This window comes from Dryas octopetala, chromosome 3, assembly GCF_963921425.1.
Source record: "Dryas octopetala chromosome 3, drDryOcto1.1, whole genome shotgun sequence".
Classification (NCBI taxonomy): Eukaryota; Viridiplantae; Streptophyta; class Magnoliopsida; order Rosales; family Rosaceae; genus Dryas; species Dryas octopetala.
This window is the reverse complement of record NC_141368.1, coordinates 18,214,841-18,359,019: the sequence shown is the minus strand read 5'-3', so window position 1 is coordinate 18,359,019 and position 144,179 is coordinate 18,214,841. Positions and strand designations below refer to the sequence as shown.

The following is a 144,179-nucleotide window of genomic DNA, read 5'->3' as shown; positions in this document are numbered from 1 at the left end:
AGACGCACGCACCCACAATTATAAAAGGGAAAATTTTAGCTAAAGAACTCTAATAGTCTAATTGTATCTCATGTTTTTATTCAGGACATGAATTTCATTTTGTGTCAATTGATAACTAAAACTTTCATTTTGTATCAATTAATGAACTCTTTTTTTTTTTTTTATCTCAACTTTGGTCCGACGTTAGACTTATTAAACCTATACCAAATTTGAAAAAAATTATAATGGGTTTAAAGATATGTATCTCCTCTTTACAACCATATAAAGATCATCCAACTCTAGATAATCGGACATTTACAACTCCAGATAATCAGCCCCAAACTAGGGTACCCGAAACTGTTCAATATTCTAGATATTTTCCTAGAGGTCCGATTGGACAGTGTCGGATACCTTACTCCGATTATCTGAAGTTGTAGATGTTCGATTTGAGTGATTTTTATATAGTTATAAAGAAAAGGTGCATAGCTTTAAACCCAATATAAGTTTTCTGAATTTGGTGGAGGATTAATAGTGTCGGGTTAAAATTGAGATAAAAACTGAAAAAACAAAGTCCTTAATTGACAGAAAATAAAAATTTCGGTCTACAGTTGACACAAAGTAAAATTCATGTCATAAATAGAGACATGAGATATAGTTGAAATCCTTTAACTAAAATTTTCCCTATAATACTACGGTTGCTTTAGCTTTACTTACTTCCGTAGCATGTTTCTATGTTGGCCTAGCAAAATAAGATTAGGTTATTTTAGTAAATATATTCAGTCAACCCCAATCCTTGTTAATTATAGGCTGCCACTTACAGTGATTGAGTCTGTATCTATATTCGATCATTCTAGTGGTTTGAACTTGGTCCCACAGTATTTGGGATTCTATAATTTAATTATTTTCTGCGTCAACAAAACTTCTCCTGTGGTTGATTTCTGATTTTCCAATTAAGCACTTATATCTTGCCTTGAAGCTTTTAGTTAATTTGTGAGGTGTTCGTTAAATTTCCGAGTGCCTATTCAAACTTCTTCTTTCTAGGCACTAGTTGTTCTAAGTATTTATAGCTAGACTCCCCAAGTCATGCGTTGAGCTCCAATTTTTTTTTTTTGGCCATCTGTATTACTGACACGTATGGCAACATAATAATATGCTTAAATGCTTGGGATATGGAAGTAATTGGACCAACACAAAATTTCAATCTTGAACCCTAAACAAACGTAATCTAAATAACTCAAATAGAAAAAAGCAAAAAACAAAAAACAAAACAAAACAAAAAAGGTTGGGATGGATTAAACAATTGAAATTAGAAAGAAAAACCTTAGATTTGGATTTAGATATGGGCTATGAAGGGTCTGACGACATCGACTGGGCCGCTCCGGTGGCGAAGAATCAAAGGTGGTGGGATAGATGTCCTGGTGATGGTTTAGGCTTGTAGAGTGGGTATGTAGTAAGAAAATTTAGTGAGAGAAATTTGTTTGAATGTAATAGGGTAGTTTGGTAATGTGAAGGGTGTGTCATAAAAAATTACAAATTTTAAAAAATTGGAGGGGTGTGTACAGTGTTTTCAGACGCAAAAGCGTCACGCGAGGCGTTTGCAGTCTCGCAAGGCGAGGCGTAAGCCTTGACGCGTATAGCGTAAGCCTTTCGGGCATAAAAAAATATAATAATAAAAAAATTATAAAAATAATTATATAGCTAAAAAATAGTATTAATTGTCATTCATAAATAAAAATCATATCAAATTCAATAATATTGTCCAAATTAAATAAAAATCCAAACAAGCATATTGATCTAATAAGATCATTCACAAAAACATAGTAAAAACAACCACTTCATTCATCCCACTCATTATCATCAATATCATTCAAACTAATATCACTATCATCCTTGTCGAAGGAATCGATGTGGGAAGGAGGAAGCACATTATCAAATTGAAGAGGAGCTTCTAGTTCTACTTCATCATTTTCATCCACAAGCATTGGGCCTTAATCTGAGCAAAAAACTGAAAAGCCCATTAATATTTCTAAAAGGCCCAAGCCCAGACCAACATAACTAGTCACTTCACTAGTCTTTCACTGAACCAAACTTCCAGCTATTCAGCTTTTGAAAACACTGCTCGCAAGTCGCAACCCACACTCTAATTCAAGGTCACTCATGGCCCTTCTTTTTCTTCATCTTAGACCGATCCTCTTACTCTCTCTCTTGCTTTTCGGCCCAATCATCTTGTCCAAAGTTGCCTTGGGGTCACCGGTCGCCGACGAAGACTTCTCAGAGGAGTTGCTGCTGAGACCGTTACCGGATCGGAAAGTTTTGGGACTGAGTTTTTGAAAAAAAAAATCCCGCAGAGGTGGTCGCGGGGCGTCCGCCTTCAACGCCTTCAACGCCTTGCTGTCGCCTTTCAGTCCTTTTACAGATTCCGGCGACGTCGTGCGCAATCGGCCGCCGCCTCGCCATGACTCGCGCCTTGAGGCGCGCCTGAAGAACGCCTTTGAAAACACTGGGTGTGTAATAGTTAGTGAGAGAAAATGGGATGTGCATATAGCAACACTCCTCTTTTAACTCTCCCTTCCCAAAACTAACAATATTCTCATGATATACGTACCCTTGATATAAATATTCTCATCAAAGCTCCTCTCTCTCTCTCTCTCTCTCTCTCTCTCTCTCTCTCTCTCTTTCTCTCTCTCACACCCCCGCCTCTTCATGTCTACTTTTATCAACAACTCATGTCATGCCGCCGCCGACCAAGAGATGTTGTTTATCAAGAGACTCCACTGACCAAGAGACTTAACCAACCAAGAGATGTCGCCGGCCAAGATTAGATCTGGGTTTGTGTACAAGCAAATCCATATTCGGATTTAGGATGTTCTGTATGTATTTAGGATGTTTTGGTGATTTGGATATGGATTTGAAATAAATTTGAAGTAAATAAAAACACCCTTGGATTTCATCTGAGTTTGATAAAGTTTAAAATCTAACCTGCTCATATGGGTTTGTTGAAATTACAGAGTCCAAATTACAGTCGATTAGAGTTGAAAAAGTGGAAATTACGATCAATATTTACGGTCAATGTTCTGGTCGATTTGGGTTTACACTTGCGATGCTGTAGCAAGTTCTTATTGACCTATATTTCACATTTTCATCTTTGAACACACTTTTAGATAGAAATTTTTTGTTCTATCATGTTCATCTGCTCTGACTCATATTTGCTAAATTTGATGGTGGACATTTTTGTCGATTTCTGGTCGACATTGATATTTTGGTTGACATTGTGGTTGATTTTTGGTCTACAAAAGTTGTTGCAACCAGTTCATCTTGTTCATCATGTTTATCATATTCAAAGGTATTTCACATATATGTTCATCTTTGAACATTTCTTAGATCTGAGTTTTTTATTCATCATATTCATCATGTTCATCTGCTCCCACTTTTTTACATATTTTTATTAAAGTTGATTTTTTGGTCAATGTTTTTCGACCACTTTGTCAACTTAAAAATGTATTTTGGTCCAAAATGTGGCAAAAGGGTTAGAAACTTAGAACATGTTAGTATTAGAAAGGGATGATCAAAAGAGTAGGAGTGGAATTAAAGTGAGTTATTTAATAAATTTACCCTAGAATTGTTGCAAGACTCTAATATGCGCTTGGAATTTTGATTGAGTGTATATGTGATATGACGCATTCTTGTGAGTACACATTTTCGTTTGGGAGTTAGAACTGCACTTACCTCAGCTATTAATTACTGTAATTTAGCATTAACTTCCCCTGTTTCTACTTTCATTTGTGTTTGTCGTTCTGTTTTCAATAGTCATTTCACACCCAAAAGCAAGACTTTATGGATCTATAGATTCTATACTCATCTTAAGTTCAATACTACACCCAAACCCTAGTCCTCCTCCTCATCCGCACTGATCAACTCTATGGTTTGGATACGAGTGATATCCACGAGAAACTCATCATTACAACTTAGAACCACAACCTCAGGAGATCTCTAACTAGATTGACTCGATCAACTGGTTTAGGTACGTGGAGCAACAATATTAGGAACAACGGCGGATTCAGAAAATTAGTCCGGGGGGCTTCTAAATATTTTTTAAAAAAGATAAAAATAACAAACATAATAAAAACTATATAGCGTTACAATTACCACAAAAATTTAAATATTTTATTTATAAAGTTCATACTTCATACATACATTTATAATTAACCTCTACGAGTTTTCATCTTTTGAAATGTTTTCATTATTGTATCATTATCAATCTCCTCCAAGATATCATTCTCTATGTATACAACCATGCTATCGCTCAACCACTTATCACCCATCCGGTTGCGCAATCGATTCTTAATAATGTTCATAGCTGAAAATGCTTTCTCAACTGTAACAGTTGCAACCGATAATTAAGATCAATGCCAAAGTCAGAAGCAAGTAAACTAACGGATATATCTTGTCTCTTCCAGTCTCAACCATTTTTTTAGCAAGGTCACTAATGGATAAACACCTCAAATTGTTATGTTTTTTTTTTTTTTTTTACAATACATGGGGGCATGGGGCTTTTGGTCATTTACTAGAGGGGGGGCTTTGTTGTCATTTAATACATATACACACAAAAGAAAATTTTAAAGTCAGTGGGGGCTTGAGCCCCCCTAGTCCTTAATTGGATCCGCCCCTGATCAGGAATCAGGATTATGATTCCCTTGAGGAGGTACTTGTGGAGGTACATGTCAAGAAATGAGTTTTAAAGAACCATATATATCATGTCTGATTTCATATTACCATTGCAGTTTATTCACTTTCACCCTAATGTGATGCATCACGACATTATGTTCCATTCCAGATGTATAAAAACATGTGTATAATTCCAAACCCGTCTATTTCATCAAGCATATCTAGTGCAATAAGATGACACACATCCAGGTTTTGGGGTGGTATGCCATTTCCATCTAGGCGCGCGAAATCCCCTTAACTATCTTGATTCTCTACAGGTTCCATTTCTCTACATAAAAGGATTAGTATCCAATTCATAATCAATGACAATTAAAGACAAGATCGACAAGACAACAAACGAATAAAAAAAAAAAAAAAAAAAAGACAAGACAAGATAACAAATTTATCTACTATTGTTGTCCTAATTTCACACCCCTAATAATCTAACTTAAAGCCAACTCTAAACTTTAGAGCATTAGAATTTTAAACCCTATTGCTTTGATACCACTTTGCCACGCCAAAATCCAGGATTATTCTCGGTTTAAAATCACATCCTAATCATATAAGATATAAATGCCCAGAAGCGTCCACACTCGCCACAACGGAGTTTGGAGGGGTCCAGCTGCCAACCGAAAAGTGGCATATATGAAGCCTCCACGCGCGTTGCTACTTGCCAGTGGTGTGCTTGGGATTGACTCACGCATGCATTGTTCATCATCCTGTTATGTTTTGAAATTTTTAGGCCAAATAATATTTTCGGTTCTTGTACTTTCATGAAATTTTGACTTTGGTCCTATTCTTTTAATATTGACAATTTAAGTATTGTACTTTCAATAGCAATTAAGTTCAAATTATTAACCTCGTTCGTTTAAATTATGATAGTAAATTTGATGTACTTTGACGTGAGTAACATTTCGGACATCTTACTCACCTGGATGCCTATGTAAGTTCATACCCGCCAATGAACGCAATCAGTTTAGAAAATCATGAAGTTTCAACGTCAAACTGAATATGTTAAATGACGGGTAGGAGTTTAAATAGGCGTCTAGGTGGACTAAAATATTCGAAATGCCGCTTATGTGAGAAGCACGTGCTTCCACATTGGATTTTCGGTCAACAATTTAAATAATTTAACTACTTGGACTTAATTGCTATTGTGTAGAAAAAACATGACCAAAATTGCTAAAAATAAAAGTACATGAACAAAGTGAAAATTTCGTGAAAGTACAAGGACCAAAAATGTCATTTGGCCAAAATTTTATATATATTAAACCCTTTTTTCTTATTTCAGTTTTCATGAACTTGTTTTCCACTTTTCCCTTTGTGTTTTGGCATATCAAAACGCCATGAAAATTTTCCGGTAAATAGTCAAATTAAAGTTTATTGTATATTCCACTATACAATAAACGCAAGCATAATCCCGATGAGGTCGATGGAGTGTCATAATCCCTCTTTTCGAATGGCTTTCTTGTTAATTAATGTATCTTATTTTTCAATTTGTTTTCTATCAATGGTTATTTACTGATTTGTATTAGTGTAAATAATTATTAAGTCAAGATTCCAGCCATGGCTTGACTTTTAGCAAGAAAGTCATGATTGAATGAAGCATCAAGCATGACATGAACTTGTTCACTGCGTTTAAAACTAGCAGAGAAATGGAATAAGAATAGCAGAAAATAAGAAACAGAGTGAACCCAAATGAAGAGGCAGAGAGGTGAGATTGTACTCGCCAGAGTCAGAGCGCAGTGGGCCCCATTCCCCACTGAGGTTCGGTGGCCAGTCCCAATCGTTCCAGTTTTGGTTCTTATAGTTTGGGTCAAGTTTCTGTCCTTTCAATTATTTCTTATAGTTTGGGTCAGGTCTTGTACTTTACAAACAGTTGCAATGGGAAAGCACTTCAGCATTTCCATACAATAAGTCGTGAAATCCATATTTGAATTACTAACAGTCAAACAGTGTATAATTCATGGATTAATGTTTATGTGGTTTTTGGGTGGAGTCACGGGGGTTTAGACGTTTACCCTTCATCAATTCAAGAGATGTGTGGGCATTTTACCCTCATCATTTCAAGATCTATTTGATTGGGGGCACATGGTAGACAAAAGAGCCACTAGCATAATTCTTAGACTCTACCAAAAGAGCCAAGTCCACACGAACTAAATGCTTGGGATATGGAAGTAATTGGACCTTCCACTCTTGTGGTTCTAAAAATTGTTACTAGAAGTTAATGTTGGTTGTCCATTTAGACACAATTTAAAGGTCATCCTTATTTATATTGTCCTCATAACCCAAGCCTACTCCAGGTACGTTTGGTAGCCTCACACCACATTTATTTGTTTTTCTCGATCCCACCCAATCCTCCAACAGTAGTTGATGAAATTACTGTAATACCCAAACTCTATCCCTGGAAAATTAGTATCTTTTTGCGTAATGCTTTTTGCTTTTTGGATAAGAATCGACTGCAAGTCTGCAACTGATGCTTTATTATAGTTCGGAAATTAATGTGATCATATTGGTGTTTGCACAATGATCTCACTACCAAGGAATAAACTTTCGAGTTTCGAGAAAATTTCGATAAAAATTTTAAAGATTTTTAAATTTCGACAAAAATTAGACAAAAATGATCGAAATTACTATTAAAATACAAAAATTTTGAATGAAACTTTACCATATGTTTATTTAACATATTATCTACTAAATTGATAAAAAACATTAAATAAACCAAATTATATAATAGATTTTATGTGATAAGATGAATATAATGCGCGCTGGAGACAAATACTGTTAAATAAAATTAGTATAATGAATAAATGAAATTAGTATATTATTTATACTCTATAATCTATACACTAAATCCTATATATTTTATAATCTATACTAGCTCTATATTGTTTAGGATATGGTATATGATATTAGGGTTTAGGCCCGGCCTTTAGGGTATTTTTAATTATTTTTTATATAGAAATATATCATGTGTTTTTGAACTTGTAGGTATGAATCTAAATTTATCAATGACATCATTGAGGAGATCTCAATGAAATTCCGTACCTATTTGGATGTTCCCAAATACCCAGTTGGAATACAGTCTTGTGTACAAGATGTGAATGAGCTTTTAGGTGTGGGGGGAAATGGTTGTTGCATAGTTGGGTTATGGGGGACACCTGGAATAGGCAAGACAACAATTGCCAAAATAGTTTATAATACAATTGCCCATAAGTTTGAAGGTAGTTGTTTTTTAGCAAATGTTAGAGAAAATTCAGTGCCATATGGAGGCCTAATCCAACTACAAGAGACTCTTCTTTATGAGATTATAGGAGGCGTAAACTTGAAAGTGGTCACTGTTGATAAAGGAATTAGTGTTATAAGGCAACGACTAAGCCATAAAAAGGTTCTCTTAATTCTTGATTACGTGAATCAATTGGACCAGTTAAACAACTTAGCTGGTGCTACTGATTGGTTTGGTGGAGGGTAGCAGAGTTATCATAACGACAAAAGATAGGGGATTGCTAACACGACATGGAATTGAGTTAATATATGAGGTCAAGAAATTAGATTACTAACAAGCTCTTGAGCTTTTTAGTATGATTGCCTTCAAAAGAAACGAACCTCCAGATGATTATTTGGATCTTGTAAGACGTGCAATTGTCTATGCCCAGCATCTTCCATTAGTTCTTACACTTTTAGGTTCTCATCTGCATAATGAAAGCATAGATCGTTGGCAAGCTACATTAGATATTTACGAAGAGGTCCTTATCAAGATATTCAAAAGATACTCAAAATAAGTTATGATGCATTGGCATATGGTGTGCAACAAGTTTTCCTTGACATTGCATGTTTCTTCAAGGGTGAAGATAAGGATTATGTGATACAAGTACTAAGAAGTCATAACCTGAAGTTCCCTGAGGAGTGCATTCAAACACTCCTACAGAACGCACTCATTACTATTGAACGCAATAGGATTTTGATGCATGACTTGCTAAAACAAATGGGTAAGGATATAGTTTACGAAGAATCTCCCACACTGAGCCTAGAGAACATAGTAGATTGTGGTTTTATGATGATATAGACCATGTTCTAACGGAAAATACAGTAAGTAGAATATCTTTTCTTATATTCAATTCGACACGAAAGACCTTATTTAATATATAATTTACTTATCAAAATCATGAATATAATTAGATGTTTAGTGCAGTACTTGCATTTCAGTTGACATGCAAAAGACTTGGATTGTTAATTCTACTGCTTTTTCTTACTAGGGAACAAACTTGAATGCAAAAAGCTTCTCATGAATGAAAAATCTTGAATTTTTTATAAACCGAAATGCATTCCTTTTTGGAGACGTTGATTATCTCTCAAACAAGTTGAGGTTGATTGATTGGGTGGATGTCAGTTACAATATTTGCCATCCAATTTTCGTCCAAAGGAACTTGTTGTATTCAAAATGCCTCGCAGTCGAATCACACAACTTGGGGAGGGATTTAAGGTACTTGAAACTATTGCCAACCAGTATCATATTAAAAAGTATATATGTTTTTTTATTAAAGTTAAGCTTTATTCTTTTTTAAAAAGATGATCATTTGATTCTTTCCCTTTTGTTTATTGGTCTCACAGAAATTGACAAAGCTGACATCAATCAGTTTTAGAGAATGCCGATTCCTAACAAAAATCCCTGACTTTTCCGAAATTCCAAACATAAGGTACTTGGAGCTAAAGGATTGTACAAGTCTAGTTGAGGTTGATGCTTCTGTTGGATTCCTTGATAAACTTATTTCATTAAATCTGACGGGTTGCTTTATTCTTACTGGTTGCAAAAGGCTTGAGAATTTCCCAGAGATTTTGGGAAAGATCGAATCCATAAGGGAATTGCAACTGGACCGCTGTGGCATAAGAGAATTGCCTTCATCAATTGCATATCTCACTGGGCTTGAAATATTATGGGCAGATGAGTGTGAGAACCTTAGAAATATATCATTAAGCATATTTCAAAATAAGGTGAACTTTGAAGTTTCATCGTGTGCCGGACCACTGCCTCTTCTAACTAGCTAACTCAAACACTTCAGATGACAATTGGAGCTCATTCGTGTTTCCCAAGCTAGAATCATTCGCTGTTAGAGGAAGCAATTTATCAGAAAGTGATTTCCTTGTGAGTCTTGATTGCTTGTCCACCTTAACCTCACTTGATCTTTCAGGAACAATTTTGTTAGTCTTCCTATATGCATCAGCAAATTTGTCAATTTGCAAAGCATTGACTTGTTTGCTTGCAAAAGGCTTCGAGAAATTCCACAGCTTCCACCAAAAGTAAGTTCGGTAAACGTAAGTGATTGCAAGGCATTGGAATAGTTTCCCAAACTGTCAAGTTTATTTCAACATAAAGAATCACAGGGCCTTGAGCGGCTGGTCTTGATTAATTGTCACAGACTATGTGCGAGTCATGGCTGTGACATGGCAAAGTTGGAAAATATTTTTCTCAATCAGGTTCTCTCTCTCTCTCTCTCTCTCTCTCTCTCTATATATATATATATATATATATAGCCCAGTTTGTAGTGGGGCCCAAAATTTTTTTTGTATATACATTGTTGTGCTGCCACGTATAGAAATTAAAAAACCAACATTAATAAAAATTTCAACTCCTTAAAAAAACCCGTTTTGACTAAATATAAAAAGCCAAACTCATTAAAAAGGCTCATTGGTAAAGCATTTGGAGATGATTGATGAGGAATGTGGTTTGTGATAGAATTAGAGCATTCAACCCAAAACCAATTGGCAATAGGTGGAGAGACCCAAGACTTATAAGCACATATGCTAAGCTCTAGTTTTCCGATATGGGACATTGCTCCACATTACTCTCAACAGTTTGATAAGTCCAAAGGCCCGCGCCCCTAAACTTTTATTACTTTTTGTTTAAAACTTGTATGTCCAAAGAGGCAAAGACCCTACAACTTTAATTACTTTATGTTCAAGGCTATACAAACTGTGATATTGTTTTATATATAATGAAAATTGGTCAACAAAATTTATTATTTTTTTTTTTTGTAAAACTAAAATTATATACAAAATTGTCCATTCCAAATTTTCGCACCAGGCTTCCCAAAAGTCAGTGTCGGCCCTATATATATATATATGTGTGTGTGTGTGTGTGTGTGTGTGTGTGTGTGTGTGTGTGTTTAATCTTAGAGATAGCTTCGAATGAGAATGTTCTTGTTAAAAAGATGATAACATCTTTTTTGGCAGTTCAATGATTAAAATAGTCATTTTTTAAGTCTTTAGATTATCCTATAAAAAATTGGCCGAATTGGTAATTGTTTAGTCATATAAATTGTGAGGACAAATGTAGTCTGTCAAATAAAATTGAAATGACATTGATGATAATCAAATTGCTAAACAGTTTCTAATTTGGGTGTTTACAGCATGATCTTTGAAGGATATCCTAAAATATTGACAGTTGTGAATTTGTGATGATTAAATTGTGGGCTCAAGAGAGAATGTGATTATTTTTTTCTTAAATAATAGGACATCCTTATTTGAAGTTTCTTAAATAGTTAAATAAGAACTTCCTTATATTGTCAATTAAGAACATAATTGTTGTAGCTATATATACTGCAGGTATCTTCTCAGCACTCTATTGCATTCGAAATAATACTTCCATGCAATGAAGTTCCAGAATGGTTCATACACGAACCTCCTACTGATATGCTTCTACAGAATGAAGTGAAATACGTTGATCTTTGTGAACTCTGCATTGAAATTCCTCGAAATTCCTCGAAATTTAGAATGGGAGAAGTCGGGATTGGCTTTTTGTGTTGTTTATGATATCAAGCAAAGTAATTATGATGATATATTTCATCTTGGAGTCAAAATTCGCATCAATGGAGAACCCAAGTTTAGTATGTTGATTTGGTCTAATCCGATAAAGACAGATTCAAGTCATTTGTGGCACAAGTATACTCCATTATGGGATAGATACAAGCCTGATGATCAGGTTGATGATGGCTTATTAATGTTGCAAGTTACATTTGACCTTCATTTCATAAGCTCTTGGTCGGCGTCTGTTAAAAGCTGCGGGGTCCACCTAGTATGCCACCAAGTTGGTGACATTGTGGGAGCAATTGAGAGTGATTCAGTTGTGGCAGTTGAAAATTCAAACGTTGATCATCATGAACAAGAGCAATGTCTTTCCTTGTCTCTGAAACCAACCAATCGTCGAAAGCGGAAGCATGTTGAGGACCAATCATCCACTTCAGACAATGCGGAAATATAGAAGCTCCCCAGACAATGATATCATTCACTAGGATGGGTATTTGCATCCAATCAAGGCTGAATTTCAGGTTTGGTTCAAATTTCCGTACAATAAGTCATCAAATCCGTACTTGAATTGCTAACAGTGTAGAATTCATGGATTAATGTTTGTGTGGTTTTTGGGTTTGTTCAACATGCCCAGCAGGTGTTTGATAAAGTCATAAGAGAAATTTGGTTTCTTGGGACTACACTTGAGTCGGGATGATGTAAAATATACTGTTGGAAAGGTGCAGTTATGCGCTTTGCAAAATGAGAGGATTTTTTTGGTTCTGGCAAAGTGGCAATGGTGGAGTCATAAAAGTCACTGAAGTCACAAATTCTTAGGAATTATAGACTAATTATGTAAATAATTTTTAGTAAGAATTTACTACATTTCAAATTATGTCAATTGCGTTCCTAGTCAAGTACTGAATGCCTTGTTGAGTTTACACATTTGAAATGTGTTGGATGATTTCTGGTAATCAAAGTGTCAGTTCCTAGTTTATTTACTTTGATCCTCAAGCAAAATTTTGACCCTAAGGGGCTCTTAAATCATGTATCAGGGGTTTGCATGAGATGATACATCAATATCATGCATGCTTAAATTTATGCGAAAGAAATGGGTTCACAGTCTAGCTTTGGGTTGCTAGCAAGCCTAGTGTCACGGTCCGCACATAGAGTTGTGCTTCCGTGACATTAATGTGAAGTATGGAGGGCCAAATGCCAAGAGAATGGCATCCGTTTGGCAAAGAGTGGCCGGGTTGCGCGCGTGGAAGGGTAATTTCGTAATTTGGCTGTTTCGGGGTCTTCCGGTTGGAATTTGAGAAATCTAAAAATACCGGTAAATCCAGGAGGTCGAAACGAGTCCAACGCAACTGACGGTTCGTCATTCGGAGTTCGGATGAATTTATTATGGCCAATTATGACTCCTCGCGCAAGTTGATGTTTCCTCCTGTTTTGTGAAGAAAGGCATAAAATGCTCTTTAGGGGGAGACATGGTGTCAAGCTCTCCACCACCCCCGACGCCCACACCCATGGAGCGTTAAGCGAGCTACTCTAGGAACCGGAGGGGACCTAGGGGGCGGGCACATGACTTCCGGAGGGCGGTCATGTGTCTCCGTGGGACAGGAGGTCCCACGGACAGTACAAGCGAGCGGGAGTGCTTGTATTGCGCTGGGCGCGCGCACACGAGGCTACAAGGGGAATTTCCTTATGCCGCGCCGTATGCACATCACGCCAACTAGATGTGAACTCCCGGAGACTTCATGGTGCACATTGGCCATGTAGTACTCAACGAGGGCATCGGCTTGGGTTCGGCCATGCAACATAGATGATGCTAGCAGGCACGGGAAGGGCGACCCCGTGCCAAAGAGAGAAAGCTAACGTGGGGCATCGGAGAAGAGTTGCTCACTCGGGTGGCATGCATGCAAGTTGGCTTGCATGTTCAACTCGAGGAAAGGACTATGGGCGCGAGCTAGCCCTTAGTGCCATGACAAATGAGACGTGGGAACAAAGTATGACCCGACATGTGAGAATGGAATGCCGGCGTCATAAGAACCTATCGATCGGGCGAGTGTCTTGGCTGAGAACCTTGACACAAGGAAGCAATCGTATAGTCGCTACGAGCGAGACTCAGGATGAGTAGTTCTTGTTGGCAAACCTTAAGGAGGCAACGAATGGGTCGAAATCTTGAAAAGAGCAAAGAGAAAGGATGGCTGGCCTTGATTCAGAGGAATCTTGGCGCCGCACGGGCAAATTCCGCTGCGTAAAAAGTGAGCCCGTGACAGTTGGTATCAGAGCCAGGTTGGTCAAGAGTGGCCAAGTTGGGGACGACGCTAACTTGAATGGTGCTATCAGACGGAGATGTCGAGCGGGGCAACATCTTATGAGGCAAAGAGAAGCCCACAGAGGGCAAATTGAAACAGATGGGTGGGCTACAGAGACACAGCCCTATGAGCAAGTTAGAGATCAATGTGCAGAGGCACAAAACAAGCAAGGGATCAATGTGCAGAGGCACTGAACAAGTAAAAGAACAACGTGCGGAGGCACCCAATGAGAAAATGGGCTAGAGTGAAGCCCTAATGAAAAGACATGCTGAACGGAAGCGTTGACACCTATGACAGACTAGTGCATTGTGCAAGGAGGAGTCACAAGAGCTTGAGAGTTGAAGTTGCGCATTCTTCCTTAGATTCTTATAAGCCGTCGCAGTGGCGCATTGATCTATTGAAGTATGTAAGCCGCTAGAGGAGCGCATGGGTTCAGAGGTACCTTGTAAGCCGCATTGGTGTGCTGTTCTGGTGATAGTCGAGTTCATGTAAGCCACGACAGTTGTCATATGGTTGCCAACAATCCTATTGAAGTATTAAGACGAGCAAAGAAGCAAACATTGTGCAAATCAGTTGAAACGAAGGCACCCTAGTGCGGAGGCACATAAGGGAGCAAGGAGCTGCACAAGAGTGGACGAGCCACACGAAAGTTGCAAGAGGCAACATACTGAGCACAACGAAGGCAAAGAGCCTGAGAAAGAGTAAAGCAAGAGGCGAAAGAGCCAACATATGACCATGAGGGTCGAATGAAGTAAAGCTAAAGGCCAGGAGGGCCAGGTACATAGAAGTGAAGGCCATGAGGGCTAAGTAGAATTGAGATTAGAAGACCGCGAGGGTTGAATGGTAAAAGCTGAAGGCCATGAGGGCCAAATACATTGAAGCAAAGGTCACGAGGACCAGGTGCATCGAAGTAAAGGCTGCGAGGGCCATGTACGCAAAACTGAAGGCCATGAGGGCCAAGTACATTGAAGCTGAAGGCCACGAGGGCCAAGTACGCTGAAGCAAAGGCCACGAGGGCCGAGTACACATGAAACGAAGCAGACAGAGTTCATGCTTGCTCTACTTGAGGGACATGCGGTGGATCACTTGAGCTGTGTAAGCGGGGTGCTACAAGAGTGTAGTAGGTTAGAGAACCTCGCCCAGAGGGGCGCACTTCCTTCAGAACTTGCGAGACAATTACATGGACATCAAGTGGAGTTTGTATTGAGCTTAATCAAGCAGGCTATCGTCAGGAGTGCTGATAGCAAAAGTGGGGGAGCCCACAAATGCAAACACAAGGAACGCACAGAGGTGCACAACAAGAGGCAGATGGGGACAAGTACATCCCAGCTTAAGTGGGGGAGCCCACGAGAGCACATCGGAGTCAGACGCACAGAGGTGCACATCAAGAGGCAGATGGGGACAAGTATATCCCAGCTTAAGTGGGGGAGCCCACGAGAGCACATCAGCGGAAAACGCACAGAGGTGCATTAAAAGAGATACACACCAAGGGATGAAAGAAGAGTGCTGGTAAGTGGATCCGCGAGGGTGAAACTGCAACAGGGGTTGTTCAGCTCAGTAACTTGTGCATGACTTCTACTACGGGGTCTAGTATGTGAGAGGATGAAGCCTTGTGGTACGACGGTTGTGTCAAGGAGTTGACTGGTGCCAGCAAATGGGGCAATTAAGTGCCAAAGAAGACCAGAGAAATGAAGAAGAGCTGAGATGGGGAAGGAACCAGTAATGCAGGAGTGCAATGGGTCCTCTCCACTACATATGAGCATGAGGGTGCCGCAGAGGAGTGCGGTTAGCTTTTAAGCTACACCCGGTGGGGTGCATCTCTCTTTGAGTGAGTCAAACAAGATGTATTTACGACTCCAAGTCCAGGAGTGGACTCATGTATGCTCAGAGGAGCCATCAAACAGCTTTGAGAGCAATTCTATGTCCTAGAGTGGACTCATTGAAGCTCAGAGAAGCGATCCAAGAAGTACGGCGAGTACAACCATATCCAAGAGTGGACATACCCAAGCTCGGAGGAGCAAGTGGGCTATGGAAGTGGTGGAATCTTTGAAGAATGAGTTAAAGCAAAGGAGAATGAAGTTTGGGTGAATGCTTCGGTACATGTCTTTGGCCAAGTCCAAGAGTGGGCGCGAGAAGGTCGTCACAGAGGTGATTCTACAGAGGTAGAGGGACAGTACTTGTTGTCATCAACCCTAATGAAGCGAGAGACCTAAAGAGCATTTCGGAGCAAAACTGGAGGCATGTCGATGAGGGCATCGACAAGATAAGTGGGGGAGGATGTCACGGTCCGCACATAGAGTTGTGCTTCCGTGACATTAATGTGAAGTATGGAGGGCCAAATGCCAAGAGAATGGCATCCGTTTGGCAAAGAGTGGCCGGGTTGCGCGCGTGGAAGGGTAATTTCGTAATTTGGCTGTTTCGGGGTCTTCCGGTTGGAATTTGAGAAATCTAAAAATACCGGTAAATCCAGGAGGTCGAAACGAGTCCAACGCAACTGACGGTTCGTCATTCGGAGTTCGGATGAATTTATTATGGCCAATTATGACTCCTCGCGCAAGTTGATGTTTCCTCCTGTTTTGTGAAGAAAGGCATAAAATGCTCTTTAGGGGGAGACATGGTGTCAAGCTCTCCACCACCCCCGACGCCCACACCCATGGAGCGTTAAGCGAGCTACTCTAGGAACCGGAGGGGACCTAGGGGGCGGGCACATGACTTCCGGAGGGCGGTCATGTGTCTCCGTGGGACAGGAGGTCCCACGGACAGTACAAGCGAGCGGGAGTGCTTGTATTGCGCTGGGCGCGCGCACACGAGGCTACAAGGGGAATTTCCTTATGCCGCGCCGTATGCACATCACGCCAACTAGATGTGAACTCCCGGAGACTTCATGGTGCACATTGGCCATGTAGTACTCAACGAGGGCATCGGCTTGGGTTCGGCCATGCAACATAGATGATGCTAGCAGGCACGGGAAGGGCGACCCCGTGCCAAAGAGAGAAAGCTAACGTGGGGCATCGGAGAAGAGTTGCTCACTCGGGTGGCATGCATGCAAGTTGGCTTGCATGTTCAACTCGAGGAAAGGACTATGGGCGCGAGCTAGCCCTTAGTGCCATGACAAATGAGACGTGGGAACAAAGTATGACCCGACATGTGAGAATGGAATGCCGGCGTCATAAGAACCTATCGATCGGGCGAGTGTCTTGGCTGAGAACCTTGACACAAGGAAGCAATCGTATAGTCGCTACGAGCGAGACTCAGGATGAGTAGTTCTTGTTGGCAAACCTTAAGGAGGCAACGAATGGGTCGAAATCTTGAAAAGAGCAAAGAGAAAGGATGGCTGGCCTTGATTCAGAGGAATCTTGGCGCCGCACGGGCAAATTCCGCTGCGTAAAAAGTGAGCCCGTGACACCTAGCATAGAGGTAGAAAATAGAGAGGCTTGGTAGTAGAAGGGGCTTCACAGTCTAGCTTTGAGAGCTAAAGGTTGGGAAAAAAATGCTGTTTTCATTTTGCAACAGGGGTTTAATCTGGTGTCATAGGAACTGAACAAAACGTTGAACTTCAATTGTATATATGCTGTTTTGGGAAGTTTAGGCAAGACCCACTAGCATAATCTTTATACCCTACCAAAAGAGCCAAGTCCACACGAACTGTATCAGATAACATAAGATGTGGAATCAGAGCAGTGGCTCCATTTACTTAAATGTTTGATGTGTAAGAAGACTTATTCTAAGGCTTCAAAAAATGTTTTATTAGTGCTATGCTTAAATGTTTGGGATATGGAAGTAATTGGACCTTCCTCTCTTGTGGTGCTAAAAATTGTTACTAGAAGTTCATGTTCTGGAGGCTGTTACTCATTGACCATCCTTGAAGTGATCACGTAAAGAAAAAGTTTCATTCACTATTGAATGCTTAATGAATAATATTGATAATTATAGGCATGATACATGCAATAAGGGTGCCCTTTTATTGTATACTTAATTATAAGCATGATACATGCAATAAGGGTGCCCTTTTATTGTATACTTAATTATAGGCATGATACATGCAATAAGGCTGCCTTTTTATTGTATACTTAATTATAGGCATGATACATGCAATAAGGGTGCCCTTTTAAGACCGATAAATTAAAAGGGGTGGGACGGGGCTGAGTGGGGGAGAACTGTGTGGGGAAAGGGGAGTTGGTGGAGGAAGTGCTGGTTTTATTTTTTTATTTTTTTTTTTATTATTATTTTTTTTTCAGTTTTCAGTTTTTTTCAAAAATATATATAATGGTGCGTTTGGATGAAGTAATTTGAAACTATTAAGAAATTCACAAATGACGGAATTAAAAATGACGTGATTTAAAATTCTAGAATTTGTAAATTATCTTGTTTGGATAAATGTAATCATAATAGAATTTAAATACGAAATTTATAATAATTTTATAAAAGAGTGATGGTGATGGTGGCAATAATAAAAATGATTCTTGTGGTGAGTTGACGATGGTAGTAGGGGTGATGGCCCACGAGCGGTGGGAGAAATGGTGATGGCAAAAATTGGGGTATTGGAGGTGGTGGCAACTGCGACATTGGCGGCGGTGGTGGTGGCGACGGCGACGGCGGTGGCGATGGTGGTGGTGATGGCACTGGTGATGGAGGGAATGGCGGCGATGTCAGTGTCGATGGTGGTGGTGTCAGTGGCAGCGACGGTGGCGGTGGTGGTGGCGACGGCGACGTGGGTGACACGTGGTCTATTTTTAACGAAAAATGTAACGGAATTTACAAATTGTCCCACAATAATACAAACTTTAAATATGTATCCTACATTAATACAAATTCAAACGTGTATTCTAAAATAGGATTGACGTACGTGTCCTTTTTGAAAAAAATATCCTTATTTATATTGTCCTCATAACCAGACCCTAAACCCAAGCCTACTACAGGTACGTATGTGCATGGTAACCAAGTATAATTAAAGACCACTAGTTGTGGTGACAACAAAATATATGAATATAAATACAGACAACAAATCACCATAATAATAGTGAGGAGCAGGTGGTGGTGAAAAAGTAAACGCTCTCCCATATACAATGATATTGTCAAAATTAAAATTTGAGAGGGTAGGGTGACCTTGAGGTACCCCAAGGGGTGACCCAAGTATTGTTCCAATGAAATATACAATGAAAGCGTGTTGCAAAGAAAAAGACATATCACTGTGCACCGAAAGTTCCTCACCATTGACTTTATTGCTCTTATGAGTGAATAAAGCACGGATAATATTTGGATCACTCTTAGGGGGTATTTCAAGGTCACCCCATCCCCTCAAATTTCAATTTTGGCAATGTCGATGCATGATCAGAACCGTTCATTTTTTAGATAACCAATTAAAGATCATCTCTGTAAAAAATCAAATCAATCGGAAATCGTTTGATTATATAACTGTTGTCAATTAAGTAAAAAAAATTGATGGTTTTCAATTAAAGAGTGATTTTTTGACCAAACCGTTGATTTTTTCTATTTAATCAACAATAATTATATAACCAAACGATTTCCGATTGACTTAATTTTTTACAGAGATGATCTATAATAGGTGATCTAAAAAATAAACGGTTCCGATCATACGCCGGCATTACCAAAATTGCAATTTTGGAGAGAGGGGTGACCTTGGGGTACCCCCAGGGGGTGACCCAAGTAGTGTCCATAAAGCACGAGCCCTGATACCATCTCTTTGAGGCTAACTGCAGGTGTGTGATAAACAAACAAAATGGATCTTATCACCAATCGAGGACTCTCTAAATCTTCCTCTTCTTCTTCTTCTTCTTTCACTCACTCACGGACGCACGATGTCTTTTTGAGTTTTAGAGGTGAGGATACACGCACAAATTTCATAGATCATTTGTACAATGCTTTGATCCGCAAAGGAATTACCACCTTCATTGATAATGAGCTTAAAAGAGGGGAAGAAATATCAACTGAGCTTCTCCAAGCAATTGAAGAGTCGAGGATTTCTATCATTGTATTCTCTAAAAACTATGCATCATCGAGGTGGTGCTTGGATGAACTTGTTCACATCCTTCAATGCAAAGAATCCAAGCAACAAATGGTTAGGCCAGTTTTTTACAAGGTGGATCCCTCCCATGTACGAGATCAAACCAAAACAAGTAGTTTTGGTGACGCATTTGCTACTCATGAATGCAAATACAAAGACAGCATGGAGAAGGTGCCCAAATGGAAAGCAGCTCTTACAGAAGCAGCAAATTTGTCTGGATGGTGTTTCAAGAAGGGGGAGTATATTTCTAACCATTATATTTCTTTTCAAGCCTTTCATTTTATTTACATAAAAACAATGGTTTCCAAAACAATGGTTTGACTAAGCACACATAATAACTACTTAATTTTTAATTATTATATTTTGAAAATTTTAACTTAACGAAGTTGTAGATCATATATGTAGGGGAAGAATTAGTTTATCAGACTTCAAATCAAGCATAAATTTTTAGGTTTATTTACTTATTTGTTTTAGTATAATCCTATTCATCCCGTTCTAGAACAAGGTAGCTAGCATTTATTTATTTTTTCTTTTTGCTGCCTTTTGAGACTTTTGAGCCTCTATAAGAAGATAGTTTTATTTTCTGTTAATCCAGTAACATTCTCTCTTTTTACGTATCTTAGAAAAATGTTGAATCATTAAATATATCATGTGTTTTTTAACTGGTAGGTATGAATCTAAATTTATCAATGAGATTGTTGAGGAGATATCAATCAAACTACTAAACCGGACATATTTGAATGTTCCTGAGTACCTCGTTGGTATACAGTCTTGTGTAGAAGATGTGGATGAGCTTCTAGGTGTTGGAGGAAATGGTTGTTCTATGGTTGGAATATGGGGGACAGCCGGAATAGGCAAGACAACGATTGCTAAAAGTGTTTATAATTCAATTGCCCATAAGTTTGAAAGTAGTTGTTTTTTAAGAGATGTTGGAAAAAATGCAATGGAACATGGAGGCTTAACCCAACTACAAGAGACTCTTCTTGGGGAGATTCTAGGGGGCAAAAGCTGGAAATTGGTAAATGTTGATAAAGGAATCAGTGTTATACGGCAACGACTGAGCCATCAAAAGGTTCTCTTAATTCTTGATGACGTGAATCAATTGGACCAGTTAAATAACTTAGCCGGAGCTACTGATTGGTTTGGTGAGGGCAGCAGAGTTATCATAACGACAAAAAATAGAGGATTGCTAACACGTCATGGAATTGAGTTAATATATGAGGTCAAGAAATTAGATGACCAAAAAGCCCTTGAGCTTTTCAGTATGATTGCCTTCAAAAAAAACGAACCTCCATATGATTATTTGGAGCTTTCAAGACGTGCAATAGACTATGCTCAACATCTTCCATTAGCTCTAACACTTTTGGGTTCTCATCTACATAATGAAAGCATAGAACATTGGCAAGCTACATTAGATTGTTACGAAGCAGGTCCTTATCACGATATACAAAAGATACTCAGAATAAGTTATGATGCTTTGACATATCGTGTGCAACAAGTTTTCCTTGACATTGCATGTTTCTTCAAGGGTGAAGATAAGGACTATGTGATACAAGTACTAAGAAGTCACAACCTCAAGTTCCCTGAGGAGTGCATTCAAACACTCGTACAAAACGCCCTCATAACAATTGAACAAAATAGGATTTTGATGCATGACTTGCTAGAACAAATGGGTAAGGATATTGTTTACGGAGAATCTCCAACAGAGCCTGGGGAACGTAGCAGGTTGTGGTTTCATGGCGATGTGGAGCATGTTCTAACGGAAAATACAGTAAGTAGAATATTTGTTCTTATATTCAATTCGACATGAAAATCCTTATATAACATGCATATAATTTGCTTATCAAAATCATAGAGAATTAAAAGCTTAGAGCAGTATTTACATTTTCATTTGACAAAGGACTTGGTTTGTTAATACCACTTCTTTTCCATACTAGGGATCAAAGAAAGTTAAAGGCATCATGTTGAAGTTGCCCAAACCAGATGAGATACACTTAAATGCAAAAAGCTTCATAGGGATGAAAAATCTTGAATTTTTTATAAACCGTAATGCATGCCTTTCTGGAGACATTGATTATCTCCCCAACAAGTTGAGGTTCATTGATTGGGATGGATATCATTTACAATATTTGCCATCCAATTTTTGTCCAAAGGAACTACTTGTGTTCAAAATGCCTCGCAGTCGAATCACGCAACTCGGGGTGGGATTTAAGGTACTTTAAATTATTTCCAACTGTTATCATTTTAAAGAGTTTTTTTTTTTTTTTAAGTTTTTACTTTAATAATTTTTTCCCTTTTGTTTATTGTCTCCCAGAATTTGACAATGCTAACATCTCTGAATCTTGGAGTATGTTCATTCTTAACAAAAATCCCTGACTTGTCCGGAATCCCAAACATAGAGTACTTGGATCTAAGGCATTGTACAAGTTTGGTTGAGGTTGATGATTCTCTTGGATTCCTAGATAAACTTATTGGATTGGATTTGGGGGGATGCTCTAACCTTACGGTATTTCCAACAAGAATTAGCTTGAAATCGCTGAGATGGTTTTTGCTTACAAACTGTATAAGCCTTGAGACTTTACCAGAAATGGACAACATGGAATCCCTAAGAGAATTGGAACTTGACTGCTGCGGTATAAGAGAATTGCCTTCATCAATTGCATATCTCACTGGGCTTAAAAGATTAAGCGCAAGAGATTGTGAGAACCTTACAAATATATCATTGAGCAGATTTGGAAATAATAAAGTGAACTTGGAAGGTTCATCGAGTGGCAAATCACTAACGCTTCCAACAAACTCAAGCATTTCATGTCACAATGATTTGTTCAGACAGTCGATTTCGATGCGAAGATATGTATCAAATATTGACTACATTATGAGTCTTGAATGTTGGCCCACATCGATATCACTTGATCTAACAGGAAACAATTTTGTTAGTCTTCCTGTAGACATTAGCAAATTTGTCAATTTGGAAAGCCTTTTCTTGAATGATTGCAAGAGGCTTCGAGAAATTCCACAGCTTCCACCAAAAGTAAGATTGGTTTCGGTAGCTAATTGCAAGGCATTGGAAAAGTTTCCAAAACTGTCAAGCCTATTTGAATGTAATGAATCACAGGGGCTTGAGCTGATCATTTTGACTAATTCCAACAGAGTATGTGCAAATCATGGCTGTGACGTGGCAAAGATGGAAAAACTTTTACTGAATCAGGTCCTTTGTCTCTGTCTCTCTGTCTCTTTCTCTATCTCTCTCTATATGTATACATTATATATGATGGTTAATTATTATGATGATTGTTGTAGCTATATATTGCAGGTATCTTCTCCATTTCAAATTATTCTTCCTGGCAATGAAGTTCCAAACTGGTTCGGTTGTCGAAAGAATCTCAATTTTATACCTGAAACTCTTTTACCAGATGGCTATGAGGAAGTTAATATTTGTGAACTTTCTATCGAAATTCCTGGAGATTTAGAGTGGCAGAAGTCAGGATTGGCTGTGTGTGTTGCTTATGAAATATTCAAGCAAAGTAATATTAATCATAATGTGGTTTTTTATTTTGAAGTCAAATTTCGCATCAATGGAAAAGAAACAGGTGCAGTGTTGATGTGGCCTTGTCGAATAGATTCAGAGTCAACTCATGTGTGGCTCAACTATATTCCACTATACAATAAACCCGATGAGGAAGGTGGAGTGTGTCAAGTTGCATTTTACCTTCCTTTGTACTCACCGTCTGTGTTGGTTAGAAGCTGTGGGGTCCACCTAATATGCAACCAAGACCAAGTTGGTGACGTCCTTGATGGTCATCATCAAGAGCACTGTCGTCTTTCCTTGTCCCGAAAACGGAAGCATATTGAAGATCCACAGCCATCCACTGATCTTACATTGATATGATTCAGCGTGTTGCATATTAGTTTTGTTTTCTTTTTATATTGGGGATGGCATGTGCAATTACTGTATTTGTAGTGTTGTGGAGAATCTATATATTATCAATTGGTTCCTCATCAGTACGGCCATACTCACTCCCATTGTCTTCATTGGTATACGCTGGTGTTTCATCAAATGTGGGCGCTGATGGTAATATTTTAAAAATTGAATAATACGACATTTTGTAGTGATCATATATGTACTTTTATACTTAAATTTTATCAATATTTTGCTATGCATCTCTGTATCTGTTCTACAATTCTTATATGAGGTTTTTAGATAAAAGCCCATTTTAGGAATGAAATATTGGATTTAACCCAAAGATTTTTGTCTTTGGATTTTAATCCATTTTTTATTTTTGTATGTCCATTTTGCCCCTTGCTATAAATAATGGAAATCCCTAATTTTAGACATTTATTACTCATAATTTTGAATTTCACTGTTTTTATTTCCATAAATTTGATGACACCTGCATCTAATTCAAAAAAAAAATCGTTAACAAATATGAAGGTCAACATATAAAAACCTAAATATCATTAACATGTTAAACACCCAATATTTATATAACTTACCTACTATATAGAGGAAAAATTGAAACAAACTTTTACTTTGGGTAACCAAAAAAAAAAAAAAAAGAGAATAAAAAAGAAAAATATAAAACACAAATAAGAATAAGAAAATACCTAACTTAGAGGTTGAGGTTGAAAAGAAGAAACCTTTAATTGTGAGCACTGTAGAAGAGGATGTTTATGGAGATAAGTAAAAGGGAAGAAGACGAGAACAAGATGATGCAGGAGCTACAATTGCACGTTGGTTTAAAAAGACAATGGCTGACTTAGCCTTTGGGTTAAAACAAGGATTGGGGCATCTCCTTTTTCACCTTTTGGGCTGTTCAAACTAAAAAGAAATGGACCTTATGTTTGGATCTAAAATAACTATTTACACAAAGTGAAAATAACACAATTTAAAATTCGTTAACAATAGCTCGGGTCTTGGAAAAAATCACCGAAAAATCATACGGACTCATCTCAGTGAGTATTAATTATCTAAGGGGTCAAAATATTATTTTTGACTTCAAGACTATTTTTTAAAATCACAACTTCTTTAAATAAATTATCAAAATCTCATAATAAACTTCAAATAAAATATAAAAAATTTACGGGGTCTCACATCAGGGGTGAGGGTGGATTGGCTAGATTTTTTTTTTATTTTAGAGTTTTATTTGGATTTTATTTTTATTTTTTAAGATATTCTATAACATGAATTGACAATAGAACCCTTTAAGTTAACAAAAAAATTGACAGAAATGGATGGCATGTGCCACATTGGCACATATTGATAACTTCATGTGGTAAATTGACAAGAAAAAAAGTTTTGGTAGTACGGGAGCACACCTCCTATAGTCCAGGTGGTATTTGGGTAAAAAAGCCTATATTGTTATAAAATAAAGAGAAATGTAGAGAAAACATAAGAGAGAATTGGGGAGGAATCAGAGTATATTTCTTATTCACATAAGGCCTCTATTTATAGGCTCTTGGATGACCTGGGATAAACCCTTAAGGTCTCCTATTTTACAATAAATTGGACTCCTCTTAATTATCTATACAATTGCTCTAGATAATACAGGAGATAAATATTGAACATGATAATGGACAGCCACATAATTAATGATATTTACAACACTCCCCCTTGGATGTCCATTGAATATGACAATTGCCTCATTAAAAACCTTATTAGCCAAAACCCTATGGGAAAAAGACTAGCTAAGGAAAAGAGTACAATCTTTATGTGTTTCTGATAACTACGATGTGCGCGCGACACTGCCTCATTAAAACCTTGTCAGGAAAAACCCAATGGGACAAAAACCTTGGACGAAGGAAAAAGAGTACAATGCTTGATGGCACGCTTTCCCTGATGCTGATAAATTTCTCCAATCAGTGAAGGTTGCCTCGTTAAAGTCTTGTTTGAAAAACCCAATGGGACAAAACCAAAGCAAAGGAAAAAGAGTGCAACTTTTGCAATATCACTGACACTATGTTGAATGCTTTTTGCCTCATTAAAACCTTGCTAGGAAAAACCCGATGGGACAAAAAAACCTAGTCGAAGGGAAAAGAGTACAATACGCAAAATGGTTGGATGCTCCCCCTGATAATAACAAGCTTTAATTTGACTAGCTCAATATTAATCCAACAAATATTCATATGCCATCTTCTAGATAATGAAGTTTGGCAATGCTTGTATGAACATGACTTCTAGACTTTCAAGGGATATATGTTTGTTATCATATGACAATCAACAATGCTATATTCGGTCTAATGCATTGTGCTATATTGAATAAAGGCACCAATTACACTAAGATATGGTGCTTCTGGACCAAAGATCTTTCTTCCATCTTCCTTAGGAAGTAAGTAATCATTCTCAGTGCCAATAAACCGAACAACCGTAGGGCATATGAATTTCACGTGTAAAGTACTCGATTTGCAGCTCGAGACACTATTTTCATTTCCCAAGGTCATTCATTTCAAATCCAATATTCAAGCATTCAATAATTATATGAGCTCTTCAGAAGCCTCAATTAATTCATAATATGTTGGAACAATTTCCGAATTCAGGTTCTAATCAAAGTACTCAATAAGGCAATTTTGGCCATATTCATAGTGTTAAGGTTGAGTACATACTTTGAGCTTCAGGCTCTCTCAATCCTTCAAGGATTTGCTTCAAGCACATAATATTTCATGGCACTTTCAATTTGAGATTTGACTTAGTAATTTGCTTTATATTTTGTAGGAAATCGCTTCTGGCGATATGCTTCAGGCATTTCATATTCTTTAAAGGTTTTCTCTATATGCAATGAATACATTAAATTTACCAAATTTGTTAAAATGCGATTGTGACAGGACCGCTCCCGGATTCCATCCTGAAACCCGGAGAGGGGTCCTGCGGGATCCAAAATCAAGGAAAATCCTAACGAAAATTTGGTAGAACCTCCCTTGAAAATGGACTAACCCAAAATTTTCAAAAAAACCTGTAAAAACACTTCTAAAACAGCAACCACCTCTACCACAACCAAAAAGGGGTCTCGGACCCTACAAATACAAAATAGTTCTTATAATTTAATTATGGTTATCAGAGCCCCTACTTCTATTACAACAAATTTACAGTTAAAGTAAACCGGAACTTTCAAAGTGGAAGCGATGCCTACAAGATCCGAGTAAGGAAAAATGGTTGTTATGCCTCGACGTGATTAGCTCGACCTCCACCAAAGCTACTACCTGGGGGGGGGGAGAAATTTAGACAAAAATAGAGAAAAGGTGAGAAAACTCAGTGAGTGGGCAAGTCAGAAAACGAAACATAAAATTATATTATCTTTTAAAAGTCATAAAATAAAAACCTTTAAGACCTTACAATCGCTATTTGAAATCCCCCAACTTTAAAACTATCTTCAAAATCTATTCTCAAACGTCAAAGGAACTATTTATATACATGATAGAAGCGTTAAACAAGTAAGAAGTCTTTCCTTAACATTTTCTGAGTAAAACTATTCCTTAGCACCATATTTAAGAATCCAAATTAATATAAGTATTCCTTATATACTCAAACCCGTAACTGCAGACAATGTCCTGGCCACAATCCCGCGCACGGGCAGGCTTAAATCCTGGCCACAATCTCGTATAGAGAGGTCACTCCATACGAGCAGGCTCGTATCCTGGCCACAATCTCGTACAGAGGGGTCACTCCGTACGTGCAGGCTCAAGTCCTGGCCACAATCTCGTACGGAGGGGTCACTCCGCACGAGCAGGCTCAAATCCTGGCCACAATCTCGTACGGAGGGGTCACTCCGTACAAGCAGGCTCGTATCCTGGGCACAATCCCGTGCATTTAACACAGGCAGGCTCGACCGGTCAATACATGCATTTATACATCAGTTTTTAAAAACTCTTTTCACAATTCCCTTTAACAACCCAACCCATCAAACATGTGTCTTCCCTCAAATCACAACATTTCAATTTTCAAAGTCATTAGTCTCAACCAGAATATCATTTGAAGAAGATTTAAATAAGAATTCTCAATTCAAATCCACCATTAAATCAATGAAATCAAAATCATCTAGAAACATAAACATTTATAAACAAAGTCCACTCACAAGTTGGGAAATCTAGTTTCGATCCTCCGCCGGATCGTCACGAGCCACGGTCGCCTCGCCAATTTCTTGATCGGAGCTCGAAGGTGGCCGGAATCGGCAAGAGAAACCGGCAGCGGGGCTAGCTCTCTCCGGCGATTTCCTGCGCACAGGGGTGGCGGGCCGGCGATGGGAGGCACGGAGGAGGATGGCCGGCTCACGGGGGTCACAACGGTGGCCTCGTACCGCTGGGACAGTGGCCGGGAGCTGTCCTCCGGTGGTGGTCCTGCGCGCACAAAGGGAAAGAGAGAGGAGAGAGTGTCGGAGAGAGAGGGAGAGAGGGAGAGAGGGAGAGAGAGAGAGAGAGAGAGAGAACTCGAGGGGAGGGTGGTCAGCGTCTGGGTGCTCGTCGGAGGTCGAGGTCAGCAGTGGCTGGCCGGCGATGGTGGCCGAGAGGGGAGGGTGTGTGCGCGGGGAGGAAGCTTTGAGAGAGAGAGAGAGAGAGAGAGAGAGAGAGAGAGAGAGAGTGTGTGTAGCCCGTGAGAGGGGAGAGAGAAAACTGAAAACAATTTCAGTTTTTGGGTTTTTAAAACTTAGCCCGAGCAAAATTACAAATTTGCCCCTCACTTCAAAAGCCCGTAACTCACAAACCGAAACTCAAATTGACGCACAGTTCGCGTCTATGGACTCGTGGGTTCAAGATCTTTCCAATGTGTCAAAAGTAAAAATCAAAAGCCACCTAGTTTTAAAAGTCAACTTTGGGTCAAGCCCAATTTAAAAGAAAATTAAAAATTAACCCAAAACCCTTTTTATTTCTCAATTAAATTCCCAAATTATTTAGAATAAAAACTTGAAAAGATATGAGTCTCTCAAATCCATTTACCGCTATGCCTCTACATGGCCAAAACGAATAAAAATTAAAATTTCTCCTCAATTTTGGGTCGGGTCATTACAGGTTGCATCTATAACAGGAGAATATATAACTACAATCCCATGTTTATTTAGAGAAACCTTGTGCCATTATAAATAGTGATTTCATTCACTTTATTTCAAACACTTTATAACCTTTAGGGTTCACATCTTTGGTGTTTTAACTATAGGTTCTCATTATTCCACGTTTATAATGATGTTCAATTTTACTGGAATTGCCTCTTTCTAGTTTGGCCAATCATTTAATTTTGTCGACATTTATAGTAAACGTGGTTCCACATTATTATAGCCCATGATGATTTTTAGTAGCTACTATAAACAAAATATATCATCATTATATCAACGATCTCACAATTCTCATTTGCATGCATTAGATATAAATTGATATATCTTAGTAATTGGTACACATGCCTCTTCAGGGGCTTTTATAGTCTTTTCAGAGACTGTCATCTCTTCTAGGATGATTTGTGTACAGAATGTGGATCTTTAAATTTAATTAATTGGGCTTGTGTGGACCATTTCATATACTCTTCACTTCTAGGAAGCTAAACTTTGGAACCTATAGATTTGTCACGCTTCAGCTGTGCAATAAACCATTTTTTGCCAAATTGATGGACTATCATGTTAGGACATCAATCCATGTTGGCATATATAAAACTTCTATATGTGACTTTGCAATTTCGTTGTATATATATGCATCTAGCTTTCAAATAAATGCATTCGCTAGATTTGCATTATCATTCATATCTCATTCACATATTGAATGAAATAAAAAACACTAGTATATGCATATTATGCTATTTCACGCCGTTCTTAAGGAACGGTCATTTCTCCCCGTAACGGCGCGAAAATTTTCATAAGTGCATATATAAAAATCAATAGAGTGAGTGGTTATACAAACTCAATTGCTTATATAACTTCAGGTTATATAAAGACAAAACATAACCAGGTTTGCAATGCACATGTAGGTATATGAAACTTCTGGTTTCAAATAATTCTTCAGCATCTAATTTCAAGTTATAATAAGAATCAATAAATTAATTATGAACAACTATGAACATATATGCTAATATGTTCTAAATTGAAGCTATGAAACTTTCAAGTTCATTAAAAGCCATGAAACTTCAAGTTTCTATACAAAATATAAGCAGAACTTCGGGTTCTTAAATCTTGTTAAAGTATAGAACTATAAGCTCATATGAATAAAAGCTTTCTACTTAATCTAAACTTAATCAAGAACTTCAGGTTCATAAGGAAAATTATGGAGTTAGGAAAAATTTAAGTTCTAAATCGTGGAATGATATATCAAAGAACTTCTGGTTCAATTTGATTCTATAACATAGAGCATGAAAATCAAGGAACTTCAGGTTCTGACTTGATTAAGTAATGCACAATGAACAACAAATTTTAATCAATCATAAGGACATTAGGTTCTATCACATCTCAGTTTTCATCCACTTCTGATAAAGAAACAAAAAGTCAAAGAACTTCAAGTTCTTATTTGACTGTTTAATGTAGAACTACATGTTCTGATCCTATTTTCCATGAACTTCAAATTTCTCATATTTTAAGTAAAACCAAGGAATAAGGAACATCACATTGTATGCGTTAGAATATCAATTTCTTTATAAGTTTGATCTCTCCATTCCGTGATAGAAGGCATAAATATAGTATAGATCGAAGATTTAACTTCAGGTTCTATTTAAAGAAAATGATATAGCCAACGAATAATATGTTCCCATGTATTCTCAAAACCTCAAATTTGGAGTAGGTTAGAACTTCGGGTTCTAAATATTTGCTCCTCAAAAGTCATAATATGAACATCATATCCACATTAGCATATTTCTGAAACTTCAAGTTCCAGAATCAAAACATGGGCATAAATTTTATTTAAAACTTCCGAGTCTAAAATGTTCGAGCTTTGAACTTCAAGTTCATTTGTAGACTTCAAGTCTATACTATGTTAGAACTTCTGGTTCTTAACAAGATTCATATATTTTGAACTTCATGCCAAAATAATTTGCTCAAAACTTCAAGGTTAATTGAGGCTATAGTAATTAGAATTTCAAGTTCAAAATTATATCTATTCTCGAAGCTTCAGGTTCAATGTTTAGGACAACAGGTCCATAAAAAGAATAATGCATAGTTAAGAATTAAAATAACGAAATAAATAGAGTGATTAAATTAAAGCAGAAATTGTAAAACATTGCATTAAAATAGACTATGGAAACTTATGGTTCCAATCAAATGAATCAACAAACTTCAGATCATGATTTATATATAGAGATTGAGAAACTTCAGGTTCTCATTTAGTTACACGATTGGATAAAGATTGAAGAACTTCGAGTCTTCATTATATATAATAAAAACAAGACACTTCAAGATTATGATTTGATCACATGATAAGAACCAAAGAATTTAGGGTCCTCATAAAAATGGAAGAACTTCAAATCTTCGTATGATTAAATGATTAATCAAAATTAAGGAGCTTCAGGTCCTAATATAATATATATGTGATAATCGTCGTGTATATCATATATAAAGCAAAATCGAGTGCTCAACAATATTAAGACCTCAATGATCGAATATGTCATATTTGCACTATCATCGAACGTGTACTTCATTCCATATTGTTCCAATATTGACCAATCATCATGAAACTTCAGGTTTTGATTAAGTCACGAAACTTCAGGTTTCAATTGGATCGTATGATACGGAACTTTAGGCCCTAATCTCATTTATGTATGAATAATCATATATTCAGTGCATAATAATATAGAACGGGTAGTGAAACATAAACATAATTAAAATAATACTGACATTAAAATTGCATAAGAAAATTCATATAATATAATCATATTAATTATGAAACTTCAGGTTCATAATATTATAATCCATAAACTGTAGATCATCAATTTTGATATATTCGAAACTTCAGGTTCGAAATTTTTGGTACCCATTTTCAAAATGGGTATTGGAAACATAAGACCTTTGTATGGATCAAGGAACTTGGTCCTTGTATAATAAGTAATAAGGAACTTCGGGTCCTTATCTTATTTAATTGTATAACAATTGAGTCATTTTGCACTCATTTGAGTGTATAAGAATTGAGTCACACTTAATTCTCATGAAGTGAGGCACCTTTGGTTCTCATGAAGTGAGACACCGACCTTTTGCTCTCATGAAGTGAGGCATAAAATTTGGGGCTCAAAGGCGCTTATACAATTTATAAGAATTGAGAAACTTCTGGTCCTCAATTAATTGAAGAGAATTAAGGAATTTCTGGCCCTTAATCAATCCTACAAGGATTGAAGATCCTTTAGCCCTTAATTGATTTTCTTTGAATGAAGGAACTTTTAGTCCTGATATTAGTTGTGAGATCAAACAACCTTAATCTCTTTTGTGGGATCAAAAGATCATGATCTTTCAATGATAATAATCACATATAGTAGAAAATCATGATTATACAATAAATAACTAAATCTACAATTATAAGAATTGTATAAATAGCAGTCAGGATATCACCTTCCAGTAGCGAAAACAAGTTAGAGAGTATCACATATGTAGTAGAGGATCACTAAAGGAAATTCAAGGTCTGATCCACATAATAGTTTAATAGGAATAACGTTTTACTATAGCATAAAAGCAATTGATATAGGCTAGACTGATAATAATTGTACCAATATTTTTCCACCATACAATGAAATAATTTACCACATTCTCAAGCTTCCAATACATGAAACCTTGCTGCTCTATAATATATAAATCACAAAATGGTAATTAAGTTCGACTAAAAGAAAACTTCTAGTACAGTGTGATAATCGTCATGGGCAATTAGATAATAGAATGAATGAATCATAAAGAATATATATATCATGTGAAAAACAAACCCGAAAGTCTAGTTTTCCAAACTCAAGCCGGAGTTCTATTTGGCTTATATCGATAATCATTCATGAATATTGGCTATTATGGTTGCAGAGTCAAACTTACATGAATTAGAAATATAATTTCAGGTCATGGTAGTCATTAAAAGAAGGGATTAATGTCATTTTGCTCCCCAAACTATTACACATGTATCAGTTTGCTCCCCAGACTTCTAATTTGGAAAATTAAGGACCCTGACTTTTTCAATTTTGCCAATTAAAGTTATTCCGTCAATTTATACATTTTTCATCTAAAATTTCGAGATGATCAAGCAAAATTTAGCAAGAAATAAAAGAGGAAAAATGATGCATGAGGAAAAAATGATAAGATCTAATTGGAAGGGACCATTTTGCCCTCAAAATTTGGATAAAAAATGTGTAAATTGACAAAAGAACCTCAATTGGCAAAATTGAAAAAGTCAGAGTCCTTAATTTTCCAAATTAGAAGTCTGGGGAGCAAACTGATACAAGTGTAATAGTCTGGGGAGCAAAATGGTATTAATCCCTTAAAAGAAATGAATTTGTGAATCATCATAATTAATATCATCTATGTGTCTGAATGAAAAACAACCAGATAACAAATCAAGTATACCAACATCATGAGAATCAATAATGAATAAAGTAGCAGTGGAAGCAAACTTGCAAGAATTAAAACATAAGGTAGATCCACATCGTATAAACAACATGTGGAAGATCTCAAAACATGCAATCTGGATTCTAAACAATAAATCGATGAACCATCTCAATTTTACCACCCATCACAAATAACATGAATAGGATATAAAAACCAATGTTCACAGGACCACATCGCACACTATAATTAACGGATGTCATTGCACCATTTAAGTTGTGCATATCATCGTGGCTTTGCACAATCAAATATAAGTACATGTATATGAACAATAATAAAAACTCTAAGCAACTAAGATCGAGACAATCGTGCTGATAACGTGTTATAAAATAAAGAGAAATATAGAGAGAACATAAGAGAGACTTGGGGAGGAATCAGAGTGTATTTCTCATTCACATTAGGCCTCTATTTATAAGCTCTTGGATGGCCTAAGATAGACCCTTGCTTAATTATCTATACAATTGCTCTAGATAATACATGAGATAAATATTAAACATGATAATGAACAGCCACATAATTAATGATATTTACAATATATATATATATAGTAGGTCAATGAGGAATAATCTTTTGATTCCCCATTCTCTTCCTAATCGTCTACCTAGTGATGGTGAGACAAACATTTACCCTAGACATAGTGACATGATTGTGATCCTTATAAACATTGTACAACCGGATATGAGTTCATTTGAAGCATTTTCACTTTTGAAGTAATGGCATTCTTTACAATCGATACATACATCTGAAGTAACATGGGGACCTGTAATTAGAGTAGTTTAGAAAAGTTCCACTTGGCTCCTATTCTAGGAGCTACTACATTAATATAATTGTCTCCATTAAATTTGTTTTCCTTTTTGTTTCTTCCAGGTTCACATAATTTATTTATTTTTTTAAGATATCTCACCATCTAGTCCATCTTTTCTTTTTCTTTCTTTTCTCTTTAGTTTCAAATTTTGAATAAAAATATTAGAAATGTAGTAAAAAGAAGATAAAACTAATAGTGATATATACATATAAATATATAGTAGGAATTAAAAACATTTTTTTCAAACCCAATAATTGAGATAAAGCATTTTTTAAGTCCTTAATTGAAAATGAATAACATAGCTTATGATATACTAAAAAGGTGAAACATCTTTTTAAAACTTATATGTCCAAAAATCCTATTGTTTTGGCAAATTGATGATTATGGAACTGCACTACGGGTGGTATCCACAAAGAATGTTCTTACTTTTTTTTAACACTTTGAAGATAACTGAATAACTAATAACACTATGCACCTAAAGACATAAACATAGTTGCTGAACATAACTAAATAACTAATAGCACTATGCACTTAAAAGACAAACATAGTTGTAGATCCCAACATACTGCAAATTAGGAAAATGTCGAAAATCAACACATTGAAATTTTAAATTTTTTTACACATTGAAACTTTAAAATTAAAAAAAAAGAGTAGGAAGCATGGCATTAAGGCATGAAGCTTATTCTTCAGTGCGTTGAAAAACTAGTGAAATGGTGGAAATACCAGAAAGTCAGAAACAGAGTGAAACCCAAACGCAGATGCAGAGAGGTGAGATTGTATTGGCCATTGATACCACAACCCAAAACCCGCAGAAGGGTCTCCTCCTCGACTCCTTCTTCGGCTGCAAATACCCCGAACACTTCCCCCAATCCGACGTCGTTTCCTTCCATGACAATTTCCACTCCCTCTTCGCGATTTCGTTTATGCAAGGCGGCTTTTCCATGGACTGATGCTTTAGATTTCGTTTATGCTGTCAATATTTGTGCCCAAGTTAAGGCCTTTCGCGATTACAGTCTGATTCGGCAGAAATCGGTGTAGCATGAGAGAGGTACTACTGCCACCAAACTTTGAATCATTACTTGCATTATTATTTACTAAGACTCTAAAATCCCTTTTGGGACTTAACTTTATTAATAACTGAAAAAAAAAAAAAAAAAAAATTCCCAACAGATATTGAACTGGAGGCATGCCCAGTTTCTCAAATTCAGTTAAACTTAGAGTTCCATCTGACCAGACATTTCTTAATTTTAATTATTCAAGGTAGCAACCCTTTTTTGTTTTTTTTGTTTTTTTTTAATGATTGCATGCTTCTTCCAAGCTAATCGGTGTCTGAATTTCGGTTTGAGTCATAATCGTAGTACACTGATAATTTTGAGTTATTATAAGTGCACGTCACCCAACAGATGTTGAATTACAGGCATGCCCAGCTTTCCAAATTTGTTAGTATTTACTTCTTCATTGCCCTATGTTTAATTCAGTTAAACTCAGAGTTCCATCTGAACAACCAGTTCTTATTGTTAATTATTCAAGCCACAGACCCTGTGTTTCTTGAATGCATGTTGTGTTGAAAGTTGTACGACTACATAATTCATTCATTAGATCAATGGGCTCAAGCTTGTGGCAGGCAAGAGGAGGCACACTCATATGATCAGATGCTGGTAAACTTGCGTTGCCTTGCTTTAGATCCGTTTTGTTTAGAGAGGAAATGCTTGAATACAGTGGAACAAAATCTTTTAAGCTTCAGATTTTACTTTGATCAGAAAGTTTCTGATATCTATGTTAGAAAGTGTGTTCCTCTAGAAAGCAGTGAAGTTCATTTTTCTTAGAGTGGGTCTATTAGGACTCCTTCGAGTGTCAAGGTTGATAAAAAGGAATGTAAATTTTTCTCCATTGAACCTTGCATGGAAAATCCCACTAATCGTCTGGGAGTTAAGAGGCGTCTTGTGGAGCCTGCTGTTTCTGATATTCCTTTTAAGTTGTGCAAGACCATACCTTTGTTCTCAATCGATGCATCCTACATTTATCTGCGGGTAAACAGAATTGGATGCAAGGCAGATTTATCTGATGCTTTCAGTACACATCCTGCTTTGTCTGATCCTTCCTTGAAGTTGTGTGAGGCCATGCCTTTCTTCTCATTCAATGGAATTGATGTTCATTTGGGAAGAAATAACTGGTAACTGGGCATTTCTATTTCATAACTTCTTTCCAAGGTCTTCTGAAAATTTAGAAATTCAAAATAGACTCTTGCAGTGGTCATCATATATATGTGATGATAGCTTGATGGACTTGGTTCAGGGTATGTCCAACATGTTTCTGTTGAAATATTAATCTCATTACATTGGTGACATTGGAATGGTTCAAGAACTTAAAGAGAATGTTGATACCTTAACCGAAACTAGGATGTGCACATCACATGTCAAGTTGCAGGAATTTCAGGATAGTTTTAGTACCCTGAATGATAAAGGAACCTGCATATCTGATCTTTATGATACTACTGAGAAAATAAAATATGAGATTCAAAACGATGATATTGATGCACTTTGAGTTTGCTGCAACCTTCTGCTACTACTGAGTCACCTCTTGATGTGATTGAAACAGGTGCAGATTACTATGGACTTAAATGCTAGTTCATTAAGATGTGGTACTCCTGAGCATATCGAGATGCAGCCTAATGGTGCTGAGGGTGCTAAATCTTTTAAATCCAAGGGAAAAGCAACTTTGAATGTAGCATTTAAAGGCAGCTTTGAAGAGAATAAGCAACTTTTTCAGTCGACTTCTGGTTCATCATGTAAGTCACAAGTTGCTCTGCAGTCTGAAGCACTTGCAACGTCTCTTCTTTCGACAACTTTGCACATGAAGTTCCCCAAGGCATTTAGTCTTCCAGCCAAAGAAAAGTTGGTGAAGAAATTTAGTCTATTTGGCCCAGTAGAGTTGCTACAAACCAAAGTCTTCTTTATAAAGGGTCTGCCCAGGTGGCTTTCTTACACCCAACTGATGCAATGGCCGCTTACCAATATGCTAAGAGGAAGAAGGTTTTACTTGGTCAAGCAAATTTCAGGTTCTGGCTTGACCCATTTGAACCCAAGAGAAGAGGATCTAAGTGTAGACTTTAGGTGTGTTTGTTAATTAATTAAACTTCTACTAGCTTCCACAATCCTTGTGACTTGAAAATGGTAATCATTCTGACTTTCCAATAATCGAATTCATTACCATCAAAGATAGGAGCTCGTAGCTCACCACCTCCAGAGCTTGCCATTGCAACCACGAATCCTAGCTCGTTTCACTCTGTTTTCTTCACACAAAATCACGCCCCAGTACACCTTGATCCAAACCTGGCTCTGATACCATGTAGACTTTAGGTGTGTTTGTTAATTAATTAAACTTGAGGCTGAGAGTGGAAGCAGCATTGAAGCTGAAAGGGGGAAGAAAAAATGGATTCAATCTCTGTAAAATTTCAGTGCTCACGCCACTGTTCCATTCATCCAATTCTGTTACATAAAGGGCAGCAACCATGTTGCTGAGGCATGCCAAGTGCGTGAGCCTATGAGCTCAGCACAACCATTCAATTGGTGTCCTATGAGACACAGCCACGTGTTCTATTACATAAACAAAGTAACTTGCTAATTAACCAACATAACTGCAATATTAATTAGCTAACTTAGTCTGTCAAATGCTTAATCACAGTCAACAAGAGGCAAAATTAAATCCTACCCAAGTTAATTAAAAAACTTGGGCTTGCTGTCCCACCAGATCAAAGTATTGGGCTGTGTATTCATCTTCTTTTAGTCTGCTTATAAAACTTGGACGCGGACCAGATTGCCATCATGGTAGCCTATAATTGAGAGGTTTTAATGGCAAAGAGTGCTTGGTTTTGAAGGAAACAAGTTTTTGGAATTTTTAGGAGCAGCTAATTTTTAGGACGTGGGCTGTTTTGTAGGGATGCTTGAGGGCTAAAGGCTGGGGGAAATGATGAAAAGCCTGTTTTTTATTTTATAACAGAGGTTTAATCTGGGACTGTTAGGAATAAATTTAAGGTTGTTTAGGGACTGTGAACAACAAAATGTTTTTTTGTGACTGTAATATTACATACCGGTGTGATCAATTTATTTAAATTATAATACGTATATAATTTAAGGTGTATTTTTACATGTTATTGATTGTATGTGATAATTTAAATGGATTATCACATCACCAAATAATGAAACGGTGGCAATAACATTTCTCATAATACAAACAAAATTTAGCTATTGAAGCTATGGAAATAGATAGCAGGTTTTATTTTTTGCTAGGAATGCTAATCCCATGTAAAGGAATGCTAATCACAGTCACCTTCTAAAAAGGTGAATCTACTTAAAGCTTTTTATTTTCCTCTTTCACCCTTTTATTTTTAGTCTCTTCCGTTGCTCATACGTAAGTAGAATCAACCAAAAAAATTGTTAATTGGTAAACACCAGCAGTTCAAATGCTGATTTTCCATAAACGGATTATAAAGTTTGGGGATTTCTGTTAGCTCAGAGAAATCTCTCTAAAGTTTGGCACAAGAGATGTCGTTATGTTTATCTTTTATTTTTGTTGAAAATTCAGGGATTTGAAGAAGTTGGGTTTCAGGGATTTTTAATTTTATTTTTTGTGTGAAGGAATTTCTAATTTATTCGATATTCATGTGTGCTAAATAATTTCAAAGAAATCCCTTCAACCAAGCTTTTGAGTTTGGGCTGATGTTGTTGTATGGTGAAGGTTGAAGAGGAAGCAGCAGTGGAAGCTGTTGTAGATGGATGACTGGATTAGTCAAGAAGTTTGCAGAGTTCACAGAGTGGTCAAAAGAAACTAATGCATTAGTCAAGAAGTTTGCTCCACGCAAAACAAGATAAAAGGTAATATTTTCAAAGTTTGATAAAAGGAATTACATTAATTAACTAAAAAGAATCAATGAATCAAAAAATCACATTAGTTCACGCCAAATTTGATTGGAGTTCACAGAGTGGTCAAAATAAACTAATGCATTAGTCAAGAAGTTTGCTCCACGCAAAATAAGATAAAAGGTAATATTTTCAAAGTTTGATAAAAGGAATTACATTAATTAACTAAAAAGAATCAATGAATCAAAAATTTAGTAAAAGTGGGAAGAGAAGAGACAGTAGTCGGTAACATTCAGATTACAAAATCTCTTTTTGTCAAAATGAAAACGCTCCAACATATAAATTATAAAGTTAGACAAAGAAATATACATCATGAAAGAAAGCGCGTAGAAAGAAAAAGGCATCATCACTGTGGATCAAAGACTTGATGAAGTTGCACCGAAAGTTCCCCACCTTTAACTTATTCTCATTCACATTTACAAGTGAATAAGTATACAAAGCACGAGCCCGGATACCTTACCCAACTCTTTGAGGCTGTTTTACTATCGGCAGGTGTGTGATAAACAAACAATATGGCTCTTATCACCAGTCGAGGAGTCTCTAATTCTTCTTCTTCTTCTTTCACTCACTCATGGACGCACGATGTCTATTTGAGTTTTAGAGGTGAGGATACACGCACAAATTTTATAGATCATTTGTACAACGCTTTGATCCGCAAGGGAATTACCACCTTCATTGATAATGAGCTTACAAGAGGGGAAGAAATATCAACTGCACTTCTCCAAGCAATTGAAGAGTCGATGATTTCTATCGTCGTATTCTCTAAAAACTATGCATCATCGAGGTGGTGCTTGGATGAACTCGTTCACATCCTTCAATGCAAAGAATCCAAGCAACAAATGATTAGGCCAATTTTTTACAAGGTGGATCCCTCCCATGTACGAAATCAAACCAAAACAAGTAGTTTTGGTGGAACATTTGCTGATCATGAATGCAAATACAAAGGCAACATGGAGAAGGTGCTCAAATGGAGGATAGCTCTTACAGAAGCAACAAATTTGTCTGGATGGTGTTTCAAGGAGGGGGAGTATATTTCTAACCATTATATAGTGCATCATCTTATATTTCTTTTCAAGCCTTTCATTTTCTTTACATAAAAACAATGGTTTGCTAAACAATGGTTAGACTGAGCACACGTAAGAACTATTTAATTTTTAATTATTATATTTTGAAAAGTTTAACTTAACCAAGTTATAGATCATATATGTAGGGGAAGTATTAATTAGTTTACCAGACTTCAAATCAAGCATAAATTTTTAGGTTTATTTACTTATTTGTTTTTGCCTAATCCTATTCATCCCGCTCTAGAACAATCAAACATAACAAGGTAGCTTTATTTTTATTTTTATTTTTTCGCTGCCTTTTGAGACTTTTGATTCTTTAAGAAGGTAGCTTTATATTTTGTTAATCTATTAAAATTCTCTCTATTTTCATGTGTAACAAATATAGCAAAATGTTGATTTAGTAAATATATCATGTGTTTTTTAACTTGTAGGTATGAATCTAAATTTATCAACAACATCGTTGAGGAGATCTCAATGAAAGTACTAAACCGCACCTATTTGGATGTTCCCAAATACCCAGTTGGAATACAGTCTTGTGTACAAGATGTGAATGTTCTTTTAGGTGTGGGGGGAAATGGTTGTTGCATGCACTACTACAAAATAGCAAACAGACAACGGATAATAACCGTTGTCTAAGTTTATAATTTACCGTCGTCTAATCGAGTGTTGTCTATTCATACCCCAAATAGACAACGGATAAAATCCGTTGTCCTGGTGCACCTACACAACGGTTATAGATGTAACACCGTTGTATATACAACCTTTAAAATCAATGATTTGGAAGATACCGTTGTTGAGTGCCAATTTAAACATCGGTTTATATTTAAAAACCGATGTGTATATATATGTCAAACAACGGTTATGTTAAGTAAAGAATTGGTTTTACAACTATTTTAGGTAGAAACACGAGGTGAAATAGCCAATAAAACAACGGGTTATGGTCACAAACCGTTGTCTAATCTATTGAATAATATGTGTATTGCCATGTCTATAGGTTTGTCAAACTACGGTGTTTTATATGAAACCGTTGTATTCATGCATTAAGAAAATTAAATATTAACCATATAACCGTTGTATATACTTATTTGGTACATCGATTTTTGGATTAGAAACTATTGTATGAAGGTACTTAGCACAATGGCTTCTTAAGATTTGTGTGGTATGCTTAAGAATTAGACAATGGTTTATGATATTGAACCATTGTAAGTCAAGGGCACAGACCACGCTTTTTATCGAAAAACTGTTGTATAATGTGCCTGTTTACATCTGTTTTTAGAAACTCCCAATTGTCTTTGACCACAATGCAATTATGAACAAACAATGCAGAATCTGATTGATGAGGTAGGTTGTTTTGGTACAACCATTAATTGATTCCCTTCATAATTAACATTCCTAATAAATTATACATTTACAAAATACCAATTCACAATAATAAAGGATTGGAATTTCTAATATAACCAAATAATATAAGATATTTAAAGGTAGTAATTGTATATATGTACCTTGCTCCCTTAACCCAATTTCATTCACAAAACCAGCCATATATGCCATAAACAAAAACCCTCCATATATACCTTTCCAAAAAACTAGGCATCAATCTAATGAATCAACCTAATTGCTGCCATATATATATCAAAATATTATCCAGCAGCTGGCCTATCAATCATCCCAAGCTAATCTAGCAAAGTAATCAATATATCATATATACCCAAAGCTAGTCTAGCTAAACATATGGCCTACGTAAAAAAGGTGTCATGCAAAAATCCAACCAGAAATGTCTACATAAACTGGCCCACGAAGTTTGCCCATTCAGCCCGGACTTCATCGATATCTTCTTGGGTATAAGTGTTGTCCTGCCTTCGTTCCCACTGAAACAAGGCAAACATGGAGTACTAATATATTAAAAATAAAATTCAACCAAAAATTTTATGTAACAAAGATAATGATGTAACACCACAAATAGAAAGAAGAGGATTAGTTCTAAATCTCAATGTCCCAACCTCCCTGGCCCTCTATATTTGTGATGGCATGTCACTATCCCTGCTTGCATTTCATTTGTTCATATTGTTTTTTTTTTTGGGGGGTAAGAGGCATTTGTTAATCTATGGTCTCAATTTAAAATTCATCTATTTCTAAGACCCATTTCCCATCTTTGTTCGGTTAATTGAAAGCAGTTGAGGTTCCTGGGACTATCAAGGTGGCGCCAACAAACACTTCCAAAACTTGAGCAAGCATATTCTATTATTACCAAAAACATGACCAACATAATGTCAGGTTGGCTGACTAATTCATACCTTATTCACAAAAGCTAAGCCCTCATCTTCAATTATTTCCTTCATAAAGCGCATAACAAAATAACCACACTCCTTGTCACTTGGTTGTTGAGGAATGCCCTAAATACAAATAAACATTAATTAGAATGAGCACATATATAGTTCATTTAGCAATTTGTTATTTGATGTTTAAAGCAAACAAGCCAACCTACCGCCATATTTTTCCAAATTATTGTTTTACGCCCTTGCCTATTCACTTGAGCATTGAATATTTTAATCCCGCTGTGGCATGATCGAAAAACCAAATGATTTCAACACTTTATGAGATATGGAGTGAAATTATAAACTGATGACAAAAAAATTACAGCCTTACTTGTCCACAACAGTTCTCCATTCATCACCGATCAGACGCCTTCTCATTGGGTCCATAAAATAGACAATCTCCTTCTCCGGATTGATAACCGTCAACATCCAATGATTTCTACGCATTTAAAATTCTCTTTAAATACATTACATGGCTGGAAATGTGTATTTACATTCACAATCAAAGATATTTTAACATTGAATAACTTACCCGGAATTGTAAGGGACTAAAAAAATCTTATCGTTAGAAGACGTGGCGAACCTATCTGCCAAGTGCCGTGTTCTTTCCGTTACAGTTCCACACCCTATTGCACCAGTTCGAGCAGGGTCTACGAAACCAACCATGTTTACCATCTTTGATCTCTTCACCACATTGTACAAGTACCTAAAAAATATTTAGCAAGTCAAATAGCTAGCATGATTGAATAATCTCATCTTTTTTGCTGGATATTAATATGTAAAAATCCCCTATTCATTTTTTTTACCTCATGTAAACCACAATACAGTTGGCTGATATTTCAACCATGCCACCAAATTGGGTAATATCTTCGGACAGTATGTAGGTTCTACGAGCTGCCCCAAAAACGTCCGCCTCTATTTCAAAGTTGATTGTTAATCCCTCATTCATTACATTTTGTGCATACATGCACAACAACTTCAGTGGCGTAGGCATTGCTTGCAGGTTCAACACAATTCCCTTCATCCTATCTTGCTTCTCATCTTTTGCTTTCTTCAACACAATCTTGTCCTGCCCAGCACACATCCAAAGCACATATAACATTATAAAAATTAATTGTAGGGCTGGGTTTCAATTCATTCAAACCTCAATGGAGTACTTATAATCATCAAAAATCAATATGTTGTATTAGTTGACTACTTAATTTGTACATGCAGCAGCTGCCAGCTTGCCAAGGTGTGTCATCTATGAGTCAAATTATAAAAGAGTATCTATGAGTCATATTCATGGTTACTTAATGAGAAAAATTAAGTGCTAGCTAGCTTTGTAGTTAGGCAAGGGAGAAATTGATCTCATGAATACAATGCATATTGCAGAGAGGGGTAATGGCCAAGTATTATTAATGATTTATAATAATACTTTGAAACAAGGTTTATAGTCAAATTATTGTATGTGAATTCAAATAAGTTGGGATGAAATATATACCTTCAAAACAATTTTCTTGTCCTGCCCAGATTCCAGGTGGACACAATCAGCATCCACATCGATCTTCTGCGTGTCTTTCTTGTCCACCTGCTGTTCAGCATTCTTCTTCATTTCCTTCTCCACATTTTCTTCAATATTGTCCTCAACTTTGTTCAGAATAAGAGTCTGCTTCTTGACTGCATTGGTGCTTGCTTTATCAGAGCCATATCCAACAGTATGAGGAGTTGATGGAGTACCGGGATTAGGGGCTAACATCTCAGGGGTTGGTCCCTCAGCCTTGGAATTCTTCCCTTCCTCTATTTCATGAATTTTCTCCATCCAATATTTTCGTTCCTCAGCTATTATCTTCTCCCGCTCCTCTTCCATGATCTGTTTGACACTATCTCTGATTGTGTCTTTTATACTCTTTCTTGGAGGGAGCCTAAAGTAAGAACTAGGCTTTACATAACCTCCCACACCTCTAACTCGCCCCGAGTGCTCAGGGGTCCCTAATGCCATTGTTAGCACATCAGTGGTACCAGAAATAGATAATGTGCCATCAGCTACCTGTTTCTTCAAATCCTCCTGAAACAATATATGTCTTATAAATAAACAAGGACAAATAAAGTTGATTTCAAATTTAAAAAGAAGTCAACATTGTCAGATCCAACATTGGTAGGATTATAATCAATACAATATCAGTAGCTTACTTACAATTCTGGCAGCAGTCTCCGCTACCTTTGCATTTGGGATCTTCCCACTTTTATCTTCGTGTGCTTTAATCCAAAGGGATGCCCGATCAAACTCCGCATCAGGCATTGTTTTCAGCTTTAAAACAAACAAATGATTAACATCTTAATAAACTTGATTAACATCTTAATATATATATATTCAACCAAGGCAGTTAAAATTCACACTAACCAGTTCATCCTCCAAACCAGCATACCCTTTACGCGATAGTCTATGACGATACTCATGCTTAGATATCCTATCCACCTGTTCGTTGTGAACTTGCTGCAAAATAGAATATTTCCACACAGTGAGGACTCTATTTACAAGTTTAAAAACAACAATTTTATAGAAATAAAACAAAAGAAAAAGCTGACATGCAGACCAGGCCAAGGATCACTTGCATGGTCATCCCAATTCAAAGTCCTGGCAGCTCACTTGCCAGGACAGAAAGGGAGGATTTAATACACATGTACAAAAACAGCTGCATTAGTTGTGAGCCAGGACAGAAAGGGAGGATTTATTACTGGTACAGTAATATGCTATCTGCATTAGTTGCACATTAATGCATATGTAGCTAACAGCTGTGAGCCTGTGACTTGAATTGTGTGGTTGTTGTGGCTGTATGTTGTGTACTTGCAGGTGCATGCATGTTTTTATGATGCACAATTTGGTTTCAATTTCTTAAACCATTTTAGAAGCCACACATTGTATTTCAAAAACTGCTATAAATATAATCTGTAACCCTATCCTACTTCAGTTACATGCATTTTCAAACACTTTCTTCCTAAACAACATGAGCCACTACTTTGTATTCAACATAAATTAGTTTAGAAGCATTTTCTTGCACTTAGAATTAATTAACTAGTTTTGCTTGTCTGCATCTAGCTTGCCAATGTCCAATCATTCCTAAGTATGAACTTAGATGTGCTCTGAATTTGAGTATAGAATGCAAACTCACAATAGTTTATTGAAATGATTAATAATTTAATATCTGGAAAATATTTCTTTAGTCAATTAACTGATGGCAAAGTATTTGTACCTTGTTAAAGTCCAATGACAATTAAGGTAACTGTAATTGTCCTTGACTCATCAACTACCAAATATCAGTCACCTTTACTGTCTCAATTATAGGCAATCACTTCATTTCACTTTCATTTTTCATTGAGGTTGTTATTGTAATGAGTCATGACTTGTTTGTCTTTTCAGATTGTTTTTGTACATGTGTATTAAATCCTCCCTTTCTGTCCTTGAATAGTGACTGAATATAACCAAGAAAAAATAGGCATAATTAATATCTTACCTCCCACTGATCCGAAATCCTAGAGTTCACAAAGACCTTCCAATCTGCCTTCTCAATAAATTCATACTCTTTAGGAGGGTCAATTAATAAATCAGGTTGGTCTTTGTAAGGGAGTACATATTTAGTAGTCAGTCTAGACTTGAATTCCCTCCACTTAGATGATGCAGATGCTAACACCATCTTCCTACATTCAGCAGGTAGCACAAAAGCCATCTACTTGCATAGAGAAACACACGTTACACAATTTACATCTTAATAAAACTGTAATTTTATAAAGTTTTAGTATGATAATGTACTAGTCATATAAATGTGGGACAAATGTTGCTTACCTCTACATTTTCCCAAATTTTGGCCTTTACATGATCATCCACTTTCTTCCAAGTGTCTATGATAATTGGGACCTTTGTACGTGCTAAAGTCCCAATGTAAGACTGCATCTCGGTCGCTGCCTTCCCATGTGGCTGCCCTTTTGCATTGAACTCCACCGCCTTTTTGACTTTCATTATTTTTCGCTTTACAATGCGAGGCATTGTAACCATCCCCCTCTTATTCTTTCCATTAACTGAGCTCTCGGTGGTGGCAGTGTCCTTTGTCACCTTCGATTGAGATGAAGTGGGCTCAGCTGCCTTTGATTTGGAGGTCTTCTTCTTGGAGGAAGCCACTGCCTTTGCACCCATTGAAGTGGGCTCAGCTGATTTTGATTACTGTAAAAAATAAATAAATAAATGATTGAAACCTATAGAATTTACTACTAAAGATTTAATTTTCAGTACCAAGTAAAAACTCATGAATGGCAGTGTCATAGAGATATGCTACATATCCTTCCAATTAGATTAATAGAACTAACCTTTACTTATCTGTAGTTTCTGCTAAATTTTGCAAAGAATGCAAAGAATGCAGTAAAGCACCTGCAAAACAATACCAATCATGGATTAAAAGCTTTATATAATCAGATACATGGATTAAAAGCTTTATATAACCAGAAAAACACTTAACCAAAAATCACACATTAAAAATAAGCACACAGTCATGGCTCAAGCAAAACAAAAAAACCAGTTACCTTAGATAAATGCCCTTTTGATACTACTGATCAATCCATATACCCTCACCATCAGGTCTAATGCAATTTGTAGGATTTTCACTAACAATGTCATCAAATGTCTCAATGGATGGAAGATCTCTGGTAACAGGTTCATGATGCACTATAATATCCCCTAACTCATCATCATAATCGCAATCATTGTAATTTCTATCTTGGGTTGATAGAACAACAGACCATGCAGCATCTGCAGGGTCTTCCACGTAAAAGACTTGTTTGACTTGGCTAGCCAAAACAAATTGATCATGCTTGAAACCTATCCTACTAAGATTGACCAAAGTAAAGCCTAGATCATCTATTTTAATTCCATTTGTATTCTCAACCCAATCGCACTTAAATATAGGAATTCTAAACTTGAAGTAGTCAAGTTCCCATATTTCTTGAATCACCCCATAGAAACACATATCTGTGATTATGGGGTTTTTATCTTTCGCACTAGAAATTTGCATTGTATCACCAACCCAACACACGCCACTGTTTTGAACAGCCCGAACTGCATCACGAGTCTTAGTATTAAAATGAACCCCATTAATGGAATAAGCATTAAATTTCGGGACTTCCATGCATGGCCCATCAGCTAGCCAACTCAGCGTGTCTGGTATGTCATTAGTTTCACAATTGAGGTCAGATTTAACCTGCAAGGATAAACACTCATTTACATACAAGCTAGGAATTACTTATATAGCTTAGTGCATCCTTTTAAGAAACTAACACTTACTCGATTCTTTAACCAAAGAATGAAAGTGCGATTGTGCTTATCTTGCAGCCACTTTTCATTTTTTTTGAACCTAGGATGTGTAGCCTTCAAATAGCTCATATGCTCACTACAAAAAATGTTAGAATCCTCAATTAATATTGACAGTTGTGCTACTCAAAGACTTAATTAATGAACATGAAAATGAAGTCAGATTTCCCTTACGCGATATAAGGTGTCACTTCCTTTGTATTCTCTAATACAAACAGATGGGCTTGGTCCAAAAGCTCACGATCAACCCTATGTATAGAAGCACCGGATAAGGGCTTACATTCCTTAGAAGATCCCTGATTGTGTCTTGATGGGATTCCAACAGTACTGCCACGAGAAAGATGTTCAAAGCAAAATTCCAAAGCTTCTTCAGCAATATAACACTCGGCAATGCAACCCTCGGGTCGATACCGATTCCGAACATACCCCTTTAGCACTTTCATATACCGTTCAAACGGATACATCCACCTAAAGTAAACTGGTCCACATAACTGAACTTCTCTAATAAGATGCACCGTTAAATGAACCATAATATCAAAAAATGATGGTGGAAAATACTTCTCGAGCAAACAAAGTGTAACCACTAGATCTTCCTGCGTCTTATCTAGTATAGAAGTATCCACCACTTTACTACATATAGCATTGAAGAAGAAACAAAATCTGGTTATAGCATATCTCACAGGCTTCTCCAAAACTGAACGGATGGCCACGGGTAGTAATTGTTGCATGAAGGCATGACAATCATGTGACTTAAGGCCAACAAGTCTTAAATCCTCCATTGATACCAGACTCCTAACATTTGAAGAATACTGCTCAGGGACTTTCATACCAAAAAAAGAATTGCATACGGTTCTCTTCTCTTCCCTCGAAAGATTCCAACTAGCTGCAGGCAAATGAGTTCTTTTTTCTCCAACAATAGGTGCTAATTCAGTACGTACCCCCATGTCCAGGAGATCTAAACGAGCTGCAAGCCCATCTTTTGTTTTGGTAGGAATGTTCAACAATGTACCGATAATACTATCGCATACATTTTTCTCAATGTGCATAACATCGAGAATATGCCGAACATGAAGAGATTTCCAATATTCGAGTTGGAAAAAGATTGACTTCTTTTTCCAACACGCTCTTGTATCACCCTCCACCCGGTTACGGGGCCACTTTTTCTTCCCAAAAGGTAAGAAATTAAGGCTTTCCACCTTTGCCAATACTTCTTCCCCACTTAATGGCACAGGAGGTGGAGAAAATTCTTGACAATTATTAAATGCAGCCTTTTGCTTTCGATAAGGATGATGTCGTGCTAAGAATCTTCGATGGCCTATGTATGAGCATTTATTTCCATGAACCAACCTGTGGGGTTTTGTGTGTTCTCCACATACTGGACATGCATTATATCCTTTTACCACACATCCAGATAAGTTACCATAGGCTGGAAAATCGTTTATTGTCCATAAAAGTACAGCTTTTAGAGTGAAATACTCTCCTTTGTATGCATCATACACTTCTGCAACTCCCTGCCATAGCCTTTTTAAATCATCAATCAAAGGTGCTAGGTAAACGTCTATATCATTTCCAGGTTGTTTAGGACCAGAAATTAATAGACTCATCATCATGAACTTTCTTTTCATACACAACCATGGTGGAAGGTTATAAGTGACAAGTAGAACAGGCCAGCAACTGTATCTACTACTTAAAGAGCTATGGGGATTGAAACCATCAGCTGCAAGTGCGAGTCTTAGGTTTCTAGGATCTTCAGCAAATTCAGGCCACTTATAGTCCACTAACTTCCAAGACGGGGAATCTGCAGGATGCCGCATCTTACCATCATTCACTCTTCCATGAACATGCCAAGTCAAACTCTCAGATGTTTTACTAGACTGAAACATCCTTTTAAACCTTGGGATAATTGGAAAGTACCACAACACCTTTGCGGGCACTCCCTCCTTAACAGTTGAATCCTTACTTAACTTCCACCTTGACACAGTACAATTGGGGCAATTAACCTCATCAGCATACTCATTCCTATACAAAATGCAGTCATTAGGGCATGCATGTATTTTCTCATAGTCCATACCTAATGCACACAAAGTCTTCTTAGCCTCATACATAGACGTGGGTATTTTATTACCTGATGGAAGAAAATCCCCAAAGGCAATCAAGTAGTCAGTGAAACTTGCATCACTCAATCCATGCTTTGCTTTCAAATTGTACAATCTTACAAGTGCTCCCAACTTGGTGAATTTATCACAACCAGGATATAAAGGTTCATCGCCATCCCCAACCGAATTAATGAAATCGTTACAATCATTTGAACATTCTTCCTCTTCATTATCTACCATATCCACTGTTTCGGAAACAAAATTAGTATCTTGTTCCTCCACACATCTACCTACATTCGCAAATGTACTTGAAACTTCTCCATGCCATATCCAAGTTTGGTAACTTTGGTCAACCCCATTTAAATAGAGATGATCCCTTATAACTCCAATCCCAAATTGTCTCATATTTCCACATTTTCGGCAAGGGCAATGAATGAGGTTTGGGTTTCTAGCATGCTGTAATGCAAAATTGAAGAATTCTTGAATCCCTAACTCATATGCCCTTGATCTCCTATCCGCATACATCCATGACTTATCCATCTTTCACCAAAAACAAACATATCATTTATAAAATCATACCAAATATTGACTCTATTGAAACAAAACAAAAAGAAATTAACACAAACTAAACATAACCACTATACCAGAACCCATAAACCTTGTACCTTTAACACACATATTTTTGGGTATTGGAAGGGCAGCAGCTATATATGCACTTCAATACAAAATTTCAAACTCCTAACTATTATTCCCATCAAATTCAAGTATGTTTTCTATAATGTGTAACAAAAGTAATGTGAATAGCATCAAGAAATCAACACAATCCCTACAATAGTCTAAAAATAAAACTGTACCAAACAAAGTAGTTATTCAACATGCAAGTACCAAGCTCAAACAAAGTAGTGAGTAATCCTAAACTATACCTAACTACATGCCAGAACCAACAAAACAGGGAAAACAAAAAAAAACCAAACAAGAAAAATAAAATGAAAACCAGCCTGATGAACTCACCTTTCCAATCCAATCAGTGCGCAGCCTATATTCACAATCACCAAGCTCACTAAGCAATTCACCTCTTCAACTATTGCTGTCATATATAGGAAATTAATTATACAAGTTATCAAGATCTAAACAAAGCACAAAACCAAGCAGGAAAAAAACCCCGATATTTGGTGCTTTTCTAACCACAAAACAGAAGTGCACACCCTAACCCAAATTTGGGGCTTTTATTTAGAGAGGAAAAGACCCGTTCGAAATCTGATTTTTCATACCCATATTGAAATCTGTTTTTATTTAACAAATTTCATACCCTAACCCAAATTTACCTGAGTGATAGGCGAAGATGATGAACGGGAGTGCTTCTTTGGTCGATTAGTGTTGAAATTAGGGCACACAAATGGGCGACAAGGAAGGAGCTAGGAGGAGAAAGATGGCAGAAGTATTGAAGATTGAGCGATGAGTGAAACTTGAACGATGAGTGAAGATTGAGCGACGAGTGCTTCTTCAGTCCCAGTGATGAGTGAAGATTGAGCGATGAGTGTACGAATTGGGCTGCAGTGAAGATTGAGGATGCAGATGAAGTGTTCAATGGCGCTGAGTGCTTCTTCAGTCCCAGTGCATGCTTCTCGAATGGGGGCTAAGTGTTCTGTCTGATGGGTGGGTGAAGTCAAGAGTGTTTGACCCAAAAAGACTTAAGGCGCCAAAAGGGTTTCATTAAAGCGGGCGTGCGCTTTGACAATACAAAGACCCGCAAATTTTTAATTTTTGTGTAACTTGCCCTACACAACGGATTTTCCTAAAACTATTGTTTTTAATAATTTAGAAAAATCTATCCAACCAAATAGCATTGGATATGATACCATTATATAACGGTTTCTTAATACCCGTTGTGTATTAAATTAAGATAACGGATAAAATACTAACCGTTGTCTATTGACTGTTGTCTATTTATATAATTGTAGTAGTGATGGTTGGGATATGGGGGACACCTGGAATAGGCAAGACAACAATTGCTAAAACAATTTATAATTCAATTGCCCATCAGTTTGAAGGCAGTTGTTTTTTAGCAAATGTTAGAGAAAATTCAATGCCACATGGAGGCTTAACCCAACTACAAGAGACTCTTCTTTATGAAATTCTAGGAGGCATAAACTTGAAAGTGGTCACCATGGATAAAGGTATTAGTGTTATAAGGCAACGACTAAACCATAAAAAGGTTCTCTTAATTCTTGATGACGTGAATCAATTAGACCAGCTAAATTATTTAGCAGGAGCTATTGATTGGTTTGGAGAGGGCAGCAGAGTTATCATAACGACAAGAGATTCGAGATTGCTAACTTGTCATGAAATTAAGTTAGTATACAAGGTCAAGAAATTAGATGACCAACAAGCTCTTGAGCTTTTTAGTATGATTGCCTTCGAAAGAAACAAACCCCCATATGATTATTTGGAGCTTGCAAAATGTGCAATAGCCTATGCTCAGCATCTTCCATTAGCTTTGACACTTTTGGGTTCTCATCTACGCAATGAAAGCATAGATCGTTGGCAAGCAACATTGGATCATTACGAAGAAGGTCCTTATCAAGATATTCAAAAGATACTCAGAATAAGTTATGATGCATTGACATATCGTGTGCAACAAGTTTTCCTTGACATTGCATGTTTCTTCAAGGGTGAAGATGAGAACTATGTGATACAAGTACTGAGAAGTCACAACCTCAAGTTCCCTAAGGAGTGCATTCAAACACTCGTACAAAATGCCCTCATAACAATTGAACAAAATAGGATTTTGATGCATGACTTACTAGAACAAATGGGTAAGGATATTGTTTACGAAGAATCTCCCACGGAGCCTGGGGAACGTAGTAGGTTGTGGTTTCATGGCGATGTGGAGCATGTTCTAATGGAAAATACAGTAAGTAAAATATTTGTTCTTATATTCAATTCGACATGAAAATCCTTATGTAACATGCATATAATTTGCTTATCAAAATCATGAAGAGAATTAAAAGCTTAGAGCAGTATTTACATTTTCATTTGACAAAGGACTTGGTTTGTTAATACCACTTCTTTTTCATACTAGGGATCAAAGAACGTTAAAGGCATTATGGTGAAGTTGCCCAAACCAGATGAGATACACTTGAATGCAAAAAGCTTCATAGGGATGAAAAATCTTGAATATTTTATAAACCGTAATGCATGCCTTTCTGGAGACGTTGATTATCTCCCCAACAAGTTGAGGTTGATTGATTGGGATGGATATCATTTACAATATTTGCCATCCAATTTTCATCCAAATGAACTTGTTGTGTTCAAAATGCATTGCAGCCAAATCACACAACTCGGGGTGGGATTTAAGGTACTTTAAATTATTTCCAACCGTTATCATTTTAAAGAGTTTTTTTTTCTTTAATATTTTTTTCCTTTTGTTTATTGTCTCCCAGAATTTGACAATGCTAACATCTCTAAATCTTAGAGCATGTTCATTCTTAACTAAAATCCCTGACTTGTCCGGAATCCCAAACATTGAGTACTTGGATCTAAGGGGTTGTACAAGTTTGGTTGAGGTTGATGATTCTATTGGATTCCTAGATAAACTTATTAGATTGAATTTGGCGGGATGCTCTAACCTTACGGTAATTCCAACAAGAATTAGCTTGAAATCGCTGAGAAGCTTTATTCTTACAGACTGTATAAGGCTTGAGACTTTGCCAGAAATGGACAAGATGGAATTCCTAGAGCATTTGGAACTTGACTGCTGCGGTATAAGAGATTTGCCTTCATCAATTGCATATCTCACGGGGCTTAAAAGATTAAGCGCAAGAGACTGTGAGAACCTTACAAATATATCATTGAGCAGATTTGGAAATAATAAAGTGAACTTGGAAGGTTCATCGAGTGGCAAATCACTATCGCTTCCAACAAACTCAAGCATTTCACGCCCCAATGCTTGGTACCTCATTGGAGCCACATTGTTGGTTCCAAAGCTAAGATATTTCACACAATATAGCAATTTATCAGAAATTGATTACATTATGCGTCTTCAAGGTTTGTCCACATTGACATCACTTGATCTAACAGGAAACAATTTTGTTAGTCTTCCTGTAGACATTAGCAAATTTGTCAATTTGGACAGCCTTTTCTTGAATGATTGCAATAGGCTTCAAGAAATTCCACAGCTTCCACCAAAAGCAAGACATGTTATGGTAGCTAATTGCAAGGCATTGGAAAAGTTTCCAAAACTGTCAAGCCTATTTGAATGTAATGAATCATAGGGGATTGAGTGGATCTCCTTGGCTAATTGCAATAGAGTATGTGCGAATTATGGTTGTGATGTGGCAAAGATGGAAAAACTTTTACTGAATCAGGTTCTCTGTCTCTGTCTCTCGATCTCTTTCTCTATCTCTATCTCTCTCTATATGTATACATTATATATGATGGTTAATTATGATGATGATTGTTGTAGCTATATATTGCAGGTATCTTCTCCATTTGAAATTAAACTTCCTGGCAATGAAGTTCCAAACTGGTTCAGTTGTCGTAAGAATCTCAATTTTATACATCTTTTATCAAAGGGCTTTAAGGAGGTTAATATTTGTGAACTTTCTATTGAAATTCCTCAAGATTTAGAGTGGCAGAAGTCAGGATTGGCTGTGTGTGTTGCTTATGAAATATTCAGGCAAAGTAATATTAATAATAACGTGGTTTTTGATTTTGGAGTCAAAATACGCATAAATGGAAAAGGAACAAGTACAGTCTGGGCGTGCATGGCCTTGTCAAATAGATCCAGAGTCAACTCATGTGTGGCTCAAGTATATTCCACTATACAATAAACCCGATGAGGAAGGTGGAGTGTTATATATGTGTCAAGTTGCATTTTACGTTAGTTCTTACTCACGGTCTGTGTTGGTCAAAAGCTGCGGGGTCCACCTAGTATGCAACCAAGTTCAAGTTGGTGACGTCCTTGATGGTATCCATCAAGAGCAATATCGTCTTTCCTTGTCTCGAAAAGGGAAGCATATTGAAGATCAACAACCATCCACTGATCTCACAATGATATGATTCAGGGTGTTGCATATTAGTTTTGTTTTCTTTTTATATTGGGGATGGCATGTGCAATTACTGTATTTGTAGTGTTGTAGAGAATCTATATATTATCAATTGGTTCCTCATCAGTACAGCAATACTCACTCCCATTGTCTTCATTGGTATACGTTGGTGTTTCATCAAATGTGGGCACTGATGGTAATGTTTTAAAACTTAAATAACACGGCATTTTGTTGTGATCATATATCTACTTTTATGCTTAAATGTTATCAATATTTTGCTATATATGCATCTCTGTATATGTTATGCAATTCTTATATTCAAATAGTATGTTCAGTGTATGAAGTTCTTTCGTTTAGATTTTTGGGAAAATTTATTAAAGGAAAAATTCGAACAAAAAGACTTCACATTACCACCCATTCGTAGTTGAAGATGCGACATTCAAAGTGTTTCAATTAAGGACTTCATTTTCACTTATGGTTCAATCAAGGACTTTCCGTCTACAATGTTATAACATGTGTTAAATATTGATAACTATATGATACAATATGGTTGCCCTATTACTGAATTGAGTTATAGTTATTGTTTGATTGTTCATTGCTGCTGCTCCCAAAAATATACCTTATAACGTTTGCTCTAATGTATTTGATGTATTGAATGTTGGCTGTCATCCTTATTTATTTTGTCCTCATAACCAGACCCACGTATATGCATGGTAGCCTCACACCACATTTTTTTGTTTCTCTCAATCCCACCCAATCGTCCAACAGTAGTTGATGAAATTACTGTAATACCCAAAGTCTATCTCTGGAAAATTAGTATCTTCAGTTCTTGCGTGATGCTGGCCTTTTGCTTTTTGGATAAGAATCGACTGCAACTGATGCTTTATAATAGTTCGGAAATTAATGTGATCATACTGGTGTATTTACAATGATCTCACTACTCAATATTCATTTATATGATTCCAAGAAAGGTTTATAGATATTTTCGAAGCAGATATATATATATATATATATATATGAGTCCGTTAATTACAAGATACTGACAACATTTAACCAAAAGCACCCAGACAAAAATAATTACTCAAAGCTCATTTTCTACTTACTTAAACTGAAATGTGAACCAAAACTGCTTAAGAAAACTGAAACTACATAATAAAATTGAAAGGCTTTTTTACTCAAATACCACCTGAACTATAGAGGGTGTGCTCAAATACCACCCAAACTTTTTTTCTTGCCAATTTACCACCTGAACTTTCACATATTGGCCAATCTACCACCTACCGTCACTTTAGTTAAATTTTCTGTTTATTTTAAGGGTATTTTCGTCATTTATATAAAAAAAGCATTTTAAATATTAAAAAAAAAATCTAATTAAACCCCCTAAACAAAAGGGTATTTCCATTTTCTATTTTTAAGTTTTTAAGTTTTTTTATAATTATATTTTAAAAAAAGTTTTTAAAATAATAATATTTTTTTATTGTTTTCATGGACAAAATGGGAAGTTTGGAAAATTTTTTGATGATTTAACAGAAAAATGGATGTTAGGTGGCAAATTAGCACATATTGATAATTTCAGGTGGTAAATTGGCAAGAAAAAAAGTTTGGGTGGTATTTAAGCACACCCCCTGTAGTTCAGGTGGTATTTGGGTAAAAAAGCCAAATTGAAACTGCATCAAAATAATAACCAAATCTCAGTCAATTTAAAATCAAAATAATCCAAAACTATTTTGGCAAATGAACCTCAGCTTCTTGGAGAATGAACCTCACCATCTATTGGATCTGCTTGGAGCTAGACATCGGCGTTGTTCATTTTCGATGATCTAGGAATCGAATCAGAGAAGATCCAATGAACCTCACGATCTGCTGGATCTGCTTGGAGCTAGACATCGACGTCGTTCATTTTCGTTGAACTCGGAATTGAATCAGATAAGATAGATGACTCTCTGTGACTCTGTTGGGTGATGACTCTCTGTGACTCTGTTGGGTGGACGATCGGAGGCCAATCTTGAGCTTAGGACAACAAGAGGAAGAACATGGAAGGGGTATGGTGCCTCGTCGACACCACTGGAAATGATAGATCGCCATCGAGCTCGACTCTGCCTAGGTTCTCTGCGTCACTATTGTCGTGTTCTCTGCGCAATCAGAGGCTGGGAAGGGAGAAGGAAGAGAGAGGAAGGGGATGGGACCCACACCACCCACTATTCTTGCCGGACGGCAAGAGTCCGATCTTCAGAGACATCGCGGGGAGAGAGAGAGAGAGAGAGAGAGAGAGAGAGAGAGAGAGAGAGAGAGAGAGAGAGAGAGAGAAGAAAGAGAAATACCAAAATTAAATAAGAAATAAATGGCAATTGACAAAATTTCAAAAACAAGCCAGCTGGCACCCACTCCTACAATGTAACCTGACAGTTACCTTATTATTACATCTAATTAATTGGTGCACTAGAGATTAAATAAGATGCATAACATGCATCTTATAGTAATTAATTCTATATATAAATTAAATGAATTTAAGCATCTATCCCAAAACCAATTAACTGGCTATGGGAGGAGTAGTCAAAACCCTTATAACCCACTAGGCAAGGTTAATTTTTTCAATGTAGGACAACATTCCACATTCTCATACGCCTCTGCACGTATGGCGTTACTTTAAGCCAAACATGTGGATAACTCATATTGGGTGACATGAAGCATGTGTGGCCACTTAGCATAACACATGTGAGTGAACCTGCTCTGATACCATAAAGAAATCTAAGTATTCATCCTAAAACCACTTAGCAATAGGTGTAGTCCAAGACCCTTATAAGCCACTATGCAAAATTATACTTTTTCCAATATGAGACAATATTCCACATTCTTACACGCTCCGCATGTATGGCTTCACTTTAAGCCAAATACGTGGAAAATACTCCACATAAATGTAGGACTAGGACTTAGACTCTCAAAAACCTTATTATAACACATCACCTTAATATCAATATGTAGTTGATGGGGTAGCCCAATTGGAATGGCCATATAATTTGCCCCTCTGCACCAAAATTCGATTTCCCTTTCCCCTTCCCTGGACTTTAATATCAGCTTTAATAATCTCTTGGATATCCAAGAAAGACTGTAGATATCCAAGCATGACTCTTTGACTCAAGAGAGACAAAGTCACCTCATGTGTGGCTCAAGTATATTCCACTATACAATAAACACAAGCATAATCCCGCTGAGGTCGATGGAGTGTTATATATGTGTCAAGTTGCATTTTACCTTAATTTGAGGACCTCACGGTCTGTGTTGGTTAAAAGCTGCGGGGTCCACCTAATATGCAGCCAAGTTCAAGTTGGTGACGTCATGGATGCAGCCAATGAGCAAGAGCAGAAGCCACAAGAGAAGAGGCCTCCTGGATCCTCAGTTGCAGTCATGGCAGATGATGATGATGATACGAACGACGTCGTTGATCCTCTTGATCAAGAGCAATGTCTTTCCTTGTCTCTGGAACCAACCAATCCTCGAAAGCGAAAGCATGTTGAGGACTAACAACCATTCACGGATCACACAATGATATGATATGATTAATTAGGATGCTCCATACTCACTCCCATTGTCTTCCATGGTGTACGTGAGGTAGCTCAAGAGGAGTTGTACATCTTCATACTATAATTGCAGAGGTACGTGGTGTTTGATAAAATGTCGGAGCTGATGGATCAGTTAGTGGTAGTGCGTTTGGAATTCTGATTGAATAATGATATGGCATTTTGTGTTCATGATATGGCATCTCTGTATATATATGTTCTAGAAGGCCTTCCTCAATTAAACTTCTCCTAATTCTACTGGGTTGTGATTGTCGTTCTGTTTGCTTGATATGCTGGTGCACCTCTTTGGCTTTCCTGTTAATTAATGTGTCTTAATTTCCATTTTGTATTCTATTTGTATTAAACATACCAGCAATTGAATTTAGTAATTATTAGGGTACTAAATTACTAACTAAATTTGAATGCATGAATTCTAGTTGTTTCTTTGCTGATCACTAGTTGTAAATTAGAAAGGTTATATGTTGGGATAAAAGAGCTGATGCAATATGTTATCTGAGGAGGGAAAGAGTCATGCATGAGGAGGGAACTCCAACATTATATTCATCTTTAGTGTGATTCTGTTTATGAATCTTGGACTGTGATTTTGTTTATGCAAATCATATGTTTTATCTTGCATATATTGGGATATAGTTATTTGATTACACAAAGGGTGATATATGTAGTTATTTGAACATTGGGGATATATTTGATTACTTAGTATTTATCTTTATTTTCAACCCTGTTTTAGTATATAAAAGTATTGTTTTGCTAAAAATTATTGAAAAATTTTAGAATAAGATTTAAAATCAAATTAATCTAATGGAGTAATACTATGATATACGATCAGAAATGTTTTCTTACTAGAATGTAAGTTTGAACCAATGATTATATTAACTCTTAACTGAAGGTTTAGCAAGCCACTCGTGATTGACTTAATGGATTATTAATTAGTCTGGCCACCTAATAATTACTTAGTTTCTGATTATTTCATTTTGACTATTTGGTCCAGTGGATGACATCCAATCTTCCTTTTTTGGAATATGTCTTTGAGTTCAAAACTCATAAATGCCAGTTAAATAATCCAAAAAACAAAAGTTGCGGACTATACATGTAGGGGAAGGTTTAGTTTATAGGACTTCAATCAAGCATAAATTTCAAGGTTTTATTACTTTTTTTTGTTAGTCTTATTCAACCCCTCTAGGACAATCAGATGTAAAAAGGTAGCTTTATCTTTTGTTTGCCTAGAAAAATTCTCTGTCCTTATATATATATATAAATAATTTTTTTAACAAATATGGCAAAATATTGATATGCTTTTAATTGGTAGGTATGAATCTAAATTTATTACCGACATCGTTGAGGAGATCTCAAACAAAGTACTAAACCACACATATTTGAATGTTCCCAAGTACCTCGTTGGTATACAGTCTTGTGTACAAGATGTGGATCAGCTTTTAGGTGTTAGAGGAAATGGTTGTTGCATGGTCGTTGCTAAAACTCTTTATAGATCAATTTCCCCTAAGTTTGAAGGTAGTTGTTTTTTAGCAAATGTTAGAGAAAATTCAATGCCACATGGAGGCTTAATCCAACTACAAGAGACTCTTCTTTGTGAGATTCTAGGAGGCATAAACCTGAATTTGGTCACTGTCAATAAAGGAATCAGTGTTATAAGGCAACGATTGAGCCATAAAAAGGTGTCCTCTTAATTCTTGATGACGAGAACCAATTGGACCAGTTGAACAACTTAGCCGGAGCTGCTGATTGGTTTGGTGAGGGCAGCAGAGTTATCATAACGACAAAAAATAGGGGATTGCTAACTCATCATGGAATTGAGTTAATATACGAGGTCATGGTCTGTCTTCTTTAAAAGCTGCGGGGTCCACCTAATATGCAACCAAGTTCAAGTTGGTGACGCCATGGATGCAGCCAATGAGCAAGAGCAGAAGCCACAAGAGAAGAGGCCTCCTGGATCCTCAGTTGTACTCATGGAAGTAGATGATATTGATACCAACGATGCGAAGTGTTGGCATACAAGCAATTCACTTTAGTAATTCATTGCACTAAATTGTATGTTTACTATGAACCATTTGCATTAGCATACCTAATTAAATGTGAATATAGACTTCCAGTTGTTGCTTTGCTGATCACTTGTGTAGATTACAATGGTTGTATTCATCTTAAACTGTGATGCTGTTTATGCATCTTGAACTTTGTATTCATCTTTAAATGTGATTTTGTTTATGCAAACCATATGGCTTTATCCCAAGAGGACAAAGATGGTCTCTAACTTCAATGTTCAAATTTATCAATATTTAATTTTGCTATGCATCTCTGTATAGAATTATTATATTTGAACAGCTGGTACAGCCCCACATGGCCTTCCTCAATTAAACTTCTCCTGGTTCTACTGGCCGGGGTTGTGTTTGGCGTTTTGTTTTCTTGATATGCTGCTGCACCTCTTTCTCTTTCCTGTTAATTTAATGTGTCTTATTTTTCATTTTGTTTCTATTTGTATTAAACATACCAACAATTAAATTTAGTAATTATTAGGGTACTAAATTATTAATTAAATGTGAATGCATGACTTCTAGTTGTTGCTTTGCGATCCCTAATTGTAAATTAGAAAGGTTAGATTCATCTTGAGTGTGATTCTGTTTATGCATCTTGAACTGTGATTTTGTTTATGCAAATCATATAGTTATTTGATTACACAAAGGGTGATATACATATAGTTATTTGAACATTGGGGATATATATTGTTCTTTCTGCTACCCACTTTTATCTTTCTTTCTTATGTAGTGACTTATCCTCGGCCTTAGAAATGCACCCTCACAACTACAAGATGACCTAGGGTCTCAGATCAACACACTACTGGTCTTCAGCACAGTATCAAACACTCACCTGAGGGTCCTTCCTCTGCCTCTTATGAAGGTATTGCTAGTGATGGAGGTGCTGCTGGTGCTGCAAGTAGTGCAGACAATGTTGCCAATGCTCCTACTGCCCAAGCCACTCTGACTAATGCTGATACTGTTGATCATGGATTTAGGGGAAGCTCATAGATTTCGGCCATTGTTTTTGTTAGTCTCTCTGTCTTTGTTTTTGTTCTCCTTTGTCATTACCTGCCAAAAAGGGAGAGAAATGGTTCATGATATGCTCTGACTTGGTGATCTGTATCTGTTATTTTGTTTTTCCTTTTTGGAATATGCTTTGGTCATGGATTGTCTTGATGCTATTGTTTATTCTATGAATGTGAGTCTGTTGTTTCTGTTGTTTATTCTATGCAATCCCATGCTTCTATTGTGCATGTTAATGCTTAACTCACTCACATCTCTTTCTCGGCTCAGAGTCAGAATTATTACATGCTCGATCCATAGATCATTCACTTCTATGAGTTCTATCAATGGACTCTTTACTCCAATGACTTACATAATTACATATTTACTGTTTTACCTTCCCTTTGTCTGAGATAAAATAAATCCTTATTAATTGCCCATGCATTTTCTCATTTCAGTCCCATTCTAATCACACACTTCGCACATGTGAGCTAGCTGTATACAGGCTGTCACATTTTTCTCTAAAGCGAGTTGTCCATATGGTTTTTCTCTCTCTTTTACCAACCGTAATAATAGTCATGAGGTGCTGGTAAATTGAAGACCACTCGATGTGGAACAATGGCCCCATCATGAAAGAAAGCACGTCAGAAAGAAAAAGACATCGATCACTCGTAGTGGAATATCGGCCCCATCATGAAGTTCCTCACCTTTAACTTTTTCTCATTCACATTTATGAGTGAATAAACATACAAAGCACGAGCCTGGCCTTATTAATAAAGAAAACTCTTCCAAGTAAAATTAAATAAAGTACATACAGACAACAAATTCAGATTACAAAATCTGTGAATATGGGATACAGACAACAAAGTCACTCTTACCAAACAAATTCATGTGCTGGTCATAAGGAAAACGCTCCACCATATATAAAAGAAATATAAAAGCACGTCAGAAAGAAAAAGACATATCACTGTGGATCGAAGACTTGATGAAGTGTTGCACCGAAAGTTCCTCACCTTTAACTTCTTCTCATTCACATTTATGAGTGAATAAACATACAAAGCAAGAGCCTGGTCTGATATATACCATCTCTTTGAGGCTATCTGCAGGTCTGTGATATAAACAAACAAAATGGCTCTTATCACCAAACAAGGACTCTCCAACTCTTCCTCTTCTTCTTCTTCTTTCACTCACTCATGGACTCGCGATGTCTTTTTGAGTTTTAGAGGTGAGGATACACGCACAAATTTTATAGATCATTTGTACAACGCTTTAATCCGCAAGGGAATTACCACCTTCATTGATAATGAGCTTACAAGAGGGGAGAAAATATCAGCCGCACTTCTCCAAGCAATTGAAGAGTCGACGATTTCTATTGTCGTATTCTCTGAACACTATGCATCATCGAGGTGGTGCTTGGATGAACTTGTTCACATCCTTCAATGCAAAGAATCCAAGCAACAAATGGTTAGGCCAGTTTTTTACAAGGTGGATCCCTCCCATGTACGAAATCAAACCAAAACAAGTAGTTTTGGTGACGCATTTGCTGCTCATGAATGCAAATACAAAGACAACACGGAGAAGGTGCTCAAATGGAAAGCAGCTGTTACAGAAGCAGCAAGTTTGTCTGGATGGTGTTTCAAGGAGGGGGAGTATATTTCTAACCACTATACTGCATCATCTTATCTTTCTTTAATTTCATGCCTTTCTTTTTCCTTACATAAAAACAATGGTTGGCTAAAACTTGAAAAATTGTAGTATAAAATTCAAAATCATACTAATCTAGCTCTCCACAAGCGTAATAATATTCATCTAAACACACACTGCAGGTTTAGCTGTCCATAATTGACTTAATGAACTATTAATTAGACTAACCACGTAATAACTTCTTAATTTTTATTTCTTATATTTTGATAAGTTTAACTTAACCAAGTTGTAAATCATATATGTAGGGGAAGTATACAATATTAGTTTATCGGACTTCAAATAAAGCATAAATTTTCAGGTTTACTTACTTATTTGTTTTTGTCTAATCCTATTCATCCCATTTTACAACAATCAGACATAACAAGGTAGCTTTATTTTTTTTTTCTTTTTGGCTGCCTTTTGAGACTTTTGAGCCTCTATAAGAAGATAGCTTTATTTTTTTTATTAATCCAGTAACATTCTCTCTATTTTCGTATATAGCTTCTTGTTTAACTACTATAGCAAAATTTTGATTCACTAAATATATCATGTTTTTTTTTACTGGTAGGTATGAATCTAAATTTATCAATGACATTGTTGAGGAGATCTCAATCAAACTACTAAACCGGACATATTTGAATGTTCCTGAGTACCTCGTTGGTATACAGTCTTGTGTACAAGATGTGGATGAGCTTCTAGGTGTTGGAGGAAATGGTTGTTCCATGGTTGGGATATGGGGGACAGCCGGAATAGGCAAGACAACGATTGCTAAATCTGTTTATAATTCAATTGCCCATAAGTTTGAAAGTAGTTGTTTTTTAGGAGATGTTGGAGAAAATTCAATGGAACATGGAGGCTTAACCCAACTACAAGAGACTCTTCTTGGGGAGATTCTAGGGGGCAAAAGTTGGAAAGTTGTAACTGTTGATAAAGGAATCAATGTTATAAGACAACGACTGAGCCATAAAAAGGTTCTCTTAATTCTTGATGCCGTGAATCAATTGGACCAGTTAAACAACTTAGCCGGAGATGCTGATTGGTTTGGCGAGGGCAGCAGAATTATCATAACGACAAAAAATAGGGGATTGCTAACACGTCATGGAATTGAGTTAATATACGAGGTCAAGAAATTAGATGACCAAAAAGCTCTTGAGCTTTTCAGTATGATTGTCTTCAAAAGAAACGAACCTCCATATGATTATTTGGAGCTTGCAAGACGTGCAATAGCCTATGCTCAACATCTTCCACTAGCTCTGACACTTTTGGGTTCTCATCTGCGTAATGAAAGCATAGATCATTGGAAAGCTACATTGGAATGTTATGAAGCAGATCCTTATCCCGATATACAAAAGATACTCAGAATAAGTTATGACGCATTGACATATCGTGTGCAACAAGTTTTCCTTGACATTGCATGTTTCTTCAAGGGTGAAGATAAGGACTATGTGATACAAGTACTAAGAAGTCACAACCTCAAGTTCCCAGAAGAGTGCATTAAAACACTCGTACAAAACGCCCTCATAACAATTGAACACAATAGGATTTTGATGCATGACTTGCTAAAACAAATGGGTAAGGATATAGTTTATGAAGAATCTCCCATCGAGCCTGGGGAACGCAGCAGGTTGTGGTTTCATGATGATGTGAAGCATGTTCTAACTGAAAATACGGTAAGTAGAATATCTATCATTATATTCAATTCAACAATAAATACCTTATGTAACAAATAATTGTTTTTTCTCAAAATCATGAAGAGAATTAGAGGGTTGAGATCAGTACTTACATGCATTTTTCATTTGACAAATGACTTTGTTTGTTAATACTACTGCTTTTTCAAACTAGGGAACCACAAAAATTAAAGGCATCGTGGTAAATCTACCCAAAGGAGATGAGATACACTTGAATACAAAAAGCTTCTCACAAATGAAAAATCTTGAATTTTTTATAAAACGGAATGCACGCCTTTCTGGAGACATTGATTATCTCCCGAACAAGTTGAGGTTAATTGATTGGGATGAATATCATTTACAATATTTGCCATCCAATTTTCGTCCAAAGGAACTTGTTGTGTTCAAAATGCCTCGCAGTCGAATCACACAACTCGGGGAAGGACTGAAGGTACTTTAAATTATTTCCAACCGTTATCATTTTAAAGAGTTTTTTTCAATGAAGTTTTTCTGTAATTGTTTTTGAAAGAAGTTGATTATTTGATTCTTTTCCTTTTGTTTATTGTCTCACAGAATTTGAAAATGCTAACATCTCTAGATCTTAGAGACTGTTCATTCTTAACAAGAATCCCTGACTTGTCCGGAATCCCAAACATAGAGTACTTGAATCTAAGGGGTTGTACAAGTTTGGTTGAGGTTGATGATTCTGTTGGATTCCTTGATAAACTTAGTGAATTGTATTTGATGGGATGCTCCAACCTTACAGTATTTCCAACAAGAATTAGGTTGAAATCGCTGAGAAACTTTATTCTTACAGATTGTATAAGGCTTGAGACTTTCCCAGAAATGGACAAGATGGAATCCATAAGGAATTTTGAACTTGAGCGCTGCGGTATGAGAGAATTGCCTTCATCAATTGCATGTCTCACAGGGCTTGAAAGGTTATGGGCACTTGGCTGTGAGAACCTTACAAATATATCATTGAGCAGATTTGGAAATAATAAAGTGAACTTTGAAGGTTCATCGAGTGCCAGATCACTAACGCTTCCAACAAACTCTAGCATTTCACATGACAATTGTAACCCATTGGTATTTCCCAAGCTACAAACTTTGGGTATCGGAGGGTGTAATTTATCAGAAAGTGATTTCCTTGCGAGTCTTGATTGTTTGTCCACATTGACATCACTTAATCTGTCAGGAAACAATTTTGTTAGTCTTCCTGTAGGCATTAGCAAATTTGTCAAATTACGCAGCCTTTGCTTGTATGATTGCAAGAGGCTTCTAGAAATTCCACAGCTTCCCCCAAAATTAAGAGAGGTGTGGGTAGATAATTGCAAGGCATTGGAAAATTTTCCCAAACTGTCAAGCCTATTTGAACATAATGAATCACAGGGCCTTGAGCGGATCTCCTTGACTAATTGTAACAGAGTATGTGCGAATCATGGCTGTGATGTGGCAATGATGGAAAAACTTTTACTGAATCAGGTTCTCTCTCTGTCTCTCTGTCTCTTTCTCTGTCTCTATCTCTATCTCAAACTATATATATATACATTATATATATGGTTAATTATGATCATGATCGTTGAAGCTATATATTGCAGGTATCTTCTCAGAACTCTTTTCAAATTACACTTCCTGGCAATGAAGTTCCAAACTGGTTCAGCTGTCGTAAGAATCTAAATTTTATAAATGAACCTCCTACTCCTACTGAAATTATTACTCTTTCACCCAAGCACTTTGATATTTGTGAACTTTCTATTGAAATTCCTCGATATTTAGAGTGGGAGAAGTCAGGATTGGCTGTGTGTGTTGCTTATGAAATATTCAAGCAAAGTAATATTAATCATAAAGAGGTTTTGGCATTTGGAGTCAAAATTAGCATCAATGGAGAAAAAAGGTATAATACGCCGATTCGGATTTATCCAAGAGAGACAAAGTCAACTCATGTGTGGCTCAAGTATATTCCACTATACAATAAACACAAGCATAATCCCGCTGAAGTCGATGGAGTGTTATATATGTGTCAAGTTGCATTTTTCCTTAATTTAAGGAGCTCACGGTCTGTGTTGGTTAAAAGCTGCGGGGTCCACCTAATATGCAACCAAGTTCAAGTTGGTGACGTTATGGATGCAGCCAATGAACAAAACCAGAAGCCACAAGAGAAGAGGCCTCCTGGATCCTCGGTTGCAGTCATGGCAGATGATGATGATGATACGAACGACGTCGTTGATCCTCTTGATCAAGAGCAATGTCTTTCCTTGTCTCTGGAACCAACCAATCCTCGAAAGCGAAAGCATGTTGAGGACTAACAACCATCCACGGATCACACAATGATATGATATGATTAATTAGGATGCTCCATACTCACTCCCATTGTCTTCCATGGTGGACGTGAGGTAGCTCAAGAGGAGTTGTACATCTTCAGACTATAATTGCAGAGGTACGTGGTGTTTGATAAAATGTCGGAGCTGATGGATCAGTTAGTGGTAGTGCGTTTGGAATTCTGATTGAATAATGATATGGCATTTTGTGTTCATGATATGGCATCTCTGTATATGATCTAGAAGGCCTTCCTCAATTAAACTTCGCCTAATTCTACTGGGTTGTGTTTGTTCTGTTTGCTTGATATGCTGGTGCACCTCTTTGGCTTCTCTGTTAATTAATGTGTCTTAATTTTCATTTTGTATTCTATTTGTATTAAACATACCAACAATTGAATTTAGTAATTATTAGGGTACTAAATTACTAACTAAATTTGAATGCATGACTTCTAGTTGTTTCTTTGCTGATCACTAGTTGTAAATTAGAAAGGTTATATGTTGGGATAAAAGAGCTGATGCAATATGTTATCTGAGGAGGGAAAGAGTCATGCATGAGGAGGGAACTCCAACATTATATTCATCTTTAGTGTGATTCTGTTTATGAATCTTGGACTGTGATTTTGTTTATGCAAATCATATGTTTTATCTTGGATATATTGGGATATAGTTATTTGGTTACACAAAGGGTGATATATGTAGTTATATGAACATTGGGGATATATTGTTTTTTCTGCTTCTCACTTCTATTTTTTTTTTCTTATTTAGTGACTGATCCTCGGCCTTAGAAATGCACCCTCACTACTACAATATGACCTAGGTCTCATATCAACACACTACTGGTCTTCAGCACTGCATCAAAGACTTGCCCGAGAGTCCTTCCTCTTGCTCAGGAAGTACTGCAAGTGAGAGTGCCTCTTATGAAGGTGTTTCTAGTGACGTGCCAATAAAGGTGCTGATGGAGGTGGAGGTTCTGCTGCAGGTGTTGCTAATGGTGTAAACTCTGCTAATGCTTGTGCTGCAAGTACTGCAGACAATGTTGCCAATGCTCCTGCTGCCCAAGCCACTCTGACGAATGCTGATTGGGCCACTTCTTCTGTCAAGACACCCTCTAGGGGGAGCTCATAGATTTCGTCCATTGTTTTTGTTAGTCTCTCTGCCCTTGTTTTTGTTCTCCTTTGTCATTCCCTGCTATGACTTGGTCTGTATCTTTTTTTTTTTTTTTTTTTTGGGATATGCTTTGGTCATGGATTATCTTGATGCTGTTGTTTATTCTATGAATGTGAATGAATGGTTCTGTACTTCTGTTGTTTCTGTTGTTTATTCTATGCAATCCCATGCTTGGATTGTGGTAATGCTTAACTCATTCACATCTCTTTTTCTGCTGTGATAACTAATTTGACAATATGGTTCTGTGAGTTTGGCTCTTTATGCAGGATTTGCTTATTTGTATTCTTAATATATTGCTTTAAGTTAGATGGGTTTTTATTCTTGTTGAGTCCATGTATTCTTTATCATGAGGTTTGTCTAAAGAATGTCAAAGGGGGAGAATGTAAACGTTGTGTACTTGTGTATTGGCAATTTCCCTAGACCAAAACGCTCTTTGTGTGTATCTTCTAGACATGGGTAGTTTACTGTTAGCCTATAATCAAAGATGTGATCCATTTTGATGACTCCAGATCAAATGCTCTCACCAAAGGTATAATGCATACATTTCATCCATACCAGTTCATTCATTTCTATCGATAGACCCTTTACTCCTCCGGCTTACGTAATTACATATTTACTGTATTACCCTCCTTTTGTTTAAGTGAAAATCCTTATTATTTACCTTTGCATTGCTTATTTGCCCCTTCGTAATCACACAATTGGCTAGTGTAAGCTAGTATCTTGGCTGTATATAGGCTGTCACATTTTTCTTTAAAATGCAACTTGTCTATATATATTGTTTTTTGGCACCTGGTTTTGGCTAGTACAGCTTGAAATTTTTGTGCGACTTTTAGCTGGTTTTACTCTCTGTTTTTCATGGAGATATTTTTTTGAAAATGCCATGTTTGCATTTTCATTGTCTGTATGTTGAACTATTCTCTTTATGCATTGTGTCCTGTGAATCCATTAAAGTAGAAAACATTTCCTATATTCTCATACTTCATTTTCATACTATTTTGCAATCCATACTCTGTTGTAATCAAGGAATAAAATTTCGGGTTTAGAGGAAATTTCGGCGAAAATTTTGAAGATTTTTAAATTTCGACAAAAATTAGACGGAAATGACGGAAATTGCTATCAAAATACAGAAGTTTTGAATGAAACTTTACCATATGTTTATTTATCATATTATCTACTCAATTGATAAAAAATATTGAAAAAACAAAATTATATAGTAGATTTCATGTGATATAAGATGAATATAATGCACGCTGGAGACAAATACTGTTAAATGAAATTAGTATAATGAATAAATGAAATTAGTATATTATTTATACTCTATAATATGTACACTAAATCCTATATATTTTATAATCTATATTCTATATTGTTTAGGATATGGTATATGATATTAAGATTTAGGCCCTTTAGGGTATTTTAAATTATTTTTTATATAGAAATATATTAGAGTTTACTAGTTTAGGGTTTAAAAACAACTAAACAAAACTCCAAAACGGCCAAACGAAACCCCAAACCATTTTTTTTTTTTTACAATTACCCAAAGGCCCCAAACAGCTAAACCCCAATCAACCCTAAACCTTTTATTTTTTTTTTTTCCTTTTTTTTCTTTTTTTCTTTTCTTTTTTTTTTTCTTCTTTTTCTTTCCTTTCTTTTCCCCCGAGGCTCCAGCAACTCCCCTGTTTTTTCTTCTTCAGTTCTTCTTCATCCTCTCTCTCTCTCTCTCTCTCTCTCTCTCTCTCTCTCTCTCTCTCTGTATCTCCTCCTGTCGTCCCCCTGCCGTCACCTCGATCTCCCTCGATCTCCCTCGGCTGCCGCCCTGCTGCCACCCCCTCTTTCTCCCTCGATCTCCCCCCTGCCGCCCCTGCCACCGCTCCATTTTTCTCCAAAAACCTAGCCTTCCAAAACCCAAAATCAGATCTCACTGCCGAAAATTTCTCCGAAATTTCGAGGATTTCGGCGAAATTATCCCAAAAATTTAACAGATATGGGTTTCGATTTCGACACCGGGTTTCGATTTCGACACCCCAAAAAATCGAAATTTCGCAGAAAATTTCGAAATTTAACACCTTGGTTGTAATGCATTCAAGACGTGGAAAAACTCGGATTGGAGAAGAATATGGCCCATGAGTTCCCTTTATTGAAACTATGTACGTTTCTATTTATTTTTGTTTTGAATTGGTCAAGGGCTCTTTTACCTTAGAAAATTATATAGTTACCTCATAGGGAGTTAGACGCACACACCCACAATTATATAAGAGAAACTTTTAGTTAAGGAACTCCAACTATATCTCATGTTTTTATTCAGGACATAAATTTCACTTTGTGTCAACTGATAATTAAAACTTTCATTTTGTATCAATTAAGGACTCTGTTTTTTTTTTTTTTTCAGTTTTTATCTCAATTTTGGCCCGACGTTGGACCTATTAAACCTCCACCAAATTTTAAAAAATTATACTGGGTTTAAAGATATGTATCTCCTCTTTACAACCATATAAAGATCACCCAACTCTAGATAATCGGACCTCTACAACTCCAGATAATCGGCCCCAAACTAGGATACCCGAAACTGTTCAATATTCCAGATATTTTCTTAGAGGTCCAATTGGACAGTGTCGGATACCTTACCCCGATTATCTGAAATTGTAGATATTCGATTTGAGTGATTTTTATACTGTTGTAAAGAGAAGGTGCATAGCTTTAAATCCAGTATAAGTTTTCTGAATTTGGTAGATGATTAATAGGTCCAATGTCGGACCAAAGTTGAGATAAAAATTGAAAAAACAAAGTCCTTAATTGACACAAAATGAAAGTTTCGGTCTTCAGTTGACACAAAGTGAAATTCATATCCTAAATAGAGACATGAGATATAGTTGAAATTCTTTAACTAAAATTTTCCTTATTATACGGTTGCTTTAGCTTTACTTACTTCAGTAGCATGTTTCTATGTTGGCCTAGCAAAATAAGATTAGGTTATTTTGGTAAATATATTAAGTCAACCCGAATCCTTGATAATTATAGGCTGCCACTTATAGTGATTTGAGTCTGTATCTTCTATATTCGATCATTCTAGTACGTGGTTTGAACTTGGTCCCACAGTATTTGGGATTCTATAATTTAATTATTTTCTGCGTCAACAAAACTTCTCCTGTGGTTGATTTCTGATTTTCCATTTAAGCACTTATATCTTGCCTTGAAGCTTTTAGTTAATTTGTGAGGTGTTTGTTAAATTTCCGAGTGCCTATTCAAACTTCTTCTTTCTAGGCACTAGTTGTTCTAAGTATTTATAGCTAGACTCCCCAAGTCATGCCTTGAGCTCCAATTTTTTTTTTTTAGCCATCTGTATTACTTACACGTATGGCAACATAATAATATGCTTAAATGCTTGGGATATGGAAGTAATTGGACCTTCCTCTCTTGTGGTTCTAAAAATTGTTACTAGAAGTTAATGTTCGATCTGCAGGAGGCTGTTACTCATTGAGCATCCTTGAAATGTGATACAGAAAAAGTTCCATTCACTATTGAATGTTTAATGAATAATGTTGATAACTACATGAAACAATAAGGTTGCCCTTTAATTGCTGGAGAAGTAAGGTGCTTGTGTTGGGGAACAACTGAATTGAGTTATAGTTATTGTTTGATTGTACCCAAAAATATCCCTTATAACGTTTGCTCTAATGTATTTGATGTATTGAATGTTGGTACGTATGGTAGCCTGTACACCAGATTTTTTTGTTTTTCTCGATCCCACCCAATCCTCCAACAGTAGTTGATGAAATTACTGCAACACCCAAAGTCTATCTCTGGAAAATTAGTATATTCTTGCGTGATGCTTTTTGCTTTTTGGACAAGAATCGACTGCAACTGATGCTTTATTATAGTTCGGAAATTAATGTGTTCATATTGTTGTTTGCACAATGATCTCACTACTCAATATTCATTTTGCATTTTGTTCAATATTAAATGAAGAAAGGTTTATAGATATTTTAGAAGTAGATATATATAAATGTAGGACCATGACTGTTAGACTCTCAAAAACCTTATTATAACACATCACCTTAATATCAACATGTAGTTGATGGGGTGGCCCAATTAGAATGGCCATAAAATTTGTCTCTCTGCACCCAAATTAGCACTACTGCAAAATCCTTCATCAGGCACACCCACCAAACCATGCCAATTGGTCTCAAAGGGCACAGTTTGCAGTGCCTATTGATCATCTAGTCACGGTTTGGGGAGTGGTGCGATTGGGAGGCGTATCCATTGCCACACTGTCACGGTTTACCTAACCGTGAGTCCATTTACACCGGGTCCCACCCCATTCGGCATTAGCATACTTCAGCCAAGCTCATATACTTGAGCCAAGCTTGAGCTGGCTTAAAGTGGCTTGGTGGACGATGAGACCACTCCAGTTAATGGTCTCATGGTTGTATAACCGTGAATCACAAAATAATATTAAAATATACCATACTGTGACATGAAAAACATGTACGATGAATTCATGTATTTTGAGTTAAATGACCTTTGCCTTTCACCTTCGGGTATCCGTGCCATACTTTCATTAAATGGAGAAAACTAATATATATACAATTGCTCATATACCCTTTCATATACAATAATATCAAATAATATATATACTTATACTAATGCTGTATGTATTGAACAATTAGTTATTAATAAACCATAATTTTAGCCATTAAAAAATTAAAAATTGCCACTTTAAGCCATGGATTCAACTTTCAGACATTTGCTTCACAATACTGATGAGTCTATAATTACATTAGTTTGTTCAACAAAATAACTTGCCTATTTACATCCAAAATATACCCAATCTAAGTTCACTGATATGATTCCAACCCCTTCCTTACAAGCAATTCACAATCTAACTGAAATGAAAGGGTTGGCATGCTCAAGGAATCAGCTGCCACATATCAATGCCAAAATAAAATTTTTACCCAACAGCTAAGCCAGTCAGTTCCTAAACCCATCATATCACTATGTTCTAGCCAGTCAGTTCCTACACCCATCATATCACTATGTTCTAGCAATATAATCTATACTTAAGTCCCCACCATCATTTTCACAAAAGGGGCTAGAATTCACCTGTCTAAACCAAAATGCTACCAACACTTATCCAAAATTTTTTGTACATACTTGGATCCAATCATGGGCTGCGAAACTCATCATTTGCTGTGTTCGCATTGTCCACGGCCATATCAGAGACATCGGAACCTATCATCAACATCGGATTGGCACCAACTGGTGGGGTTGCTTGAGCTTCTTTGGTGGCCGAAGCTTTTGACAACATCTGTATCAAAGCCTGCACATCCAGCCCTTGGAGTGCTTGTACCCCTGCACCTGAAATAGCAGCAACTAAAGGATTGTTCAAACGGGCTTCAAATTCAGCCATCTTGTTTCTAAAATATTCATCTCTCTCTCTTGCTTCTTGTTCCTTCCTAGCTGCATCAACTTTGATTCTTTCAACTTCTGCACGCGCTTCTTCTGCTGCTTGACGTGCTTCTTCTGCAGCAATTCGTTGGAGATCACATTGAGCTTGTAACACTTCGACTTGTCGTGACAATCCCCTTCTCTGTGTAACAATTCCAGGTACATCTTTCCATTCAACTCCAACACCGAAGCCGCGGACAGTATTGCGTTTTTCAGGCCCAAATTGCTCTGCATACAACTCATCACGAACATCAGGCGTAATTTCCCTTCCCTTCTCCTGCTCCCTCTGCTCAAGTGCAGTCAACTCATCCTGCATTAAAACAAAAAAGACAACACCACATGCTCAGTTTAGTAGTATTGACATGTGTATATACTATAATCTAATTACTAAGGCACTTACAAAATGTTTAGCGACTTCTTCATTAACCGGCTTGAGTTGATTTTTCACTTTGCGGCTGTAGATGAGTTTGAAGAATGTTATACGGTCAAGCACTTCACCAGGGTGCTCACGTTTCTGCACAAAATCAGACATAACACACATGTTCCAAGTACTTAATTAATAATGAAAACATGCACCAAATAGATAAAGGCAAATTATTTTTCTACCAATCTCTGCCAATGTAATTAGGAATTGCAAAATTATACAAAGCATCACCACAAAATAAACAAGAAATATACTCAATTTACTGGTATCAATGTACTTCTTTAGCATTTCTTAGTGGTGAATCAATAGTCTAAATTTATGAATTTACTGGTATGCAGAAGGGGCCGAAAAGTGAGAGGTCAGAACAAATTTTGAGATGTAATGTGATTTGATGAGGGATTGGGAGGAGGAAGAGATAAGAAAATAAGAGAGAGTGAGGAGAAGAGGACCAACGCGCGCAGAGGAGAAAGAAAAGGGCACGGGACACGAGGCCCGCAGGACAGAAAGAGGGAAAATAAATGAAAAAAAATGACGGGATATTTTGGTGAAAAAATAAAATGACCTAAGGAGGACCGGTTCTCAAAATAGAGGTCCGGTTCTCAAAATACAACTGAAAAATTGTATTGCCTCTGGAGGACCGGACCTGTTAAGAGAGGTCCGGTACTCCAATTTTTTTTTTTACATTTAAATGAATTTTGTGTCCTCCAAAAGCAGTTCCGATTCTTCAACAAATTAGAAGCACATTGCTGAAGCATTGCCCCTGGAGGTCCGGTTCTCAAAAATGTATACTGAAACCGGTTCTCAATATACAAGCATTACCTCCTTTGTGAATCAAAAAGGCTAAATTTATCTCATCTTTATCATAATTGTAATGATTATGTAGATAAAGGCTAACATGACCAGTGGCTAGCTCAAAGCATAAGCAATCTCAGGATAATTACTTAATATGTAAATGTGTGTGATTCTTCTTTTGAGGCCATATAATTTTGCCTTTCTACACTATTATGGATTTCAAGCATCAAATAAGCATGATCATGAAAAAATACACCACTACTTTGGTCTATGCATTTGTACTATACTTATTAAGCAAGCATCACTAAAGTAAAATATCCTATATGAAGTGGAACAAATAATAGGTAATGCCAAAACTAGCATAAATTAATCTTACACTGTTCAAAACTATCATCCCCATACATAATTGGCTGATCAATCTAACTGAAAGATAAATTGACAAATTCTTTCCCACTAACCCTCAACATTAGGTAATGTATTAAAAACTCACCCATGCATGTCGCTTTTGGGCAAAGGTTTGTGTACCAGTGGTGTGATGCAGCCTCAATTGCCTTCGATTCCTCTTATTTATCCTTGAGTATTTCTATGTACAAAAATCCAAATGACACTGTCAATTTTTTCCACCTACATGAGAATGCCGAAAATAAGAATTCGAGGAATTATGGCTTAATTTACCTCTTTCTCTATGTCCCAATCAGCCACCAACAAGCGCCATTGGTTAATGTTAACACGATTATCATTGCAAATCCACCAATCAGCTGTACCGACATTTGGGTAGTACCATTCCACCTTAAGATCATGCTTAAATTTCTTCCAACGGTCATTCAACTTTGCCTTTGTTATCTTTTCAATTGCTGCCTCCTTAGCTAATGTATCCGGATCTGACCAGTCAAGAGCTTCCTGCATAATGTGTTTGTACATACGCATCATACATTAGCACATGAATAAATTAATAATGCTTGATATACTGAAACAATTGGCGTGGTGAAAGAGATCTTTACCTTCACAACCTTCCATGCTTTCTCCACTCTGGTTCCCTTTTTAAACAATCTGAACGACTTCACATTGATTGGAAAGTAAGAGGCATCTGTTGCTATTATCCCCACAAATCTTGAAAACTTTGCACATAGGTCAACTGGTTCAACTGCCTGCCCATGTTCATTGAATACCAACTTCTCTAGTTTCGTTACAGCAAATTTTCTCTTATTTTTTCCTCTTCCTAATCTCTTGCGCTTACCTAGTTGCGAATCAGTGCCCGTTTCATTCCCCACATCATTTGTTGGCCTCGATGATTCACCATTTTGTCCCAAAAGTTCATTTGGTTGGCAAGTTGAGAAACCCACTGCATTGCTCGATCCATTGGTTTGATTTTGAGTTTGGACAACTATCTCATTCTCAGTTTCATTAACGTTGTGTGTGGTATCATCATTCACACCTCTAAGCAATGTGTACATAATGTCATCGCTTTGTCTTAAATCATAGCCATTCAGTGGAGGTTGGGTCTCGTGGTCTTGTGCTAGGTTAGTGAACAAAGGTCCAGTATGGGGTACGTAGTGATTAAGCATCTGTACTAATTAAGAACATTAAAGATCAATTAAATTGCAAAGATGCAAACATACATAAGTCATGGAAATTCACCATAGATGAAGCTAGATATAAGGGCGAGTGATAACTAAATTCACCATTTTGGTGTGATGAACTAATAGTAATTAATAAAAATGTAGAGAAGTAGTCAAATAAGGCTGAAAGTTCATTTTAATCCGAAAAATTGAAAAGGTTAAAGTTGGTGAGACACCCAGAAAAGAAAAAAAGCAATGAGGAAGTGCATAGTGGGGACTGTGGATAAATATTCAAATAGACATGTCTCTGTTCTATATTGACTCTAATTTGCTACCTTACTCTGTTCTCAATCTGCCTCCCTTCACCATCCTCCTGTGTTGTCAAGGCTAGCTGGTATTCTCTAATCTCTCTCTCTCTCTCTCTCTCTCTCTCTCTCTCTCTCTCTCTCTCTCACAAATATGTAAATGATAGTTAAATAATATGTTAAGGTTTACGTTTGAAACATATTGCAGCTGACATGATCTAACAACAGATTTCAAATTGGGTATGGATTCTCTTATAAGTATAACTAATCCTAACCAGAAGTCAGAAGTTTGGTTACCAAAGTTTTCCAGTTCTTGAAAATATTTTGAACTGACTTTGTGAGTGTCTAATTAAGTTGTTCTACCGCAGCAGCCCAATTCTTCAAATGTATACAAGTGGCTGATTAATGAGTTAAATAAGAACAGAAAACAAAGCCAGAGTGACCATGAAGCTGCGCTCAAACAACAACACCAATGGAGAATATTCAATATAAGCAATCATATATGCCAAATCAAATATATTTCAAGGACCCAAACATACAGAACTCATGAAAATGACCCATATCTGAAGCTATACAGGGCGAATGATATATTTACAGAGATAGACAGAGCTACCGACATGGGGTTATTCAGAGAGAGCGAAAGAGATTGTGAGAGAGTATTATCTACCTTCAAGAATGGCAACCAATCAGGCACACCCACTTTGCCACTGAATATTTAAGCTCCAACGGACCAAGAATCTCGCAGACTATGGCGCCGATCAACAAGAACGCATCCCCTGATTCATCAGGTGGAACTGAACAGGGACCATTGGAGGACCGGTCTGTATCGACTGGGTGGTCTGAACGAAGGTGGTGGGTTTATAATGGGTCCTAAAAGCAAAGTTGGCTTAAAATAGGCAAAAAAAACCCTAATTCCCATGTAATTTTAAAATAAAATATTTGCGCCCATTATTTAATAATAAAACTTTCCAAAATATCTGAATAATTGGAGGGAAACCACTTGTACCTAATGGATGGATAATGATTTGTAGAGCTCTTAAAAATATAGCGGCAGTTTTAAAAACCTTCATTTTGGAATAGTTAAATTATATCACACTGCTATTATTAAAAAGTTAAATCCTTGCACTTTATTTTCCATATTTCACAGTTTTCCAATATGTGTCATAATGCATTCAAACACTCACACGGGTGTAAAATTAGGCGCCAACCATTCAGTACAGCAATTCATTCCTATTGTTTCCCTCCAACCATTCTGAGTTGCCTCCTTCAGTTTCATCCCTCAAACAGTAATGAATATTTTTGCTTTATGTATTGCAATGGCTGGGGTTAGATTTGTTCTTTGCTTACTATATTCCAATGTATGGGGTTGGATGGAAGAAGAGTATGGGTTGTTGTGCGGCATGTATGTATGGCTTGTCCTACATCAGACTACTAGGCAAAATATATAGCATAAAATAAAACATAATACATACACTTTTTCTGCAGTCTTAATAATACATCTACATAAAACCAGTCATTGCTACTAATATGGTCACAAGTAGCAAACATATATTACATTCATGGATATATGCATGATATAGGTAACACAGTCAAGTCAGCAACTTTGTTGGGCAGTGGCAAACTTCATGCTCGTGAGCTATTTTCCTGACTCCAATCCGTAGGTCTCCCTCAGATATTCAGCGTAATCACTGTCAGTATCAGATAAGTTGGTTTCTGGCTGAGTGATCCTCGCCCTGTTTGCTCTTTTCTTCAGTCGAACCTTGCGAGGTTCCGGATTCGGATTAACAGCTCCATCTTCATGTTGCTTGTGCTTCCTAATATGCAGTGGGAAACGACAATCTCATGTAAGCTGTGAGTGAGCTGTTAATAAATTTTGACATCAAGTGAAGACAGCAAAAAATTCATAAGCAAATCTTTAATTAAGTTTCCATTTACTTGATCAATTAATAAACAAACATCCCCATGTGATAAAACACCAAACTCATTTAAAACAATTCTAGGATCTTAAAGATCACTTTTTTCAACCTTTTAAAAGTTTGCCAGCAAGTGTAATCGTCACTGAAAGTCCGGTCTCAAATTGGGAGAATCGGTCCTCAGAGCAACTCTAACTAGAGAACCGGTCTTCAAAGGAAAGGACCGGTCCTCTAGCCAATAGAATCAGAGCCACACTTACTGGAGATCCGGTTCTCAATGGACAGATCCGGTCCTCAAGGCCGGAAATCCAGAATAACACGTACTGGAGGTCCGGTCCTCATGAGAAAGGACCTGTCCTCTAGCTCATAAATTCTGCGCCACGCTTACTGGAAGACCGGTCCTCAATGTGAATGGTCCGGTTCTGAAGCCCAGTAAATGAGAGCAACACTTACTGGAGGTCCGGTCCTGAATAGAGAGTACCGGTCCTCTAGCCCATAAATTCATCGCCAGGCATACTGGAAGACCGGTCTTCACTGTGAATTGTCCGGACCTGAGGCCCAGTAATTCAGAGTAACATTTACTGAAGATCCGGTTCTCAATATGTTAGAACCGGACCTCTCGCCCAACAATTCATCACTACGCACACTGGAAGACCGGTCCTCAATATAGAGAACCGGTCCTCAACCCCAGAAATTTCTAATCGACTTACTGGAGGTCTGGTCGTCACATGGTGAGGTCCAGTCCTCAAGCCTTAAACACAAACACGAGTACACTTACAAATCTCCCCCTTCCACGTTTCCTAGACAACACCGCTTATAGATACAGATACAAGACACAAGACACAATTTAAACACATAAACCTGTACTAAGTGTTGCACCTGCAAATAATAGAAATTACAAACAAACACAACCTGTGGAAAGCAAGGGAAATAAATGGAAACCAAAATAGAAAGGATTCAATGTGAATTAAGAATTGAAGCACAACAAAATATTACAACCATTGAATCAGTTCAATAAGATCCCAAAGTTAACTGAAAACACTACATCTCCCGCTTTTTGGCTAGGAAAAACCAAACGCCTATTACAAGAAGCACTAAGGATAAAAATCAGGTAAGCGATCCTTTAGTTCGCTTAGGGTCGAGTGGATGTCGTGCAGATCCCCAGTATACCGCTGCTGAAATGCATCCATGCGGTTATCAAAAGCATCCAGGCGAGAGTTAACTGCTGAGAATCCAAGGTCAAGCCGCTCCATGATGGAGACAAAGTCAGGTGCAGCAGGAACTCCAGAAGAAGACGGCTCAGAGGGAGCAGTAGGAGCTGGAGGAATTGCCTCGGGAACTTGAGCCACCACAGACCGGGAGTTAGCATCACTTTTGCGCAAAACCCATCCGTCAATCGGACCATCCGGATCCCATAGTGGATCATCATCCATCACAGGAATGTCAGAACGTTCGGCAAGGCGAGTGATGAGACAAGGAAATGAAAGTTGAGAATTCACATTTTTGACCGTGCGACCACATTCCACAAGATGAGTGAAAATGATGTCCTCCAAAGGAACAGGAACATCAGGGGTATTCAAGGCAATCATCAACCTACACGCTTCATCAGAGATGCGGGATTTTTGACTCGTGGGATAAACATTGCATCGAACAAACATAAATAGCATACGGAATAGTTGTGTGCAATTTCCAGAGATGACGCGATGAGAAGCAAGGGGAACGAATGTTGGTGCATCATAAAGAGTGGTGATAATGTGTTCCCGTGATAAGGAAGACGTGAACTTAAGAAACTTTTTATAATCAGTTTTGCCAGAGGAGGGTAGTTTACAAACACTACGAATGTCATCACGAGTAATCATACATTTGTGCTCCCGAAGAAACACATGTGAATCCTTGGTTACTTTGAAATCGGGAGGAAAGTTGGCATAAAACTCACCAACAAGATTGATATTGTATTTAGGGAAAGATTCGACATATGGTCGCAGACCACGTGCCGCTAAAATATTCACGAAGTCAGCACTCATCTCTCGAATGACAATTGGACGCTCAGATATAAAACCTCTATCTTCTATCACCTCCCAACGGGCTTCACAGTCCGCATTGCGAAACCGTCTATACTGACTTGAGTCATCCCTAGGAATAGGAGTCTCTTCCTGAGGTTCGGAAGAACTCGCTTGAGATTTCCGTTTCTTGGCAATGGGCTGCTGAGAGGATGCTTTCTTAGGGGCCATTAAACTAGTCACCTAAAAATTACAAGATGCCATACCATCAAGGGAAGATGATGAATAAGACCAACAACCCAAGGACAATTAACAAAATGCAAAAACACATATAATCCCAACAATTCCAGTATTCATTAGCCACAAATAATCCCAACAAATTACACAAGGGAACACAACCCAGCAAACAAACCCATGGTCCCAATCAAGTTTAGATAAACATAAATTGTATGTTTCGAGAAAGAGGACACATACCGGAGAGGACAAGCCATACCATCCATTTCGAACATTTTCAGAAAATAAGTGGAACCATGAAGAAACAAGCAACAAAGAAGACAAAGCAAGTTAGAAAACATCAAAAATATATTAACATACTGTGGGTAAGGAGAAGGAAGGTCCGGTCGAAAATTAGAGAAATACCTTGGTGAAGAACACAAAATATACCAACACAAATCAGTGGGTAATCTTCAGAAGTGGCCGAAAAGTGAGAGGTCAGAACAAATTTTGAGATGTAATGTGATTTGATGAGGGATTGGGAGGAGGAAGAGAGAAGAAAATAAGAGATAGTGAGGAGAAGAGGAGCAACGCGCGCAGAGTAGAAAGAGGGGGGCACGGGACACGAGCCACGCAGGAAAGAAAGAGGGAAAAAAAATGAAAAAAAATGACGGAATATTTTGGTGAAAAAATATAATGACCTAAGGAGGTCCGGTTCTCAAAAAGGAGGTCCGGTTTTCAATTCAAGCAGAAATGATGGATCGCCACTGGAGGACCGGGCTTCTGAAGAGAGGTCCGGTTCTTAATTCTAGCAGAAATGATGGATCGCCTCTGGAGGACCGGTTCTTCTCAAGAGAGGACCGGTTCTCAATTCAAGCAGAAATGATGGATCGCCACTGGAAGACCGGTCTTCTCAAGAGAGGTCCGGTTCTTCCTTCAAGCAGAAATGATGGTTCGCCTCTGGAGGACCGGTCTTCTCAAGAGAGGTCCAGTTCTCTGTTGCTTATAATTTTTTTTTTTTTTTTTTGGGTTTTTTTTTAATATGAAGTTTGTGCAACCGCACCTAAAAACCACATAAATACATGCCCTTTAACGTTTTTTTATTTAGTATACAATAAACAAGCATAATGAAATGCATGAAGTCCAATTCAAGGAAGCACATTTTGGTGCATGCTTGACAATAAAACCAATGATTTAACAAGCAAGACATTAACATAATCAAAATATTAGAACACGCAATAATTAATCCTTACAGAACCTTAGGTTTTACTAATATAAGTTACTAATAAAAGCCTCTTCGGGTGTAGGAGAAAAAGGACCTATGCTTACAATTTCTTTTTCAAAATGGTGCATTACGTACTGTTTTGTTCGTACGCTTAGTATATCCATAATCGAATTGGACATTTTTTTCAGCAATTTGATTACCTTTGTTAGCATGAACTAACCTGTCATTTGCAGATCGCTGGCCAGGAATTGGTTCTCCAAAGAAGTTGGTGTCACCTCGGCCGTTTCGGTGAGGAAGAACGTGTCGAGTTGCTGGCACCCAATTCGCCAACACAGAATTTTGGAAATCCCTCATTTCATGAGGATTCTCACTTGAATCAGTTTGCGAGCACGCATCCGAGGGTGGTGTATCATAACTTGAGTCTTCAAACCATAACTCCCGATAAACATTAAGATTAATTGGGGTTCTAACTTTCTTAGGCATGATTATGTTTTATATATGTCAAGTGTGGCAGAGTGAGAGCATTGATGGTTTATGGTGCATATATAGTAGAAATAAATGACAATCAACACTACACTCCATGCACATGCTTGCTTATCATACGAATGTTGACTATTTGTCATTGAAATGAATAAAGTTCCTGCACTTAGCAGTTTTCAGGTGCATGCAGTGGGAATCTCTGGTGCATGCAGTGGGAATCTCTGGTGCAGTAGCTCCTCACCACTCTCTTACCAAGTTAGTAATTTGAATAATGTTTTCATCGTTATGCACACATGTATTATTGGTCTGTACTCAATCAAACATCAGGGGTATAATCCACTATTTGCCTTGTGTGTTATGACATAAAGCTGTCAACCAATTGTCCATTTCACAATAATGAACTCCATACCAAGCTATTTTGTCTAGCCTCATCAGTGTTTCAATTATTTTTCTAGACAACAATGTTTCAATAGTTACGACTCTATAAATATGTAATATCTACATAGAGTGATAGAAAAGCATATGGGTTGCTGCATTTGCTTTTAAAATAAACAATCATGAGGCAAGGTAGTAGCGCATCCAGTAAATCCAATCGTCCCTTAGAAAATGGAGAGTCACCATGTGCTCATCCTCATCCACTGCATTCAGAAGCGAATCCTTCTCATCAAATTGTTGGACATACAGTGGATTTCAATAATTTTAAGGAAGACCTAGTTGCATTTGAGCTCCCGAAGGGTATAGAGGCGCCAACACCATGCTCACCACTCGATGAGGGCCAGAATGTTACGAGTCTTAGTCCTTCTAGGAGCATTTCTAGTTCCCCAAGAGGTATGCCAATTGGTCCTCAATGGTCACCATTGGTGGAACCTCCTACACCTTACATGGAGGTTAGAGAGGTATATAATCACAACACAGAACCAAAAAATAGTGGATCAAAGAGCCCTGTGAGGGATCCAAAAATAGCGTACCCGATCTACAATTGCATCAAATACTTTAAATACTAGCCTTGTTTAATATATTGTCCATTGCCCTGTTATTTTGTTGATCATCTTAAGGTTACCAAATGAATCCATGTAGATCTTCAAAATTATCGGGTTATTCATATTTGCACATAATATATAATATCCATATGCTATGGAAGCAAATTCCATTACAAAACAACCATCTTATGGTGATGAAAAGAAAGTAAGCACAGTAAGAACTATGAGTATAATGTTCCGTATTGCATGCCTGAAAATACAATATGTGAATCTAATCTACTTGTTTTATGGATATTGCAAGTGACTTATCTAAGTTCAGATCAGCAGGAACACAAATTGCAAACACCAAAGTAAAATATGTTCACATGTTCATTCGAGGGATATAATTAGTCATGGGCGAAAAACCAAATCACCTCCTCATGATGTTTGCCATAAAGTGTGATATTCAAAATAAGATTTACCTGGCTGTCCATTTAAGTCACCATCACATCTTCCACATCTGTTCGGACCTCTACTTCGTCGACCACATTAGTGGCATCATCCAAGTTTTGAGGTGCAGAAATATCATGGGTTGTTACTATGCCCATGTCAAAATAATCTCTAGGCCTTGTTTTCACGGCAACATGCCAAACTGGTTGATTTAGATCTTGCACATAAAACACCTGATGTGCTTGTGACCCTAAAATAAATGTGTCCTGTGGGGGCATCAATCGACTGAAGTTCACTAATGTAAACCCATATTCATCTATTTTAATACCACTTTGGCGGCCTTGCCCATTTATCCAGTCACAATCAAATAACACCACATGTCGGTCATTATGATAGTCTAAATCAATAATGTCATTCAGTACACCATAATAGTCAACCATGGATGAGCTCGGATTAGTATCTTCAACGTTGGCATAATTCTCATTCTCACCTTGTACAAATACTCCACTATTTTGTGACTGGCCAGCCTCATCAACAGATTTCACATGGAACCGATAACCATTCATTATGTATTTTTTCCAACGACCAGCTCGCCGACTCGGTCCACTAGCCAATGCACACAAGTCGTCACTAATGTTGCAAACCCCACGATCTATTTGGTCATCGATCTGCATAAATGACCAAATATTATACACTATTCCGAAATATATCAACATCATTCTAAATATATCAATTACTAGCAGGATACTAACATGTATTCGAAACCACTCCGGAAATGACAAGTGCGCTAATTGTATAGATGCTGCTTCACTTATGCGTGGTCCTTGATTTGCCCTCTCACGAGCAACGTGGTCCCTAATAAATGAAATAAATGATAAGATGGTTTGACAATTATTTGAAAAAAAATGAAACCATCCAGTATTATCAAATTCACATGAACATCTTATGTATTGCACCTTATATAAGGTTGGACTTCGGGGCAGTTGAGCAACACATGCAATTGTGCTCTTTCCCATTTTGATTGGTCTAGGTTGAATAATTCAACTCTCCCAAGAGATCTTCCAGGTGCTGAAAATATTACTAGTCCGTCACGTGCACCACTCCCTACCGCATCAACATTTCGACCAGGCCTATTTCGACGTGTAACAGTTTCGTCCCCAAGATACATAGAGCAAAAAGTTAAACACTCTTCAACAATATACCCTTCGGCGATGCTGCCCTCGGGACGATATTTGTTACGAACATATTTCTTGAGTGTTTGCAGGTATCTGCATAAAATAATTAACGTGGTGATGAGCATAAGTAAAAGAAAACTAACCCAAATCAAAGTGTAAAAAATATATATATATATATATATATAACTTGTGCATGTTTGATTCATGTAACAGAGGAGAATAAAGCAAATAATAAATAAAATATATTTATACATTACATACTGCGTTTTTAATACCTCTCGATTGGGTACATCCACCTGTATTGTACAGGACCAGCTATTGCTGCTTCATCAGCAAGGTGAATAGGCAAGTGAACCATTGAGTCAAAAAATGCCGGCGGCAATAACTTTTCTAATTCACATAATGTAATTGCGATTCTTCGAGACAAAACTTGAAAGTGACCAGTAGTACCAACCTTAGAACAGAGGTTTCGAAAAAATGAACTAAGCTCGAGTAGCACACGAATCACATTTCTTGGTAAGATCCCACGAATTGCAATAGGAATCAAGTACTGCATAAGTATATGGCAATCATGGCTCTTTAGACCTATTAATTTCTTCTCTTCAACTTTAACACATCTGGCTATGTTGGAGGCAAACCCATCAGGAACCTTGACTGATGCAAGGACTGTGCACATTGACGTTTTTTCTTCATTTGATAAGGTGAAAGGGCTCGGGGGTAGTTTTGTTCTTCCCCCTTCAAGTATGGGATGTAGTTTTTTTTTCAGTTTTAGATCCACCAAATCCAAGCGAGCCTTGTATGTGTCTTTGCTTTTCCCATCAATACATAACAACGTCCCCAAAACACTATCTGTGACGTTTTTTTCAATATGCATCACATCCAGATTATGTCGAATAAGAAGATCCTTCCAATATGGTAGATCGAAAAAAATGCTTTTTTTCTTCCATGGACCATCGTACTTGGCAGCATCATGTTTGCGCTTGCGAGTTAAAGATTTCTTTTTACCCTTACCGAATTGAAAGGTTAACCCACTTAATGAAGCCAGACACTCTCCACCTGTCATAGGAATTGGTGGTAAACCATGCTCTTGGGATCCGTTAAATGAATGAGTCAATCTTCGAAACCGATGATTGATAGGCAACCATCGACGATGACCAAGATAACATTCTTTTTGACTTACATTCAACCTTAGAGAATATGTCCCATATGCACATTGTGGACATGCCTTCTTCCCTTTAGTGCTCCAACCTGAAAGCATCGCATATGCTGGAAAATCATTAATTGTCCATAAAACGGCAGCACGCATGATGAAAGTCTCTTTTTTCACTGCATCAAATGTTGGTAACCCATGTTCCCAAAGAGTCTTCAACTCCTCCACTAAAGGTTGAAGATAAATATCTATATCATTTCCAGGACTCTTAGGACCGGGAATAAGCAAAGAAAGCATTAAGTACGGTTGTTTCATGCATAGCCACGGTGGAAGATTATAAACTGAAATGATCACCGGCCAAGTACTGTGGGATAAGCTCATCATACCGAAAGGATTAAATCCATCACTAGCCAACCCTAAGCGCACATTACGTGGCTCTGAACCGAAGGATGGATCCAAACTATCTAATTTTTCCCACGCTGGGGAGTCTGCAGGATGCCTAAGCACACCATCCACCTGTCTGCGTTCGGCATGCCATACCATAGAATCAGCGGTATGATGTGACATATAAAGACGTTGGAGTCGTGGTCCCAAAGGAAAGTAACGTAACACCTTATTAGCAACTTTAGTACGAGTGACATGTCCGGCCTCTATGTTTTCCTTGTAACGTGGTTTGCCACACACATGGCATGATGTATTGTTGGCATGCTCCTTCCAATATAACATGCAATCTTTTGGGCATGCATCAATTTTTTCATAACTCAAACCCAAGTCAGTAATGAACTTCTTGGTCTTATAAAAACTGGGTGGCAAATTCACCCCTTTCGGAAACCAATCCTTTAGCAAAGTCAGCAATTCTGTAAAAGATGTGTTGGTCCAAGAATGCAAGCACTTGATCTGATATAATCTCACCAAGAAGGAAAGCTTAGTTCTGCCACAGCCTGGGTACAACTCTACTTTAGCATCCTCCATCGCATGGAAAAAGCTTTCAGCAGCAGAAGTGGGCCCAGAGGGCGGGGAGGTATCATCATTAGTTCCAGCAGTATATTCAAACCCATGCATTCCAAAGGCATCATGCAACATACCAGTCATATCTTCATTCTGAACATGGGTTGCTTCGGTGTTAGGCCTAGGCAACTGCTCCCCATGCGATGTCCATGGTGCATTAACATAATCTTCGTCCATACCATCAACAAAAATGTGTTCTTCAACTTCTATAGGTGACTTCCAATACCGATTACAACATTGACTACACGGGCACTTAATGTGCCCATCAAATGCGGATACTCTTAATGCATGGGCGATGAATGCACGTAGCCTTGTCAAATATTCGTCACTCATACGATCCAAAAATACCCAATCTTTATCCATTGAGAAGTCACTATCTGCCTAGTAATTAGAAGAAAACTAAGTCAATTTGCAGAAAAAATCCAAAAAATAATAGCAGACGAAGCCCATAAAGATGTTCAACAAAAAAGTGGATGTACGAACAATAGGAAATATGCTTGGATGCAGTTTCCCAATACATACTTATGACAATTGATGGATATATTCAAGAATTAATTTTAATTTCTACTGTAACCACCTGCTCGTTGTTCATTTGCTTATACCCAAAACTGCCAAGGCCAATACAGAGAGAGAATAATAAGAACATGGGTTGGGAGGAAGAAGGATAACTAAATGGGATCAGAAAATTGAGTCATTTTTTCACTACCTTTGTTGATAACAATTATATCTACATGTAAATAGAAATTGAGACAACAACAAACTTGATTTCAATTGTGAAAGCGCACAGACCAAGCTTCAAGTGTTCTTCTTTGTTCTGTATTTAGAATCTTAAAAAAAAAAACTGCAGGAATATAGGTCAGCTCAAATATACAAGTAGGTATTGTAATATTAAAAATGCAATACTAAAAATTAAATGCTTGGTAAATTAAAATGTCAAACAAAATACATACGTATGGGGATTATTCATCACGCAAGTGACAAACCAAATGCATACTCATATGATATATTCATAACATATATTATAAAGTCATGAACCTCAAAAAATGGGAATTCCTAAATTGCAATCAAACCCAATATTTCTATTGTTCTAAATCAATCAGATGTAGAGCAAATAATAGGTAAGTCTAACATGTAATAATTCAAGTTCAGATTGCCAGGTTCTCCTTGTCAATTCCTCATCTCATTAATCTAATCCGGTCTCGTGGTCGTTGTTCAACTTCATAGCCAACAACTCATAATGGGGATGAAGTATAAGAAGACTACCATTACATACTTAATTAGGCAAATTTGGGATATGAGTATACTAAATAAACCCATACCTGGCCTTAGTTGATCCGTGAGCGCAGAAAAATTTCTCAATCAAAGGGGGGAAGAGAAGTGGGTTTTCCTCCTGCGCGCGGTGGGTACTGCTAATATCATTTATTTCGCGTGATAAATTGGAGAGGGAAGGAGGAGGGTTAATCCTTCATATCGCATATGCCATATTATTGTGGTCATGGCACAGTATGTAAACCGTGACTAATAGATAAAATCTGACAGTAATGATGGATCGCCTCTGGATGACCGGTCATCTCAAGAGAGGTCCGGTTCTTAATTCAAACAGAAATGATGGATCGCCTCTGGAGGACCGGTCTCCTCAAGAGAGGTCCGATTCTTAATTCAAGCAGAAATGATCAAGCGCCTCTGGAGGACCGGTCTTCTCAAGAGAGGTCCGGTTCTCTGTTGCTTATAATTTCAGGGTTTAGGGTAAACCGTGACAGTGGCAATAGTAATTTTGATCATGGCACAGTATGTAAACCGTGACTGAAAGATAAAATATTACTTTAGGAATAGGCACTGCATGAAAACAGTGACTAATAGTTTAAATATACACAATTTATTCAAAACCGTGAGACTTTAGATAGCCAGTAAACTTGTACACAATCCGAACAATACTTAGTACATGGCACGGTTTGGACTACTGTGAATTACTACATGTCACAGTTTGGTCATCTGTGACTTAGTAAATGCGAATGTTGTGCTCATTCATTTATCGGCTCCGTTGCAGCGGCTCCACGCAGCCGAAGCCGCTGAATTTTAAAAATCCTCACAGTTACCAGTGCCTATTATTAAATTACTCACGGTTACACCGTGAACACTAAGTTTGAGTCACTGATTGCTCAAAACCATGTTTGGAAATGCTGTAATCTCATTCGCCTCTTATTCGTGAGTCATTATTCGTGCCTACTGTCCATTTTTCCAGTAGTGTAGAATGGCCATAATATCAACTTTAATAATCTCTTGGATATCCAAGAAATACTGTAGATATCCAATCAAGACTCTTTGACTCAATTAGATTTCACACTAATTCAAGATTCTAGATCTTTAAATTTGGCTTTTGAAACTATGCAAATAGATAGCATAGTTATTTATTTTTGCTAGTACACATAAATTACAACGCAAGCCTACCTCAACAATTTGAAGTTCAAGCCAAATTTGAGAGGAGCTCACAGAGAGATCAAAAGAAAGTAATGCGTAAGTTTCAGAAGTTTGCTTCACACAAAATATGATGAAAGTAATATTTTCAGGATACTAATAATCATATTCTCTAAAAACTATGCATCATCGAGGTGGTGCTTGGATGAACTTGTTCACATCCTTCAATGCAAAGAATCCAAGCAACAAATGGTTAGGCCAGTTTTTTGCAAGGTGGATCCCTCCCATGTACGAAATCAAACCAAAACAAGTAGTTTTGGTGACGCATTTGCTGCTCATGAATGCAAATACAAAGACAACATGGAGAAGGTGCTCAAATGGAGGGTAGCTCTTACAGAAGCAGCAAATTTGTCTGGATGGTGTTTCAAGGAGGGGGAGTATATTTCTAAACCATTATATAGTGCATCATCTTATATGTCTTTTCAAGCCTTTCATTTTCTTTACATAAAAACAATGGTTTGCTAAACAATGGTTAGATTGAGCGTACACGTAATAACTACTTAATTTTTAATTATTATATTTTGAAAATTTTAACTTAACCAAGTTGTAGATCATATATATAGGGGAAGTATTAGTTTATCAGACTTCAAATCAAGCATAAATTTTTAGGTTTATTTACTTATTTGTTTTTGTCTAATCTATTCATCCCGTTCTAGAACAAGGTAGCTAGCTAGCTTTATTTATTTTATTTTTTTTGCTGCTTTTTGAGACTTTTGAGCCTCTATAAGAAGATAGCCTTATTTTCTATTAATCCAGTAACATTCTCTCTTTTTTCTTATCTTCTTGTTTAACTAATATATATAGTAAAAAGTTGATTCATTAAACATATTATGTGTTTTTTAATTGGTAGGTATGAATCTAAATTTATCAATGATATTGTTGAGGAGATCTCAATCAAACTACTAAACCGGACATATTTGAATGTTCCTAAGTACCTCGTTGGTATACAGTCTTGTGTACAAGATGTGGATGACCTTCTAAGTGTTGGAGGAAATGGTTGTTCCATGGTTGGGATATGGGGGACAGCCGGAATAGGCAAGACAACGATTGCTAAAAGTGTTTATAATTCAATTGCCCATAAGTTTGAAAGTAGTTGTTTTTTAGGAGATGTTGGAGAAAATTCAATGGAACATGTAGGCTTAACCCAACTACAAGAGACTCTTCTTGGAGAGATATATTCTAGGGGGCAAAAGCTGGAAAGTGGTAAATGTTGATAAAGGAATCAGTGTTATACGGCAACGACTGAACCATAAAAAGGTTCTCTTAATTCTTGATGACGTGAATCAATTGGACCAGTTAAACAACTTAGCCGGAGCTGCTGATTGGTTTGGTGAGGGCAGCAGAGTTATCATAACGACAAAAAATAGAGGATTGCTAACACATCATGGAATTGAGTTAATATACGAGGTCAAGAAATTAGATGACCAAAAAGCTCTTGAGCTTTTTAGTATGATTGCCTTCAAAAGAAATGAACCTCCATATGATTATTTGGAGCTTTCAAGACGTGCAGTAGACTATGCTCAACATCTTCCATTAGCCCTAACACTTTTGGGTTCTCATCTACGTAACGAAAGCATAGAACGTTGGCAAGCTACATTAGATTGTTACGAAGCAGGTCCTTATCACGATATACAAAAGATACTCAGAATACGTTATGATGCTTTGACATATCGTGTGCAAAAAGTTTTCCTTGACATTGCATGTTTCTTCAAGGGTGAAGATAAGGACTATGTGATACAAGTACTAAGAAGTCACAACCTCAAGTTCCCTGAGGAGTGCATTCAAACACTCGTACAAAACGCCCTCATAACAATTGAACACAATAGGATTTTGATGCATGACTTGCTAAAACAAATGGGTAAGGATATAGTTTACGAAGAATCTCCCATCGAGCCTGGGAAACGTAGCAGGTTGTGGTTTCATGACGATGTGGAACATGTTCTAACTGAAAATACGGTAAGTAGAATATCTATCGTTATATTCAATTCGACAAGAAATACCTTTTGTAACAAATAATTTTTTTTCTCAAAATCATGAAGAGAATTAAACATTTTAGATCAGTACTTACATGCATTTTTCATTTGACAAAGGACTAATTGGTTTGTTAATAATACTGTGCCTTTTCAAACTAGGGAACCACAAAAATTAAAGGCATCATGGTAAATCTACCCAAAGGAGATGAGATCCACTTGAATACAAAATGCTTTTCACAAATGAAAAATCTTGAATTTTTTATAAAACGGAATGCACGCCTTTCTAGAGACATTGATTATCTCCCGAACAAGTTGAGGTTAATTGATTGGGATGAATATCATTTATAATATTTGCCATCCAATTTCCGTCCAAAGAAACTTGTTGTGTTCAAAATGCCTTGCAATCGAATCACACAACTCAGGGAAGGACTGAAGGTACTTTAAATTATTTCCAAGCATTATCATTTTAAAGAGTTTTTTTTTTTTTTTTATTAAAGTTTTTCTGTAATTTTTTATGAAAGAAGTTGATTATTTGATTCTTTTCCTTTCGTTTATTGTCTCACAGAATTTGAAAATGCTAACATCTCTAGATCTTAGAGACTGTTCATTCTTAACAAGAATCCCTGACTTGTCCGGAATCCCAAACATAGAGGACTTGAATCTGAGGGGTTGTACAAGTTTGGTTGAGGTTGATGATTCTGTTGGATTCCTTGATAAACTTATTGAATTGCATTTGATGGGATGCTCCAACCTTACAGTATTTCCAACAAGAATTAGGTTGAAATCGCTGAGAAACTTTATTCTTACAGATTGTATAAGGCTTGAGACTTTCCCAATGGAAAAGATGGAATCCATAAGGAATTTGCAACTTCAGCGCTGCGGTATAAGAGAATTGCCTTTATCAATTGCATGTCTCACAGGGCTTGAAAGGTTATGGGCACTTGAATGTGAGAACCTTACAAATATATCATTGAGCATATTTGGAAATAATAAAGGTAAGTTTGAAGATGCATCGAGCATTTCACATGACAATTGTAACCCATTGGTATTTCCCAAGCTACAAACTTTTGGTATCGGAGGGTGCAATTTATCAGAAAGTGATTTCCTTGCGAGTCTTGATTGTTTGTCCACATTGACATCACTTAATTTGTCAAGAAACAATCTTGTTAGTCTTCCTGTAGGCATTAGCAAATTTGTCAAATTACGCAACCTTTGCTTGTATGATTGCAAGAGGCTTCGAGAAATTCCACAGCTTCCACCAAAATTAAGAGTGGTACGGGTAGATAATTGCAAGGCATTGGAAAGTTTTCAAAAACTGTCAACCGTATTTGAACATAATAAATCAGAGGGGCTTGAGCGGATCTCCTTGACTAATTGCAACAGAGTATGTGCAAATCGTGGTTGTGAGGTGGCAAAGATGGGAAAACTTTTACTGAATCAGGTTCTCTTTCTCTGTCTCTTTGTCTCTATCGCTATCTCTCTCTACATGTATACATTATACATATGGTTAATTATGATCATGATCGTTGTAGCTATATATTGCAGGTACCTTCTCAGAACACTTTTCAAATTACACTTCCTGGCAATGAAGTTCCAAACTGGTTCAGCTGTCGTAAGAATCTAAATTTTATAAATGAACCTCCTACTCCTACTGAAATTATTAATCTCTCACCCAAGTACGTTAATATTTGTGAACTTTCTATTGAAATTCCTCAAGATTTAGTGTGGGACAAGTCAGGATTGGCTGTGTGTGCTGCTTATGAAATATTCAAGCAAAGTAATAATTTTGGTGAGACTTTGTATTTTGGAGTCAAAATTAGCATCAATGGAGAAAAAAGTTATAAGATGCTGATTCGGATTTATCCAACAGAGACAAAGTCAACTCATGTGTGGCTCAAGTATATTCCACTATACAATAAACGCAAGCATAATCCCAATGAGGTCGATGGAGTGTTATATATGTGTCAAGTTGCATTTTCCCTTAGTTTGAGGAGCTCATGGTCTGTGTTGGTTAAAAGCTGCGGGGTCCACCTAATATGCAACCAAGTTCAAGTTGGTGAGGCCATGGATGCAGCCAATGAGCAAGAGCAGAAGCCACAAGAGAAGAGGCCTCCTGGATCCTCAGTTGTACTCATGGAAGTTGATGACATTGATACCAACGACGTCGTTGAAGGTCATCATCAACAGCAATGTCTTTCCTTGTCGTCTTTGGAACCAACCAATCCCCGAAAACGAAAGCAGCATTGAGGACCAACAAACATCCAAAGATCACAGAATGATATGATATGATTCATTAGGATGCTCCATACAATTCAGAATATCGATTTTCTTTTTATAGACTTCTAGTTGTTGCTTTGCTGATCACTTGTTGTAAATTAGAATAGTTATGTTCATCTTAAACTGTGATGCTGTTTATGCATCTTGAACTGTTATATTCATCTTGAAATATGATTTTGTTAATTTATGCAAACCATATGGTTTATCCAAGAGGACAAAGAGGGTCTCTAACTACACAAACGTTGGTATAGTTATTTGAACATTCGGATATATAGTTTTTTTTTTTTTCTGCTTCTCACTTTTATTTTCTTATGTAGTGACCGACCCTCGGGCTTAGAAATTCCATGCCACCTTATGTGGCATCTTAGGTGGACAGCCTAATTAGAGGCTAAGAGTTTGGCAAACTAGGATGACCCAACTTTATCTCATTCTTGAATAATTCTTGCAAGCCTGAGTGTAGAATTCATTGATGTTTTTTGTTCAACTTGCCTAGCTGGTGTACGTTTGATAAAAGGAATTTGGTTTCTTGGGACTACACTTGAGTGGGGGGATATTGTAAAATGTATATTGTTGGAAAGGTCTCTTTTGCAAAATGAGAGGATTTTTTTTGTTTCCGGCAATGGTAGAGTTGTCGGGGTTTAGATGATTACCCTTCATCAATTCAAGAGATGTGTTCGCATTTTACCCTCATCATTTCAAAAGCTGAAGGGACAGTAGAGGAAATTTCTATGTTGAATACTGTGGAACATTATTGATACTGGGTTAAAGGGTGGAATGGTTGTCTAAAGTTGTATTTGATTAGGGGGCACATGGTACTAGACAAGGTTACATTGATTAGGGGGTACATGATGATGATGCAGTGTTGTCCTACATTAGAAAAGTATAATTTTGCCTAGTGGTTTATAAGGGTTTGGGCTACTCCTCCCATTACCAATTGGTTTTGGGATGGATGCCTAGATTCCTTTATGATATCAGAGCAAGTTCACTCATTTGTCGTGTGTTAGGCCAAGTGAGTATGAGTTGTCCACGTGTTTGACTTGAGTGACGCTACACGTGTGGGGGTGTGTGAGAATATGGAGTGTTGTCCCACATTGGAAAAATATAACCTTGTCTCTGGAACCAACCAATCCTAAAAAACGGAAGCGTATTGAGGACCATTAACCATTCACTGATCACACAATGATATGATTCATTAGGAATTAAGCTCCATTTGGGTATTTCCCAATTCAGAATATTTTTTTTTCTTGGTCATGTGTCTTTATTCTCTTTTTAATGCAGAGAATCTATATATTATCAATTGGTCCCTAATTTGTCAACGGGTAGCTCAACGTTCAGGTAGCTCAAGAGGAGTGCTATCATAATATAGTTGCAGAGGTGGTGTTTGATGACATGTGGACGCTGATGCATGGTAATATTTTAAAACATGAATAATATGACATTTTGTGGTCATGATATATGTACTTATATGCTCAAATTTATCAATATTTTGCTATGCTTGCATTCTGTATGTGTTATGGAAGTCTTATATTTTGAATAGCTTCTTGGGTGTATCAACTTCTTTCTTTCAGTGTGACTCTCTAATGGATGCTCCAGTAGTAGCGCGTTTGCAATTTTGATCGAGTGTATGCATGTGATCGACATGATGCATTCTTGTGTGTACACATTTTCAATATATGCTGGTGCAACCCTTTTTTTTTTGAATGGCTGTATCTTATTTTCCAATTTGTTTTCTATTTGTATCAAACATACCAGCAGTTCACTTTAGTAATTCATTGCAGTAAATTGTATATCATGAACCATTTGCTGCTTTGCATTAGCGTACGTAATTAAATGTGAATACAGACTTCCAATTGTTGCTTTAGTCGCCAATCCCACTGAGCGCTTGGTAGTGTAAGTTTGCAAAAAAAAAAAGTGTGGGCGTCCTCCTTAGAGAAGGACTGTATATATATATATATATATATATTAATTTTTTAAATATAAAATAAAATAAAAGAATCCTAAAAAATTGGGAAGTGGGAAAGGAATGGTTACTTTACACTTAAAAAAACATTGTTTTTTCAGACTTGAACGTTAGAAAATAAAATAAAATAATACATTAATACTAACAATCCTAATCTTTAATGTTAGAAAACTAGAATGCAGTGTCCCTTTTCCAACCTTCACACACTCGTTCTCTCTCTCTCTCACGCCTTACTCTTCTACTCTCTCTTATTTCTTTAGTTTTCTTTTCTCTGTTTAGTTGTCTTTCTCTTAGTGGGGTGTATTGTATATGGATTTTAAAAGACTTTTGTAGAGTTTAAAAGTCATGTGGCATTCAATTAAGACTTTTAAAAACTTTTAAAAACTTTTAAAAAGTTCGTAAAAGTCTATATGTATTCAATTAAGAATTTTAAGGAGTCTATAAAAGTTATGTTATATTCAATTATGACTTGTAATGACTTTTAAAAAGTCTGTAAAAGTCTAGATATATTTAAAAAGTCATTGACTTTTATGGAATTCATTTAGAGGGGTGTAGTGTATATAGATTTATATAAACTTTTGTATACTTTTTTTAAGTGATAGACTTTTGTAGAATGAGGAAATTACTGATTTGGTCCACTAATTATATAGCTAGTTCAATTTTGGTCCACGAACTTTTTTAAGTTCGGTTTTGGTCCATTTAATTTATAACAAGTTCTGTTTTGGTCCTTTCCGTTTATTTGGAGTGGACGGACGTTTATGTAAGGGGCAAAACTGCCATTTCACCATATTAGCATGTGTCAGTTGGGGGGTCAAAAGGAGTCAAAGGCTGTTGTGATTCTTGTTCGTGCAAAGTTCAAAGGTCTGATGCTTGGGTTTTCTCTCTGGCATTTTCTATTGGGATCGCTGGGGTCGATCTGATTAATCAGCTTGGTTAATCGATTTTTTGGCATTTTCTGCAATGGCTCTTGAATTTCGGACATCTGGAGATGCCCCAATCTACGGTGAGTCATGTGGGTTTTGTTTTTTTAATTTCTGGGTGTTAAATATTGATGGGTTCATGTAATTTTCTATTGTTTGATGGGAAACTCTTCTTCTCAAAAGTTTTGTCCTTTTGGTTTGGGTTTTGCATTCCTTAATGTGGTCCCGAATGCCTTTTTTCTTGTTTATTCCCAATGGTCTGCCACTAAAAAGACTTTTGAGTTTTTTTTAATGGTTTTTTATGTGTTTATCTAGTTTTTTAATTGTTTTGGAACACATGGATATGCTTTGATGGACTCTGTAGACATCATTTATTGACTGTGCATGGGTTGTTGATGAACATTGAATTGTAGAGGTACTGATGATGTGTGCTATTAATTGAACTAGTTTTGTACTCTGATTGTGAAAATTTGGAACACATGGGTTATGTACTCTGGTTGTAAAAACTTGGAACACATGGGAAATGTCATCATTTGGCACTTAAAATAAGTTACTTTAATAGATGCATTTTATATAGATAAAACTGTAAAAAGGCAGCTAGCTGTTAGTGTATATGGAATTTATATGCCTTGGTAACCATATTATTCTTGTTTCCTATTATAGTGCTATGTATAGAATTTGTAATTAGAACAACTTGTGATGACATGGTGCCTAGATTTTCTCTTATTTGATATAGATTTTTTGCCGATTGTTATGGGAGTTTGAGTTGCTTATATAAGTGGGTGATGCATTAGTAGTTAGTTATCTACATCTTTTGGCACCATCAGCACAATTTTCTATAACTGTTTACACCCAGTAGTGGCACCCCATCCTTTACTTCTCTTCAGTCATGTGTCTTATGATATATTAAGTTTGAACTTGTGTACTGGGCCAGCTTATGTTTTAACTTATGGGAATGACTAAGTGCAATTGTTACCTTTTTTTTTTTTTTTTTTTCTTTTCCATAATGAATATACCAACCTTTTTTTCATTTTTCCTCTCCATGTGGGTTTTGTTTTTTTTAATTTATGGGTTATGTACTCTGGTTTGTAGGTGATCCTGATGGGCTGAGCTTAGAGCTCCATTATGGGGGTGAACTGAATGATGGGGTTTATTCAAGAGGTAGGGTGTGTTGGTTAGATGATCTCAATGCAGATATGTTGGCACTACTAGACCTTATGAAAATAGGGTTGGACCTAGGTTATCATGTGAACCTTAAGAAGGTTGAGTCAGAAAAAATGAAGATTTATTACAGGGTTCCTGGAGTAGATGAGCCAAGTGGTGTAGTTTATATTGGGTCTGATGCTGAGGTTTTGTCACTACTTGGGGTTGTACCAGCCAACAGGGTTGTTTGTTTGTATTATACAGGCCCATGTGACCTTTCTAGAGTAACTGTGAGTCAGTCATCACAAGTCTCATCACAGGTTTGGCCTACCCTAGATGGTCCAGAGTTTAATTTAAACATAAATGATATTGATGCTAATAATTTATTAAGTGAAGTGGCAGGGAAAAAATGTGTAGATGAGCACAGACAGATTGATAGAGATGCAGTGGTGGACCAAAATGTTGATATTTCTGGTGGTCACCAATATGGGGATGATATGCAAATGTTTGAAGGTGAGGATGCTGATTATGAACATCACCAAAAAGAAGGGCATGATGGTCACCAAGATGGTGAGCATGGTGCCCAAAAAGATGATGAAGCACAAGAGTTTGAGGACAGCGACTATGGATATTCAGAGGATGATGTATATGATAAACATGTAGACCCTGAAGATGACCTTGTTGCTGCCACCAATAATGCTGGTGAGATCTCAGATGAGGGTGCCTTCTCTGATGAGCTTCAGAGCTTAAGTGAGAAATCTTCTGAGAATGAAGAGGAAGGAACTACAAGGAAGAGAAAGAAAAGCTCCCAAAGTTCAAGCAATTCAATAGAGCTACTGATTTGCATGATCCAGTTTTGCAAATAGGGATACAGTTTCCCAATAAACAGGATGTTATTGACCTCATCAAAGAGTGGAGGATTAGACAAGGAAGGAATTTGAAGTTTGTTAAGAATGACAATATTAGAGTGAATGCCAAGTGCATGGGGAGCAAGAAATGTCCATTCATGGTGCGTGCCAATCCATTGAGCTCAAATTCTACTACTTGGGCCATAAAGAGGCTAAGATTGGAGCATCATTGTAACAGGATAGGAAAGGTGAAGCAGGCAAACCCCAGATGGATGGCAGGGAAATATTCTGACAAGCTTAGAGTTGATCCTAACTGGTCATGGTCAGGGTTCCAAACTGAGGTAAGGAAGGAATTCAAGGTCAATGTTACTAAGAGTCAGGTGTATAGAGCCAAAAGGTTGGCCCAAGAGATTAATGAAGGTCATTATGAGCAGCAGTATGCAAGAATTAGAGACTATGCTAATGAGTTGTTGAAAACCAACAAGGAAAGCAGTGTTAAGATCAGTACAAGAGATGTTGGTGGGAAGAAGTACTTTCATAGAATGTATATATGTTTGGCAGCATGTAACGAAGGGTTCTTAGCTGGGTGTAGGCGAGTAATTGGGGTTGATGGATGCCATATTAAGGGCCCTTATCCAGGACAAATTCTCACAGCAGTTGGGGTGGACCCTAATAATGGGTTGTTTCAGTGGCCTATGCTGTGGTAGAGATAGAAAATAAAAACTCTTGGATGTGGTTTCTAGAGTGGTTGATGGAAGATTTGAATATTACAGATGGGCAAGGGTATGTGTTCATAAGTGACAAACAAAAAGGGTTGGTTCCAGCCATAGAGACCCTTCTCCCTAATGCTGAACACAGAATGTGTGTGAGGCACCTTCATAACAACTTCAAGATGAAATATCCTGGGCTTGCATTGAAGAACATCTTATGGGCAGCAGCAAGGGCTCCTTGTATGCCTTGGTGGAGTGTAGAGATGGAAAAAATGAAGATTTTGGATAATAAAGCTTGGGGGTGACTGAGTGATAAACCTGCAAAAAATTGGGCTAGATCACACTTTGGAACAGACACAAAGTGTGATCTACTTTTGAACAATCTTTGTGAGAGTTTTAACTCTGCAATTCTTGATGCCAGAGACAAGCCCATCTTAACAATGCTTGAAAGAATTAGAATGTGGTTGATGCTAAGAATGGCCAATAGGAGGGCAGCTTGCAGGAATTGGATACATTCTGTTGGTCCAAGGATTCTGAAGATTGTGGAGAAAAGGAAGTTGTACATAGGGACATTGATTCCAAGAATGGCAGGTCCAGGTGTATATGAAGTGGAGGATATTGGTGGGTCGAATTTTGCTGTTGATCTCAATCATTGGACTTGTAAGTGTAGAAGCTGGGAGTTGAGTGGGATACCATGTGCTCATGCAATTTCTTACATTATGGAAAGAGAAGCAGATGTTTTGGACTATGTTCATAAGTGTTACAAATCTGATGCATACCTTAAGGCCTATGATCCTATGATTTATCCCATGTCTGGAATGGATATGTGGGATCAAGGTGACCATGATAAAATCCTACCTCCCTCATTTAAGAAACAACCTGGCAGACCCAAGAGGTCAAGAACAAATGGGCCAGGTGAAGTACAAGTTCCTGCTGCCAACCCCCCACCAAACCCCAATCCTTTACAACCAAACCCACCACAAGTGTTGCCAAGGCTGTGGGTGAGTATAAGGTGTAGCAAGTGTGGCATAGAGGGCCACAATGTCAAGACTTGCACAAGAATGATAGGCAACCAGGTATATGATTTATCCTTTTAAATATGTTTTTGCACTTGCAAGTCATTTGGTTTATTATATGATAACATTCTATTTGTATGTAGAATGCTAAAGGTGAAGGGAGTCAGTCAACCTCACACGAGGAATCCCAGCTGGCCACAAGAACAACCACAGTACAACTTGAATCTGCAAATGCAAGCATAAGTGCAGGCAGAGGCAAGGGTAGAGGTGGAGGTAGAGGAACAAATGCAAGCAGAGGTAGAGGTCGAGGTGGAGGAACAAGTGCAGGAAGAGGTACAAGTGCAAGCAGAGGAAAAAATGCAGGAAGAGGTACAAGTGCAAGCAGAGGTACAAGTGCAGGCAGAAGCAAAGGTGGAAACAATGATCCAATGTGGAAGCCCTAAGAATTACAAGATTTAAGAAACCCTTCCATTGTGAAACTTGATGAGATCACAATTATGTGCACTTGGAATAGTTTTTGGGACAATTTTTGTGAATGTCTAATTTGGGGAGTTGTATAATTTTGTTGAGTGGCAGTTGACATTTTTTTGTTAATGCCTTGTTGGGCAGTTGCCATGTTCTGTTATAGTCTAATCTGGGGGTGCAATTGGGGATGGAAGGGTTCAAAATTACATATGTAGGTGGACATATTTCTCAAACATGTTGATTCATTTTTGAATTCTTATTGACAGCTAAATGGTGCATTATCCCAGGTTTTCTCATACTTGCAAATTGGCAAATTACTAATGCTTTATTTTGGTGAGTTAGCATGGTTTATTTTGGTGAGATAGCCTATAAATTTCAGATTGCCTTCTCAATTTGATTTGGTTGCAAGTTATCCTATTATCAGTTATTCCACAAATTTCAATTGTCCACTTAAATTAAAGTTCCACTTCCATTTCAATAAATAAAATCCTTACACGTAATGCCCAAAAAACAGAGCATGCTAACATAAATCCCTCCTTACACATAATGCCCATACACAGAGAATACCAAAACCCCCAAAACAGAGCTTAAGTGAGATTGAACATCTAAACCCAAAGACAAAATCACATCATTGATCTTCAACACACCCATAATCATCCCATTGTAATTACATCATCTTCATCATTATTTAAAAAAAAAACAAAAAACAAAAAACAAGACAAAATCAAAATCAATAGCAGCTCATTCTCTTTTCTCCTATGTTGTTTTACTTCCTCTTCCAAAGATCCAATTTTCTTGAGCAATCCACCAATAACTTGCTCAAGAATAAAAATCACATCCTCCATTTTGTTGAAAAATAAAAATTTCTTCATTACCCACAAAAACAAACTCCATAAAACACAACCATTGGGAAAAAAAACAAGAAAATAGGCATTCGGGACCACAAAAACCCAAACACTACTACAATAATGTTAATAGACGACACTACCTACACAACAGTTTGTTAAAAACTGTTGTGTAATTTTAACACACAACAGTTTTTAAAAAGCCGTTGTATGAATGCATGAAATCCAATAGTTTTTGGCAGAGTAGAGTTTATGAAATTGCCTAAACAACACTTACTAGCTGCGACCGTTTTGTATGTGAAAGGAAATGAAAAAAACCGGTGCTACAGTATCTTCATTAATCCTCCTTTATCACACATACAAACCTTCTTTCTCTTTTCCTCGATCCGCTCTCTCTCTTTCTCCCTCTCCCTCTCCCTCTCAAACCCTCTCGATCTGCCCTCTCTCTTTCTCACTATCAAACTTCCTCTTCTATTCTCCTCACTCTCTCTATCTCTCTCACAGCCTCCCGCTCAAACTCCCTCGCCCTTTCCCTCCATCGATTGACCTCGCCCTCGCCCTCGCCCTCGCTCTCTGACCTCGCCCTCGCCCTCGCCCTTTCACCTTAAACTCAAAATGGGGTAGAGAATCTATGTTATCCACTTCGACTTGAAGAACTCTAAAACACTTGTTCCTGGGTTGGGTCGGATAGGACCAGACCAAAGCGACTGGATCTGTGGAATCTGATATGGTTTTAACACCGCCACAGTTTCCCCAAAATGCCCCTTGGGTTACGATTCTCAGACATTCAAGCTTGGTCCTCTCAGCTGCATGATATGCCACGCCCTTTTGTTCGACTCCGCCAAATGAGTCCCTTGTTCTCATTCCTTTTGCAGGCAAACCATACCATACTCTGAATTTTCATTGTTCTTTTATTAGGTTTCTTTTATTTTTCTTAAGTTTCATTGTTTTTGTATTGGGTTTCTTTTCTTTTCTTGATTACTTGTTTTTTTTGTTCTTTTTTTCAAATTGGGTTTCTTTTCTTTTCTAAATTGCTCATTTGTGTTGAATTGGGTTTGTTGTTTTAGAGTTTGTATTTCAAAAATCAAGGACTGTCCATTGTGTGGAGCTGACATTCAAAAGATCGAGGCGGACTCCAATCTTCAGGGTTTGGTGGATCGCTTCATCGAAGGTCATGCCAGAATCAAGAGGGCTCATAATGCAGAGGATAAACAAGATTCAGCGAATGACAGCAACAATGATAATAACAAGACAGTTATATATGAAGACGTGTCTTTGGAGAGAGGTGCTTTTTTGGTGCAACAAGCCATGAGGGTCAGTATTGTATGTATGGCCTTTGATTTGAGTTCCTGGTATTGCATTCCTTTTTCTTGCTTTGCTGGGTTAACTTTTTGGTGCTGTCATTTATTGTATGCTGTGTAGGCATTCCGAGCCCAGAACATAGAAAGTGCGAAATCAAGACTCAGTCTATGTGCAGAAGACATCAGAGATCAGTTAGAAACGATGGGTAACACGCCGGAGTTGTGCTCTCAGCTAGGAGCTGTTCTTGGAATGCTTGGCGACTGCTGGTCTGTCCCCTCTCTCTCCCTCCGTTCTCTTTATATACTCATATATATATGTATGTATGTATTTTATAAATTACACTGATTTACTTTTCATGGTATGCATTTGGACGGTTAATCATTTTAGTGATTGGTTCTGTATCTTAGCCTTTGTGTATTTTCCAGGAGGAAGGGAATGCAAGATAATGTTTGGTAATGCTTGTAAAGTAACCAGGAATTGTATTTTTATTTCCTTTCCCATGTTTGGTTTGTACAAGATTAGGAAACAAAAATGGTTTAGTTTTCCAATTATACCCCTGTTTATTATATATAATAAATACAAACGAATGCCAATTGTTTGTTATGGATAGAATTGATATTTTCAATTATTAAAAGGGGTAATATGGTCTTGAAAAAATTTCATTAATGCTTTCCCATGGGAAGGACAAACCAAACCCAAGCTAGCAAGAGGGTTTCATTTTCCCTCTTTTGGGGCATCACTTTCCCATGAACCAGAAATTGTTTTCCCATGCTTGCACTTACCAGACATTAGAATGGAATTATTTTCCCATTCCCAAGCTTCCAATCTACGAACAAAACGGGCCCTAGGTGTTTAGGGGAAAAGAAATAAGGAACTCCGGAATGATAGGTTACTCTGTCAAAACATTGAGGTTCCTGTTGATAAAAAATTGGAGGAATTTGGAACATTAATATAGATTTGTGAAGTTTGAGGAGTAATTTCTGTGATGTGAATAGATGGTCAATCTGTTGTGTCTTGCAAGTCTTGTTAAAAGTCCAATTCTTTGAGATTATCTTGCCATGTTACAACTTGTATTACTTAAAACTTTTCATCTTGACCCTTTTTCCCTTTTTACATATGGCAGGGAAGCTGTAAGCTGTCAGTATTGCAGAGGTGTGGTTCCTTTCTCCTTTTTCCCCTTATTTTGTTATGTGGTTTTGAAATACTGCTGTATAATGCATGGTATTGAAATTTCGTTTATAGTCTTCTAGGTTTTTATTTATTTATTTTAATTTTTGTTTCTCTGTTAGATGAAGACATTTTATTTGCAAAAAACCCATTTACATTCATACCATGCTCATATCCTTTATGTTAGTGATAAGGTGGACTGTGGCTATCACAAGTAGCTGCAAGGACTGCAAAAAAAGGAAAATACAAGAAGGATGGACAAGAACTCCATCAGAATAAGACTTATAATCATCAAACAGAAAACATATTACTTTACTCAAAACTGGTCCACAATCTCTTGTGAATTATACTAAAAGGAAGATCTCTAAAATGCTTTGATAAAGATGCCTAAAGAGAAGCTAAGAATCTAATTCTATCCCATTCAACCTAAAAAAGGTAAATGATAGCTTGTCAAGGAAAGCACCATTGATCTTGAATGCATTTGGAGTAAATGTTTTCCTCAATGTGGATGACTTTCTATTGTTGGTTTTCAAAAGTAAAAATCTTTGCTTGGATAGTTGCTCATGGGAGGGTCAGTACTAACAATATTATCCAACGCAAGAGGAGAAATATCTGCCTATCACCCTCTGTAGGTGTTCAATGTACAATTGGAGCAGAAAATATTGATAATTATTTCTCTCTTGCCCAATAGCTCTTGGATTTTGGCATAAGCTCTTTGGAGAGGCTTTGATTAGTTGGGCATTCCGGCCTTGTGTATCATTATTAGTTGAGAAACTTTGTGTTTTTGAGGGAGGAAGGAAGGCTAAAGTTTTGAGGAAGTAAGGAAGGCTAAAGTTTTGAGGAAGTGAGGAGTTATGGCTGTTTTTTCGGTGAATTGGTTAGAAACACTGGAGTATTTTATTAAAAGTTAGGGGAGGTGGAGTGGTCCTTACGAGATAGGGTGAGGTTTTGGGCTTGTTTGTGAGCAGTGGTAGCAGCTGAATTTAGACTGTCCTTTCTTCGTACTAAATTAGGATTGGGCTGCTGCTGTTAGCTGATTTCTGCATTCTTGATGTTGGCAGTTAGGAGAAGTTTGTATTTTGCTGTTCTGAAGATTTTTTCTTTGTAGCTTTGTCTAGATGGTGCACCTCTTGTTCACGGCTCGATTTTAGTTTTGTAACTCAGACTTTTCATTTAATAAAATCTCTGTTCCTTTTTGAAAAAGAAAACCTTTCAGATTGCACAACCTGTGCTCTCAGGATATGTATTTTATTTCATTTAATAAAATAGAGTACACAATTTTATTTGGGAAAAGATTGCAATCAAAAGTGGACCAGCAGTCCACAAAAGAAACTACCCTCAGTCTACAAATCAAGACACAAAGTGTTACAAGGAAAGAGAACCCACTACCAATAGAAACCCAGAAACAGAAAACACCAAAGATACAATCAAAACAGAGGCGCACCAACTTGACAAAAAAAGAAGTCAATATGACGCAATGCTTAAAAGAAGATTAGTCACTAATGGAGATACCTATAATCAATTATATAGCCAAGCCATCTCACATTGATGTTCTTAGGCTAGCACTTGCTAGCACAACTCATACACGAACAAAACTGTGTGGTATCGTAGATTATATGCAAGTCTTATTTTGATGGGCTCATTAATATCAATGAGTTGATGGACTTTTGTTTACATTCTATCATATAATTCCAATTGGAAGCTATATTCAAGTAGCAATATATTTTATTTCTGTTTTTATTTGACTTTTTGTACGGGGTGGACTCATTAAGATGCATTACCTATTTGTACACAGGATGCTTCATTTTCTGATACTTTTATTTAATCTTTTTTAAAAGAAACAGAAACTTTATTGCTACAAACAGTAAAATTAAAAAGCAGTGGACAAGAAATTCATTCTAGTGAGACAATACAAACACTACTACACTTTGTAATGTAAAACAGTGTAACTACAACTTGATGCTTGATGGCTGTCATTGATTTTCATTTTATGTCCTAAGCTCGGTATCTGATCATTAAGATATTGTACTGAAAAGTGTGGTATGTCTTTTCTGCTTTTTCTAGCATGGCAGCTGATAGTGAATTTATCTATTTTCTTTGTTCTCATTAAGCTTTAAGTATTGACTATTAATATAAATAATTTGTGCAAATCATTTTTGCAATATTGATTCGCTACCAATATCATCTTTAAATTGCTCATCATTTGTGGACTTTAGTTTTGGTATGTCAATAAGTGAATGACAAGAGCAATCCAGTGAAGCAATGATGATCATCATGTGAGTTATATCACAATTCACCCTTTAATATGCTAGCTGAACTTGTACTTTTAAGTTTATACCTTGATGCAAGTATGTGGTTTGGTCAAAGTATCTTGAATTTGAGTTGCAAATATATGAGTTTGAGTTAGTGTGGGCTCAAAAATGACATGGACTGTGCATGCTCAAAAATATATGAGTTTGAGTTTAAGTTTGATTAATGCATTTCTCAATCTTTTACAGGGAAGAGTAAGTGTTGCTGTTCATCGGTTTCAATGGTTCAGAAATAATATCTTCGAAACTAGATGGTAGGTACATGAAATTCCATTACTTAAAGTGAAGCTTCCATTCAAATTGGCAGTACTTAGTTATATGATAGTGTTAGTAGATTAGTCTCCTTAAATCTTAATCTGGAGGGTCTATTTTAATAGTGTGGGTGGTCTTAACTATTCTATTGATAACAATAAGTTATTGTGTTATATTCAATTGAAGTATAATCTGGGAGGGTCTATTTGTGGACTTCGCTTTTGGTATGTTTATTTGCTGGTTATGTGAGTAAATGTTGTGTGGTTAGGTCCATGTTTGTATCTTGCCAAGCCATAAAAGGAAAAAGACAAAAAAGAAATAATGTGATGATTGGGCAAAATTTTGTTTAAGGGATGTCTAGTTTGGTGACTCACTTGATTGAGTCTCCTAATGCTAAACTATAACAGAACAATAATTTAAAGTGAAGCTACTATAAATGTTATGCCACAGTCACTTGTCTAACCTGTTAGATGAAAATGATTTTCTAGACATTTTATAATTACATATATAATAAGGGCATAAACAAAACTCATCTAATCCAAACTGTTATTGTACATATTCAGATGTGTGCTATGACATGGCTTGAATCTAAATAACTGCATCCCTCCTTGGTCTTTGAATGTTTTTGCCAGTACGTGTTTGCCCTTAAGCTTAGCTGAGGTCAAAGTGGGGTAAGTTGGAGTTGCAATACGTCTTGCAGTTAAGTCTCATGAAGAATAAAAAAAAAAAAAAATTAAGTCCTTAAGTACCCTTGCAAACATTTTTCATGAGTTATTTCTTCTTCTCCTGCCAATTATATGCTTTCCTCATTAGCTCTATATAAAAAGTGTCATTCTGTAAGCTTCTTATTCTCAAAAGCTGCATGGGCACATGTATTGCATGTCATTAATGCTAATGTTGATGAACTTTCTCATGTTTGGTTAAAAATGGGAAAGTAGGACTCTTCGTTGCAATTTTGTGGTATGTAGTGTCTTGGGAGTAGACATTAGCATATAACTTCCTTATTGGATGCTTTAGTTGTAAAAACTTATTATTTATTTTTATTATTAATTTCTTAAATGTGCTTTGGTTGTATGTCTTTTGTGTTGAAGTGGCTTTTGCTTCATGAGTAGAGTGTCAAAACTCTGTCATCCTTGAGGAACTTGTTTGTTTTCTTCATCTGTCTTCCAATGTGGGAAGAAACAAAGTACTTTGTACGTGGTTCCAATGTAGAAATATCTTCACTGTTTGAATGAATTAAATTTTGCAGCATGGTTATTAATGGGTGGGAGCTCATGATTCCTTTAGCCTTCTTTGCTGGAACATAATACTATTTCTTAACCTCTTTCAAATATTCTTGCTTTTATAATAAGACAAGAAAAAAGAAGTTGGAGGTAATCTGAACATAAAAGTACCAAATGCTTATAGATGGCCTTTTTTTCTTTTTCTTTTTTCCTGAAGTTGTGGCTATCACTATCACTTTCTATTCATTAATATCACTTGACTAATATATTTCAAGTCTAAATATTCAGACCCATTTGACTAATATCCTGAGCTTAATGAGTATTCCTTGATAATGCCTCCCTGAAAAAGAAGCTCATTTGTTTTTGTAGGTCAGACACTTCAAGCTGGCCAAAGAAGAATCGTGATCTTTCTTCCAGGTCAGACACTTCAAAACATAAATAGTATAGAATATTATCTTATCGCTCTACGGTTTTAATTGCCTTTGCATCTGAAATGTTTTGATGAATCTATTTGCTGGCAGTCAACAATTCATTAATCTTTTCATTTTTTTAAAACTCTCCTATTCGATCAGTTGAGCAATTTGCATCTTTGTAAACATTCCCTAAGGTCCATCTAAAGTTTATTAGGATCTTTTTATCCTTGAGTTACTCATTTGGTACGCAAATTAAGTTGCAGCTTCGATTAAGTACATTGACTTCCATTAGATTGTAATTAAGTTGTATGTATATTGAATTGTAGATGAGGAGGAGAGGAAGTACAAGGGTTGCAAAATAAGCTTTGTATTCAATAGCTCGATGTGTGGCTGTTATTTGCCTTGCTACTAGTGATAAGCTAACTAGGTTGTGTAGACATGCATTATTTTTGGTACATATATGCTAGGGGCAGTTTATCGACTAATCTTGCAAATTCAGTTATTTTGGTATGTATATGGCTGACTTTGCATGATTACTTAGCTTAGACCATGCCATGGCTTTTATTGAGTTTAAAATCTGGTTTTCATGCTGAATACAGCTATAGAAGATCTGGAAGAAACTTGATTAATGATAGACACGCTTGTATGTATTTTGAATTGCAGATGAGGAGGAGAGGAAGTGCTAGTTTAGAATTGCCAAGGACACTTCAAAATGGAGTCATTTTATGATGCAAGATGAGCAGGAAAGAAGAACAAGTCAGACAACCAATAATCTATCATTTCTTACTTTGTCTTTTTCTATCTTTAGTTTCCTTGTAGTGTTTGAGTGACATTATAGTTTGTGTAATTGTACAAGTACTTTTTTTATATGTATAGCTATCAAGCTACTTTCAATTAATTTTTAGGGTGTTAATATTAGCAAGGGATGTGTGAATGAGTTTGCTATGACTTTGTAAACTCCAATTCCAATTTAATGAATTCATGGATCTTTTTGAGCTGTCCATAGTTGTGGATTTAATTGGATGCAAGCAGGGATTTAGTGAGATTTAATTCCAATTGGATGCAAGCAGAGCTGTTAAATTTTGAATCAAACAAACAACAGTTGTCAATTTAAAAATATTGTGTTAGTCAAACCTAGACAACGATTTTAGTTGAATAACCATTGTGTTGGTCAAACCTAGACAACGGTTTTAGAGGAAAACAAGTTGTGGATAGTGAAATAACACAACGGTTTTAGGTTATAAACGGATGTGTATATGTGATTAAAACAACATTTTTTAGTTAAATCTGTTGTTGGCATATGAATTACACAACGGTTTTAGATTATCAACAGATGTGTATATGCTTTACTAACAACATTTTTTAGCCAAGACTGTTGTTGAGTGCCTCTACTAACAACATTCCTACCAAATTTAACCTGAATTATGTAACGGTTTTTATAAAAAATGATGTTTAAAGATACATCGGACAACGTTTATAGCATATAACTATTGTTAGACATTAGCTACTACAATAGTTTTATATCTATAAACGTTGTGTATTCTATTGCGAGACAACTGTTTGGACGAAAATCAAGGTTTTTGATGGACTTTATACAACAGTTTTAAATTATAACTGTTGTATGTACTAACTCAGACAACAGTTAAAAACCGTTGTCTAAATATACTATAGTCGTCACTCGCCTAGACGACGGAATTTTGGGTAAATAGACAACGGTTTTTCACCGTTGTCTATTTATATTATTGTAGTAGTGAAAGATGCAGAAAATGGAGAATAAAGGAATGCAAAACCCAAACCAAAAGGATAAAAATTTTGAGAAGAAAAGTTTCCCATCAAGTCAACAGTCATCCAAACAGCCAGAGAGAAAACCCAAGCATCAGACCTTTGAACTTTGCACGAACAAGAATCACAACAGCCTTTGACTCCTTTTGACCCCCCAATGACACATGCTAATATGGTGAAATGGCAGTTTTGCCCCTTACATAAACGTCCGTCCACTCCAAATAAACGGAAAGGACCAAAACAGAACTTGTTATAAATTAAATGGACCAAAACCGAACTTAAAAAAGTTCGTGGACCAAAATTGAACTAGCTATATAATTAGTGGACCAAATCTGTAATTTCCTCTTTGTAGAATTTATAAATTTTCACAAAATTATACGAAGTTTTACAGAATCTATAGAAATCCTTAGAAATCTGCAAGGGAGAGATCATATTTATAATGACTTTGAAATACACATAAAAGTCTTTAAAATTCTATTAAAATCCATCATTAAATGATTTCTATAAAAGTCAATGACTTTTTAAATACACTCAGTGAGGTGTATTGTATGTGGATTTTAAGACTTTTGTGGAGTTTAAAAGTCATGTGGTATTCAATTAAGACTTTTAAAGACTTTTAAAAAGTCCGTAAAAGTCTATATGTATTCAATTAAGAATTTTAAGGAGTCTATAAAAGTCATATGGTATTCAATTAAGACTTTTAAAAAGTCTGTAAAAATCTATGTGTATTTAAAAAGTCATTGACTTTTATGGAATTTATTTTAATGATGGATTTTAATAGACTTTGAAAGACTTTTATGTGTATTTCAAAGTCATTATAAATCTGACCTCTTCTCTGTAGATTTTTAAGGATTTCTATAGACTTTGTAGAACTCCGTAAAACTCAATAAAAATATTTAAATTTTGCAAAAGTCTGTCACTTAAAAAAAGTCTACAAAAGTTTTTATAAATTTATATGCACTACATCCCCCTTAGACTTTTACAGACTTTTTAAAAGTCATTAAAAGTCTTAATTGAATACCACATGATTTTTATAGACTTCTTAAAATTCTTAATTGAATACATATAGACTTTTACGAACTTTTTTAAAGTCTTTAAAAGTCTTAATTGAATACCACATGACTTTTAAACTCCACAAAAAGTCTTTTAAAATCTATATACAATACACCTCACTTAATGATGGATTTTAATAGACTTTGAAAGACTTTTAAGTGTATTTCAAAGTCATTATAAATCTGACCTCTTCCCTGCGCATTTCTAAGGATTTCTATACTCTGTAGAACTCCGACGTCGTTGATGGTCATCCTCAACAGCAATGTCTTTCCTTGTGTAAGGAACCAGCCAATCCTCAAAAACGGAAGCATGGTGAGGACCAACAACCATCCACTGATCACACAATGATATGATTCAAGGTATTTCTTGTGAGTTGATCACTGACTCACTTTGAAGTTGATCTTTTACACATTTTGGTTTTGGTGTTAGAACTGCACTTACTTCAGCCTTTACTGTAATTTAGCATTAACTTGTCCTGTTTCTACTCTGATTTTTGTTGTTCTGTTTTCTTGATATGCTGGTGCAACCCCTCTTTTCGAATGGCTTTCATTTTAATTAATGTATCTTATTTTTCAATTTGTTTTCTATTTGTAACAAAGGTACCAACAATTCACTTTGGTAATTCATTGCAGTAAATTGTATATTATGAACCATTTGCTGATTTGCATTTATGTCCTAATTAAATGCGAGTATAGACTTCCAATTGTTGCTTAATTTGCTGATCACTTGTTGTAAATTACAATGGCTATATTCATCTTGAACCGTGATTTTTTGTATGCAAATCTTATGCTTTATATTGGTCAAGTTTCTGTCCTTTCAATTATTTCTTATATTGGTCTTGTACTTTACAAACAGTTGCAATTGGAAAACACTTCAGCATTTCCATACAATAAGTCGTGAAATCCATACTTGAATTGCTAACAGTGTAGAATTCATGGATTAATGTTTGTGTGGTTTTTGGGTTTGTTCAACATGCCTAGCAGGTGTTTTATTTAAGAGCCCCTCAGGGTCAAAATTTTGCTTGAGGATCAAAGTAAATGAACTAGGAACTGACACTTTGATTACAAGAAGTCATCCAACACCTTTCAAATGTGTAAACCCTTGTCTACCATGTACCCCCAATCAAATAGATCTTGAAATGAACACATTTCCGCCCGGGTTAGGCTCTGATGCCAAAATTGTAACAGCCCAAAACAAGGGTAATAAACAACCCAAATACAACATATTTGAATGAGCCAAAAACGTTTTTATAATGCATTTCAAATTCATAATTTATTGAAAATACATTTATTCAAATCAGAGTAGCCCATTTGCCATGTCTTCTTTCCCTCTGCATCCTCCACTTGCTTATTCTACAAAATCAAAACCACACTACACCATGTCCAATGGTGCACCGGGTTAAACACAAACCCGGTAAGCTCACTAGAGCTGGTATGAATAAAACACATAATCTCATAATAATAATCAACATAAATAAATATCCAATCATTTATGCAAAATCCAATTCATAATCCATGAATATCACTTATCTCAAATATGGAAAAAAAATTAATGCCTAACATCATCAAATAATCATCATTAATATCAAAACCATCCTCTGATCTAACCCTAGGACTTACTTCGTCCTAATCAATCCAACAGGTAAAACAAATATCAATCATCAACCATTAAACTCAGGATTTCTACATCCATCAATTCAGTCCTAGGAATTAATCCTAGACTTAACCTGTCTAGCATACAAGCAGACACAACAAACAATTTTCATATAATCAGGCTATAAAATATCTTAACCTAATTCACTCACTGCATCAAACCAACTCATGATGCAATTAAACGGGATCCTCAACTGAAAATAGGGGTATAGTTATAGTCCTTTTGTTAACATTTTTCCCTATAATATATATATATATATATATTAGGTCAACGAGGAATAATCTTTTGATCCCCCATTCTCTTCCTAATCTTCTACCTAGTGATGGTGAGACAAACATTTACCCTAGACATAGTTAGGGCTCACCAAAAAGCCCAAGGCCCGAAGCCCAGCCTGCTTAGGCCCGCTCGAAGCCCGCCCGCTTAGGCCAGGCCCAAAGCCCATTTGTACACAATATATCTTCAATCAAAAAATATAGGATTTTGGCTATGTTGTGAATCGAACATGAGACCTCATGGAACAAACTTCAACTCTCAACCAACTGAGCTAACTAGTTTATTTCTTTAATTGGTGAATCATAACATATTTAATAGGTTTTTCATTTGTATACTCTAATAAATTATTAATATGCTTATTAAGTTATTATATAATACTATAATCATATAATGTTCATAAATAGTAATAGTGTAAACTGTGTAATACCATAAATAATAAACTTTTAAACTTATATACAACATTACAAATTTACAACCATAGTTATTAAAGTTATTATAATAAACTTTTATAATACAACTATAATTAAAGTTATTAAACCACCATCGTTCATTAATTCAACGATCTGAACCGTTCATTTTTTATGTTGATAGTCAAAGATCATCCTTACAAAAAATTGGCCAAATAGGAATTCATCTACCCGTTCAAATGTTCGATTATCATTAGAAAAATCACATCATTCATTAATTCGACCACCGTTACGCCACTCTTACATCTCCGATTGAGCTAATTTTTTGCAAAGATTCTCTTTGAGTGGGGAACTAAAGTTTGAACGGTTCGGATCGTTGAAAACACGATCGATATGTGAGCTTCTACATATAAATACACTTGAAGAGTATAATTCTAATAACTTTCCCGTTGAAACCTTGTTGTTTCCATAATTATGAAGACCACAACGTGATTTCAACAATCTGACCCGTTCATTTTTTATGTTCATAGTCAAAGATCATCCTTACAAAAAATCGGCCAAATCGAAATTCATCTACCCATTTGATTATCATTAGAAAAACCACGATCGCTCATTAATTCAACCACCGTTATGTCACTTTTACATCTCCGATTGAGCTCATTTTTTGCACGAATTATCTTTGAGTGAGGAACTAAAATTTGAACGGTTCGGATCGTTGAAAACACAATTGCATCGTTTGTTTATAAAAATATGTAATAAAATATATAATAAAACATATGTACATTTATGTTTTATTATAGTTGTAATGTTATATATAATTTTAAAAGTTTATTATTTATAATATTACACTATTACTAACATAATAGTAGTATATAATCACTTAATAAACATATTAATAATTTATTGAAGTAAACAAACGAAAGAGCTATTAAATATGTTATGATTCAAAAACTTAATAAATAAACTAGTCAGCTTAGTTGGTTGAGAGTTGAAGCTTGTTATATGAGGTCTCATGTTCAAATCACAACATAGCTAAAATCTCATATTTTTTTTAAAGATATATATGTGTCTAAACAGAATTTGGGCCCTTCTGGGCCGCCCGTTCCGGCCTAGCCCGACCCGACCCTCCAAGCCTGCAAGCCAAAGCCCGATGGTGGGCCTTGGGCTTGTGTATTAAAGCCCAAGCCCAGCCCGGCCCGGCCCGAAAGCCTTATTGGGCTCCTATAATTCAAGCCCGAGTCCGGCCCGAACTCGAAAAATTTGGGCCGGGCCATTGCCGACCCCTAGACATAGTGACATGATTATGATCCTTATAAACACTGTACAACCGGATATGAGTTCATTTGAAGCATTTTCACTTTTGAAGTAATGTCATTCTTTACAATCGATACATACATCTGAAGTAACATGAGGACCTGTAATTAGAGTAGTTTAGAAAAGTTCCACTTGGATCCTATTCTAGGAGCTACTACATTAATATAATTGTCTCCATTAAATTTGTTTTCCTTTTTGTTTCTTCCAGGTTCACATAATTTATTTATTTTTTAAAGATATCTCACCATCTAGTCCATCTTTTCAAACCCAATAATTGAGATAAAGCATTTTTTATGTCCTTAATTGAAAATGAATAACATAGCTTATGATATACTAAAAAGGTGAAACATCTTTTTAAAACTTATATGTCCAAAAATCCTATTGTTTTGGCAAATTGATGATTATGGAACTGCACTGCCGGGCGGTATCCACAAAGATATTCTTACTTTCTTTTTTAACACTTTGAAGATAACTGAATAACTAATAGCTAGGGGTGGGCACGGTGCGGTTCGGCTCAGTTCACCCCGAGAACCATGCACCGCACCAGAAGTGTTCTCTCGGTGCAGTTCGGTGCTGTGAATCGGATAAAATGGAGAAAAATCAAACCAAACGAAACCATTGCATGAACGGTTTGGTTCGGTGCAACATGCACGGTTTTAGGTCCAAAGGTTTGGCCCTAAGCCCAAATATTTTGTTGGTACTCATATTTGGTTTTTGAACTTTTTGGCCACACAATTGGGTTTTTGAACTATCATTCTACCAATTAAACAAATACAAATATAACTTTGAACTTTGCTTAACATGCTTAGTACATAAAATTTTAAGATAAATTCAATCTGCTTAAGTTATAAGTTATAACTATATATAAGATTATATATAACTACTATAGAGTAATGAGTATAGTATATATATAACTATATACTACTATAGTATATACTAGTATACTACTATAACTATATATTACTTATATAGTTATATATAACTACTGTTGTATGTATACAACTATATACTAAGTTACTAACTATATAGTTATATATAACTAACTATACTAAGTTACTAACTATATATAGGTACTAACTACATAGTTATATACGAAGTTTATATATAACTCTATTTACATAAAACATTATTATATAGACTATATACTATATAGAAATAGAATATACTAATTTTATTATATAAGATATAACTAAAATTATATACTAAAACATTATTATATATATAGAATATTAAACTCATAGGGTTATATAAAATATATTTTAGGTCTAAAATAAAAATGTATAAAATATGTACAAAAATGTATAAAATGTGCATAAAAATATATAATTATATTTTTTAAAAATTACACGGTGCGGTTTGGGCAAAGTGAGCATGAAACCAGAACCGGAACCGTCCATATACGGTTTGGTTCGGTTTTCTTTATGGTGTTGACTTTTTTGATCAACTCGGTGTATTTTTTGTTTTTATTCAATTGATTTGGTTCGGTTTTTCGGTGCGCCGGTTATTATGCCCACCCCTACTAATAGCTAATAGCACTATGCACTTAAAAGACATAAACATGGTTGCAGATCCCAACATACTGCAAATTAGGAAAATGTCGAAAATCAACACATTGAAATTTTAAATTTTCTTACACATTGAAATTAAAAAAAAAAAAAGAGTAGGAAACATGGCATGAAGGCATGAAGCTTATTCTTCAGTGCGTTTAAAAACTAGTGAAATGGTGGAAATACCAATAAGTCAGAAACAGAGTGTTACCCAAACGCAGATGCAGAGAGGTGAGATTGTATTGGCCATTGAGACCACAACGCAAAACCCGCAGAAGGGTCTCCTCCTCGTCTCCTTCTTCGGCTGCAAATACCCCGAACACTTCCCCCAATCCGACGTCGTTTCCTTCCATGACAATTTCCACTCCCTCTTCATGATTTCGTTTATGCAAGGCGGCTTTTCCATGGACTGATGCTTTAGATTTCGTTTATGCTGTGAATATTTGTGCCCAAGTTAAGGCCTTTCGCGATTACAGTCTGATTCGGCAGAAATCGGTGTAGCATGAGAGAGGTACTGTACTGCCCCCAAACTTTGAATCATTACTTGCATTATTATTTGCTAAGACTCTAAAATCCCTTTTGGGACTTAACTTGATTAATAACTGGAAAAAAAAAAAAAACCCCAACAGATATTGAATTGGAGGCATGCCCAATTTCTCAAATTCAGTTAAACTCAGAGTTCCATCTGACCAGACATTTCTTAATTTTAATTATTCAAGGTAGCAACCCTTTTTTGATTTTTTTGTTTTTAATGATTGCATGCTTCTTCCTAGCTAATCGGTGTCTGAATTTCGGTTTGAGTCATAACGTAGTACACTGATAATCTTGAGTTATTATAAGTGCACGTCACCCAATATGAACTTGTATAAGTGCTTAATCTTGGGCCTCTCCTCCTATTACCAATTGGGTTGGATGCTCCAATTTCCTTCATTAAACTTGATTTAGATGAAAAACCCAACAGATGTTGAATTACAGGCATGCCCAGCTTTCCAAATTTGTTAGTATTTACTTCTTTATTGCCCTATGTTTAATTCAGTTAAACTCAGAGTTCCATCTGAACAACCAGTTCTTATTGTTAATTATTCAAGCCACAGACCCTGTGTTTCTTGAATGCATGTTGTGATGAAAGTTGTACGACTACATAATTCATTCATTAGATCAATGGGCTCAAGCTTGTGGCAGGCAAGAGGAGGCACACTCATGTGATCAGATGCTGGTAAACTTGCGTTGCCTTGCTTTAGATCCGTTTTGTTTAGAGAGGAAATGCTTGAATACAGTGGAACAAAATCTTTTAAGCTTCAGATTTTACTTTGATCAGAAAGTTTCTGATATCTATTTTAGAAAGTGTGTTCCTCTAGAAAGCAGTGAAGTTCATTTTTCTTAGAGTGGGACTTTTAGGACTCCTTTGAGTGTCAAGGTTGATAAAAAGGAATGTAAATTTTTCTCCATTGAACCTTGCATGGAAAATCCCATTAATTGTCTGGGAGTTAAGAGGCGTCTTGTGGAGCCTGCTGTTTCTGATATTCCTTTTAAGTTGTGCAAGACCATACCTTTGTTCTCAATCAATGCATCCTACATTTATCTGCGGGTAAACAGAATTGGATGCAAGGCAGATTTATCTGATGCTTTCAGTACACATCCTGCTTTGTCTGATCCTTCCTTGAAGTTGTGTGAGGCCATGCCTTTCTTCTCATTCAATGGAATTGATGTTCATTTGGGAAGAAATAACTGGTAACTGGGCATTTCTATTTCATAACTTCTTTCCAAGGTCTTCTGAAAATTTAGAAATTCAAAATAGACTCTTGCAGTGGTCATCATATATACGTGATGATATCTTGATGGACTTGGTTCAGGGTATGTCCAACATGTTTCTGTTGAAATATTAATCTCATTACATTGGTGACATTGGAATGGTTCAAGAACTTAAAGAGAATGTTGATACCTTAACCGAAACTAGGATGTGCACATCACATGTCAAGTTGCAGGAATTTCAGGATAGTTTTAGTACCCTGAATGATAAAGGAACCTGCATATCTGATCTTTATGATACTACTGAGAAAATAAAATATGAGATTCAAAACGATGATATTGATGCACTTTGAGTTTGCTGCAACCTTCTGCTACTACTGAGTCACCTCTTGATGTGATTGAAACAGGTGCAGATTACTATGGACTTAAATGCTAGTTCATTAAGATGTGGTACTCCTGAGCATATCGAGATGCAGCCTAATGGTGCTGAGGGTGCTAAATCTTTTAAATCCAAGGGAAAAGCAACTTTGAATGTAGCATTTAAAGGCAGCTTTGAAGAGAATAAGCAACTTTTTCAGTCGACTTCTGGTTCATCATGTAAGTCACAAGTTGCTCTGCAGTCTGAAGCACTTGCAACGTCTCTTCTTTCGACAACTTTGCACATGAAGTTCCCCAAGGCATTTAGTCTTCCAGCCAAAGAAAAGTTGGTGAAGAAATTTAGTCTATTTGGCCCAGTAGAGTTGCTACAAACCAAAGTCTTCTTTATAAAGGGTCTGCCCAGGTGGCTTTCTTACACCCAACTGATGCAATGGCCGCTTACCAATATGCTAAGAGGAAGAAGGTTTTACTTGGTCAAGCAAATTTCAGGTTCTGGCTTGACCCATTTGAACCCAAGAGAAGAGGATCTAAGTGTAGACTTTAGGTGTGTTTGTTAATTAATTAAACTTGAGGCTGAGAGTGGAAGCAGCATTGAAGCTGAAAGGGGGAAGAAAAAATGGATTCAATCTCTGTAAAATTTCAGTGCTCACGCCACTGTTCCATTCATCCAATTCTGTTACATAAAGGGCAGCAACCATGTTGCTGAGGCATGCCAAGTGCGTGAGCCTATGAGCTCAGCACAACCATTCAATTGGTGTCCTATGAGACACAGCCACGTGTTCTATTACATAAACAAAGTAACTTGCTAATTAACCAACATAACTGCAATATTAATTAGCTAACTTAGTCTGTCAAATGCTTAATCACAGTCAACAAGAGGCAAAATTAAATCCTACCCAAGTTAATTAAAAAACATGGGCTTGCTGTCCCACCAGATCAAAGTATTGGGCTGTGTATTCATCTTCTTTTAGTCTGCTTATAAAACTTGGACGCGGACCAGATTGCCATCATGGTAGCCTATAATTGAGAGGTTTTAATGGCAAAGAGTGCTTGGTTTTGAAGGAAACAAGTTTTTGGAATTTTTAGGAGCAGCTAATTTTTAGGACGTGGGCTGTTTTGAAGGGATGCTTGAGGGCTAAAGGCTGGGGGAAATGATGAAAAGCCTGTTTTTTATTTTATAACAGAGGTTTAATCTGGGACTGTTAGGAATAAATTTAAGGTTGTTTAGGGACTGTGAACAACAAAATGTTTTTTTGTGACTGTAATATTACATACCGGTGTGATCAATTTATTTAAATTATAATACGTATATAATTTAAGGTGTATTTTTACATGTTATTGATTGTATGTGATAATTTAAATGGATTATCACATCACCAAATAATGAAACGGTGGCAATAACATTTCTCATAATACAAACAAAATTTAGCTATTGAAGCTATGGAAATAGATAGCAGGTTTTATTTTTTGCTAGGAATGCTAATCCCATGTAAAGGAATGCTAATCACAGTCACCTTCTAAAAAGGTGAATCTACTTAAAGCTTTTTATTTTCCTCTTTCACCCTTTTATTTTTAGTCTCTTCCGTGGCTCATACGTAAGTAGAATCAACCAAAAAAATTGTTAATTGGTAAACACCAGCAGTTCAAATGCTGATTTTCCATAAACGGATTATAAAGTTTGGGGATTTCTGTTAGCTCAGAGAAATCTCTCTAAAGTTTGGCACAAGAGATGTCGTTATGTTTATCTTTTATTTTTGTTGAAAATTCAGGGATTTGAAGAAGTTGGGTTTCAGGGATTTTTAATTTTATTTTTTGTGTGAAGGAATTTCTAATTTATTCGATATTCATGTGTGCTAAATAATTTCAAAGAAATCCCTTCAACCAAGCTTTTGAGTTTGGGCTGATGTTGTTGTATAGTGAAGGTTGAAGAGGAAGCAGCAGTGGAAGCTGTTGTAGATGGATGACTGGATGAGGAAGTTCACGCCAAATTTGATAGGAGTTCACAGAGTGGTCAAAAGAAACTAATGCATTAGTCAAGAAGTTTGCTCCACGCAAAACAAGATAAAAGGTAATATTTTCAAAGTTTGATAAAAGGAATTACATTAATTAACTAAAAAGAATCAATGAATCAAAAAATCACATTAGTTCACGCCAAATTTGATTGGAGTTCACAGAGTGGTCAAAATAAACTAATGCATTAGTCAAGAAGTTTGCTCCACGCAAAATAAGATAAAAGGTAATATTTTCAAAGTTTGATAAAAGGAATTACATTAATTAACTAAAAAGAATCAATGAATCAAAAATTTAGTAAAAGTGGGAAGAGAAGAGACAGTAGTCGGTAACATTCAGATTACAAAATCTCTTTTTGTCAAAATGAAAACGCTCCAACATATAAATTATAAAGTTAGACAAAGAAATATACATCATGAAAGAAAGCGCGTAGAAAGAAAAAGGCATCATCACTGTGGATCAAAGACTTGATGAAGTTGCACCGAAAGTTCCCCACCTTTAACTTATTCTCATTCATATTTACGAGTGAATAAGTATACAAAGCACGAGCCCGGATACCACCCAACTCTTTGAGGCTGTTTTACTATCGGCAGGTGTGTGATAAACAAACAATATGGACGCACAAATTTGTTAATCTATTAAAATTCTCTCTATTTTCATGTGTAACAAATATAGCAAAATGTTGATTTAGTAAATATATCATGTGTTTTTTAACTTGTAGGTATGAATCTAAATTTATCAACAACATCGTTGAGGAGATCTCAATGAAAGTACTAAACCGCACCTATTTGGATATTCCCAAATACCCAGTTGGAATACAGTCTTGTGTACAAGATGTGAATGTTCTTTTAGGTGTGGGGGGAAATGGTTGTTGCATGGTTGGGATATGGGGGACACCTGGAATAGGCAAGACAACAATTGCTAAAACAATTTATAATTCAATTGCCCATCAGTTTGAAGGCAGTTGTTTTTTAGCAAATGTTAGAGAAAATTCAATGCCACATGGAGGCTTAACCCAACTACAAGAGAATCTTCTTTATGAAATTCTAGGAGGCATAAACTTGAAAGTGGTCCCCATGGATAAAGGTATTAGTGTTATAAGGCAACGACTAAGCCATAAAAAGGTTCTCTTAATTCTTGATGACGTGAATCAATTAGACCAGCTAAATTATTTAGCAGGAGCTATTGATTGGTTTGGAGAGGGCAGCAGAGTTATCATAACAACAAGAGATTCGAGATTGCTAACTTGTCATGAAATTAAGTTAGTATACAAGGTCAAGAAATTAGATGACCAACAAGCTCTTGAGCTTTTTAGTATGATTGCCTTCGAAAGAAACAAACCCCCATATGATTATTTGGAGCTTGCAAAATGTGCAATAGCCTATGCTCAGCATCTTCCATTAGCTTTGACACTTTTGGGTTCTCATCTACGCAATGAAAGCATAGATCGTTGGCAAGCAACATTGGATCATTACGAAGAAGGTCCTTATCAAGATATTCAAAAGATACTCAGAATAAGTTATGATGCATTGACATATCGTGTGCAACAAGTTTTCCTTGACATTGCATGTTTCTTCAAGGGTGAAGATGAGAACTATGTGATACAAGTACTGAGAAGTCACAACCTCAAGTTCCCTAAGGAGTGCATTCAAACACTCGTACAAAATGCCCTCATAACAATTGAACAAAATAGGATTTTGATGCATGACTTACTAGAACAAATGGGTAAGGATATTGTTTACGAAGAATCTCCCACGGAGCCTGGGGAACGTAGTAGGTTGTGGTTTCATGGCGATGTGGAGCATGTTCTAATGGAAAATACAGTAAGTAAAATATTTGTTCTTATATTCAATTCGACATGAAAATCCTTATGTAACATGCATATAATTTGCTTATCAAAATCATGAAGAGAATTAAAAGCTTAGAGCAGTATTTACATTTTCATTTGACAAAGGACTTGGTTTGTTAATACCACTTCTTTTTCATACTAGGGATCAAAGAACGTTAAAGGCATTATGGTGAAGTTGCCCAAACCAGATGAGATACACTTGAATGCAAAAAGCTTCATAGGGATGAAAAATCTTGAATATTTTATAAAACGTAATGCATGCCTTTCTGGAGACGTTGATTATCTCCCCAACAAGTTGAGGTTGATTGATTGGGATGGATATCATTTACAATATTTGCCATCCAATTTTCATCCAAATGAACTTGTTGTGTTCAAAATGCATTGCAGCCAAATCACACAACTCGGGGTGGGATTTAAGGTACTTTAAATTATTTCCAACCGTTATCATTTTAAAGAGTTTTTTTTTTCTTTAATATTTTTTTCCTTTTGTTTATTGTCTCCCAGAATTTGAAAATGCTAACATCTCTAAATCTTAGAGCATGTTCATTCTTAACTAAAATCCCTGACTTGTCCGGAATCCCAAACATTGAGTACTTGGATCTAAGGGGTTGTACAAGTTTGGTTGAGGTTGATGATTCTATTGGATTCCTAGATAAACTTATTAGATTGAATTTGGCGGGATGCTCTAACCTTACGGTAATTCCAACAAGAATTAGCTTGAAATCGCTGAGAAGCTTTATTCTTACAGACTGTATAAGGCTTGAGACTTTGCAAGAAATGGACAAGATGGAATTCCTAGAGCATTTGGAACTTGACTGCTGCGGTATAAGAGATTTGCCTTCATCAATTGCATATCTCACTGGGCTTAAAAGATTAAGCGCAAGAGACTGTGAGAACCTTACAAATATATCATTGAGCAGATTTGGAAATAATGAAGTGAACTTGGAAGGTTCATCGAGTGGCAAATCACTATCGCTTCCAACAAACTCAACCATTTCACGCCCCAATGCTTGGTAGCTCATTGGAGCCACATTGTTGGTTCCAAAGCTAAGATATTTCACACAATATAGCAATTTATCAGAAATTGATTACATTATGCGTCTTCAAGGTTTGTCCACATTGACATCACTTGATCTAACAGGAAACAATTTTGTTAGTCTTCCTGTAGACATTAGCAAATTTGTCAATTTGGACAGCCTTTTCTTGAATGATTGCAATAGGCTTCAAGAAATTCCACAGCTTCCACCAAAAGCAAGACATGTTATGGTAGCTAATTGCAAGGCATTGGAAAGTTTCCAAAACTGTCAAGCCTATTTGAATGTAATGAATCACAGGGGATTGAGTGGATCTCCTTGGCTAATTGCAATAGAGTATGTGCGAATTATGGTTGTGACGTGGCAAAGATGGAAAAACTTTTAATGAATCAGGTTTTCTGTCTCTGTCTCTCGATCTCTTTCTCTATCTCTATCTCTCTCTATATGTATACATTATATATGATGGTTAATTATGATGATGATTGTTGTAGCTATATATTGCAGGTATCTTCTCCATTTGAAATTAAACTTCCTGGCAATGAAGTTCCAAACTGGTTCAGTTGTCGTAAGAATCTCAATTTTATACATCTTTTATCAAAGGGCTTTAAGGAGGTTAATATTTGTGAACTTTCTATTGAAATTCCTCAAGATTTAGAGTGGCAGAAGTCAGGATTGGCTGTGTGTGTTGCTTATGAAATATTCAGGCAAAGTAATATTAATGATAACGTGGTTTTTGATTTTGGAGTCAAAATACGCATAAATGGAAAAGGAACAAGTACAGTCTGGGCGTGGCCTTGTCAAATAGATCCAGAGTCAACTCATGTGTGGCTCAAGTATATTCCACTATACAATAAACCCGATGAGGAAGGTGGAGTGTTATATATGTGTCAAGTTGCATTTTACGTTAGTTCTTACTCACGGTCTGTGTTGGTCAAAAGCTGCGGGGTCCACCTAGTATGCAACCAAGTTCAAGTTGGTGACGTCCTTGATGGTATCCATCAAGAGCAATATCGTCTTTCCTTGTCTCGAAAAGGGAAGCATATTGAAGATCAACAACCATCCACTGATCTCACAATGATATGATTCAGGGTGTTGCATATTAGTTTTGTTTTCTTTTTATATTGGGGATGGCATGTGCAATTACTGTATTTGTAGTGTTGTAGAGAATCTATATATTATCAATTGGTTCCTCATCAGTACAGCAATACTCACTCCCATTGTCTTCATTGGTATACGTTGGTGTTTCATCAAATGTGGGCACTGATGGTAATGTTTTAAATACTTAAATAACACGGCATTTTGTTGTGATCATATATCTACTTTTATGCTTAAATGTTATCAATATTTTGCTATATATGCATCTCTATATATGTTCTGCAATTCTTATATTCAAATAGTATGTTCAGTGTATGAAGTTCTTTCGTTTAGATTTTTGGGAAAATTTATTAAAGGAAAAATTCGAACAAAAAGACTTCACATTACCACCCATTCGTAGTTGAAGATGCGACATTCAAAGTGTTTCAATTAAGGACTTCATTTTCACTTATGGTTCAATCAAGGACTTTCCGTCTACAATGTTATAACATGTGTTAAATATTGATAACTATATGATACAATATGGTTGCCCTATTACTGAATTGAGTTATAGTTATTGTTTGATTGTTCATTGCTGCTGCTCCCAAAAATATACCTTATAACGTTTGCTCTAATGTATTTGATGTATTGAATGTTGGCTGTCATCCTTATTTATTTTGTCCTCATAACCAGACCCACGTATATGCATGGTAGCCTCACACCACATTTTCTTGTTTCTCTCAATCCCACCCAATCGTCCAACAGTAGTTGATGAAATTACTGTAATACCCAAAGTCTATCTCTGGAAAATTAGTATCTTCAGTTCTTGCGTGATGCTGGCCTTTTGCTTTTTGGATAAGAATTGACTGCAACTGATGCTTTATTATAGTTTGGAAATTAATGTGATCATACTGGTGTATGCACAATGATCTCACTACTCAATATTCATTTATATGATTCCAAGAAAGGTTTATAGATATTTTCGAAGTAGATATATATATATATATATATATATATATATATATGAGTCCGTTAATTACAAGATACTGACAACCTTTAACCAAAAGCACCCAGACAAAAATAATTACTCAAAGCTCATTTTCTACTTACTTAAACTGAAATGTGAACCAAAACTGCTTAAGAAAACTGAAACTACATAATAAAATTGAAAGGCTTTTTTACTCAAATACCACCTGAACTATAGAGGGTGTGCTCAAATACCACCCAAACTTTTTTTCTTGCCAATTTACCACCTGAACTTTCACATATTGGCCAATCTACCACCTACCGTCACTTTAGTTAAATTTTCTGTTTATTTTAAGGGTATTTTCGTCATTTATATAAAAAAAGCATTTTAAATATTAAAAAAAAAATCTAATTAAACCCCCTAAAAAAAGGGTATTTCCATTTTCTATTTTTTAGTTTTTAAGTTTTTTTATAATTATATTTTAAAAAAAGTTTTTAAAATAATAATATTTTTTTATTGTTTTCATGGACAAAATGGGAAGTTTGGAAAATTTTTTGATGATTTAACAGAAAAATGGATGTTAGGTGGCAAATTAGCACATATTGATAATTTCAGGTGGTAAATTGGCAAGAAAAAAAGTTTGGGTGGTATTTAAGCACACCCCCTGTAGTTCAGGTGGTATTTGGGTAAAAAAGCCAAATTGAAACTGCATCAAAATAATAACCAAATCTCAGTCAATTTAAAATCAAAATAATCCAAAACTATTTTGGCAAATGAACCTCAGCTTCTTGGAGAATGAACCTCACCATCTATTGGATCTGCTTGGAGCTAGACATCGGCGTTGTTCATTTTCGCTGATCTAGGAATCGAATCAGAGAAGATCCAATGAACCACACGATCTGCTGGATCTGCTTGGAGATAGACATCGACGTCGTTCATTTTTGTTGAACTCGGAATTGAATCGGATAAGATAGATGACTCTCTGTGACTCTGTTGGGTGATGACTCTCTGTGACTCTGTTGGGTGGACGATCGGAGGCCAATCTTGAGCTTAGGACAACAAGAGGAAGAACATGGAAGGGGTATGGTGCCTCGTCGACACCACTGGAAATGATAGATCACCATCGAGCTCGACTCTACCTAGGTTCTCTGCGTCACTATTGTCGTGTTCTCTGCGCAATCAGAGGCTGGGAAGGGAGAAGGAAGAGAGAGGAAGGGGATGTCACCCACACCACCGACTATTCTTGCCGGACGGCAAGAGTCCGATCTTCAGAGACATCGCGGGGAGAAAGAGAGAGAGAGAGAGAGAGAGAGAGAGAGAGAGAGAGAGAGAGAAGAAAGAGAAATACCAAAATTAAATAAGAAATAAATGGCAATTGACAAAATTTCAAAAACAAGTCAGCTGGCACCCACTCCTACAATGTAACCTGACAATTACCTTATTATTACATCTAATTAATTGGTGCACTAGAGATTAAATAAGATGCATAACATGCATCTTATAGTAATTAATTCTATATATAAATTAAATGAATTTAAGCATCTATCCCAAAACCAATTAACTGGCTATGGGAGGAGTAGTCAAAACCCTTATAACCCACTAGGCAAGGTTAATTTTTTCAATGTAGGACAACATTCCACATTCTCATACGCCTCTGCACGTATGGCGTTACTTTAAGCCAAACATGTGGATAACTCATATTGGGTGACATGAAGCATATGTGGCCACTTAGCATAACACATGTGAGTGAACCTGCTCTGATACCATAAAGAAATCTAAGTATTCATCCTAAAACCACTTAGCAATAGGTGTAGTCCAAGACCCTTATAAGCCACTATGCAAAATTATACTTTTTCCAATATGAGACAATATTCCACATTCTTACACGCCCCGCATGTATGGCTTCACTTTAAGCCAAATACGTGGAAAATACTCCACATAAATGTAGGACTAGGACTTAGACTCTCAAAAACCTTATTATAACACATCACCTTAATATCAAATGTTAATAATTATAAACCCCCTAGTTAGAGATAAAATCTCTCATAACCTCCACCCAAAATCTAACTCTCTTATAACCCCCAATCTTACACTTAATATTTTCCTAAACCCCCTAGTCAACTAATACCCAGTCAACTTTGACTCCCCATATTTTAATTTTCCAGTTTTACCCCTTTTGTTTTATTTTCATTTTCAGCCAACTAATACTCTCTCTCTCTCTCTCTCTCTCTCTCTCTCTCTCTCTCTCTCTCTCTCTCTCTCTCTCGGTCTCTCCTATCTGTTGCCTCTCTCCCCTCTGCGTCTCTCTCTCTCCCCGCTGCTGTCGCCGGCGCGTGCGCCGCCGTCTGGCGACGGTTGCCGGCGAGACCGGTCCCATCACACTCGCCTCTCCTTCCTCTTCCTCCCTATGCCCTCCACGTGCCGTGAAACTAAACGTCGACGCCAGATCGGGTCTAAGCAGATCGTCATCTCCGGCGGTGACTTCGCGATTCCGGCGACGTTGCAGCTGCTCTCCACTTCCAGAAGCTTTCTCTCGACGTGGTGAGTGTGATGGTGGTCTCCGATTCTCCAACTGACCACCGTGGACGGCGAATCGACTCCGAGAAGGTCCGAGACTTACCGCCGCCATTGCCGGCGATTCCGACGGCGGATTGAAGTGGTTCCGGTCCCATTCTTCTCCCCTCGACATTCTCTCTCTACTGGTATACAAATTTGTGTTCAATTGCCTCGAATTTCAAAAGCCCTAATTTGAAAACCCCAACCTCCGCTGCTGCCACTCTCGGAATTCGGCGGCTCCGACCACCCATGGTTAAGATTTTGGTATGAAAATGCTCATCTCTCTGAGTTCTTTATGTTTGTTAAATCAATTCTTTGATTTAGATAATGAGATTGAAATTCTTGTGAATCTGATTTATAAGTATATTTGTGAACTGATTTGTAAGTATGTTTGTAAACTATTTGTGAAATGTTGTGAAATCTGATTGTGAAATTGATTCACAAACATTTTTGAAATGTACAGTTTGCAAAATTGATTTTGTGAATCAATTTGTGAAATTCTTGAAATTAAACAGTTTCAGTTCGTGAAACTGTTTCACAAACTGAAATTGTTTAATCAATAAATTAAGTAAATTTGTATATACTTATAAATCAATTTGTGAAATTCAGTTTCACCCCAAATTCAGTTCTAGCTTAATTATGTTAATCGGATAGAAATGTGGGTTTTTTAATTGATTTATAAGTATATACAAATTTACTTAATTTATTGATTAAACAGTTTCAGTTCGTGAAATAGTTTCAGTTCTTGAAACAGTTTCAGTTCTTGAAACAGTTTCAGTTCTTGAAACATGACTTTTAAATGAACTTTGAATGAAATTATGGTTCTGAAATATGATGAATCAAATTTGCAGGTAGAAACAGATCGAGGCAGTGGCGACTGTCGTGTACTCGTCGCGCGTGAGGTGATCGGACGACGTTGTATTGTTGGCTACTCCTCTCATCTCAATGACTTGTTGTATTGTTAATTTTTTTTTTTATAAGGTTGCTGTGTTCTTTTTAGTGAAACGGAATTCAGTAAAGGTGTAACTGTTTTAGTGAAGTGTAATTGTTTTAGTAAAGGTGTAATTGTTTTTTAATTAAGGTGTAATTGCATTTTAGTCGAGGTGTAATTGTTTTATCACTTAATTCAGTTTCAGTAAGTGAATTCATAACTGAATTCTTTAATTTAGTGTAACTGAATTTCTGAAATTCAGTTTCAGTGTAATTGAATTCTTGAAATTCAGTTTCAGTGTAACTGAATTTTTGAAATTCAGTTTCAGTGTAACTGAATTTTTGAAATTCAGTTTTAGTATAATGAAATTCAGTTTCAGTGTTTGATTTTAGTTTTAGTGAAATATTGAGTTTTAGCAAAAACTTCAATTAAAAAAAAAAAAAAAACAGTTTCACCAAAATACAGTTACAGTGACGTCAGCATGCGTCAGCGCGCGTCAGCATGCGTCAGAAGGGTAATTTAGGATTATAAGTTTTAGGGGGTTTTGAAAGAGTTTATAGATGGGTGGGGGTTTAGATAAATTTTTTTGGTGAGTAGGGTGTTTAAAATTAGGCACTATAATATCAATATGTAGTTGATGGGGTAGCCCAATTGGAATGGCCATATAATTTGCCCCTCTGCACCAAAATTCGATTTCCCTTTCCCCTTCCCTGGACTTTAATATCAGCTTTAATAATCTCTTGGATATCCAAGAAAGACTGTAGATATCCAAGCATGACTCTTTGACTCAAGAGAGACAAAGTCAACTCATGTGTGGCTGAAGTATATTCCACTATACAATAAACACAAGCATAATCCCGCTGAGGTCGATGGAGTGTTATATATGTGTCAAGTTGCATTTTACCTTAATTTAAGGAGCTCACGGTCTGTGTTGGTTAAAAGCTGCGGGGTCCACCTAATATGCAACCAAGTTCAAGTTGGTGCACCTCTTTGGCTTTCCTGTTAAATATTGTGTCTTAATTTTCATTTTGCTATTTGTATTAAACATACCAGCAATTGAATTTAGTAATTATTAGGGTACTAAATTACTAACTAAATTTGAATGCATGAAGTCTAGTTGTTTCTTTGCTGATCACTAGTTGTAAATTAGAAAGGTTATATGTTGGGATAAAAGAGCTGATGCAATATGTTATTTGAGGAAGGAAAGAGTCATGCATGAGGAGGGAACTCCAACATATATTATATTCATCTTTAGTGTGATTCTGTTTATGAATCTTGGACTGTGATTTTGTTTATGCAAATCATATGTTTTATCTTGCATATATTGGGATATAGTTATTTGATTACACAAAGGGTGATATATGTAGTTATTTGAACATTGGGGATATATTTGATTACTTAGTATTTATCTTTATTTTCAACCCTGTTTTAGTATATAAAAGTATTGTTTTGCTAAAAATTATTGAAAAATTTTAGTATAAGATTTAAAATCAAATTAATCTAATGGAGTAATACTATGATATACGATCAGAAATGTTTTCTTACTAGAATGTAAGTTTGAACCAATGATTATATTAACTCTTAACTGAAGGTTTAGCAAGCCACTCGTGATTGACTTAATGGATTATTAATTAGTCTGGCCACCTAATAATTACTTAGTTTCTGATTATTTCATTTTGACTATTTGGTCCAGTGGATGACATCCAATCTTCCTTTTTTGGAATATGTCTTTGAGTTCAAAACTCATAAACGCCAGTTAAATAATCCAAAAAACAAAAGTTGCGGAGTATACATGTAGGGGAAGGTTTAGTTTATAGGACTTCAATCAAGCATAAATTTCAAGGTTTTATTACTTTTTTTTGTTAGTCTTATTCAACCCCTCTAGGACAATCAGATGTAAAAAGGTAGCTTTATCTTTTGTTTGCCTAGAAAAATTCTCTGTCCTTATATATATATATAAATAATTTTTTTAACAAATATGGCAAAATATTGATATGCTTTTAATTGGTAGGTATGAATCTATATTTATTACCGACATCGTTGAGGAGATCTCAAACAAAGTACTAAACCACACATATTTGAATGTTCCCAAGTACCTCGTTGGTATACAGTCTTGTGTACAAGATGTGGATCAGCTTTTAGGTGTTAGAGGAAATGGTTGTTGCATGGTCGTTGCTAAAACTCTTTATAGATCAATTTCCCCTAAGTTTGAAGGGAGTTGTTTTTTAGCAAATGTTAGAGAAAATTCAATGCCACATGGAGGCTTAATCCAACTACAAGAGACTCTTCTTTGTGAGATTCTAGGAGGCATAAACCTGAATTTGGTCACTGTCAATAAAGGAATCAGTGTTATAAGGCAACGATTGAGCCATAAAAAGGTGTTCTCTTAATTCTTGATGACGAGAACCAATTGGACCAGTTGAACAACTTAGCCGGAGCTGCTGATCACTTGTGTAGATTACAATGGTTCTATTCATCTTAAACTGTGATGCTGTTTATGCATCTTGAACTTTGTATTCATCTTTAAATGTGATTCTGTTTATGCAAACCATATGGCTTTATCCCAAGAGGACAAAGATGGTCTCTAACTTCAATGTTCTAATTTATCAATATTTAATTTTGCTATGCATCTCTGTATAGAATTATCAATATTTAATTTATCAATATTTAATTTATCAATATGTATCTGTTATTTTGTTTTTCCTTTTTGGGATATGCTTTGGTCATGGATTATCTTGATGCTATTGTTTATTCTATGAATGTGAGTCTGTTGTTTCTGTTGTTTATTCTATGCAATCCCATGCTTCTATTGTGCATGTTAATGCTTAACTCACTCACATCTCTTTCTCTGCTCAGAGTCAGAATTATCACATGCTCGATCCATAGATCATTCACTTCTATGAGTTCTATCAATGGACCCTTTACTCCAATGACTTACATAATTAAATATTTACTGTTTTACTTTTACCTTCCCTTTGTCTGAGATAAAAAGAATCCTTATTAATTGCCCATGCATTTTCTCATTTCAGTCCCATTGTAATCACACACTTCGCACATGTGAGCTAGCTGTATACAGGCTGTCACATTTTTCTCTAAAGCGAGTTGTCCATATTGTTATTGGCACCTGGTTTTTGGCAAACCAGGTACTGGCCAGTACTGGTTTTTCTCTCTCTTTTACCAACCGTAATAATAGTCATGAGGTGCTGGTAAATTGAAGACCACTCGATGTGGAACAATGGCCCCATCATGAAAGAAAGCACGTCAGAAAGAAAAAGACATCGATCACTCGTAGTGGAATATCGGCCCCATCATGAAGTTCCTCACCTTTAACTTTTTCTCATTCACATTTATGAGTGAATAAACATACAAAGCACGAGCCTGGCCTTATTAATAAAGAAAACTCTTCCACGTAAAATTAAATAAAGTACATACAGACAACAAATTCAGATTACAAAATCTGTGAATATGGGATACAGACAACAAAGTCACTCTTACCAAACAAATTCATGTGCTGGTCATAAGGAAAACGCTCCACCATATATAAAAGAAATATAAAAGCACGTCAGAAAGAAAAAGACATATCACTGTGGATCGAAGACTTGATGAAGTGTTGCACCGAAAGTTCCTCACCTTTAACTTCTTCTCATTCACATTTATGAGTGAATAAACATACAAAGCAAGAGCCTGGTCTGATATATACCATCTCTTTGAGGCTATCTGCAGGTCTGTGATATAAACAAACAAAATGGCTCTTATCACCAAACAAGGACTCTCCAACTCTTCCTCTTCTTCTTCTTCTTTCACTCACTCATGGACTCGCGATGTCTTTTTGAGTTTTAGAGGTGAGGATACACGCACAAATTTTATAGATCATTTATACAACGTGTTAATCCGCAAGGGAATTACTACCTTCATTGATAATGAGCTTACAAGAGGGGAAGAAATATCAACCGCTCTTCTCCAAGCAATTGAAGAATCGAGGATTTCTATAGTCATATTCTCTAAAAACTATGCATCATCGAGGTGGTGCTTGGATGAACTCGTTCACATCCTTCAATGCAAAGAATCCAAGCAACAAATGGTTAGGCCAGTTTTTTACAAGGTGGATCCCTCCCATGTACGAAATCAAACCAAAACAAGCAGTTTTGGTGACGCATTTGCTGCTCATGAATGCAAATACAAAGACAACATTGTGCTGATATTGATTCTCTGGTTGTGCATTGTGCTATTTTGATGTGCTTCATTGGCTATTTATTATAAATATGTTTGTACTATCTTAAAACCTAGCTAGGGTCCCCTGAGGGAAAACTATGATTGGTTATGATCTTTGTAGATCACTATGGCTATGTAAATTAACACACTGTTGTCTTTTGGGTTTGTTTGTAAATTATCAAATATCTATTTTCGGGTTGGTTACCTTTGTAAATCTTGAACATCTTTGTTTGTATGTTCCTCGAGGTTATTCTTGAACTTATCTGTAATCTTGTTAGGTTGGTTTCAATGTAAACACTTTATTTAGATTTTGTATTTCCGCTGGCAATCTATTTTTGATCCAACCAATTTTCTTTATTATCAATAAGGCTTACTTATTTTCAAAATATTTAGGAGTATAATTCTGGGGGTTTGATTATTATATTTTCGAGTATTCTCAAGGTAGGTGCCGCTGTGATGAACCCGGGTTTTGGGGCGTCACAATACTAGTCAATCTTCATGTGTTGATTGCTGAGACGTTGCATACCACACAATGGCAAGATACTCTGCCTCTGCAATAGGTCTGGAGGCAAGGTTGCTTCTTGACACAATTTTAACATAAAGATATACAGTGAGCGAACGGAACTACCAACCCAATCTGCATTCATTATTTTGTTTTCAATAATAGAGCCTTTTAGATCCCAATTCAAAAACTTCATAAGATAGCAAAGAAATACATAAGATAGCACAAGATACATGATTATTCAATTATAACTGCTAATTATAACTGCTGAAAATGGCAACAAAACAAGTAAGAAAGTACGGTGTGACATTTACTAAACAAATTAGAATATTAATGTGTGATTTAACTTCTCAATGTTATCTGCTATATGATACTGAGGTTATACCAGACAGAAGGATAAAAGAGTAGTACTTATCTCGGTGGTATAAGCTTCTGTGCTTCTTTTTCACAGTTTGTCATGCTAGTCAATAATTCTGAAAAACAGAGAAAAGAAAAGTGGTAAACATGCATATACTTGCTAAAGTGGGAGACTTAAATATATTGTGCCCTGGAAGAATTTCATGCTCATATATTGTCTGAACACTCATGCCCAAAATTTTTAATCATGGAATAGATTTAGTCTCTAGTTGTTAAAGTCAAAAGCGGCTGCCAAGTCCATGCAAAAAGTCTGAATTACTAGTGACCTTCCCATTTCTTAGCGATCTCATTCAGATTACAAAATTTATGAATATAGGATACGGACAACAAATTCACTCCTACGGTCCTACCAACCATAATAGTGAGTAGCAGGTGGTGGTCAAAAAGTAAACGCTCCCCCATATAAGTTAACAAAAGAAATATACAATGAAAGCGTGTCAAAAAGAAAAAGACATCACTAAAAATATATGGAGATCCAAGACTTGAAGAAGTTGCACCAAAAGTTCCTCTTTGACTTTATTGCTCTTATGAGTGTATAAAGCACGAGCCCTGATACCATCTCTTTGAGGCTATCTGCAGGTCTGTGACAAACAAACAAAATGGCTCTTATCACCAATCAAGGACTCTCCAACTCTTCCACCTCTTCTTCTTCATTCACTCACTCATGGACGCAGGATGTCTTTTTGAGTTTTAGAGGTGAGGATACACGCAAAAATTTCATAGATCATTTGTACAATGCTTTGATCCGCAAGGGAATTTCCACCTTCATTGATAACGAGCTTACAAGAGGGGAGAAAATATCAACCGCGCTTCTCCAAGCAATTGAAGAGTCGAGGATTTCTATTGTCGTATTCTCGGAACACTATGCATCATCGAGGTCGTGCTTGGATGAACTTGTTCACATCCTTCAATGCAAAGAATCCAAGCAACAAATGGTTAGGCCAGTTTTTTACAAGGTGGATCCCTCCCATGTACGAAATCAAACCAAAACAAGCAGTTTTGGTGACGCATTTGCTGCTCATGAATGCAAATACAAAGACAACATGGAGAAGGTGCTCAAATGGAAAGCAGCTCTTACAGAAGCAGCAAATTTGTCTGGATGGTGTTTCAAGGAGGGGGAGTACGTATATTTCTAACCATTATAGTGCATGATCTTATCTTTCTTTCCAAGCCTTTCTTTTTCTTTACATAAAAACAATGGTTTGCTAAACAATGGTAGACTGAGCACACGTAATAACCATTTAATTTTTAATTATTATATTTTGAAAAGTTTAACTTAACCAAGTTGTAGATCATATATGTAGGGGAAGTATTAATTAGTTTATCGGACTTCAAATCAAGCATAAATTTTTAGGTTTATTTACTTATTTGTTTTTGCCTAATCCTATTCATCCCGCTCTAGAACAATCAAACATAACAAGGTAGCTTTATTTTTATTTTTATTTTTTCGCTGCCTTTTGAGACTTTTGATTCTTTAAGAAGGTAGCTTTATATTTTGTTAATCTAGTAAAATTCTCTCTATTTTCATGTGTAACAAATATAGCAAAATGTTGATTTAGTAAATATATTCTGTTTTTTTTAACTTGTAGGTATGAATCTAAATTTATCAACAACATCGTTGAGGAGATCTCAATGAAAGTACTAAACCGCACCTATTTGGATGTTCCCAAATACCCAGTTGGAATACAGTCTTGTGTACAAGATGTGAATGTTCTTTTAGGTGTGGGGGGAAATGGTTGTTGCATGGTAGGGATATGGGGGACACCTGGAATAGGCAAGACAACAATTGCTAAAACAATTTATAATTCAATTGCCCATCAGTTTGAAGGCAGTTGTTTTTTAGCAAATGTTAGAGAAAATTCAATGCCACATGGAGGCTTAACCCAACTACAAGAGACTCTTCTTTATGAGATTCTAGGAGGCATAAACTTGAAAGTGGTCACCGTTGATAAAGGTATTAGTGTTATAAGGCAACGACTAAGTCATAAAAAGGTTCTCTTAATTCTTGATGACGTGAATCAATTAGACCAGCTAAAATATTTAGCAGGAGCTATTGATTGGTTTGGAGAGGGCAGCAGAGTTATCATAACGACAAGAGATTCAAGATTGCTAACTCGTCATGAAATTAAGTTAGTATACAAGGTCAAGAAATTAGATGACCAACAAGCTCTTGAGCTTTTTAGTATGATTGCCTTCAAAAGAAACAAACCCCCATATGATTATTTGGAGCTTGCAAAATGTGCAATAGCCTATGCTCAGCATCTTCCATTAGCCTTGACACTTTTGGGTTCTCATCTACGCAATGAAAGCATAGATCATTGGCAAGCAACATTGGATCATTACGAAGAAGGTCCTTATCAAGATATTCAAAAGATACTCAGAATAAGTTATGATGCGTTGACATATCGTGTGCAACAAGTTTTCCTTGACATTGCATGTTTCTTCAAGGGTGAAGATGAGAACTATGTGATACAAGTACTAAGAAGTCACAACCTCCAGTTCCCTAAGGAGTGCATTCAAACACTCGTACAAAATGCCCTCATAACAATTGAACAAAATAGGATTTTGATGCATGACTTGCTAGAACAAATGGGTAAGGATATTGTTTACGAAGAATCTCCCACAGAGCCAGGGGAACGTAGCAGGTTGTGGTTTCATGGCGATGTGGAGCATGTTCTAACGGAAAATACAGTAAGTAGAATATTTGTTCTTATATTCTATTCGGCATGAAAATCCTTATGTAACATGCATATAATTTGCTTATCAAAATCATGAAAGAGAATTAATAGCTTAGAGCAGTATTTACATTTTCATTTGACGAAGGACTTGGTTTGTTAATACCACTTCTTTTCCATACTAGGGATCAAAGAAAGTTAAAGGCATCATGTTGAAGTTGCCCAAACCAGATGAGATACACTTGAATGCAAAAAGCTTCATAGGGATGAAAAATCTTGAATTTTTTATCAACCGTAATGCATGTCTTTCTGGGGACATTGATTATCTCCCCAACAAGTTGAGGTTGATTGATTGGGTGGGATATCATTTACAATATTTGCCATCCAATTTTCATCCAAAGGAACTACTTGTGTTCAAAATGCCTCGCAGTCGAATCATACAATTCGGAGTGGGATTTAAGGTATTTTAAATTATTTCCAACTGTTATCAATTTAAAGAGTTTTTTTTTTTTTTTAAGTTTTTTCTTTAATAATTTTTTCCCTTTTGTTTATTTGTCTCACAGAATTTGACAATGCTAACATCTCTAAATCTTAGAGAATGTTCATTCTTAACTAAAATCCCTGACTTGTCCGGAATCCCAAACATCGAGTACTTGGATCTATGGGGTTGTACAAGTTTGGTTGAGGTTGATGATTCTGTTGGATTCCTAGATAAACTTATTAGATTGGATTTGGCGGGATGCTCTAACCTTACGGTATTTCCAACAAGAATTAGCTTGAAATCGCTGAGATGGTTTTTACTTACATATTGTATAAGGCTTAAGACTTTGCCAGAAATGGACAAGATGGAATCCCTAACGTATTTGGTACTTGACTGCTGCGGTATAAGAGAATTGCCTTCATCAATTGCATATCTCACTGGGCTTAAAAGTTTAAGCGCAAGAGATTGTGAGAACCTTACAAATATATCATTGAGTAGATTTGGAAATAATAAAGTGAGCTTGGAAGGTTCATCGAGTGGCAAATCACTATCGCTTCCAACAAACTCAAGCATTTCACGTCCCAATAAGTATTCATCAAATACTTATTTCATTATGCGTCTTGAACGTTGGTCCACATTGAACATTGATCTAACAGGAAACAATTTTGTTAGTCTTCCTATAGACATTAGCAAATTTGTCAATTTGAAAAGCCTTTACTTGAATGATTGCAAGAGGCTTCAAGAAATTCCACAGCTTCCACCAAAAGTAAGACATGTTCTGGTAGCTAATTGCAAGGCATTGGAAAAGTTTCCAAAACTTTCAAGCCTATTTGGATGTAATGAATCACAGGGGCTTCAGCTGATCGTTTTGACTAATTGCAACAGAGTATGTGCAAATCATGGCTGTGACGTGGCAAAGATGGAAAAGCTTTTATTGAATCAGGTCCTCTGTCTCTATCTCTCTGTCTCTGTCTCTCTGTCTCTGTCTCTCTGTCTCTTTCTCTATCTCTCTCTATATGTATACATTGTATATGATGGTTAATTATGAAGATGATTGTTGTAGCTATATATTGCAGGTATCTTCTCCATTTGAAATTGTACTTCCTGGCAATGAAGTTCCAAACTGGTTCAGTTGTCGTAAGAATCTCAATTTTATACCTGAAATTCTTTTACCAGAGGACTTTTATAAGGAGGTTAATATTTGTGAACTTTCTATTGAAATTCCTCGAGATTTAGAGTGGCAGAAGTCAGGATTGGCTGTGTGTGTTGCTTATGAAATATTCAGGCAAAGTAATATTAATCATGATGGGGTTTTTTATTTTGGAATCAAAATTCGCAGCAATGGAAAAGAAACAGGTACAGTGTGGACGTTGCCTTATCCAATAGAGACAAAGTCAACTCATGTGTGGCTCAACTATATTCCACTATACGAGCATAATCCGGATGAGGTTGATGGAGTATTATATATGTGTCAAGTTGCATTTTCCCTTAATTTGAGGAGTTCACGGTCTGTGTTGGTTAAAAGCTGCGGGGTCCACCTAATATGCAACCAAGTTCAAGTTGGTGACGTCCTTGATGGTCATCATCAAGAGCAATGTCGTCTTTCCTTGTCTCTGGAACAAACCAATCCTCAAAAAGGGAAGCATATTGAAGATCAACAGCCATCCACTGATCTCACAATGATATGATTCAGGGTGTTACATATTAGTTTAGTTTTCTTTTTATATTAGGCATGTGCAATTACTGTATTTGTAGTGTTGTGGAGAATCTATATATTATCAATTGGTTCCTCATCAGTACGGCAATACTCACTCCCATTGTCTTCATTGGTATACGTTGGTGTTTCATCAAATGTGGGCGCTGATGGTAATATTTAAAAACTTGAATAATACCACATTTTGTGGTGATCATATGTGTACTTTAATGCTTAAATGTTATCAATATTTTGCTATGCATCTCTGTATATGTTCTGCAATTCTTATATGAGGTTCTTAGATAAAAGCCCATTTTGGCAATGAAATATTGGATTTAACCCAAAGATTTTTGTCTTTGGATTTTAATCCATTTTTTATTTTTGTATGTCCATTTTGCCCCTTGCTGTAAATAATGGAAATAACTTAGAAATCCTTAATTTTAGGCATTTATTACTCATAATTTTACCCCTTGCTATAACATGTTAAACACCCAATATTTATATAACTTACCTACTATATAGAGGAAAAATTGAAACAAACCTTTACTTTGGGTAACAAAAAAAAAGAGAATAAATAAGAAAAATATAAAACACAAATAAGAATAAAAAAATACCTAACTTAGAGGTTGAGGTTGAAAAGAAGAAACCTCTAATTGTGAGCACTGCATAAGAGGATTTTTATGGAGATAAGTAAAAGGGATGATGCAGGAGCTACAATTGCGGAGCTACAATTGCACGTTGGTTTAAAAAGACAATGGCTGACTTAGCCTTTGGGCTAAAACAAGGACTGGGGCATCTCCTTTTCACCTTTTGGGCTGTTCAAACTAAAAGGAAATGGACCTTATGTTTGGATCTAAAATAACTATTTACACAAAGTGAAAATAACACAAGTAAAAACAACTACAAAATTAGATTTTCTCTTCTATCATGCTACATCAAGTTTTAGTTAAAATAATAATAATAATAAAAATGTCAACATGCTTAAAATCAACCAAACAATTTAACACATCAAAACTATATCAACATCAAATCAGTATTAATATTAAATTTTCAAAAATTTATAGTCTTCACATTTTTCATTGCTGAACAACATGAGAACCTTTTGTATTATTTGGTGCACATATGAAAACTTCATTTAACTGGGAGAAGAATCTAGATCACCAAAAATCTTCAATCTCCATATATAGCCAAAATATATCATACAGGAAAAAAATCTGGAAAAACTGAATACACTAGCAAGTTGCTTAATTGCCACCGAATACTTTCACTAAACTGTTATAATGCTAAAAATATTTTCCAAAAAGGATTGTTCATTCACATAACATACAAGATAAATGCCCAGGTTAGTCTTCCCTTTGAATAATGACAATATTTCTCCCTAATAAGGTATAACCTTGGTACGTATATGATTGGACAACTATATTGCATAAAATGAACTGTCCATAATTATGTCGAAGAATTTTCTTTAGACTTGGCATGGACTTCCATTTGCATTTATCTCTATCTATTCATCATACGGTAAGGAATGGCTTAAATGTCATCAGAACTGCAATTGCCTCAACCAGATTCAAGATGAAGAAAACCATATGGTTACCTGCAATCATTTATGAAGTGGTAAAATCTCTAAATCTTACAGACTGCTAGTAAATTGGCTCTGTAATTGCTAATCTGGTATGAAACAATAGTCACAATATTGACTGAATTTGAGAAACTAGGATAACTGCTACAACAAAAATTGAATGCGTTTTTCTTAATCTGATTCAGTAATATCCTTTTAGGAATCCAAATTTAGTAAGTCTCAATATACCGTGCAACTCTTTTCTTTATAATTGACAACAAGACTAGAAATTTAAAAAAAAAATGATAATGGTGAAGGATTTTCATTCCAAATTCTCATTATTTTATTTTTTTGTAATCGTGCCCTACTCAAGGCAAGCTTTCAGGCATTCCTGTGCACAATTACGTACACATAAACATATAATATATATAGGCTTTTTTACTCAAATACCACCTGGACTATAGGGGGTGTGCTCCCGTATCACCCAAACTTTTTTTTTTTGGTCAATTTACCACCTAAAGTTATCAATATGTGCCAATGTAGCACCTGCTATCCATATTTCTGTTAAATCATTAACTTTTTTCTCAAACTTCCTAGTTTGCCCTTAAGTATAATTAAATATTACTTTTGTAAAATTCGTTAAAAATAGCTCGGGTCTTGGAAAAAATCACCGAAAAATCATACAGACTCGTCTCAGTGAGTATTAATTATCTAAGGGGTCAAAATATTATGTTTGACTTCCAGACTATTTTTGAAAATCACAACTTCTTTAAATAAATTATCAAAATCTCATAATAAATTTCAAATAAAATTTAAAAAATTTACGGGGTCTCACATCGGGGGTGAGGGTGGATTGGCTGGATTTGTTTTTATTTTTTTTATTTTAGAGTTTTATTTGGATTTTATTTTTATTTTTTAAGATATTCTATAACATGAATTGACAATAGTATCCTTTAAGTTAACAAAAAATTGACAGAAATGGATGGCAGGTGCCACATTGCCACATATTGATAACTTCATGTGGTAAATTGACAAGAAAAAAGTTGGGGTAGTACGGGAGCACACCCCCTATAGTCCAAGTGGTATTTAGGTAAAAAAGCCTATATTGTTATAATTTAAAGAGAAATGTAGAGAGAACATAAGAGAGAATTGGGGAGGAATCAGAGTGTATTTCTTATTCACATAAGGCCTCTATTTATAGGTTCTTGGATGACTTGGGATAAACCCTTAAGGTCTCCTATTTTACAATAAATTGGACTCCTCTTAATTATCTATACAATTGTTCTAGATAATACAGGAGATAAATATTGAACATGATAATGGACAGCCACATAATTAATGATATTTACAACACTCCCCATTGGATGTCCATTGAATATGACAATTGCCTCATTAAAAACCTTATTAGCCAAAACCCTATGGGAAAAAGACTAGCTAAGGAAAAGAGTACAATCTTCATGTGTTTCTGATAACTACGATGTGCGCGCGAAACTGCCTCATTAAACCTTGCCAGGAAAAACCCAATGGGACAAAAATCTTGGACGAAGGAAAAAGAGTACAATACTTGATGGCACGCTTCCCCTGATGCTGATAAATTTCTCCAATGAGTGAAGGTTGCCTCGTTAAAGCCTTGTTTGAAAAACCCAATGGGACAAAACCAAAGCATAGGAAAAAGAGTGCAACTTTTGCAATATCAATGATACTATGTTGGATGCTCTTTGCCTCATTAAAACCTTGCTAGGAAAAACCCAGTGGGACAAAAAAACCTAGTCGAAGGGAAAAGAGTACAATACGCAAAATGGTTGGATGCTCCCCCTGATAATAACAAGCTTTAATTTGACTAGCTCAATATTAATCCAACAAATATTCATATGCCATCTTCTAGGTAATGAAGTTTGGCAATGCTTGTATGAACATGGCTTCTCGACTTTCAAGGGATATATGTTTGTCATCATATGACAATCAGCAATGCTATATTTGGTCTAATGCATTGTGCTATATTGAATAAGGCACCAATTACACTAAGATATGGTGCTCCTGAACCAAAGATCTTTCTTTCACCTTCCTTAGGAAGTAATTAATCATTCTCAGTGCCAATCAACCGAACAACCATTGGACATATGAATTTCACGTGTAAAGTACTCGATTTGCAGCTCGAGACACTATTTTCATTTCCCAAGGTCATTCATTTCAAATCCAATATTCAAGCATTCAATAATTATATGAGCTCTTTAGGTGCCTCAATTAATTCATAATATGTTGGAACAATTTTCGAATTCGGATTCTAATCAAAGTACTCAATAAGGCAATTTTGACCATATTCATAGTGTTAAGGTTGAGTACATACTTTGAGCTTCTGGCTCTTTCAATCCTTCAAGGATTCGCTTCAAGCACATAATATTTCATGGCACTTTCAATTTGAGATTTGACTTAGTAATTTGCTTTATATCTTGTAGGAAATCGCTTCTGGCGATATGCTTCAGACATTTCATAATCTTTAAAGGTTTTCTCCATATGCAATGAACACATTAAATTTACCAAATTTGTTAAAATGCGGTTGCATCTATAACAGGAGAATATATAACTACAATCTCATGTTTCTTTAGAGAAACCTTGTGCCATTATAAATAGTGATTTCATTCACTTTATTTAAAACACTTTATAACCTTCGGGGTTAACATCTTTAGTGTTTGAACTATAGGTTCTCCTTATTCCACGTTTATAATGATGTTCAATTTTACTGGAATTGCCTATTTCTAGTTTATCATTTAATTTTGTCGACATTTATAGTAAACGTGGTTCCACATTATTATAGCCCATGATGATTTTTAGTAGCTACTATAAACAAAATATATCATCATTATATCAACGATCTCACAATTCTCAATTGCATGCATTATATATAAATATATATATATATATCTTTGTAATTGGTACACATGCCTCTTCAGGGGCTTTTATAGTCTTTTCAGAGACTGTCATCTCTTTTAGGATGATTTGTGTACATAATGTGGATCTTTAAATTTAATTAATTGGGCTTGTGTGGACCATTTCATATACTCTCCACTTCTAGGGAGCTAAACTTTGGAACCTATAGATTTGTCACGCTTCAAGCGTGCAATAAACCATTTTTCGCCAAATTGATGAACTACCATGTTGGCATATATAAAACTTCCATATGTGACTTTGCAATTTCGTTGTATATATATGCATCTAGCTTTCAAATAAATGCATTCACTAGATTTGCATTATCATTCATATCTCATTCACATATTGAATGGTATGAAAAAGACTAGTATA

At 36.4% G+C, this 144,179-nt stretch overlaps 8 protein-coding genes and 3 pseudogenes across 8 annotated transcripts; 8 read left to right on the top strand and 3 right to left on the bottom strand.

Moving 5' to 3' along the window:
* Positions 1-1,318: 1,318 nt before the first annotated feature.
* LOC147291531 (TMV resistance protein N-like) lies at positions 1,319-11,941 on the top strand (annotated as a pseudogene).
* Positions 11,942-19,524: 7,583 nt separating this feature from the next.
* Positions 19,525-23,893, top strand: LOC147291530 (TMV resistance protein N-like). Its single transcript, XM_086237009.1, has 5 exons — positions 19,525-20,048; positions 20,479-21,580; positions 21,747-22,022; positions 22,124-23,017; positions 23,123-23,893. Exons 1-5 carry the CDS (start codon positions 19,525-19,527, stop codon positions 23,696-23,698), a joined length of 3,372 nt encoding a protein of 1,123 aa, XP_086093135.1. The 3' UTR covers positions 23,699-23,893.
* A 9,528-nt stretch (positions 23,894-33,421) lies between these two features.
* Positions 33,422-46,609, bottom strand: LOC147291528 (uncharacterized). Its single transcript, XM_086235965.1, has 12 exons — positions 46,262-46,609; positions 45,933-46,145; positions 44,822-44,914; positions 44,615-44,728; positions 43,922-44,485; positions 43,245-43,507; positions 42,971-43,144; positions 42,770-42,877; positions 42,609-42,678; positions 42,418-42,516; positions 41,920-41,991; positions 33,422-33,445 (listed from the first exon to the last, which is right to left on the bottom strand). The coding sequence occupies exons 1-12, from the start codon at positions 46,607-46,609 to the stop codon at positions 33,422-33,424; spliced, it is 2,142 nt and encodes a 713-aa protein (XP_086092091.1).
* On the top strand, positions 39,563-40,220 carry LOC147291529 (disease resistance protein RPV1 pseudogene; annotated as a pseudogene).
* A 406-nt stretch (positions 46,610-47,015) lies between the features above and the next one.
* Positions 47,016-50,412, bottom strand: LOC147291527 (uncharacterized). Its single transcript, XM_086235964.1, has 3 exons — positions 47,951-50,412; positions 47,750-47,855; positions 47,016-47,666 (listed from the first exon to the last, which is right to left on the bottom strand). The coding sequence occupies exons 1-3, from the start codon at positions 50,410-50,412 to the stop codon at positions 47,016-47,018; spliced, it is 3,219 nt and encodes a 1,072-aa protein (XP_086092090.1).
* A 1,426-nt stretch (positions 50,413-51,838) lies between these two features.
* LOC147291526 (TMV resistance protein N-like) lies at positions 51,839-58,442 on the top strand. Its single transcript, XM_086235963.1, has 6 exons — positions 51,839-52,786; positions 52,955-53,230; positions 53,316-54,077; positions 54,147-54,239; positions 54,351-54,550; positions 58,235-58,442. Exons 1-6 carry the CDS (start codon positions 51,839-51,841, stop codon positions 58,440-58,442), a joined length of 2,487 nt encoding a protein of 828 aa, XP_086092089.1.
* Positions 58,443-62,610: 4,168 nt separating this feature from the next.
* On the top strand, positions 62,611-68,930 carry LOC147291525 (TMV resistance protein N-like). Its single transcript, XM_086237008.1, has 6 exons — positions 62,611-63,179; positions 63,782-64,883; positions 65,056-65,331; positions 65,454-66,365; positions 66,482-67,320; positions 67,967-68,930. The coding sequence occupies exons 1-5, from the start codon at positions 62,659-62,661 to the stop codon at positions 67,187-67,189; spliced, it is 3,519 nt and encodes a 1,172-aa protein (XP_086093134.1). The 5' UTR covers positions 62,611-62,658; the 3' UTR covers positions 67,190-67,320; positions 67,967-68,930.
* A 15,069-nt stretch (positions 68,931-83,999) lies between these two features.
* LOC147291524 (uncharacterized) lies at positions 84,000-87,932 on the bottom strand. Its single transcript, XM_086237100.1, has 4 exons — positions 85,584-87,932; positions 85,090-85,401; positions 84,886-84,988; positions 84,000-84,801 (listed from the first exon to the last, which is right to left on the bottom strand). Exons 1-4 carry the CDS (start codon positions 87,827-87,829, stop codon positions 84,178-84,180), a joined length of 3,285 nt encoding a protein of 1,094 aa, XP_086093226.1. The 5' UTR covers positions 87,830-87,932; the 3' UTR covers positions 84,000-84,177.
* A 2,155-nt stretch (positions 87,933-90,087) lies between these two features.
* LOC147291522 (TMV resistance protein N-like) lies at positions 90,088-124,896 on the top strand (annotated as a pseudogene).
* Positions 92,293-94,161, top strand: LOC147291523 (TMV resistance protein N-like). The gene is made up of 3 exons (XM_086234731.1): positions 92,293-92,349; positions 92,480-93,355; positions 93,460-94,161. Exons 1-3 carry the CDS (start codon positions 92,308-92,310, stop codon positions 94,159-94,161), a joined length of 1,620 nt encoding a protein of 539 aa, XP_086090857.1. The 5' UTR covers positions 92,293-92,307.
* LOC147291521 (TMV resistance protein N-like) lies at positions 116,990-139,316 on the top strand. The gene is made up of 6 exons (XM_086235961.1): positions 116,990-117,304; positions 135,052-135,592; positions 136,062-137,163; positions 137,333-137,608; positions 137,711-138,571; positions 138,705-139,316. Exons 2-6 carry the CDS (start codon positions 135,072-135,074, stop codon positions 139,314-139,316), a joined length of 3,372 nt encoding a protein of 1,123 aa, XP_086092087.1. The 5' UTR covers positions 116,990-117,304; positions 135,052-135,071.
* Positions 139,317-144,179: the final 4,863 nt, after the last annotated feature.

Bases quoted from the DNA above. Each gene is read 5' to 3' on its own strand.
- LOC147291530 (XM_086237009.1), top strand. From the start codon at position 19,525: ATGGATCTTATCACCAATCGAGGACTCTCTAAATCTTCCTCTTCTTCT. The intron at 21,581-21,746 runs GTAAGTAGAATA...TTTCCATACTAG, and splicing joins ATGTTCTAACGGAAAATACA to GGATCAAAGAAAGTTAAAGG. The intron at 23,018-23,122 runs GTCCTTTGTCTC...TATATATTGCAG, and splicing joins AAAAACTTTTACTGAATCAG to GTATCTTCTCCATTTCAAAT.
- LOC147291528 (XM_086235965.1), bottom strand. From the start codon at position 46,609: ATGGGTGCAAAGGCAGTGGCTTCCTCCAAGAAGAAGACCTCCAAATCA. The intron at 46,146-46,261 runs GTAAGCAACATT...CTATGCAAGTAG, and splicing joins AAATTTGGGAAAATGTAGAG to ATGGCTTTTGTGCTACCTGC. The intron at 44,486-44,614 runs GTAAGTAAGCTA...ATATTGTTTCAG, and splicing joins CGGAGACTGCTGCCAGAATT to GAGGATTTGAAGAAACAGGT.
- LOC147291527 (XM_086235964.1), bottom strand. From the start codon at position 50,412: ATGGATAAGTCATGGATGTATGCGGATAGGAGATCAAGGGCATATGAG. The intron at 47,856-47,950 runs GTAAGGGAAATC...CATTTTTTGTAG, and splicing joins GAAGTGACACCTTATATCGC to TGAGCATATGAGCTATTTGA. The intron at 47,667-47,749 runs GTAAGTGTTAGT...TTATCCTTGCAG, and splicing joins TTCTTTGGTTAAAGAATCGA to GTTAAATCTGACCTCAATTG.
- LOC147291526 (XM_086235963.1), top strand. From the start codon at position 51,839: ATGGTTGGGATATGGGGGACACCTGGAATAGGCAAGACAACAATTGCT. The intron at 52,787-52,954 runs GTAAGTAAAATA...TTTTCATACTAG, and splicing joins ATGTTCTAATGGAAAATACA to GGATCAAAGAACGTTAAAGG. The intron at 54,551-58,234 runs GCAAAGTAATAT...CCTAATATGCAG, and splicing joins GTTGCTTATGAAATATTCAG to CCAAGTTCAAGTTGGTGACG.
- LOC147291525 (XM_086237008.1), top strand. From the start codon at position 62,659: ATGGCTCTTATCACCAAACAAGGACTCTCCAACTCTTCCTCTTCTTCT. The intron at 64,884-65,055 runs GTAAGTAGAATA...TTTTCAAACTAG, and splicing joins ATGTTCTAACTGAAAATACG to GGAACCACAAAAATTAAAGG. The intron at 65,332-65,453 runs GTACTTTAAATT...ATTGTCTCACAG, and splicing joins AACTCGGGGAAGGACTGAAG to AATTTGAAAATGCTAACATC.
- LOC147291524 (XM_086237100.1), bottom strand. From the start codon at position 87,829: ATGGATAAAGATTGGGTATTTTTGGATCGTATGAGTGACGAATATTTG. The intron at 84,989-85,089 runs GTGCAATACATA...TTCATTTATTAG, and splicing joins GAAGTCCAACCTTATATAAG to GGACCACGTTGCTCGTGAGA. The intron at 84,802-84,885 runs GTTAGTATCCTG...TCATTTATGCAG, and splicing joins CGGAGTGGTTTCGAATACAT to ATCGATGACCAAATAGATCG.
- LOC147291523 (XM_086234731.1), top strand. From the start codon at position 92,308: ATGCCTTGCAATCGAATCACACAACTCAGGGAAGGACTGAAG. The intron at 92,350-92,479 runs GTACTTTAAATT...ATTGTCTCACAG, and splicing joins AACTCAGGGAAGGACTGAAG to AATTTGAAAATGCTAACATC. The intron at 93,356-93,459 runs GTTCTCTTTCTC...TATATATTGCAG, and splicing joins GAAAACTTTTACTGAATCAG to GTACCTTCTCAGAACACTTT.
- LOC147291521 (XM_086235961.1), top strand. From the start codon at position 135,072: ATGGCTCTTATCACCAATCAAGGACTCTCCAACTCTTCCACCTCTTCT. The intron at 137,164-137,332 runs GTAAGTAGAATA...TTTCCATACTAG, and splicing joins ATGTTCTAACGGAAAATACA to GGATCAAAGAAAGTTAAAGG. The intron at 138,572-138,704 runs GTCCTCTGTCTC...TATATATTGCAG, and splicing joins AAAAGCTTTTATTGAATCAG to GTATCTTCTCCATTTGAAAT.